General features: G+C 35.9%; 6 protein-coding genes and 5 long non-coding RNA genes across 18 annotated transcripts; 3 read left to right on the top strand and 8 right to left on the bottom strand.

Annotated features, from left to right (window-relative positions):
- The first annotated feature begins 38,194 nt into the window (after positions 1 to 38,194).
- Positions 38,195 to 51,575, top strand: LOC310726942. The gene is made up of 2 exons (XR_014533892.1): positions 38,195 to 38,244; positions 51,102 to 51,575. It is a non-coding gene; the product is annotated as an uncharacterized lncRNA (long non-coding RNA).
- trmt10b (tRNA methyltransferase 10B) lies at positions 42,205 to 49,221 on the bottom strand. Of its 2 annotated transcripts, none has more exons than XM_083542919.1 (9): positions 49,101 to 49,221; positions 48,824 to 48,989; positions 47,044 to 47,149; positions 46,537 to 46,664; positions 45,950 to 46,102; positions 44,542 to 44,620; positions 44,372 to 44,439; positions 43,769 to 43,892; positions 42,205 to 43,097 (listed from the first exon to the last, which is right to left on the bottom strand). In XM_083542919.1, exons 2-9 carry the CDS (start codon positions 48,974 to 48,976, stop codon positions 42,976 to 42,978), a joined length of 933 nt encoding a protein of 310 aa, XP_083399045.1. In that variant the 5' UTR covers positions 48,977 to 48,989; positions 49,101 to 49,221; the 3' UTR covers positions 42,205 to 42,975. The 2 variants fall into 2 exon arrangements, with proteins under 2 accessions (XP_083399045.1, XP_083399046.1); XM_083542920.1 differs by having other exon boundaries at positions 46,537 to 46,661.
- LOC310726907 (interleukin-8-like) lies at positions 51,509 to 54,452 on the bottom strand. Its single transcript, XM_083542964.1, has 3 exons — positions 53,714 to 54,452; positions 52,972 to 53,107; positions 51,509 to 52,348 (listed from the first exon to the last, which is right to left on the bottom strand). The coding sequence occupies exons 1-3, from the start codon at positions 53,862 to 53,864 to the stop codon at positions 52,240 to 52,242; spliced, it is 396 nt and encodes a 131-aa protein (XP_083399090.1). The 5' UTR covers positions 53,865 to 54,452; the 3' UTR covers positions 51,509 to 52,239.
- On the top strand, positions 52,992 to 58,759 carry LOC310726915. Its single transcript, XR_014533864.1, has 3 exons — positions 52,992 to 53,098; positions 56,462 to 56,600; positions 58,323 to 58,759. It is a non-coding gene; the product is annotated as an uncharacterized lncRNA (long non-coding RNA).
- Positions 57,394 to 63,343, bottom strand: LOC310726904 (permeability factor 2-like). 3 transcript variants are annotated; one of them, XR_014533850.1, is made up of 4 exons: positions 63,193 to 63,343; positions 62,817 to 62,940; positions 57,973 to 58,050; positions 57,394 to 57,768 (listed from the first exon to the last, which is right to left on the bottom strand). XR_014533850.1 is itself a non-coding variant. In XM_083542962.1 (4 exons), the coding sequence occupies exons 1-4, from the start codon at positions 58,724 to 58,726 to the stop codon at positions 57,750 to 57,752; spliced, it is 279 nt and encodes a 92-aa protein (XP_083399088.1). In that variant the 5' UTR covers positions 58,727 to 58,790; the 3' UTR covers positions 57,394 to 57,749. The 3 variants fall into 3 exon arrangements, 1 of the variants encoding a protein (XP_083399088.1); XM_083542962.1 differs by lacking the exons at positions 62,817 to 62,940; positions 63,193 to 63,343 and adding exons at positions 58,302 to 58,422; positions 58,666 to 58,790; XR_014533851.1 differs by lacking the exons at positions 57,394 to 57,768; positions 57,973 to 58,050 and adding exons at positions 62,052 to 62,295; positions 62,480 to 62,557 and having other exon boundaries at positions 63,193 to 63,331.
- Positions 63,344 to 71,763: 8,420 nt separating this feature from the next.
- LOC310726908 lies at positions 71,764 to 72,768 on the bottom strand. Of its 3 annotated transcripts, none has more exons than XR_014533852.1 (4): positions 72,623 to 72,768; positions 72,409 to 72,532; positions 72,212 to 72,289; positions 71,764 to 72,027 (listed from the first exon to the last, which is right to left on the bottom strand). It is a non-coding gene; the product is annotated as an uncharacterized lncRNA (long non-coding RNA). The 3 variants fall into 3 exon arrangements; XR_014533853.1 differs by having other exon boundaries at positions 71,764 to 72,024; XR_014533854.1 differs by having other exon boundaries at positions 72,409 to 72,535; positions 72,623 to 72,757.
- A 2,644-nt stretch (positions 72,769 to 75,412) lies between these two features.
- Positions 75,413 to 84,351, bottom strand: LOC310726762 (protein mono-ADP-ribosyltransferase PARP14-like). Its single transcript, XM_083542618.1, has 15 exons — positions 83,894 to 84,351; positions 83,576 to 83,736; positions 81,905 to 83,413; positions 81,567 to 81,800; positions 81,248 to 81,472; positions 80,649 to 80,706; positions 80,411 to 80,554; positions 80,251 to 80,310; positions 78,852 to 79,028; positions 77,583 to 77,765; positions 77,062 to 77,429; positions 76,683 to 76,920; positions 76,450 to 76,586; positions 76,126 to 76,303; positions 75,413 to 76,026 (listed from the first exon to the last, which is right to left on the bottom strand). Exons 1-15 carry the CDS (start codon positions 84,063 to 84,065, stop codon positions 75,740 to 75,742), a joined length of 4,131 nt encoding a protein of 1,376 aa, XP_083398744.1. The 5' UTR covers positions 84,066 to 84,351; the 3' UTR covers positions 75,413 to 75,739.
- A 9,822-nt stretch (positions 84,352 to 94,173) lies between these two features.
- LOC310726911 lies at positions 94,174 to 97,385 on the bottom strand. Of its 2 annotated transcripts, XR_014533859.1 has the most exons (4): positions 97,223 to 97,385; positions 97,076 to 97,120; positions 95,889 to 96,938; positions 94,174 to 94,978 (listed from the first exon to the last, which is right to left on the bottom strand). It is a non-coding gene; the product is annotated as an uncharacterized lncRNA (long non-coding RNA). The 2 variants fall into 2 exon arrangements; XR_014533860.1 differs by lacking the exon at positions 97,223 to 97,385 and having other exon boundaries at positions 97,076 to 97,198.
- Positions 97,386 to 100,840: 3,455 nt separating this feature from the next.
- On the bottom strand, positions 100,841 to 114,225 carry f13a1b (coagulation factor XIII, A1 polypeptide b). The gene is made up of 15 exons (XM_083542715.1): positions 114,085 to 114,225; positions 111,460 to 111,642; positions 109,347 to 109,535; positions 107,819 to 108,067; positions 107,020 to 107,138; positions 106,653 to 106,760; positions 106,019 to 106,196; positions 105,105 to 105,243; positions 104,847 to 104,950; positions 103,822 to 103,910; positions 103,273 to 103,426; positions 102,854 to 103,129; positions 102,186 to 102,346; positions 101,654 to 101,790; positions 100,841 to 101,442 (listed from the first exon to the last, which is right to left on the bottom strand). Exons 2-15 carry the CDS (start codon positions 111,638 to 111,640, stop codon positions 101,301 to 101,303), a joined length of 2,226 nt encoding a protein of 741 aa, XP_083398841.1. The 5' UTR covers positions 111,641 to 111,642; positions 114,085 to 114,225; the 3' UTR covers positions 100,841 to 101,300.
- A 4,909-nt stretch (positions 114,226 to 119,134) lies between these two features.
- On the top strand, positions 119,135 to 131,755 carry LOC310726752 (uncharacterized protein). Its single transcript, XM_083542562.1, has 3 exons — positions 119,135 to 119,363; positions 124,465 to 125,226; positions 125,982 to 131,755. The coding sequence occupies exons 1-3, from the start codon at positions 119,330 to 119,332 to the stop codon at positions 131,471 to 131,473; spliced, it is 6,288 nt and encodes a 2,095-aa protein (XP_083398688.1). The 5' UTR covers positions 119,135 to 119,329; the 3' UTR covers positions 131,474 to 131,755.
- LOC310726924 lies at positions 121,901 to 124,508 on the bottom strand. 2 transcript variants are annotated; one of them, XR_014533873.1, is made up of 3 exons: positions 124,432 to 124,508; positions 122,459 to 122,537; positions 121,901 to 122,312 (listed from the first exon to the last, which is right to left on the bottom strand). It is a non-coding gene; the product is annotated as an uncharacterized lncRNA (long non-coding RNA). The 2 variants fall into 2 exon arrangements; XR_014533874.1 differs by having other exon boundaries at positions 121,901 to 122,302.
- Positions 131,756 to 144,179: the final 12,424 nt, after the last annotated feature.

The following is a 144,179-nucleotide window of genomic DNA, read 5'->3' as shown; positions in this document are numbered from 1 at the left end:
CTGTCCAACCTCGTCACTCCTAACGTTAACATCAACATCTTTAGCTCTGCTACCTCCACCTCTTGTCTTTTAGTCAATGCTACTGTCTCTATACCATACAACATACCAAGTCTCACCACAGTCCAATACAGTAATAAATTGGCTTATTTGGCTTAAGTGTTTTAAATCTGTCCTGGTTTTACACATAAACATTTAATTACAGGGGAGTTGGAAACAAAAATGGCACAAACTTTTTATGTTCATTAAAATGTATTCTGATTCAGCAGATTAATGATGCATTCACCTCATAAATCATGACAGACTGCTCTCCATCACAGTGAAGTACAAACCAGGTCAAATGTTTGTATATTAAAGTAAAATTTTAGTTTTAAATATCAGCCTGAGATTATTACATTTGTAAAATAAAACTTTATTTTATAAATGTTGAACATGACATACAACTTTTTCTTGACCACATATATCACTAATCACTCTGATCATGTACTCTTCCTCTCACACCTCAAAAGAAGCAGAGAACGTTCATCAATGATCAATGCCCATGAGAGAATCATTAGCTCATATCCGATTCACGCTCAGAAGAGAACATCACAGCTCATCAGCGTGATTAGGGAGACTTATCTCTTTCAAATCACATTTCCAAGTAAGTTACTATAAAAATGATTCCTGAAAGTATAGTCTTAAATTCTCTCATGTTCAGACAGTCAAGCACTTTGAATAATACCCAGATCCTGAAGATGGTAGATTTGATCATTTTCAACCAAATGTGTCATAAATTCAACAGCTTTCCATATAACCGTTCCAACCCCCCCGAAACAATAGAAAATAAATGACATGGTGTAAGATACTCAAAAGTGAGAAATGAGTCACGAAATGAATGAGGTGGGTAGTTGAGATCTCACACTGCAAAAACACACATTGTGTACTCATTAGCACAAACTAACAAATGATATACATGAAGCAAAGTTGTCTATGAAATAAATAACTAGGGCTGGGACGATCAATCCTGAGATGAATAGTATCAACACCAATGTAAAAATTGATATCGGATTAAAACTTTAGTTCCAATTTCTCTAATCTACGCTAAAGTACATTGCTTCTCTTCATTAAACTCCATACCACCCTGTCTGCTACATCTGCCTCTTTCAACCCAACTGGCTGCATGATCCTTCCAAACCACATCCATAAACCTCCTCCTTGGCCTTCCTCTTTTCCTACATCCTGGTGGCTCCATCCTCAGCATTGTCCTACCCATATACCCCATGTCCTTCCTCTGCACACGTCCAAACCATCTCAATCGCGCCTCCTTCTCCTTGTCTCCAAAACGTCCTACATGCGCTCTCCCTCTAATAAACTCATTTCTTATCCTGTCCAACCTCGTCACTCCTAACGTTAACATCAACATCTTCAGCTCTGCTACCTCCACCTCTTGTCTTTTAGTCAATGCTACTGTCTCTATACCATACAACTTACCAAGTCTCACCACAGTCCAATACAGTAATAAATTGGCTTATTTGGCTTGTGTTTTAAATCTGTCCTGGTTTTACACATAAACATTTAATTACAGGGGAGTTGAAAACAAAAATGGCACAAACTTTTTATGTTCATTAAAATGTATTCTAAATCAGCAGAATAACGATGCATTCACCTCATAAATCATGACAGACTGCTCTCCAAAACAGTAAAGTACAAACCAGGTCAAATACTTGTATATTAAAATAAAATTTTTGTTTTAAATATCAGCCTGAAATTATCACATTTATAAAAGCAAACTTTATTTTATAAATGTTGAACATGACATACAACTTTTTCTTGACCACATATATCACTAATCACTCTGATCATGTACTCTTCCTCTCACACCTCAAAAGAAGCAGAGAACGTTCATCAACGATCAAAGCCTATGAGAGAATCATTAGCTCATATCCGATTCACGCTCAGAAGAGAACATCACAGCTCATCATCGTGATTAGGGAGACGTATCGCTTTCAAATCACATTTCCAAGTTAGTTACTATAGAAATGATCCCTGAAAGTATAGTCTTAAATTCTCTCATGTTCAGACAGTCAAGCACTTTGAATAATACCCAGATCCTGAAGATGGTAGATTTGATCATGTTCAACCAAATGTGTCATAAATTTAACAGCTTTCCATATAATTGATCCAAACACCCCTCCCCCGAGACAATAGACAATAAATGACATGGTGTAAGATACTCAAAAGTGAGAAATGAGTCACGAAATGAATGAGGTGGGTAGTTGAGATCTCACACTGCAAAAACACACATTGTGTACTCATTAGCACAAACTAACAAATGATATACATGAAGCAAAGTTGTCTATAAAATAAATAACTAGGGCTGGGATGATCAATCCTGAGATGAATAGTATCAACACCAATTAAAAAATGGATATCGGATCAAAACTTTAGTTTCAATTTCTCTAATCTACGCTAAAGTATATTGCTTCTCTTCATTAAACTCCATACCACCCGGTCTGTTACATCTGCCTCTTTCAACCCAACTGGCTGCATGATCCTTCCTAACCACATCCATAAACCTCCTCCTTGGCCTTCCTCTTTTCCTACTTCCTGGTGGCTCCATCCTCAGCATTGTCCTATCGATATACCCCATGTCCCTCCTCTGCACACGTCCAAACCATCTCAATCTCGCCTCCTTCTCCTTGTCTCCAAAACGTCCTACATGCGCTCTCCCTCTAATAAACTCATTTCTAATCCTGTCCAACCTCGTCACTCCTAACGTTAACATCAACATCTTTAGCTCTGCTACCTCCACCTCTTGTCTTTTAGTCAATGCTACTGTCTCTATACCATACAACATACCAAGTCTCACCACAGTCCAATACAGTAATAAATTGGCTTATTTGGCTTAAGTGTTTTAAATCTGTCCTGGTTTTACACATAAACATTTAATTACAGGGGAGTTGAAAACAAAAATGGCACAAACTTTTTATGTTCATTAAAATGTATTCTGATTCAGCAGATTAATGATGCATTCACTTCATAAATCATGACAGACTGCTCTCCACCACAGTAAAGTACAATCCAGGTCAAATGTTTGTATATTAAAGTAAAATTTTAGTTTTAAATATCAGCCTGAGATTATTACATTTGTAAAAGAAAACTTTATTTTATAAATGTTGAACATGACATACAACTTTTTCTTGACCACATATATCACTAATCACTCTGATCATGTACTCTTCCTCTCACACCTCAAAAGAAGCAGAGAACGTTCATCAACGATCAAAGCCCATGAGAGAATCATTAGCTCGTATCCGATTCACGCTCAGAAGAGAACATCACAGCTCATCATCGTGATTAGGGAAACGTATCGCTTTCAAATCACATTTCCAAGTTAGTTACTATAGAAATGATTCCTGAAAGTATAGTCTTAAATTCGCTCATGTTCAGACAGTCAAGCACTTTGAATAATACCCAGATCCTGAAGATGGTAGATTTGATCATTTTCAACCAAATGTGTCATAAATATAACAGCTTTCCATATAACCGTTCCAACCCCCCCCCCGGAACAATAGAAAATAAATGACATGGTGTAAGATACTCAAAAGTGAGAAATGAGTCACGAAATGAATGAGGTGGGTAGTTGAGATCTCACACTGCAAAAACACACATTGTGTACTCATTAGCACAAACTAACAAATGATATACATGAAGCAAAGTTGTCTATAAAATAAATAACGGGCTGGGATGATCAATCCTGAGATGAATAGTATCAACACCAATGTAAAAATTGATATCGGATTAAAACTTTAGTTCCAATTTCTCTAATCTACGCTAAAGTACATTGCTTCTCTTCATTAAACTCCATACCACCCTGTCTGCTACATCTGCCTCTTTCAACCCAACTGGCTGCATGATCCTTCCTAACCACATCCATAAACCTCCTCCTTGGCCTTCCTCTTTTCCTACATCCTGGTGGCTCCATCCTCAGCATTGTCCTACCCATATACCCCATGTCCTTCCTCTGCACATGTCCAAACCATCTCAATCGCGCCTCCTTCTCCTTGTCTCCAAAACGTCCTACATGCGCTCTCCCTCTAATAAACTCATTTCTTATCCTGTCCAACCTCGTCACTCCTAACGTTAACATCAACATCTTCAGCTCTGCTACCTCCACCTCTTGTCTTTTAGTCAATGCTACTGTCTCTATACCATACAACTTACCAAGTCTCACCACAGTCCAATACAGTAATAAATTGGCTTATTTGGCTTGTGTTTTAAATCTGTCCTGGTTTTACACATAAACATTTCATTACAGGGGAGGTGAAAACAAAAATGGCACAAACTTTTTATGTTCATTAAAATGTATTCTGATTCAGCAGAATAACAATGCATTCACCTCATAAATCATGACAGACTGCTCTCCAAAACAGTAAAGTACAAACCAGGTCAAATACTTGTATATTAAAATAAAATTTTTGTTTTAAATATCAGCCTGAAATTATTACATTTATAAAAGCAAACTTTATTTTATAAATGTTGAACATGACATACAAATTTTTCTTGACCACATATGTCACTAATCACTCTGATCATGTTCTCTTCCTCTCACACCTCAAAAGAAGCAGAGAACGTTCATCAACGATCAAAGCCCATGAGAGAATCATTAGCTCATATCCGATTCACGCTCAGAAGAGAACATCACAGCTCATCATCGTGATTAGGGAGACGTATCGCTTTTAAATCACATTTCCAAGTTAGTTACTATAGAAATGATCCCTGAAAGTATAGTCTTAAATTCTCTCATGTTCAGACAGTCAAGCACTTTGAATAATACCCAGATCCTGAAGATGGTAGATTTGATCATGTTCAACCAAATGTGTCATAAATTTAACAGCTTTCCATATAATTGATCCAAACACCCCTCCCCCGAGACAATAGACAATAAATTACATGGTGTAAGATACTCAAAAGTGAGAAATGAGTCACGAAATGAATGAGGTGGGTAGTTGAGATCTCACACTGCAAAAACACACATTGTGTACTCATTAGCACAAACTAACAAATGATATACATGAAGCAAAGTTGTCTATAAAATATATAACTAGGGCTGGGATGATCAATCCTGAGATGAATAGTATCAACACCAATTAAAAAATGGATATCGGATCAAAACTTTAGTTCCAATTTCTCTAATCTACGCTAAAGTACATTGCTTCTTTTCATTAAACTCCATACCACCCGGTCTGTTACATCTGCCTCTTTCAACCCAACTGGCTGCATGATCCTTCCTAACCACATCCATAAACCTCCTCCTTGGCCTTCCTCTTTTCCTACTTCCTGGTGGCTCCATCCTCAGCATTGTCCTATCGATATACCCCATGTCCCTCCTCTGCACACGTCCAAACCATCTCAATCTCGCCTCCTTCTCCTTGTCTCCAAAACGTCCTACATGCGCTCTCCCTCTAATAAACTCATTTCTAATCCTGTCCAACCTCGTCACTCCTAACGTTAACATCAACATCTTTAGCTCTGCTACCTCCACCTCTTGTCTTTTAGTCAATGCTACTGTCTCTATACCATACAACATACCAAGTCTCACCACAGTCCAATACAGTAATAAATTGGCTTATTTGGCTTAAGTGTTTTAAATCTGTCCTGGTTTTACACATAAACATTTAATTACAGGGGAGTTGAAAACAAAAATGGCACAAACTTTTTATGTTCATTAAAATGTATTCTGATTCAGCAGATTAATGATGCATTCACTTCATAAATCATGACAGACTGCTCTCCACCACAGTAAAGTACAATCCAGGTCAAATGTTTGTATATTAAAGTAAAATTTTAGTTTTAAATATCAGCCTGAGATTATTACATTTGTAAAAGAAAACTTTATTTTATAAATGTTGAACATGACATACAAATTTTTCTTGACCACATATATCACTAATCACTCTGATCATGTACTCTTCCTCTCACACCTCAAAAGAAGCAGAAAACGTTCATCAACGATCAAAGCCCATGAGAGAATCATTAGCTCATATCCGATTCACGCTCAGAAGAGAACATCACAGCTCATCATCGTGATTAGGGAAACGTATCGCTTTCAAATCACATTTTCAAGTTAGTTACTATAGAAATGATCCCTGAAAGTATAGTCTTAAATTCTCTCATGTTCAGACAGTCAAGCACTTTGAATAATACCCAGATCCTGAAGATGGTAGATTTGATCATGTTCAACCAAATGTGTCATAAATTTAACAACTTTCCATATAATTGATCCAAACACCCCTCCCCCCGAGACAATAGACAATAAATTACACGGTGTAAGATACTCAAAAGTGAGAAATGAGTCACGAAATGAATGAGGTGGGTAGTTGAGATCTCACACTGCAAAAACACACATTGTGTACTCATTAGCACAAACTAACAAATGATATACATGAAGCAAAGTTGTCTATAAAATAAATAACTAGGGCTGGGATGATCAATCCTGAGATGAATAGTATCAACACCAATTAAAAAATGGATATCGGATGAAAACTTTAGTTCCAATTTCTCTAATCTACGCTAAAGTATATTGCTTCTCTTCATTAAACTCCATACCACCCTGTCTGCTACATCTGCCTCTTTCAACCCAACTGGCTGCATGATCCTTCCTAACCACATCCATAAACCTCCTCCTTGGCCTTCCTCTTTTCCTACTTCCTGGTGGCTCCATCCTCAGCATTGTCCTATCGATATACCCCATGTCCCTCCTCTGCACACGTCCAAACCATCTCAATCTCGCCTCCTTCTCCTTGTCTCCAAAACGTCCTACATGCGCTCTCCCTCTAATAAACTCATTTCTTATCCTGTCCAACCTCGTCACTCCTAACGTTAACATCAACATCTTCAGCTCTGCTACCTCCACCTCTTGTCTTTTAGTCAATGCTACTGTCTCTATACCATACAACTTACCAAGTCTCACCACAGTCCAATACAGTAATAAATTGGCTTATTTGGCTTGTGTTTTAAATCTGTCCTGGGTTTACACATAAACATTTAATTACAGGGGAGTTGAAAACAAAAATGGCACAAACTTTTTATGTTCATTAAAATGTATTCTGATTCAGCAGAATAATGATGCATTCACCTCATAAATCATGACAGACTGCTCTCCAAAACAGTAAAGTACAAACCAGGTCAAATACTTGTATATTAAAATTAAATTTTTGTTTTAAATATCAGCCTGAAATTATTACATTTATAAAAGCAAGCTTTATTTTATAAATGTTGAACATGACATACAAATTTTTCTTGACCACATATATCACTAATCACTCTGATCATGTACTCTTCCTCTCCCAACTCAAAAGAAGCAGAGAACGTTCATCAACGATTAAAGCCCATGAGAGAATCATTAGCTCATATCCGATTCACGCTCAGAAGAGAACATCACAGCTCATCATCGTGATTAGGAAGACGTATCGCTTTCAAATCACATTTCCCAGTTAGTTACTATAGAAATGATCCCTGAAAGTATAGTCTTAAATTCGCTCATGTTCAGACAGTCAAGCACTTTGAATAATACCCAGATCCTGAAGATGGTAGATTTGATCATTTTCAACCAAATGTGTCATAAATTCAACAGCTTTCCATATAACCGTTCCAACTCCCCCCCCCCCAAACAATAGAAAATAAATGACATGGTGTAAGATACTCAAAAGTGAGAAATGAGTCACGAAATGAATGAGGTGGGTAGTTGAGATCTCACACTGCAAAAACACACATTGTGTACTCATTAGCACAAACTAACAAATGATATACATGAAGCAAAGTTGTCTATAAAATAAATAACGGGCTGGGATGATCAATCCTGAGATGAATAGTATCAACACCAATGTAAAAATTGATATCGGATTAAAACTTTAGTTCCAATTTCTCTAATCTACGCTAAAGTACATTGCTTCTCTTCATTAAACTCCATACCACCCGGTCTGCTACATCTGCCTCTTTCAACCCAACTGGCTGCATGATCCTTCCTAACCACATCCATAAACCTCCTCCTTGGCCTTCCTCTTTTCCTACATCCTGGTGGCTCCATCCTCAGCATTGTCCTACCCATATACCCCATGTCCTTCCTCTGCACATGTCCAAACCATCTCAATCGCGCCTCCTTCTCCTTGTCTCCAAAACGTCCTACATGCGCTCTCCCTCTAATAAACTCATTTCTTATCCTGTCCAACCTCGTCACTCCTAACGTTAACATCAACATTTTCAGCTCTGCTACCTCCACCTCTTGTCTTTTAGTCAATGCTACTGTCTCTATACCATACAACATACCAAGTCTCACCACAGTCCAATACAGTAATAAATTGGCCTATTTGGCTTGTGTTTTAAATCTGTCCTGGTTTTACACATAAACATTTAATTACAGGGGAGTTGAAAACAAAAATGGCACAAACTTTTTATGTTCATTAAAATGTATTCTGATTCAGCAGATTAATGATGCATTCACTTCATAAATCATGACAGACTGCTCTCCACCACAGTAAAGTACAATCCAGGTCAAATGTTTGTATATTAAAGTAAAATTTTAGTTTTAAATATCAGCCTGAGATTATTACATTTGTAAAAGCAAGCTTTATTTTATAAATGTTGAACATGACATACAAATTTTTCTTGACCACATATATCACTAATCACTCTGATCATGTACTCTTCCTCTCACACTTCAAAAGAAGCAGAGAACGTTCATCAATGATCAATGCCCATGAGAGAATCATTAGCTCATATCCGATTCACGCTCAGAAGAGAACATCACAGCTCATCATCGTGATTAGGGAGACGTATCGCTTTCAAACCACAATTCCAAGTTAGTTACTATAGAAATGATTCCTGAAAGTATAGTCTTAAATTCTCTCATGTTCAGACAGTCAAGCACTTTGAATAATACCCAGATCCTGAAGATGGTAGATTTGATCATTTTCAACCAAATGTGTCATAAATATAACAGCTTTCCATATAATTGATCCAAACCCCCGAGACAATAGAAAATAAATGACATGGTGTAAGATACCCAAAAGTGAGAAATTAGTCACGAAATGAATGAGGTGGGTAGTTGAGATCTCACACTGCAAAAACACACATTGTGTACTCATTAGCACAAACTAACAAATGATATACATGAAGCAAAGTTGTCTATAAAATAAATAACGGGCTGGGATGATCAATCCTGAGATGAATAGTATCAACACCAATGTAAAAATTAATATCGGATTAAAACTTTAGTTCCAATTTCTCTAATCTACGCTAAAGTACATTGCTTCTCTTCATTAAACTCCATACCACCCTGTCTGCTACATCTGCCTCTTTCAACCCAACTGGCTGCATGATCCTTCCTAACCACATCCATAAACCTCCTCCTTGGCCTTCCTCTTTTCCTACATCCTGGTGGCTCCATCCTCAGCATTGTCCTACCCATATACCCCATGTCCTTCCTCTGCACATGTCCAAACCATCTCAATCGCGCCTCCTTCTCCTTGTCTCCAAAACGTCCTACATGCGCTCTCCCTCTAATAAACTCATTTCTTATCCTGTCCAACCTCGTCACTCCTAACGTTAACATCAACATCTTCAGCTCTGCTACCTCCACCTCTTGTCTTTTAGTCAATGCTACTGTCTCTATACCATACAACTTACCAAGTCTCACCACAGTCCAATACAGTAATAAATTGGCTTATTTGGCTTGTGTTTTAAATCTGTCCTGGTTTTACACATAAACATTTAATTACAGGGGAGTTGAAAACAAAAATGGCACAAACTTTTTATGTTCATTAAAATGTATTCTGATTCAGCAGAATAATGATGCATTCACCTCATAAATCATGACAGACTGCTCTCCAAAACAGTAAAGTACAAACCAGGTCAAATACTTGTATATTAAAATAAAATTTTTGTTTTAAATATCAGCCTGAAATTATTACATTTATAAAAGCAAGCTTTATTTTATAAATGTTGAACATGACATACAACTTTTTCTTGACCACATATATCACTAATCACTCTGATCATGTACTCTTCCTCTCACACCTCAAAAGAAGCAGAGAACGTTCATCAACGATCAAAGCCCATGAGAGAATCATTAGCTCATATCCGATTCACGCTCAGAAGAGAACATCACAGCTCATCATCATGATTAGGGAGACTTATCGCTTTCAAATCACATTTCCAAGTGAGTTACTATAGAAATGATCCCTGAAAGTATAGTCTTAAATTCGCTCATGTTCAGACAGTCAAGCACTTTGAATAATACCCAGATCCTTGAGATGGTAGATTTGATCATTTTCAACCAAATGTGTCATAAATTCAACAGCTTTCCATATAACCGTTCCAACCCCCCCCCGAAACAATAGAAAATAAATGACATGGTGTAAGATACTCAAAAGTGAGAAATGAGTCACAAAATGAATGAGGTGGGTAGTTGAGATCTCACACTGCAAAAACACACATTGTGTACTCATTAGCAAAAACTAACAAATGATATACATGAAGCAAAGTTGTCTATAAAATAAATAACGGGCTGGGATGATCAATCCTGAGATGAATAGTATCAACACCAATGTAAAAATTGATATCGGATTAAAACTTTAGTTCCAATTTCTCTAATCTACGCTAAAGTACATTGCTTCTCTTCATTAAACTCCATACCACCCTGTCTGCTACATCTGCCTCTTTCAACCCAACTGGCTGCATGATCCTTCCTAACCACATCCATAAACCTCCTCCTTGGCCTTCCTCTTTTCCTACATCCTGGTGGCTCCATCCTCAGCATTGTCCTACCCATATACCCCATGTCCTTCCTCTGCACACGTCCAAACCATCTCAATCGCGCCTCCTTCTCCTTGTCTCCAAAACGTCCTACATGCGCTCTCCCTCTAATAAACTCATTTCTTATCCTGTCCGACCTCGTCACTCCTAACGTTAACATCAACATCTTCAGCTCTGCTACCTCCACCTCTTGTCTTTTAGTCAATGCTACTGTCTCTATACCATACAACTTACCAAGTCTCACCACAGTCCAATACAGTAATAAATTGGCTTATTTGGCTTGTGTTTTAAATCTGTCCTGGTTTTACACATAAACATTTAATTACAGGGGAGTTGAAAACAAAAATGGCACAAACTTTTTATGTTCATTAAAATGTATTCTGATTCAGCAGATTAATGATGCATTCACCTCATAAATCATGACAGATTGCTCTCCATCACAGTAAAGTACAAACCAGGTCAAATACTTGTATATTAAAATAAAATTTTTGTTTTAAATATCAGCCTGAAATTATTACATTTATAAAAGCAAACTTTATTTTATAAATGTTGAACATGACATACAAATTTTTCTTGACCACATATATCACTAATCACTCTGATCATGTACTCTTCCTCTCACACCTCAAAAGAAGCAGAGAACGTTCATCAACGATCAAAGCCCATGAGAGAATCATTAGCTCATATCCGATTCACGCTCAGAAGAGAACATCACAGCTCATCATCGTGATTAGGGAGACGTATCGCTTTCAAATCACATTTCCAAGTTAGTTACTATAGAAATGATCCCTGAAAGTATAGTCTTAAATTCTCTCATGTTCAGACAGTCAAGCACTTTGAATAATACCCAGATCCTGAAGATGGTAGATTTGATCATGTTCAACCAAATGTGTCATAAATTTAACAGCTTTCCATATAATTGATCCAAACACCCCTCCCCCGAGACAATAGACAATAAATGACATGGTGTAAGATACTCAAAAGTGAGAAATGAGTCACGAAATGAATGAGGTTGGTAGTTGAGATCTCACACTGCAAAAACACACATTGTGTACTCATTAGCACAAACTAACAAATGATATACATGAAGCAAAGTTGTCTATAAAATAAATAACTAGGGCTGGGATGATCAATCCTGAGATGAATAGTATCAACACCAATTAAAAAATGGATATCGGATCAAAACTTTAGTTTCAATTTCTCTAATCTACGCTAAAGTATATTGCTTCTCTTCATTAAACTCCATACCACCCGGTCTGTTACATCTGCCTCTTTCAACCCAACTGGCTGCATGATCCTTCCTAACCACATCCATAAACCTCCTCCTTGGCCTTCCTCTTTTCCTACTTCCTGGTGGCTCCATCCTCAGCATTGTCCTATCGATATACCCCATGTCCCTCCTCTGCACACGTCCAAACCATCTCAATCTCGCCTCCTTCTCCTTGTCTCCAAAACGTCCTACATGCGCTCTCGCTCTAATAAACTCATTTCTAATCCTGTCCAACCTCGTCACTCCTAACGTTAACATCAACATCTTTAGCTCTGCTACCTCCACCTCTTGTCTTTTAGTCAATGCTACTGTCTCTATACCATACAACATACCAAGTCTCACCACAGTCCAATACAGTAATAAATTGGCTTATTTGGCTTAAGTGTTTTAAATCTGTCCTGGTTTTACACATAAACATTTAATTACAGGGGAGTTGAAAACAAAAATGGCACAAACTTTTTATGTTCATTAAAATGTATTCTGATTCAGCAGATTAATGATGCATTCACTTCATAAATCATGACAGACTGCTCTCCACCACAGTAAAGTACAATCCAGGTCAAATGTTTGTATATTAAAGTAAAATTTTAGTTTTAAATATCAGCCTGAGATTATTACATTTGTAAAAGAAAACTTTATTTTATAAATGTTGAACATGACATACAACTTTTTCTTGACCACATATATCACTAATCACTCTGATCATGTACTCTTCCTCTCACACCTCAAAAGAAGCAGAGAACGTTCATCAACGATCAAAGCCCATGAGAGAATCATTAGCTCGTATCCAATTCACGCTCAGAAGAGAACATCACAGCTCATCATCGTGATTAGGGAGACGTATCGCTTTCAAATCACATTTCCAAGTTAGTTCCTATAGAAATGATTCCTGAAAGTATAGTCTTAAATTCGCTCATGTTCAGACAGTCAAGCACTTTGAATAATACCCAGATCCTGAAGATGGTAGATTTGATCATTTTCAACCAAATGTGTCATAAATATAACAGCTTTCCATATAACCGTTCCAACCCCCCCCCCGAAACAATAGAAAATAAATGACATGGTGTAAGATACTCAAAAGTGAGAAATGAGTCACGAAATGAATGAGGTGGGTAGTTGAGATCTCACACTGCAAAAACACACATTGTGTACTCATTAGCACAAACTAACAAATGATATACATGAAGCAAAGTTGTCTATAAAATAAATAACTAGGGCTGGGATGATCAATCCTGAGATGAATAGTATCAACACCAATTAAAAAATGGATATCGGATGAAAACTTTAGTTCCAATTTCTCTAATCTACGCTAAAGTATATTGCTTCTCTTCATTAAACTCCATACCACCCTGTCTGCTACATCTGCCTCTTTCAACCCAACTGGCTGCATGATCCTTCCTAACCACATCCATAAACCTCCTCCTTGGCCTTCCTCTTTTCCTACTTCCTGGTGGCTCCATCCTAAGCATTGTCCTATCGATATACCCCATGTCCCTCCTCTGCACACGTCCAAACCATCTCAATCGCGCCTCCTTCTCCTTGTCTCCAAAACGTCCTACATGCGCTCTCCCTCTAATAAACTCATTTCTTATCCTGTCCAACCTCGTCACTCCTAACGTTAACATCAACATCTTCAGCTCTGCTACCTCCACCTCTTGTCTTTTAGTCAATGCTACTGTCTCTATACCATACAACTTACCAAGTCTCACCACAGTCCAATACAGTAATAAATTGGCTTATTTGGCTTGTGTTTTAAATCTGTCCTGGTTTTACACAAACATTTAATTACAGGGGAGTTGAAAACAAAAATGGCACAAACTTTTTATGTTCATTAAAATGTATTCTGATTCAGCAGAATAATGATGCATTCACCTCATAAATCATGACAGACTGCTCTCCAAAACAGTAAAGTACAAACCAGGTCAAATACTTGTATATTAAAATAAAATTTTTGTTTTAAATATCAGCCTGAAATTATTACATTTATAAAAGCAAGCTTTATTTTATAAATGTTGAACATGACATACAAATTTTTCTTGACCACATATATCACTAATCACTCTGATCATGTACTCTTCCTCTCACACCTCAAAAGAAGCAGAGAACGTTCATCAACGATCAAAGCCCATGAGAGAATCATCAGCTCATATCCGATTCACGCTCAGAAGAGAACATCACAGCTCATCATCGTGATTAGGAAGACGTATCGCTTTCAAATCACATTTCCAAGTTAGTTACTATAGAAATGATCCCTGAAAGTATAGTCTTAAATTCTCTCATGTTCAGACAGTCAAGCACTTTGAATAAAACCCAGATCCTGAAGATGGTAGATTTGATCATGTTCAACCAAATGTGTCATAAATTTAACAGCTTTCCATATAATTGATCCAAACACCCCTCCCCCGAGACAATAGACAATAAATTACATGGTGTAAGATACTCAAAAGTGAGAAATGAGTCACGAAATGAATGAGGTGGGTAGTTGAGATCTCACACTGCAAAAACACACATTGTGTACTCATTAGCACAAACTAACAAATGATATACATGAAGCAAAGTTGTCTATAAAATAAATAACTAGGGCTGGGATGATCAATCCTGAGATGAATAGTATCAACACCAATTAAAAAATGGATATCGGATCAAATCTTTAGTTTCAATTTCTCTAATCTACGCTAAAGTATATTGCTTCTCTTCATTAAACTCCATACCACCCTGTCTGCTACATCTGCCTCTTTCAACCCAACTGGCTGCATGATCCTTCCTAACCACATCCATAAACCTCCTCCTTGGCCTTCCTCTTTTCCTACTTCCTGGTGGCTCCATCCTCAGCATTGTCCTATCGATATACCCCATGTCCCTCCTCTGCACACGTCCAAACCATCTCAATCTCGCCTCCTTCTCCTTGTCTCCAAAACGTCCTACATGCGCTCTCCATCTAATAAACTCATTTCTTATCCTGTCCGACCTCGTCACTCCTAACGTTAACATCAACATCTTCAGCTCTGCTACCTCCACCTCTTGTCTTTTAGTCAATGCTACTGTCTCTATACCATACAACTTACCAAGTCTCACCACAGTCCAATACAGTAATAAATTGGCTTATTTGGCTTGTGTTTTAAATCTGTCCTGGGTTTACACATAAACATTTAATTACAGGGGAGTTGAAAACAAAAATGGCACAAACTTTTTATGTTCATTAAAATGTATTCTGATTCAGCAGAATAATGATGCATTCACCTCATAAATCATGACAGACTGCTCTCCAAAACAGTAAAGTACAAACCAGGTCAAATACTTGTATATTAAAATAAAATTTTTGTTTTAAATATCAGCCTGAAATTATTACATTTATAAAAGCAAGCTTTATTTTATAAATGTTGAACATGACATACAAATTTTTCTTGACCACATATATCACTAATCACTCTGATCATGTACTCTTCCTCTCCCAACTCAAAAGAAGCAGAGAACGTTCATCAACGATTAAAGCCCATGAGAGAATCATTAGCTCATATCCGATTCACGCTCAGAAGAGAACATCACAGCTCATCATCGTGATTAGGAAGACGTATCGCTTTCAAATCACATTTCCCAGTTAGTTACTATAGAAATGATCCCTGAAAGTATAGTCTTAAATTCGCTCATGTTCAGACAGTCAAGCACTTTGAATAATACCCAGATCCTGAAGATGGTAGATTTGATCATTTTCAACCAAATGTGTCATAAATTCAACAGCTTTCCATATAACCGTTCCAACCCCCCCCCCCCAAACAATAGAAAATAAATGACATGGTGTAAGATACTCAAAAGTGAGAAATGAGTCACGAAATGAATGAGGTGGGTAGTTGAGATCTCACACTGCAAAAACACACATTGTGTACTCATTAGCACAAACTAACAAATGATATACATGAAGCAAAGTTGTCTATAAAATAAATAACTAGGGCTGGGATGATCAATCCTGAGATGAATAGTATCAACACCAATGTAAAAATTAATATCGGATTAAAACTTTAGTTCCAATTTCTCTAATCTACGCTAAAGTACATTGCTTCTCTTCATTAAACTCCATACCACCCTGTCTGCTACATCTGCCTCTTTCAACCCAACTGGCTGCATGATCCTTCCTAACCACATCCATAAACCTCCTCCTTGGCCTTCCTCTTTTCCTACATCCTGGTGGCTCCATCCTCAGCTTTGTCCTACCCATATACCCCATGTCCTTCCTCTGCACATGTCCAAACCATCTCAATCGCGCCTCCTTCTCCTTGTCTCCAAAACGTCCTACATGCGCTCTCCCTCTAATAAACTCATTTCTTATCCTGTCCAACCTCGTCACTCCTAACGTTAACATCAACATCTTCAGCTCTGCTACCTCCACCTCTTGTCTTTTAGTCAATGCTACTGTCTCTATACCATACAACATACCAAGTCTCACCACAGTCCAATACAGTAATAAATTGGCTTATTTGGCTTAAGTGTTTTAAATCTGTCCTGGTTTTACACATAAACATTTAATTACAGGGGAGTTGAAAACAAAAATGGCACAAACTTTTTATGTTCATTAAAATGTATTCTGATTCAGCAGATTAATGATGCATTCACTTCATAAATCATGACAGACTGCTCTCCACCACAGTAAAGTACAATCCAGGTCAAATGTTTGTATATTAAAGTAAAATTTTTGTTTTAAATATCAGCCTGAGATTATTACATTTGTAAAAGCAAGCTTTATTTTATAAATGTTGAACATGACATACAAATTTTTCTTGACTAAATATTTTAGTAATCACTCTGATCATGTACTCTTCCTCTCACACTTCAAAAGAAGCAGAGAACGTTCATCAATGATCAATGCCCATGAGAGAATCATTAGCTCATATCCGATTCACGCTCAGAAGAGAACATCACAGCTCATCATCGTGATTAGGGAGACGTATCGCTTTCAAACCACAATTCCAAGTTAGTTACTATAGAAATGATTCCTGAAAGTATAGTCTTAAATTCTCTCATGTTCAGACAGTCAAGCACTTTGAATAATACCCAGATCCTGAAGATGGTAGATTTGATCATTTTCAACCAAATGTGTCATAAATATAACAGCTTTCCATATAATTGATCCAAACCCCCGAGACAATAGAAAATAAATGACATGGTGTAAGATACCCAAAAGTGAGAAATTAGTCACGAAATGAATGAGGTGGGTAGTTGAGATCTCACACTGCAAAAACACACATTGTGTACTCATTAGCACAAACTAACAAATGATATACATGAAGCAAAGTTGTCTATAAAATAAATAACGGGCTGGGATGATCAATCCTGAGATGAATAGTATCAACACCAATGTAAAAATTGATATCGGATTAAAACTTTAGTTCCAATTTCTCTAATCTACGCTAAAGTATATTGCTTCTCTTCATTAAACTCCATACCACCCTGTCTGTTACATCTGCCTCTTTCAACCCAACTGGCTGCATGATCCTTCCTAACCACATCCATAAACCTCCTCCTTGGCCTTCCTCTTTTCCTACATCCTGGTGGCTCCATCCTCAGCATTGTCCTAACCATATACCCCATGTCCTTCCTCTGCACATGTCCAAACCATCTCAATCGCGCCTCCTTCTCCTTGTCTCCAAAACGTCCTACATGCGCTCTCCCTCTAATAAACTCATTTCTTATCCTGTCCAACCTCGTCACTCCTAACGTTAACATCAACATCTTCAGCTCTGCTACCTCCACCTCTTGTCTTTTAGTCAATGCTACTGTCTCTATACCATACAACTTACCAAGTCTCACCACAGTCCAATACAGTAATAAATTGGCTTATTTGGCTTGTGTTTTAAATCTGTCCTGGTTTTACACATAAACATTTAATTACAGGGGAGATGAAAACAAAAATGGCACAAACTTTTTATGTTCATCAAAATGTATTCTGATTCAGCAGAATAACGATGCATTCACTTCATAAATCATGACAGACTGCTCTCCACCACAGTAAAGTACAATCCAGGTCAAATGTTTGTATATTAAAGTAAAATTTTAGTTTTAAATATCAGCCTGAGATTATTACATTTGTAAAAGAAAACTTTATTTTATAAATGTTGAACATGACATACAACTTTTTCTTGACCACATATATCACTAATCACTCTGATCATGTACTCTTCCTCTCACACCTCAAAAGAAGCAGAGAACGTTCATCAACGATCAAAGCCCATGAGAGAATCATTAGCTCATATCCGATTCACGCTCAGAAGAGAACATCACAGCTCATCATCGTGATTAGGGAGACGTATCGCTTTCAAATCACATTTCCAAGTTAGTTACTATAGAAATGATCCCTGAAAGTATAGTCTTAAATTCTCTCATGTTCAGACAGTCAAGCACTTTGAATAATACCCAGATCCTAAAGATGGTAGATTTGATCATGTTCAACCAAATGTGTCATAAATTTAACAGCTTTCCATATAATTGATCCAAACACCCCTCCCCCGAGACAATAGACAATAAATGACATGGTGTAAGATACTCAAAAGTGAGAAATGAGTCACGAAATGAATGAGGTGGGTAGTTGAGATCTCACACTGCAAAAACACACATTGTGTACTCATTAGCACAAACTAACAAATGATATACATGAAGCAAAGTTGTCTATGAAATAAATAACTAGGGCTGGGATGATCAATCCTGAGATGAATAGTATCAACACCAATGTAAAAATTGATATCGGATTAAAACTTTAGTTCCAATTTCTCTAATCTACGCTAAAGTACATTGCTTCTCTTCATTAAACTCCATACCACCCTGTCTGCTACATCTGCCTCTTTCAACCCAACTGGCTGCATGATCCTTCCTAACCACATCCATAAACCTCCTCCTTGGCCTTCCTCTTTTCCTACATCCTGGTGGCTCCATCCTCAGCATTGTCCTACCCATATACCCCATGTCCTTCCTCTGCACACGTCCAAACCATCTCAATCGCGCCTCCTTCTCCTTGTCTCCAAAACGTCCTACATGCGCTCTCCCTCTAATAAACTCATTTCTTATCCTGTCCAACCTCGTCACTCCTAACGTTAACATCAACATCTTCAGCTCTGCTACCTCCACCTCTTGTCTTTTAGTCAATGCTACTGTCTCTATACCATACAACTTACCAAGTCTCACCACAGTCCAATACAGTAATAAATTGGCTTATTTGGCTTGTGTTTTAAATCTGTCCTGGTTTTACACATAAACATTTAATTACAGGGGAGTTGAAAACAAAAATGGCACAAACTTTTTATGTTCATTAAAATGTATTCTGATTCAGCAGAATAACGATGCATTCACCTCATAAATCATGACAGACTGCTCTCCAAAACAGTAAAGTACAAACCAGGTCAAATACTTGTATATTAAAATAAATTTTTTGTTTTAAATATCAGCCTGAAATTATTACATTTATAAAAGCAAACTTTATTTTATAAATGTTGAACATGACATACAAATTTTTCTTGACCACATATATCACTAATCACTCTGATCATGTACTCTTCCTCTCACACCTCAAAAGAAGCAGAGAACGTTCATCAACGATCAAAGCCCATGAGAGAATCATTAGCTCATATCCGATTCACGCTCAGAAGAGAACATCACAGCTCATTATCGTGATTACGGAAACGTATCGCTTTCAAATCGCATTTCCAAGTTAGTTACTATAGAAATGATCCCTGAAAGTATAGTCTTAAATTCTCTCATGTTCAGACAGTCAAGCACTTTGAATAATACCCAGATCCTGAAGATGGTAGATTTGATCATGTTCAACCAAATGTGTCATAAATTTAACAGCTTTCCATATAATTGATCCAAACACCCCTCCCCCGAGACAATAGACAATAAATTACATGGTGTAAGATACTCAAAAGTGAGAAATGAGTCACGAAATGAATGAGGTGGGTAGTTGAGATCTCACACTGCAAAAACACACATTGTGTACTCATTAGCACAAACTAACAAATGATATACATGAAGCAAAGTTGTCTATAAAATAAATAACTAGGGCTGGGATGATCAATCCTGAGATGAATAGTATCAACACCAATTAAAAAATGGATATCGGATCAAAACTTTAGTTCCAATTTCTCTAATCTACGCTAAAGTATATTGCTTCTCTTCATTAAACTCCATACCACCCTGTCTGCTACATCTGCCTCTTTCAACCCAACTGGCTGCATGATCCTTCCTAACCACATCCATAAACCTCCTCCTTGGCCTTCCTCTTTTCCTACTTCCTGGTGGCTCCATCCTCAGCATTGTCCTATCGATATACCCCATGTCCCTCCTCTGCACACGTCCAAACCATCTCAATCTCGCCTCCTTCTCCTTGTCTCCAAAACGTCCTACATGCGCTCTCCCTCTAATAAACTCATTTCTAATCCTGTCCAACCTCGTCACTCCTAACGTTAACATCAACATCTTTAGCTCTGCTACCTCCACCTCTTGTCTTTTAGTCAATGCTACTGTCTCTATACCATACAACATACCAAGTCTCACCACAGTCCAATACAGTAATAAATTGGCTTATTTGGCTTAAGTGTTTTAAATCTGTCCTGGTTTTACACATAAACATTTAATTACAGGGGAGTTGAAAACAAAAATGGCAAAAACTTTTTATGTTCATTAAAATGTATTCTGATTCAGCAGATTAATGATGCATTCACTTCATAAATCATGACAGACTGCTCTCCACCACAGTAAAGTACAATCCAGGTCAAATGTTTGTATATTAAAGTAAAATTTTAGTTTTAAATATCAGCCTGAGATTATTACATTTGTAAAAGAAAACTTTATTTTATAAATGTTGAACATGACATACAACTTTTTCTTGACCACATATATCACTAATCACTCTGATCATGTACTCTTCCTCTCACACCTCAAAAGAAGCAGAGAACGTTCATCAACAATCAAAGCCCATGAGAGAATCATTAGCTCATATCCGATTCACGCTCAGAAGAGAACATCACAGCTCATCATCGTGATTAGAGAGACTTATCGCTTTCAAATCACATTTCCAAGTTAGTTCCTATAGAAATGATCCCTGAAAGTATAGTCTTAAATTCTCTCATGTTCAGACAGTCAAGCACTTTGAATAATACCCAGATCCTTGAGATGGTAGATTTGATCATTTTCAACCAAATGTGTCATAAATTCAACAGCTTTCCATATAACCGTTCCAACCCCCCCCCCGAAACAATAGAAAATAAATGACATGGTGTAAGATACTCAAAAGTGAGAAATGAGTCACGAAATGAATGAGGTGGGTAGTTGAGATCTCACACTGCAAAAACACACATTGTGTACTCATTAGCACAAACTAACAAATGATATACATGAAGCAAAGTTGTCTATAAAATAAATAACGGGCTGGGATGATCAATCCTGAGATGAATAGTATCAACACCAATGTAAAAATTGATATCGGATTAAAACTTTAGTTCCAATTTCTCTAATCTACACTAAAGTATATTGCTTCTCTTCATTAAACTCCATACCACCCTGTCTGTTACATCTGCCTCTTTCAACCCAACTGGCTGCATGATCCTTCCTAACCACATCCATAAACCTCCTCCTTGGCCTTCCTCTTTTCCTACTTCCTGGTGGCTCCATCCTCAGCATTGTCCTATCGATATACCCCATGTCCCTCCACTGCACACGTCCAAACCATCTCAATCGCGCCTCCTTCTCCTTGTCTCCAAAACGTCCTACATGCGCTCTCCCTCTAATAAACTCATTTCTAATCCTGTCCAACCTCGTCACTCCTAACGTTAACATCAACATCTTCAGCTCTGCTACCTCCACCTCTTGTCTTTTAGTCAATGCTACTGTCTCTATACCATACAACATACCAAGTCTCACCACAGTCCAATACAGTAATAAATTGGCTTATTTGGCTTAAGTGTTTTAAATCTGTCCTGGTTTTACACATAAACATTTAATTACAGGGGAGTTGAAAACAAAAATGGCAAAAACTTTTTATGTTCATTAAAATGTATTCTGATTCAGCAGATTAATGATGCATTCACTTCATAAATCATGACAGACTGCTCTCCACCACAGTAAAGTACAATCCAGGTCAAATGTTTGTATATTAAAGTAAAATTTTAGTTTTAAATATCAGCCTGAGATTATTACATTTGTAAAAGCAAGCTTTATTTTATAAATGTTGAACATGACATACAAATTTTTCTTGACCACATATATCACTAATCACTCTGATCATGTACTCTTCCTCTCACACTTCAAAAGAAGCAGAGAACGTTCATCAATGATCAATGCCCATGAGAGAATCATTAGCTCATATCCGATTCACGCTCAGAAGAGAACATCACAGCTCATCATCGTGATTAGGGAGACGTATCGCTGTCAAACCACAATTCCAAGTTAGTTACTATAGAAATGATTCCTGAAAGTATAGTCTTAAATTCTCTCATGTTCAGACAGTCAAGCACTTTGAATAATACCCAGATCCTGAAGATGGTAGATTTGATCATTTTCAACCAAATGTGTCATAAATATAACAGCTTTCCATATAATTGATCCAAACCCCCGAGACAATAGAAAATAAATGACATGGTGTAAGATACCCAAAAGTGAGAAATTAGTCACGAAATGAATGAGTTGGGTAGTTGAGATCTCACACTGCAAAAACACACATTGTGTACTCATTAGCACAAACTAACAAATGATATACATGAAGCAAAGTTGTCTATAAAATAAATATCGGGCTGGGATGATCAATCCTGAGATGAATAGTATCAACACCAATGTAAAAATTGATATCGGATTAAAACTTTAGTTCCAATTTCTCTAATCTACGCTAAAGTACATTGCTTCTCTTCATTAAACTCCATACCACCCTGTCTGCTACATCTGCCTCTTTCAACCCAACTGGCTGCATGATCCTTCCTAACCACATCCATAAACCTCCTCCTTGGCCTTCCTCTTTTCCTACATCCTGGTGGCTCCATCCTCAGCATTGTCCTACCCATATACCCCATGTCCTTCCTCTGCACATGTCCAAACCATCTCAATCGCGCCTCCTTCTCCTTGTCTCCAAAACGTCCTACATGCGCTCTCCCTCTAATAAACTCATTTCTTATCCTGTCCAACCTCGTCACTCCTAACGTTAACATCAACATCTTCAGCTCTGCTACCTCCACCTCTTGTCTTTTAGTCAATGCTACTGTCTCTATACCATACAACTTACCAAGTCTCACCACAGTCCAATACAGTAATAAATTGGCTTATTTGGCTTGTGTTTTAAATCTGTCCTGGTTTTACACAAACATTTAATTACAGGGGAGTTGAAAACAAAAATGGCACAAACTTTTTATGTTCATTAAAATGTATTCTGATTCAGCAGAATAATGATGCCTTCACCTCATAAATCATGACAGACTGCTCTCCAAAACAGTAAAGTACAAACCAGGTCAAATACTTGTATATTAAAATAAAATTTTTGTTTTAAATATCAGCCTGAAATTATTACATTTATAAAAGCAAGCTTTATTTTATAAATGTTGAACATGACATACAAATTTTTCTTGACCACATATATAACTAATCACTCTGATCATGTTCTCTTCCTCTCACACCTCAAAAGAAGCAGAGAACGTTCATCAACGATCAAAGCCCATGAGAGAATCATTAGCTCATATCCGATTCACGCTCAGAAGAGAACATCACAGCTCATCATCGTGATTAGGGAGACGTATCGCTTTCAAATCACATTTCCAAGTTAGTTACTATAGAAATGATCCCTGAAAGTATAGTCTTAAATTCTCTCATGTTCAGACAGTCAAGCACTTTGAATAATACCCAGATCCTGAAGATGGTAGATTTGATCTTGTTCAACCAAATGTGTCATAAATTTAACAGCTTTCCATATAATTGATCCAAACACCCCTCCCCCGAGACAATAGACAATAAATGACATGGTGTAAGATACTCAAAAGTGAGAAATGAGTCACGAAATGAATGAGGTGGGTAGTTGAGATCTCACACTGCAAAAACACACATTGTGTACTCATTAGCACAAACTAACAAATGATATACATGAAGCAAAGTTGTCTATGAAATAAATAACTAGGGCTGGGATGATCAATCCTGAGATGAATAGTATCAACACCAATGTAAAAATTGATATCGGATTAAAACTTTAGTTCCAATTTCTCTAATCTACGCTAAAGTACATTGCTTCTCTTCATTAAACTCCATACCACCCTGTCTGCTACATCTGCCTCTTTCAACCCAACTGGCTGCATGATCCTTCCTAACCACATCCATAAACCTCCTCCTTGGCCTTCCTCTTTTCCTACATCCTGGTGGCTCCATCCTCAGCATTGTCCTACCCATATACCCCATGTCCTTCCTCTGCACATGTCCAAACCATCTCAATCGCGCCTCCTTCTCCTTGTCTCCAAAACGTCCTACATGCGCTCTCCCTCTAATAAACTCATTTCTTATCCTGTCCAACCTCGTCACTCCTAACGTTAACATCAACATCTTTAGCTCTGCTACCTCCACCTCTTGTCTTTTAGTCAATGCTACTGTCTCTATACCATACAACTTACCAAGTCTCACCACAGTCCAATACAGTAATAAATTGGCTTATTTGGCTTAAGTGTTTTAAATCTGTCCTGGTTTTACACATAAACATTTAATTACAGGGGAGTTGAAAACAAAAAAGGCACAAACTTTTTATGTTCATTAAAATGTATTCTGATTCAGCAGAATAACGATGCATTCACCTCATAAATCATGACAGACTGCTCTCCAAAACAGTAAAGTACAAAACAGGTCAAATATTTGTATATTAAAATAAAATTTTTGTTTTAAATATCAGCCTGAAATTATTACATTTATAAAAGCAAACTTTATTTTATAAATGTTGAACATGACATACAAATTTTTATTGACCACATATATCACTAATCACTCTGATCATGTACTCTTCCTCTCACACCTCAAAAGAAGCAGAGAACGTTCATCAACGATCAAAGCCCATGAGAGAATCATTAGCTCATATCCGATTCACGCTCAGAAGAGAACATCACAGCTCATCATCGTGATTAGGGAGACGTATCGCTTTCAAATCACATTTCCAAGTTAGTTACTATAGAAATGATCCCTGAAAGTATAGTCTTAAATTCTCTCATGTTCAGACAGTCAAGCACTTTGAATAATACCCAGATCCTGAAGATGGTAGATTTGATCATGTTCAACCAAATGTGTCATAAATTTAACAGCTTTCCATATAATTGATCCAAACACCCCTCCCCCGAGACAATAGACAATAAATGACATGGTGTAAGATACTCAAAAGTGAGAAATGAGTCACGAAATGAATGAGGTGGGTAGTTGAGATCTCACACTGCAAAAACACACATTGTGTACTCATTAGCACAAACTAACAAATGATATACATGAAGCAAAGATGTCTATAAAATAAATAACTAGGGCTGGGATGATCAATCCTGAGATGAATAGTATCAACACCAATTAAAAAATGGATATCGGATCAAAACTTTAGTTCCAATTTCTCTAATCTACGCTAAAGTATATTGCTTCTCTTCATTAAACTCCATACCACCCGGTCTGTTACATCTGCCTCTTTCAACCCAACTGGCTGCATGATCCTTCCTAACCACATCCATAAACCTCCTCCTTGGCCTTCCTCTTTTCCTACTTCCTGGTGGCTCCATCCTCAGCATTGTCCTATCGATATACCCCATGTCCCTCCTCTGCACACGTCCAAACCATCTCAATCTCGCCTCCTTCTCCTTGTCTCCAAAACGTCCTACATGCGCTCTCCCTCTAATAAACTCATTTCTAATCCTGTCCAACCTCGTCACTCCTAACGTTAACATCAACATCTTTAGCTCTGCTACCTCCACCTCTTGTCTTTTAGTCAATGCTACTGTCTCTATACCATACAACATACCAAGTCTCACCACAGTCCAATACAGTAATAAATTGGCTTATTTGGCTTAAGTGTTTTAAATCTGTCCTGGTTTTACACATAAACATTTAATTACAGGGGAGTTGAAAACAAAAATGGCACAAACTTTTTATGTTCATTAAAATGTATTCTGATTCAGCAGATTAATGATGCATTCACTTCATAAATCATGACAGACTGCTCTCCACCACAGTAAAGTACAATCCAGGTCAAATGTTTGTATATTAAAGTAAAATTTTAGTTTTAAATATCAGCCTGAGATTATTACATTTGTAAAAGAAAACTTTATTTTATAAATGTTGAACATGACATACAACTTTTTCTTGACCACATATATCACTAATCACTCTGATCATGTACTCTTCCTCTCACACCTCAAAAGAAGCAGAGAACGTTCATCAACGATCAAAGCCCATGAGAGAATCATTAGCTCATATCCGATTCACGCTCAGAAGAGAACATCACAGCTCATCATCGTGATTAGGGAGACTTATCGCTTTCAAATCACATTTCCAAGTTAGTTCCTATAGAAATGATCCCTGAAAGTATAGTCTTAAATTCTCTCATGTTCAGACAGTCAAGCACTTTGAATAATACCCAGATCCTTGAGATGGTAGATTTGATCATTTTCAACCAAATGTGTCATAAATTCAACAGCTTTCCATATAACCGTTCCAACCCCCCCCCCGAAACAATAGAAAATAAATGACATGGTGTAAGATACTCAAAAGTGAGAAATGAGTCACGAAATGAATGAGGTGGGTAGTTGACATCTCACACTGCAAAAACACACATTGTGTACTCATTAGCACAAACTAACAAATGATATACATGAAGCAAAGTTGTCTATAAAATAAATAACGGGCTGGGATGATCAATCCTGAGATGAATAGTATCAACACCAATGTAAAAATTGATATCGGATTAAAACTTTAGTTCCAATTTCTCTAATCTACGCTAAAGTACATTGCTTCTCTTCATTAAACTCCATACCACCCTGTCTGCTACATCTGCCTCTTTCAACCCAACTGGCTGCATGATCCTTCCTAACCACATCCATAAACCTCCTCCTTGGCCTTCCTCTTTTCCTACATCCTGGTGGCTCCATCCTCAGCATTGTCCTACCCATATACCCCATGTCCTTCCTCTGCACACGTCCAAACCATCTCAATCGCGCCTCCTTCTCCTTGTCTCCAAAACGTCCTACATGCGCTCTCCCTCTAATAAACTCATTTCTTATCCTGTCCAACCTCGTCACTCCTAACGTTAACATCAACATCTTCAGCTCTGCTACCTCCACCTCTTGTCTTTTAGTCAATGCTACTGTCTCTATACCATACAACTTACCAAGTCTCACCACAGTCCAATACAGTAATAAATTGGCTTATTTGGCTTGTGTTTTAAATCTTTCCTGGTTTTACACAAACATTTAATTACAGGGGAGTTGAAAACAAAAATGGCACAAACTTTTTATGTTCATTAAAATGTATTCTGATTCAGCAGAATAATGATGCATTCACCTCATAAATCATGACAGACTGCTCTCCAAAACAGTAAAGTACAAACCAGGTCAAATACTTGTACATTAAAATAAAATTTTTGTTTTAAATATCAGCCTGAAATTATTACATTTATAAAAGCAAGCTTTATTTTATAAATGTTGAACATGACATACAAATTTTTCGTGACCACATATATCACTAATCACTCTGATCATGTACTCTTCCTCTCACACCTCAAAAGAAGCAGAGAACGTTCATCAACGATCAAAGCCCATGAAAAAATCAATAGCTTATATCCGATTCACGCTCAGAAGAGAACATCACAGCTCATCATCGTGATTAGGGAGACGTATCGCTTTCAAACCACAATTCCAAGTTAGTTACTATAGAAATGATTCCTGAAAGTATAGTCTTAAATTCTCTCATGTTCAGACAGTCAAGCACTTTGAATAATACCCAGATCCTGAAGATGGTAGATTTGATCATGTTCAACCAAATGTGTCATAAATTTAATGACACATAATTGATCCAAACACCCCTCCCCCGAGACAATAGACAATAAATTACATGGTGTAAGATACTCAAAAGTGAGAAATGAGTCACGAAATGAATGAGGTGGGTAGTTGAGATCTCACACTGCAAAAACACACATTGTGTACTCATTAGCACAAACTAACAAATGATATACATGAAGCAAAGTTGTCTATGAAATAAATAACTAGGGCTGGGATGATCAATCCTGAGATGAATAGTTTTAACACCAATTAAAAAATGGATATCGGATCAAAACTTTAGTTCCAATTTCTGTCCTGGTTTTACACATAAACATTTAATTACAGGGGAGTTGAAAACAAAAATGGCACAAACTTTTTATGTTCATTAAAATGTATTCTGATTCAGCAGAATAATGATGCATTCACCTCATAAATCATGACAGACTGCTCTCCAAAACAGTAAAGTACAAACCAGGTCAAATACTTGCATATTAAAATAAATTTTTTAGTTTTAAATATCAGCCTGAAATTATTACTTTTATAAAAGCAAGCTTTATTTTATAAATGTTGAACATGACATACAAATTTGTCTTGACCACATATATCACTAATCACTCTGATCATGTACTCTTCCTCTCACACCTCAAAAGAAGCAGAGAACGTTCATCAACGATCAAAGCCCATGAAAAAAATCAATAGCTTATATCCGATTCACGCTCAGAAGAGAACATCACAGCTCATCATCGCGATTAGGGAGACGTATCGCTTTCAAACCACAATTCCAAGTTAGTTACTATAGAAATGATTCCTGAAAGTATAGTCTTAAATTCTCTCATGTTCAGACAGTCAAGCACTTTGAATAATACCCAGATCCTTGAGATGGTAGATTTGATCATTTTCAACCAAATGTGTCATAAATTCAACAGCTTTCCATATAACCGTTCCAACCCCCCCCCCGAAACAATAGAAAATAAATGACATGGTGTAAGATACTCAAAAGTGAGAAATGAGTCACGAAATGAATGAGGTGGGTAGTTGAGATCTCACACTGCAAAAACACACATTGTGTACTCATTAGCACAAACTAACAAATGATATACATGAAGCAAAGTTGTCTATGAAATAAATAACTAGGGCTGGGATGATCAATCCTGAGATGAATAGTATCAACACCAATTAAAAAATGGATATCGGATCAAAACTTTAGTTCCAATTTCTCTAATCTACGCTAAAGTATATTGCTTCTCTTCATTAAACTCCATACCACCCTGTCTGCTACATCTGCCTCTTTCAACCCAACTGGCTGCATGATCCTTCCTAACCACATCCATAAACCTCCTCCTTGGCCTTCCTCTTTTCCTACTTCCTGGTGGCTCCATCCTCAGCATTGTCCTATCGATATACCCCATGTACCTCCTCTGCACACGTCCAAACCATCTCAATCTCGCCTCCTTCTCCTTGTCTCCAAAACGTCCTACATGCGCTCTCCCTCTAATAAACTCATTTCTTATCCTGTCCAACCTCGTCACTCCTAACGTTAACATCAACATCTTCAGCTCTGCTACCTCCACCTCCTGTCTTTTAGTCAATGCTACTGTCTCTATACCATACAACTTACCAATTCTCACCACAGTCCAATACAGTAATAAATTGGCTTATTTGGCTTGTGTTTTAAATCTGTCCTGGTTTTACACATAAACATTTAATTACAGGGGAGTTGAAAACAAAAATGGCACAAACTTTTTATGTTCATTAAAATGTATTCTGATTCAGCAGAATAATGATGCATTCACCTCATAAATCATGACAGACTGCTCTCCAAAACAGTAAAGTACAATCCAGGTCAAATGTTTGTATATTAAAGTAAAATTTTAGTTTTAAATATCAGCCTGAGATTATTACATTTATAAAAGCAAGCTTTATTTTATAAATGTTGAACATGACATACAAATTTTTCGTGACCACATATATCACTAATCACTCTGATCATGTACTCTTCCTCTCACACCTCAAAAGAAGCAGAGAACGTTCATCAACGATCAAAGCCCATGAAAAAATCAATAGCTTATATCCGATTCACGCTCAGAAGAGAACATCACAGCTCATCATCGTGATTAGGGAGACGTATCGCTTTCAAACCACAATTCCAAGTTAGTTACTATAGAAATGATTCCTGAAAGTATAGTCTTAAATTCTCTCATGTTCAGACAGTCAAGCACTTTGAATAATACCCAGATCCTGAAGATGGTAGATTTGATCATGTTCAACCAAATGTGTCATAAATTTAATGACACATAATTGATCCAAACACCCCTCCCCCGAGACAATAGACAATAAATTACATGGTGTAAGATACTCAAAAGTGAGAAATGAGTCACGAAATGAATGAGGTGGGTAGTTGAGATCTCACACTGCAAAAACACACATTGTGTACTCATTAGCACAAACTAACAAATGATATACATGAAGCAAAGTTGTCTATGAAATAAATAACTAGGGCTGGGATGATCAATCCTGAGATGAATAGTTTTAACACCAATTAAAAAATGGATATCGGATCAAAACTTTAGTTCCAATTTCTGTCCTGGTTTTACACATAAACATTTAATTACAGGGGAGTTGAAAACAAAAATGGCACAAACTTTTTATGTTCATTAAAATGTATTCTGATTCAGCAGAATAATGATGCATTCACCTCATAAATCATGACAGACTGCTCTCCAAAACAGTAAAGTACAAACCAGGTCAAATACTTGCATATTAAAATAAATTTTTTAGTTTTAAATATCAGCCTGAAATTATTACTTTTATAAAAGCAAGCTTTATTTTATAAATGTTGAACATGACATACAAATTTGTCTTGACCACATATATCACTAATCACTCTGATCATGTACTCTTCCTCTCACACCTCAAAAGAAGCAGAGAACGTTCATCAACGATCAAAGCCCATGAAAAAAATCAATAGCTTATATCCGATTCACGCTCAGAAGAGAACATCACAGCTCATCATCGCGATTAGGGAGACGTATCGCTTTCAAACCACAATTCCAAGTTAGTTACTATAGAAATGATTCCTGAAAGTATAGTCTTAAATTCTCTCATGTTCAGACAGTCAAGCACTTTGAATAATACCCAGATCCTTGAGATGGTAGATTTGATCATTTTCAACCAAATGTGTCATAAATTCAACAGCTTTCCATATAACCGTTCCAACCCCCCCCCCGAAACAATAGAAAATAAATGACATGGTGTAAGATACTCAAAAGTGAGAAATGAGTCACGAAATGAATGAGGTGGGTAGTTGAGATCTCACACTGCAAAAACACACATTGTGTACTCATTAGCACAAACTAACAAATGATATACATGAAGCAAAGTTGTCTATGAAATAAATAACTAGGGCTGGGATGATCAATCCTGAGATGAATAGTATCAACACCAATTAAAAAATGGATATCGGATCAAAACTTTAGTTCCAATTTCTCTAATCTACGCTAAAGTATATTGCTTCTCTTCATTAAACTCCATACCACCCTGTCTGCTACATCTGCCTCTTTCAACCCAACTGGCTGCATGATCCTTCCTAACCACATCCATAAACCTCCTCCTTGGCCTTCCTCTTTTCCTACTTCCTGGTGGCTCCATCCTCAGCATTGTCCTATCGATATACCCCATGTACCTCCTCTGCACACGTCCAAACCATCTCAATCTCGCCTCCTTCTCCTTGTCTCCAAAACGTCCTACATGCGCTCTCCCTCTAATAAACTCATTTCTTATCCTGTCCAACCTCGTCACTCCTAACGTTAACATCAACATCTTCAGCTCTGCTACCTCCACCTCCTGTCTTTTAGTCAATGCTACTGTCTCTATACCATACAACTTACCAATTCTCACCACAGTCCAATACAGTAATAAATTGGCTTATTTGGCTTGTGTTTTAAATCTGTCCTGGTTTTACACATAAACATTTAATTACAGGGGAGTTGAAAACAAAAATGGCACAAACTTTTTATGTTCATTAAAATGTATTCTGATTCAGCAGAATAATGATGCATTCACCTCATAAATCATGACAGACTGCTCTCCAAAACAGTAAAGTACAATCCAGGTCAAATGTTTGTATATTAAAGTAAAATTTTAGTTTTAAATATCAGCCTGAGATTATTACATTTGTAAAAGCAAGCTTTATTTTATAAATGTTGAACATGACATACAAATTTTTCTTGACCACATATATCACTAATCACTCTGATCATGTACTCTTCCTCTCACACTTCAAAAGAAGCAGAGAACGTTCATCAATGATCAATGCCCATGAGAGAATCATTAGCTCATATCCGATTCACGCTCAGAAGAGAACATCACAGCTCATCATCGTGATTAGGGAGACGTATCGCTTTCAAACCACAATTCCAAGTTAGTTACTATAGAAATGATTCCTGAAAGTATAGTCTTAAATTCTCTCATGTTCAGAAAGTCAAGCACTTTGAATAATACCCAGATCCTGAAGATGGTAGATTTGATCATTTTCAACCAAATGTGTCATAAATATAACAGCTTTCCATATAATTGATCCAAACCCCCGAGACAATAGAAAATAAATGACATGGTGTAAGATACCCAAAAGTGAGAAATGAGTCACTAAATGAATGAGGTGGGTAGTTGAGATCTCACACTGCAAAAACACACATTGTGTACTCATTAGCACAAACTAACAAATGATATACATGAAGCAAAGTTGTCTATAAAATAAATAACTAGGGCTGGGATGATCAATCCTGAGATGAATAGTATCAACACCAATGTAAAAATTGATATCGGATTAAAATTTTAGTTCCAATTTCTCTAAGCTACGCTAAAGTACATTGCTTCTCTTCATTAAACTCCATACCACCCGGTCTGCTACATCTGCCTCTTTCAACCCAACTGGCTGCATGATCCTTCCTAACCACATCCATAAACCTCCTCCTTGGCCTTCCTCTTTTCCTACATCCTGGTGGCTCCATCCTCAGCATTGTCCTACCCATATACCCCATGTCCTTCCTCTGCACACGTCCAAACCATCTCAATCGCGCCTCCTTCTCCTTGTCTCCAAAACGTCCTACATGCGCTCTCCCTCTAATAAACTCATTTCTTATCCTGTCCAACCTCGTCACTCCTAACGTTAACATCAACATCTTCAGCTCTGCTACCTCCACCTCTTGTCTTTTAGTCAATGCTACTGTCTCTATACCATACAACTTACCAAGTCTCACCACAGTCCAATACAGTAATAAATTGGCTTATTTGGCTTGTGTTTTAAATCTGTCCTGGTTTTACACATAAACATTTAATTACAGGGGAGTTGAAAACAAAAATGGCACAAACTTTTTATGTTCATTAAAATGTATTCTGATTCAGCAGAATAACGATGCATTCACCTCATAAATCATGACAGACTGCTCTCCAAAACAGTAAAGTACAAACCAGGTCAAATACTTGTATATTAAAATAAAATTTTTGTTTTAAATATCAGCCTGAAATTATCACATTTATAAAAGCAAACTTTATTTTATAAATGTTGAACATGACATACAAATTTTTCTTGACCACATATATCACTAATCACTCTGATCATGTACTCTTCCTCTCACACCTCAAAAGAAGCAGAGAACGTTCATCAACGATCAAAGCCTATGAGAGAATCATTAGCTCATATCCGATTCACGCTCAGAAGAGAACATCACAGCTCATCATCGTGATTAGGGAGACGTATCGCTTTCAAATCACATTTCCAAGTTAGTTACTATAGAAATGATCCCTGAAAGTATAGTCTTAAATTCTCTCATGTTCAGACAGTCAAGCACTTTGAATAATACCCAGATCCTGAAGATGGTAGATTTGATCATGTTCAACCAAATGTGTCATAAATTTAACAGCTTTCCATATAATTGATCCAAACACCCCTCCCCCGAGACAATAGACAATAAATGACATGGTGTAAGATACTCAAAAGTGAGAAATGAGTCACGAAATGAATGAGGTGGGTAGTTGAGATCTCACACTGCAAAAACACACATTGTGTACTCATTAGCACAAACTAACAAATGATATACATGAAGCAAAGTTGTCTATAAAATAAATAACTAGGGCTGGGATGATCAATCCTGAGATGAATAGTATCAACACCAATTAAAAAATGGATATCGGATCAAAACTTTAGTTCCAATTTCTCTAATCTACGCTAAAGTACATTGCTTCTCTTCATTAAACTCCATACCACCCGGTCTGTTACATCTGCCTCTTTCAACCCAACTGGCTGCATGATCCTTCCTAACCACATCCATAAACCTCCTCCTTGGCCTTCCTCTTTTCCTACTTCCTGGTGGCTCCATCCTCAGCATTGTCCTATCGATATACCCCATGTCCCTCCTCTGCACACGTCCAAACCATCTCAATCTCGCCTCCTTCTCCTTGTCTCCAAAACGTCCTACATGCGCTCTCCCTCTAATAAACTCATTTCTAATCCTGTCCAACCTCGTCACTCCTAACGTTAACATCAACATCTTTAGCTCTGCTACCTCCACCTCTTGTCTTTTAGTCAATGCTACTGTCTCTATACCATACAACATACCAAGTCTCACCACAGTCCAATACAGTAATAAATTGGCTTATTTGGCTTAAGTGTTTTAAATCTGTCCTGGTTTTACACATAAACATTTAATTACAGGGGAGTTGAAAACAAAAATGGCACAAACTTTTTATGTTCATTAAAATGTATTCTGATTCAGCAGATTAATGATGCATTCACTTCATAAATCATGACAGACTGCTCTCCACCACAGTAAAGTACAATCCAGGTCAAATGTTTGTATATTAAAGTAAAATTTTAGTTTTAAATATCAGCCGGAGATTATTACATTTGTAAAAGAAAACTTTATTTTATAAATGTTGAACATGACATACAACTTTTTCTTGACCACATATATCACTAATCACTCTGATCATGTACTCTCCTTCTCACACCTCAGAAGAAGCAGAGAACGTTCATCAATGATCAATGCCCATGAGAGAATCATTAGCTCATATCCGATTCACGCTCAGAAGAGAACATCACAGCTCATCATCGTGATTAGGGAGACGTATCGCTTTCAAATCACATTTCCGAGTTAGTTACTATAGAAATGATTCCGGAAAGTATAGTCTTAAATTCTTTCATGTTCAGACAGTCAAGCACTTTCAATAATACCCAGATCCTGAAGATGGTAGATTTGATCATTTTCAACCAAATGTGTCATAAATATAACAGCTTTCCATATAATTGATCCAAACCCCTGAGACAATAGAAAATAAATGACATGGTGTAAGATACTCAAAAGTGAGAAATGAGTCACGAAATAAATGAGGTGGGTAGTTGAGATCTCACACTGCAAAAACACATTGTGTACTCATTAGCACAAACTAACAAATGATATACATGAAGCAAAGTTGTCTATAAAATAAATAACTAGGGCTGGGATGATCAATCCTGAGATGAATAGTATCAACACCAATGTAAAAATTGATATCGGATCAAAACTTTAGTTCCGATTTCTCTAATCTACGCTAAAGTACATTGCTTCTCTTCATTAAACTCCATACCACCCTGTCTGCTACATCTGCCTCTTTCAACCCAACTGGCTGCATGAGCCTTCCTAACCACATCCATAAACCTCCTCCTTGGCCTTTCTCTTTTCCTACTTCCTGGTGGCTCCATCCTCAGCCTTGTCCTACCGATATACCCCATGTCCCTCCTCTGCACACATCTAAACCATCTCAATCGCGCCTCCTTCTCACTGTCTCCAAAACGTCCTACATGCGCTCTCCCTCTAATAAACTCATTTCTAATCCTGTCCAACCTCGTCACTCCTAACGTTAACATCAACATCTTCAGCTCTGCTACCTCCATCTCTTGTCTTTTAGCCAATGCCACTGTCTCACCACAGTCCTATAAACTTTCCCTTTCATTCTTGCATATACCCTACTATCACAAATCACTCCTGTCACTCTTCTCCACCCACTCCACCCTGCCTGCACTCTTTTCTTTACTTTCCTAACACACTCTCCATTACTTTGCACTGTTGACCCCAGGTACCTCAACTCCACCACCTTCTCCACCTCTTCTTCCTGCAACCTCACCACTCTACTTCCCTCCCTCTCATTTACGCACATGTACTCTCTCTTACTCCTACTGAATTTCATTCCCCTCCTTTTCAGCGCGTACCTCCACCTCTCCAGGCTCTTCTCAACCTGCTCACTACTCTCACCACATATCACAATATCATCTGCAAACATCATAGTCCAGGGAGACTCCTGTCTGACCTCTTTTCCGTCAACCTGTCCATCACCACTGCAAACAGGAAAGGGCTCAGGGCCGAACCTTGATGCAGTCCAACCTTGAACCAGTCTGTCGTTCCTACTGCACACTTCACTGATGTCACACTGTCCTCATACATGTCCTGTATGTCCACCACGCTCACATACTTCTCTGGCACACCTGACTTCCTCATACAATACCACAACTCCTCTCTTGGCACCCCGTCGTACGCTTTCTCTAAATCCACAAATACACAATGCAATTCCTTCTGTCCTTCTCTATACTTCTCCATCAACATTCTCAAAGAAAATAAGGCATCTGTGGTGCTCTTCCGCGGCATGAAACCATACTGTTGTTCACAAATGGTCACCTCTTCTCTCAGCTTGGCTTCCACGACTCTTTCCCATAACTTCATGGTGTGACTGATCAACTTAATTCCCCTGTAGTTACTGCAGGTCTGCACATCTCCCTTATGCTTAAAGATCGGTACTCCTTCTTCAATCCTCAGGCATCCTCTCACCTTACAGAATCTTGTCAAACAATCTAGTTAAAAACTCCACTGCCATCTCTCTTAAACATCTCCATGCTTCTACCGGTATGTCATCTGGTCCAACCGATTTTCCACTCTTCGTCCTCTTAATCGCTGCTCTCACTTCCTCTTAACTAATCCTATCCATTTCCTGCTTCACTAACTCCACATCATCCAACCTTCTCTCTCTCTCATTTTCCTTGTTCATCAGCTGCTCAAAATACTCCTATCACCTTCTCAACAAACTCTCCTCACTAGTCAACACATTTCCATCTCCATCCGTTATTGCTCTTACTTGCAACACATCCTTCCCAGCTCGGTCTCTCTGCCTGGCCAATCGGTACAAATCCTTTTCTCCTCTAGTGTTCAACCTCTCATACAGCTCCTCATATGCCTTTTCCTTGGCTTTCGCCACATCCCTCTTCACCTGCTGTCGCATATCCTTGTACTCTTGCCTACTTTTCTCATCACCCTGTCGATCCCACTTCTGTTTTGTTAACCTCTTTCTCCTTATGCTCTCCTGCACTTCTGCATTCCACCACCACGTCTCTTTCTCTTCCTTTCTATATCTAGATGTCACATTAAGTACTTTTCTAACTGCCTCCCTCATCACTCCTGCAGTATTTCCCAATCACCCAGCACCTCTTCACCTCCACTGAGCCCCTGTTTGACCTCTTCCCTGAACCTCACACTACACTCTTCCTTTTCAGTCCTCACTCTCCTCCTCTTCTTCTTCGCCCCTAAAACCATCCTACAGACCACCATCCGGTGCTGTCTAGCTACACTGTCCCCCGCCAACACCTTACAGTCTCCAATCTCCTTCAGGTTGCATGTCCTACATAGAACATAATCCACCTGTGTGCACCTTCCTCCACTCTTATACATCACCCTATGATCCTCCTTCTTCTTAAAATACGTATTCACCACTGCCATTTCCATCCTTTTAGCAAAATTTACCACCATCTGCCCTTCCACATTCCTCTCCTTAAGCCCATACCTACCCATCACCTCATCACCACTGTTCCCTTCGCCTACATGTCAAGTCAAGTTTATTTCTATAGCGCTTTTCACAACAGACATTGTCGCAAAGCAGCATTACAGAAATAAAAAGTCAAGGTGAATGGTGTGCATTTATCCCTGTGGCAAGGAAAAACTCCCCCAGATGTCACGAGGAAGAAACCCCGAGAGGAACCATACCCAAAAGGGGAACCTGTGTGACATCAAGAGTTTGATCATAAATATTTCAACAATACAGAACACTGGAGAGTGAGAACTAACATGAGTACTGGAGTATAAGATTATAAGTAATGTTCTTTCTACAGTCTTATACAGTCTTTTATAATAATCAACATTAGCATGGACAAATATGGATGCTTTAGGCAAATGTATGTTTATTAATTGCGGAACCAAACTCAACATAGAGCATGAAGACAAAATATTCTTGTAAATGTTTTAATTATGTTGTTTTTGAAATTACGTAAATCACCAGGACACCTAACGGGACTTTTGCGGGACTTTTGCCATGTTTCCACACGGAAGGTTAATTAGGTGATACCGGAGAAACGGTACCTTTTAACATGTCCATTAAAGTCTGCCCCAATCACCAATCGTTCATTCCTAGGTACACCATCTACCACTTCATCTAATTTACTCCAGAATCTTTCCTTCTCCTCCATCTCACAGCCCACTTGTGGAGCATAGGCACTGATGACATTTATCATCACACCCTATTAGAAACTCTTTTCACCTCCACTACACTCTTACTGTACTCTTCCTTCAGAATCACCCCTACACCAATTCTCTTTCCATCCACACCATGATAGAACAGTTTAAATCTCCACCTCCAATGTTCCTGGCCTTACTCCCTTTCACTTAGTCTCCTGAATACACATCATATCTACCTTTCTGTGGCGGTCGTTGATAACCCGGGCCTCGACCGATCCGGTATGAAATTCTAAGTCGTGATCCGCATATTTGATTTGGCACGTTTTACGCTGGATGCCCTTCCTAACGCAACCCTCCCTATTTACCCGGGCTTGGGACTGGCACTAGGAGTGTACTGGCTTGTGCCTACCTAATGGCTGGGGTTCCTGGTTTTACAAAAACATTTAATTACAAGTGACTTGAGAACAAAAATGGCACAAACATTTCGAGTTCATTAAAATGTATTCTAATTCAGGACATAGATGATGCATTCACCTCCTAAATCATGACAAACTGCCCTCCACCACAGTAAAGTACAAACCAGGTCAAATGCCTCTTAAAGTAAGTATTTTGGTCTAAATATCCACTGAGATTTAATTGGCATCATAGCAGCAAATCTGAAAAGATCTTTAGAAATAAGTAATTGATAAAGTAGGTTTTAAACATTAAAACAAAGTAAAGACAACAAATACGGGTAAAACTGCACATGATTTAAGTATTAGCATAATCCTTTTTTTTACTTGAATTGCACTAATCACTCTGATCATGTACTCTTCCTCTCAAACCTCAAAAGAAGCAGAGAACGTTCATCAATGATAAAAAGCCCATGAAAAAATCAATAGCTTATATCCGATTCACGCTCAGAAGAGAACATCACAGCTCATCATCGTGATTAGGGAGACGTATCGCTTTCAAATCACATTTCCGAGTTAGTTACTATAGAAATGATCCCTGAAAGTATAGTCTTAACTCATCTTAGCTTCAGACATTCAAGGACTTTAAATTATACACAGATCCTGAAGATGGTAGATCTCAGCCTGCATTTATATTGTATATAAAAACGAAGTTTTTTTTACAAGCAATCTTCTCAAAACAAAAGTAACATGATTTTTTTTCGGATTAAAAGCATAAAATCGCGTTTATTTCGTAAACATAACAATTCCCCAAGATGCTTTGCGAAACGACTTGCGATTTGGACCTGACATCCAGCGTTCATTGGTTCATCCAGACTCACGTGGTGCAGCTCTTTAAAAAAAATTGTTTTTGGCTAATAGCGGTGCAGCAGATCCATTGTTTACTTTAAATCAGTATTTTTGTACTGTCAAGTTGTTAACAAAAGTAGGGAATTGTTTTCTTTGTATAAAAAAAAACTAACGGTATGCGAACACACGGACGGATTTTAAACAGAAGTGCATCCGTTATCACTTCCGGGTTGCTGAAATCGCGAGTTACAGCAACAATGACTAATATCTAAAATAACAAATTAGAGGTAAGACTTATATATTAATAAATGGCGTTTATAATATAGCAGAATTGCTGATTCCAGTGAATTGTTACTGATGCTGCAGCTCAAATGGGAATAACTCCAGTGCAAATAATAATTTTACATTTGTTAAAGAAAAATACCCAGAGGCCACGAATAAACAATAAACAAATCCCTTAAATAGCCGAGATTCAATATTGTATAATATACTTTTATGTCAAAAGTATTGATTAGGTGTAGGATAGAAACAGGTGTATTCAATACGTTTATGTAACAAACAAAAATGCATAATAATAATAATAATAATAATCGCTTTTACTGAGCATTGTTATTAATGTATGCTTATATAATGTATATTATATAATGTATCGTTAATATATTTGCATTTATTTATTATTATCATTTTTATTTGCTGCTGTAACAGAGAAATTTCCCCACTGTGGGAAGAATAAAGGTATATCTGATCTTATCTTAACACGACAAACGTGTGCATTTAAATTACAAATACATAAGAAAGACAAAATGTTGACAAAAGGCTTACCACTGAGTATATCAAGTTAAAGACTTAAAATGTGACTTAAATTTGCTTAATTTAATTATAAGCTATATATAGATAATTAAGCGGATAACACACTGTAGACAATGACCTATAGTCTAAAATACTATGTGCCTCACACAGGTCCATCTCTTTTGCCAAATTAGTCTTTCTGTTTTTATCGACTGTGTGTTACTGAATCGGATCATTAGCCTAAAAGACTAGTTAATGCAACTTGGATTTGGCTTCTCCTATGATAGTTTTAGAATACAAGAGCAGTTTTACAATTATTTGTTAAGTAAAATAGTTTTAATTTGGGGTGAGCTTGTGATAAACCATTTGGATTAATTGATTTGTGTTTGTTTTGAAAATGTGGCTGAAACATAATTTTCTGCTGGTTTAGAAACACTGAAAGAATGATAAATATTCAAGATATTCAAGGCCTTTATAGTATACTAAGTGCCTCTCAATTCCATCTTGATCATTGAAATCAACCACATTATCTCTGAAGTAGGCATATTAACAGTTCTGATTCAAACCAGATTTATTCATCATGATCTTGGATGAGACTTAAATATTTATAATGGTGTTATGGACTTCAGGAGAGAATCGGAATGATTAAATATTATTTAACAGGGGTGTATTATTTTTGTTTAACTTCATGGCTTGCACAGTATTTCCTGGTGTAACATGAACGCTAGGTATAGTTCAATGCGTTCATTTAAAACAATTTATTTTTGTAACAACAGCTGAACCAAGAGACCTCCAATTATAATAGTATTTTCTAGGTACAATGACAGTGAAACTGCAATGGTTCATGTTAAATCTCATAGGCACAATCAAGGACTAATACACACTGGCATCTTGTAGATCACATGTTGGTGTCTACCAACGTGACACCAATTGAGACAATCAGGCTCCTTCTCGATCTTGATAATACATTGTATAGAACAGAATGTATACAGACATATGTCTGTTTATCACAGTCTGTAATGGGCTACTTGCATGAATTACTGTAGCATTGAGTTCTTCTGTAGCATTGTTTACATTGGCTTTACTGCTTTTTTTCCCATTATAATTCTATCAAATAGTTTAGAATGTATTTTGTGACCACTGCCATCCCCCTCTTATCAACATAAATTACTAAAATAAAAACTACAACTACTGCTGTAGTAAACCTTTTAAATAAACTTGGCTGATGTGTTTCTTATGATTCAAACTACCAAACTTATTTTGATAGATTTTCAATCACAGAATTTTAAGAACCCAATTCTTGTTTGCATGACATCTGCTATTTGAATAAAAAAAAGAATGTGTAACTGATTCTAAAATAAGGCCTAAATATACAGTTTTACTGTATATATTTATGGTATACTCTCTTTCTTATTCCATACAATTAAAATAACTTGTGTACCTTTAATCAAAATATGAGTTAACTGACCCAAACCTTTATTTTAAAATACAGATCGGAATAGTTTCTGTCTAAATTTCTAGGCATTATGTGTAAATTCAATAAGGCTATATTTCAGCATAAAGAGAAAAAAGCAATGTATTCACATGGAAAATACAAATACCATGAAATTATTATCTGAAATGTGCATTTAGATAAATAATATCAACTCAAAATAATTAGAAAACTGTACAATACACCCTGATGAAAAGCTGCAGTTTTGAGAGGAAACTAATTGCATTTGAATTATGTTATTTGTTCATTCTATCACCTAAATAAATAAATAAATAAATAAAAATGGCCCACATGGCCAGCCTAAAGATACATTAGATTACTGTTGATGGTACCTCTTCTCTGAAGAATCCTTTTAGGAGACTTTGAAACTTCCACAAACTTAATTGCATTTAAATCTTAATCAGTAAGCAGAAAAAAGAAAAAAAAAAACATTTTGAACAAAAGTCACGTAAAGCAACCGTACACAGAACATAATTTAAAATCAGATCGCCTGTACATATTTATTTCTGTAATGGTGCTTTTTAGCAATGTCTATTGTTAAAAGTGCAGTACAAATAAATTTGACCTGAATAATTAAAAAGATGTTTAAGCTAGGAATAAAATAAACAGAAGGATGTCATGCTTAGTGGCAAAATTATTGTTCACAGAACAAGTAGTCATAGTCACCGCTGTGCTAATATAATAATCTGGTCATTGCTTTAACACTTGGTCAGTGCTGAGCATTATTTCATATTTTAAAATCACATTTAAACCACCAGATCAGTGCAAAATCATTCCTCAATTCTTTCTCTAAAGCATGAGAAATTTCACAACATCCATATGTTGTGCTGGTATATGGGTTATTAGTCATCAGTTATTGGTCATCATTGGATTCAGCTTCAGAAGACACAATGTATCCCTTTCCTGTGGGAACTCCAGCTCTGAGGGCTTTGCTCCAGCTTCCAGTATCACCATAAGTCAGCAGGATTTCAAATACTATAAAACACAAAAAATCTTTACCAATAAAAAGACATTCATAAATGATTACTTATAGAGCTACAACTCTATAGCTCTTATACATTATTACTCTAATCACCTCATACAGCTTACTTCAGTTCTCACAGCTGATACATTTAAAGATGATATCCATGACAGATATACACAGTGCTTATATAAAGAAATTCTCTTTTAATTATATTCTATATTTCTTTATTTTCTATGCAGGCTGTATTGCACTGACAGTAATTCAGTGTCTAATCATTCCTTTATCTTACAGTATGGACTTATTTATTCCTTTTGAAAATAAAAGTGGTGTATAGTGTGTTATATATAGTGTTGTAACTGTTAGCAAGGGCATCTAATCCATGTAATGTAGCACATTAATAGAGGTGTACAAGCATTTTGACTGTTTTCAGAAATTAATACTGCTATTAATGGCATTATACTAAATAAGAACATCTTAAATTCGAACTAAATACTAAACATGCTCTCAATGAAAAGTTACCAATTAAGCAGGTTTTATTTTTTACATTTTTATTATTAATCATCATCAAGTAATAAATGCATCTATCTGATTCCAAACAAGCCTGGACACCATGTCTTATTAAAAAAACAATTATAATATTTAGCTTTAGAGTCAACAGAGGGAGAGAGAAGATGAAGCTCACCTTGGTTAATGGCTAAAATTTTTGAGTGAAAATTCTTGATGTTTGGTCTTTTCATCATGTACTCATCAATGGGAAGTCTTGCCATCTGTACGCCAAGCTCCTTTGCCCTGGTGTAGGTCCGTTTCTGTTACAAACCCAACATTCAGTAAAAATTATTTGATACATTAAGTATTTGGTTTTCAATCAAATAATCCCAGGGTCAGATGTCTAGAACTTTTTTTAATCTTTGTAGTAAACCGCAAGTACTTTATTTACTTTGTATTTTTTTTTTAAGGGAATGTATGGTCAAAATCTTCCAATCATTATAGCACATAAAAGACACATCAAACCCAACACCGGTTAGTTTAACATATTACCTGTAATTTTTATCCCTTTATAGAGAATGAAATATTGAATTAATGAAGCAGACACAAAATGTATATAAAAAAAAATTGCCAAATACTGAATGGTGATTCAGTATTCAGCTAAGCTGTCAATTTGCACTGTAATTCCGTTCAGAGTAATTGATTAACTTTGCCTTAATGGGATTAAATGCATCAGACTTGCCATCACTAAGCAAAGTGTGAGCCCACTGAGTGTACTGAATAGCAATACACCACCAACCTTTTGAATGCTCTCATCAACCAGGCCTCCGAGGATGTAGACTTTGTTTCCATTCACTTCCTCTAGGGCTGAAATGTGAAATAAAATTAGCAAACTGCTCAGCTGTTGTTTCAGGCAAACACATATGTAGAAAATTACTTATTTAATTAATTTAAATGAAAATTACAAACCTTCACTAGCATCTGGAGTTAAATAAATTACTTCATTAATGGGAAAGAGGTCAATCCAACTTTCTTCAGTGATATCCATCTGCTCAATTCAAAGTGTTAATTATTAAAATGTTATTAGTTACACTACTGACAGACTACAGAATATGGACAACAAAAGCACATTGTCACAAGAATTAATTTCAATGCATTCAAATGTTCAAATGTTTAACAGCCAGTTTGCATCTAATAGAAATATTTTATTATATAAATTTTTAACAGTGGTGGGCCATCAGGGCCAGCAAAGACTTCTCTGCTGGCCTAAACACTATCAAAATCACTGACCTACATTTACAACCTAAATTCTAATATTTGTTTCATGAAATTGTATTAATTTATCCCCAACAGTTTATTCTCTTCATTTCATAGCATTTCCCTTGGCTGCATTGCTTCCAGTACGTGTATGTTGATGTTAGATTTTTTGTCCAATCAGATTTCAGCCTTTATGTGCTGCCATGCCAATCTAATCTGCCCAGGGCCTTCAAAGTCTGTACTGCTGGTCCTCTTACCTTTACCTTATTAAAAATAAGTCTGTTTTTTCAACCAATCAGATTTCAAATTCGTTTTAGAATCTGTCCTCTGATTGGTTGCTCAGAGCGAAACTGTTGCAGCTAAGTTAGACTGGCAAAACATGTCTGTAGTTCTGCACACATTAATATATCTGAGTTAGACTTTTTTATGGCTACGGAGGAAGAGAAATTGATTTGATCTCAGACATACTTAAAAATAAATTTTCAAGAAAAGCTAGACATCGTGAGGAGGTCGGCCGACCCCGAAGCTAGCTAGCTTGTCTCAGCCCGGGAAAGGGTTTGTTCTCCACTTCCAGACTGAGCCATATACGAGCCGTACCACTGGATTACAGCCTCTGAGAAACGGTTCAAATTATGAGTCTGCATCTCTGAAGAATAGTTTGTATTTTATTTAAATTTTTAAGTTTTTGTCATGATTTCAGACAAATATTGATTCTGAACTGCTCCAAGTGATGTAGGTGACATAATTGTGGTTGTAGTGTAGAGGTTTGAAGCTTGCTTTAGTAAAATGGTATTCACCCTCCATATGTGAAGTTCCTCTCTCTCTGAAGTGCCACATGTTGGTATACTGCGTTTCTGTACAGTATTGGTGGTTTATATAATTGCGACATGATAGTGTTTGTATTAAGAGGTGGATTATGTTGGGTAAGTCCCGACTAAAGGCCCAGGTACCAAATGCACGGCCCGCCACTGCTTTTTAGGGCATGTCAATTCTACAGATCAATGAAAAACCCACAGAAAAAGTTATCCAACTCTAGTTACAGTGCTCACTGAAATGATCTGTGGCCTGTTAAAAATATATGTTTTCATTTCAGTAATGCAGAAGGCAAAAAATTACTAACCAAGTAGTTCAGAAATCCTTCATTCATTCTGATGCACTCTTTATAAAGCAGACTGTCTTCTTTCATGTCTGTGAGGAAGAGGTGAAACGGCTGCACGGCTTTTTTATTTGACCCATACAAACGTCTGATTTGACCGGCGAGACGACTGATTTCCTTGGAGCAAAAAAAAAAGCGGTCAAGTAAATTAAAAAAATTAAGCAAGCATATCAAGCATCATTCACAGACACATTAAGCATCATCACATCATTCTTTCTAATTTAGTTATCAAAATTAAATCCTGTGTAATACATATATTTGCCATCTAAATTTTAAAGACTGCACTGTACTACACATTAAGTATTAATTCTATACATTTACCAATATAAATAATCCCACATAATATATATTCTCTACTCTGATAAAAAGTCATCATACTTACAACAGACAACATGTGCTAACATTGATTACTAGACATAAGTCCAGTAATCTTATCCCCAAAGAGTATCTAACAACTTCTTGTTAACAGCTTAAGTTCGTATAAGTGTATATATTCTAGGGTTATTCTGTTATAAAGCAAATATTCAAATTTAACACAGAATATCTCTTACTTTGTGTGACATGCAGTCGCTCATGCTCAGATCCACACAAAGCCTTGGTCCAGCTGCTCTCGCCTCCTCCAGACGCTCTCTTGTGATAGCCTTCATCACACGTTTACTGAGCTGAGACTCAACACCTACTGGAGACCCAGAGCAAAACTGCCTCATTAAAAAATACATTCAGGACTTGTGAGAGGAAAACAAGTAACCTCACTGTAATGTAGAAGAAAAGAAACAAGTAACAATTTTAAAGTATATGAATGAAAAGAAGTTTAAACATTGCTAAAATGACTAGATGCTGTATAAAAAAAATCACAGCAAACTGACTACAATGCATTCTTTATTAAACATTGTTAAAATGAAAGTAATATTTAAACTTATCCCATTTTCAGCTCTACAGTGCAACATATTTTTAATTAATAGTGATAAATGCTTCATGAATTAATCATGACATTTAATAGATTGCAAATATGGATTTGAACTCTCGACCATCCATGCTCTCCAAAAGGGAGTAAGCACCTTTATCTTGCCGATTCTGCTTCCTTCTCTGTTTTTCCGCTTTCCTCTTGTTCTTTTTTGCCTCCAGTCTCCTCTCCCAGTTCCGCTGTTTCCGCATCACATTTTTCTGTAGAATCAAAATATGCAAAGAACTGAAACACAGCTCTAATCAGGCAAGAATGTCTGAAATGGGTGATTTTACAAAAAAAGTAAAAATCCTGATTATTCCCTCTTCGTACTTAGCGCCCACTTACACAAAGATAACATTGTGGCTTTGTTTTATCAGGACAACCAAAGTGTTTCAACAACATATTAATTAGAATAAGAAATTGGAACACTGTTTTTTCACTTTTATTGCAACAGGTTCATCTGTAAATGCGGTCATTGCTTAGAACAGAAAGCAAAACCAGAAGTAATCTCTAAGGACGTCACAAATTATATCTATATCCATCTCTTCTAGTGATAGAAGACCAAACTAAGATGTTCCAGGTGAGTGTTTCTGTGGGTGGTTTGTTTATAGCTCATAGAAAGTGGCAAGCAAATACCTTTATGTATACCAGGGGTGGCCAACCAGTCAAGAGAACAAGACCAACACATGTTTTCCTGTTTTACCGCAAAGAGCCACATCATACACATGAACATCACCCATCCCTTCCTCTCTCTCTCTCACACACACACACACACACACACACACACACACACACACACACACACACAGTCTGCTCAGCCAGATTTATTGTAAATGTCACACACCAACTTGATAATGACAGAAATTGACTTCTACAGTACTAAAACCACAGGCCAGTCATTTTCAACAATGAACATTGTGTGCACTGTCTCACACACACAAACTCTTATTATGCATGTTATTAAGTGGGACTTCTGCCATTCCAGGTCAGAGTGCAACTGTGATCCAATAGCCGTGTAAATGTCCAATATTCTGTGTTCAACAGTGTGGCGGGACAGTTGGACGTCTGATACCATGCGGTTTAGTTTGTTGTTTTCAGAAGACAAGATTTCAACAACGTCACAGAGCCATTTTTTATGAACTCCCCTTCATTGATTGGCTTTTTAGCTTGTGTAATGTTCCAAACCAGTTAAAACTGTATCTGCTTTTCTGCCTGATTTTTCAAAGTGACCAACTTGTGTTTTTGAATTTCAGTCCCTTTTGGAAATTTTTGGTTGATGATAGAGTAAGCTGAAGTGGCGCTGAAGATTTGAAATGCGCTAATGACGCCTGACATGAGGCAGAATGACGTGCCATTACGTTCAACAAAAAAAAAAAAATAAACTCTCTGTTAAAAACGTCCTGTGTTCATCTTCATATTTTTGTTTTGCTGTGAATTTTTTCCTGCCATTTTGAGAGCGAACTTGACACAAATTGTTTACTTTAAGTAAGTAAAACAATTTGCATATCGAAGTTTGTGTTTTTTTTATATGCGTGTTCGCTTCGCTTGAGTACATTACGGTATTTTCGTCAAATGCGCATGTGCGTGAGATGAAAATACCGCAGTTTTCCAGTAGGGGCAAGATCGTTTAAGTCTTAAAAATACCGTATTGAACTCAAGCGAAGCGAACACGGATATAAAAACAAACAAACACAAACTTCTATATGAACGTAAGAGCCGCATGAAACCAGGAAAAGAGACCAGAGATGGCCACCCCTGATGTATACTTTTATGCCTTTATGTATTGCCACTCGGACAACCATACAAATGGGAATGCTGTAAACCTGTAGGAAAATATACTGAGTCAATACCAACATTAATGTAACAGAAAGAAAACTCACAGAACAACATACCGAACATAAGGTTTCCTCTCTGTTTGACGAGCCAGAGGTCAGATCCACATCAATACTGAGAAACTTAATCATGTCCGACACAGATTCATCATGTACACCCCGGTCTCCAAAGCTCGGATTTTGTTTCTCAACAATTCCCACAGATTCGTTCATTTTTATAGATAATCTGTATGAGGCAGATAATCACAGCAAGTTATTCAACATTCTTATGTATCTCTCTCTTCTATACATACTGGTACACAACTGAAAAGCCCCCAAAGTGTAAAAACAAAACTACCAAGCAAGACGACTAGGTTCAAATAACAAACAGTATCTTTCCATCACACACGTGATACCATTGTATCACGCTTTGTCGCACGTTGATGTCGTAATGACAGGCGGTGGGAGGCGGGGCGCACTTTTAATCGTGGGTTTGTGCAAACTGTCTTTGTCTGTCAGACGTCATAATGCAGTAACGTCATAATGCCACATGACCTTAAACAAAATGTACAAAACAAAAGGCAAAAAATGTTTGTTGAATGTGGAGTAATTAAACCGGAAGCTATGGAAATGCTATTACCTGTCTTTCCACTAGAGGACGACAGAGTTCACGAATAAAGCTCATGAACCGGATACAGAAACCAAATCAGACAAAATGTTCTTATATATTTTTTGTTTTTAATGATTAGTAATGTGTTATGTTTATATATGTGCATTCAGAATGTGAGAATGTGTTCAGCCAATTTAATAGCAGTTTGTTATGACCAGTTTGTTCAGATGCATTTATTAGGCACCTGGAAAAACTGTTTCTAAATTTAATGATGTCGCTTGCCAAAAATGAGTTTTGTCATCCCTTATCTGTCATCACTACCTGCAGTTGATAAAGTATTAGCATTTATTTACATATACATAGGATTTGGTAGCTTCTTTTCTAAAAACCTCTTAGCTTTTTTTTTTAGTGAAAAACATTAGTTCAGTTTGCCTGTGTGGAAACAGGTATCATTATTGAAAGAGCTTACACCTGAGTGTACAGGTTGTTGGCCTTTAAATACAATAGACAGACAGACATGTGCAAACAGTAGCAGTTGTGCAAATTGACAAAGTGCAGCTAAATATGTGTGTAAATATGTGCACAGACAATAAATATAATGGTTATAGCAGTGAAAAATGTGCAGACACTGTTAAAAAATTACAAGTGAATGGTTACAAGGCTAAGGCAGTGAATAATGTGCAAAAGCTAATAATTAAGAGCACTAAGTATATGTGTATGTATATCAGGCAGGATGTACATTATGTAAGGTATATAAAGATACACATACATAAAAATAAAATAATAGTGCAGATATATGTAAGACATGTATAAGGTATATGTAGAGAAAGAGGGGTATATACATTTGCAATTTACAATATGTACATTGTATGTACAGCAAGTTATACAAAGTGATTATACAGTGTTCTAATGGTGTAGTGTAGAGTTCAGTAGGGTGATGGTGTCCCTGAGCTGTCCCTGAACCTGCTGGTTCTGGTGAATATGTTCCTGTATCTCCTTCTGAATGGAGTGAGGTTAACAGCTTGTGACTGGGATGTAAGGAGCAGGTAGTTGGGTGTCAGAAATGTGTTTGGCAGGTTTGACCACCCTTTTCAGGGCTTTACATTCACAAACAGTGGAGCCTCCGTACCGTACAGTCATGGAGTTGGTCAGGATGCTCTCGATGATGCAACAGTAAATACCTGGGGGACAGATGAGTTTTTTTTATGACTCCTGAAGAAGTACAGGTGCTCTTGTGCATTCTTAACCAGAGCTGAAGTATTCTGGTGCCAGGACAGATCCTCAGAGATGTGAACTCTCAAGAACTGGAAACCCTCTCTACCTCAGTTTCACTGAGGTAGACAGGGAAGTGTCTCCTACTGTTAGATTTTCAAAAGTCCACAGTGAGCTCTTTAGTCTTCATGGGGTTGAGGGTCAGGTTGTTGGTGGCACACCATGCTGTTGGGCTTTGGATCTCTTCCGTGTAGACCGATTTGTCATCGTAGCTGATCTGCATGACCATGGTGGTGTCATCTACTTGAATAAGATAGTTAGTTAGTGTTATGCAGAGGAGCACAGTCATGGGTAAACATGAAGTGGATTAGTGGGCTATTAATGCCCTTGAACCCATGTAGCACACAGAAATGCATTTGACCACATGATATGATTGTGGTTGTCTTTTCGGTTTTATAGGAAACAAAATATTTTATTTAAGTGTTTTTACAAGTAAAAAAAGAGGTTCACATTTACTTAATATTTATTTTCTTTTAGTTTCTGCTATGCAAAAGCAACAGCATAAAAAGAGTTGGTCAAGTACACTCAAGGTCAAGATCCCTCAGAAAAAAAATATCACTCTGTGATCGCTCTGAATATTTTAAGTTGCAACACAATGACTGATGTCTTATGCATGTGAATTTATATGCCAACAACCATACATCTTGTGCAGCTTCCCTTCCAGTATCTTTTACACTGAGCTTCCAAGAATAATAGATATATAAAACATTCTGCATTGCAGTACTTTTGGACTGGAACTATCTGAACATTCTGAACAGTTTCATGTAACCAAATACATTTCATAAATAAACATTATGCACACTATTGAATTTTACATCATTTAGTTAGTCAATTCTAATTGATTATGTGATCTTGTAGATTTAATTATTGAGCTGTAGCCACAGTTCATATTTTATTGTATTTATTTTTATGCATATTTTTTCAAAAAGTCAAACAACAAGGATTCAAAAAGAGAATGAAATAAGGATACAGTCATTTGACAATTTACATTTAAGTTAAAAACACAAGGGTGAAAATTACAGACAAAGAAAAAGATGATGGTTTAAATATTCCTCACTGGGAGTCATACTGTTTTATTTTTTTATTTTTATGGTACACAATTCATCAGGTGTTAAAACTAGTCTCACTGATATGCTAAATGTCTGTTAATCGTGAATTGCTTTACAGCTATTTATAACATGCATAGTAAAATTGAATGTGTAGATGCCAAGTATTACAGGCACACCTGTTAATTATAATACCATCATTTTCACATTCTCTGAAATAAATAAATCATTCCTATAAATATATTTAGTATGACACCAATTTAAAATATATTAGTATTGTAAATATTATGCCACTACATCATTTTCTTATCATCCCATATCTGAACTGCTCACATTTCCTTGAGTGATAAGCTCATTGCAAGTAAGGTGACAGATAAGGTTTTTGTTAGAATATACATGGAAAGGAAAAGGCTAAAGCATTGGGTAAGTTGTTGATGAAATCATAATGTTTTACTTTTAACAGACATGTTTAGTTGTAACAGACCAGAATATTAGTACACATAGTTTAATCTGAATATGTGCTTCTTTTAATTGTATTATATCTTGATGAGCATCTTCTTTGTTGTCCTTTATGCTTTCTTAATTACTTTTTCTTTCTTCTCAATGAACTGGATAAGTTTTCGAACCCACATAGTATGAGGATTCAGGCAAATCTTTTCTCCACTCACCAAAGAAGCACTAGGAAAATAAAACATAGAGATAAACATTAATGCAGTTACTTAAGTGAGTTGGGGTTGATGGAAAATACACACACACACACACACACACACACACACACACACACACACACACACACACACACACACACACACACACACACACATATATATATATACTTTTGAAAGATATTGAACACTGGAGACCGGGAATAGCCCACAAGAGCTGAAGTTTTGGAAATACTTTGACCCAGTCGTCTAGCCATCACAATTTGGCTCTTGTCAAACTCACTTATATTCTTACGCTTGCCCATTTCTCTGGCTTTTAACACAACAATTTTGGGGACAAAATATTCAATTGCAGCCTGATATATCCCACCCACTAACAGGTGCCATGATAAATAGATAGTGTTGTTCACTTGTTATTCACCTGTCATTAATCTATATATCTAAAAAGAAAACTAATGATAGAGAATGATCTACTTTAAATGATCAGGTACTGTTGAATTGTTTTTAGTCACATTTCCAAATATGTTATAGACTTTTTTTTTTGGGCTTTTTTTTGTTCTGGTCTTGGCCTGAGTTGCCTGTTTTTCTTCTCCTTCGCCTAAATTCCTATCATAATTTTGCATTGTGATCACTTACATGACCTCTGTATTCTTGCAGTGGGAGCCTTTAGGAAAGATTTCAACACTGCGCAGGCTGTGTTGGGGTATTATCCTGGACTCCAGCTTCACGCACATGCAGTGACTGTTGTAGCCTTTCCCCAAAGGTTGTATTGCTTAAGAAGTACACATATTTAGAACAGATTACTGATGACACATTTGTGCAGTGGAATACCATAGAATCAGAAAAGCTTACTAAACAGTATATTAGCTGACATATCAGAGTCAGTGAGAGTTCCCGAAACAGTGAGTTACTATGAAATGTGACTGATATGTGTTTGTGTTCATGTGTAAGACACAATGGGGTGGATGTATAAAGCAGCATGCTTTAGGCAAAATGTCAAAATGTCATAATCGTTGGGTAATTTAATGTTGAAAGCTGAACAAAAAAGCAGATGTGTACATATTATTAGGCAATAATTGAGTTGAGTCAGAACTTCATTATACTTCCTATTCTCTCACATTCCTGGACAAGTTATTTGTTCAATCAGAAACAGCAGTTTCTTATGACTGCAATAATAAATAATTTTAAGCAGACACAGAAATTAAATAAAATGTATTTTCTTGTTGAATATTTGGTTAAATTCTGTCAAATAAGCAAATAATTGTTTAAAAAATAAAATAAATAAAATTCAAGCGTAATTTTCATTATTAATTGAATTTTCAGGACGTACAAATATCGTCCATGTATTCTTAAAATAAATTAAATGGCAGTTACTTACCACTAGTGAGTAAAAAGCTGACTGCCATTAAAGCCAAAAGGAGAGAGAATCTCATGGTTAAGTCAAGGGTTAGCTTCAAAAACACTTTAAACCAAAAAATGTTGCATGCTCTTAAATACTCTGAGTTTAATCTTATATTAACAACAATCATGTGATAATTTAAACAGTGGTTTTATTGTACTTCCTGTTTGCACTTTGCATATGCGTGTAGCTCGCGTGTAAACAGTCCTGTGGTTTCACTTTGGACATTCACATGTTCATCAGCTGCAGGCCTCATGCCTGTATATCCCGTGTTGTGTGTCTCTGATTTTAAAAACTCCCCCAGTGACCTGGCACTTTATTTGCTTAAACACTCATGATCAGTGGTGGAAAATTGACAAAATGTCACAATGTGGCCCTGTACAAGAATTACATTTAACCCAACTCATTGCCTTTGCAAATAAAACGTTCATGTTTACACTGCTTTAAGATTTCATAGTCAGGAACCTGGTAGAATTGTCTACATAATAATCTTATCATATCAATGCAGACAAAAATGGACAGGGACACAAATACTGATATTTGCACCCATTACACTATTTTGACAGTTGTCTTAGTTCAGAGAGCTTTGGCCATGACCCAATAACAGCAAATCCAGCTAGTTAAAGTACTTTATAAATACTTTAAAGCCATTATATAATCATGAGAGCAATGTCCTGCCTGATTCTTTCTCTTTCCTTTCTCTTTACTTTAGGGCTAAAAATTTCTATTTATAATTTAAAAAGGAATTTGAATACTTTTTCATAAGTTAGTGTTGGAAACAACTAATTTCAAACAAAGTGATTTAATCTAATTAAACTTTTAAAACTGATGAAACAAGATCATTATATAAGTCTAGACAAGTCAAGTTTATTTCTATAGCGCTTTTCACAACAGACATTGTCTCAAAGCAGCTTTACAGAAATCAACAGTCAAGGTGAATGATGTGCATTTATCCCTGATGAGCAGCCGTGCAAGCAGGGATTTTATCCAATAACAATGATATTGAATAAAATGCATGTTATCAGATATTGCAAACATTTCTTAAATGAAAAACTGCATTTAAATGGTTTAGCTTAACTTTACACAACATAACACAATATTTAATCATATGAAATGAAAGTCTCAGTTAAATGTTATCAGTAATCAATAAATCAGTAATTAAGCAAAATTTTATGAGTAAATTAAGTCAGTAACTGTTAAGAAAAAAGCTATTTGGATTTTAGTGTCTATAAAAGTTGAACAAAATGAGATGGTGTTTAAATGGAATATTTTACCTGTGGGGTTATGCTGGTATTCACACATCCACAGTTAGCTGGATGGAGTCAAATCAGGCATAATAAACTCTACATTTAACTATTAGGATTTGGAAATATTTCTCTTGACAATGATATTGAATAAAATGCATGTGTGTCTGGGTCTAGAGCTTTTCCCAAGAAGTGTACTTTAGAGTATGTCACCCTTCCAGGAGTCATCATTAGTCTCACAACTAATCCTAGCATACAGTATGTGAAGTTTTCTAAATCTTAATTTCACTCTCAGATACTGGCAAAAGGTAGAATTCAATGCATGCAAATGTGTTTTACTAATCAGAGACATACATTAAGAAACACCAAGATCCCTTAATGCTTTGGACAAGTAAGTTAGTGTTGTTCATAACAAACATGACTTTTTCAACTTAAGTGTCTCTGTTACTGAAATGTCACATATAAATATAACTATAGTACAAATATTCTGTGGATTGAGAATATTAGACTAAGGGTAACTGGCCCAATAATAATAAATAAATAGAACATCCAGAATGAGACTGAACATATTTGTGAAGAGAGAGAAGCCAGTGACAAAATAGATAAATCATGTTGGACTTAACTTAACATTGCTCATAAATGAACTTCACAGAGATTTCAAAGGTGGCCTGTTATATTACACCTGTTATAAGAGACATAAATGCCAGTAATTTACATTCTAATATCAGTTAAACATTAACCTCTAAATATGTAATGTTATACTGACACATAGCACTGGATGTGGTTTCAGTGTGTACTGTATATTTTGCAGTTGTAACTGAGATCACACACTCAGCACTCTTTACTACCACAAAAAACATGGGGAACCCGAGCAAAACATCAGCAGCAGCAATAAAAACAAAATCCTAATAGAAAGGTTGTGAATAACAATTACTAATCACTATCAAAATTGTTTAAACCATTCTGGATTATCATAAGTATTACAACAGCTTAGGATGACTAAGAATTATTTCATTCATTTCAAATCAATCTTAATTATAAATGACTGAAAAATAATTGAATGTTTGATTCATTTTAATCTAAATAAAAAGTATTTTGTCTTTTTTTACTTTTGGAATTCACTTCAGTTCAATTCAGATCGAGTGATACAATTCAAAATGATTATTGCTTCCTACTTAAACAAACTTCATATTGTAAGTCTTCTTTACTTTGTAGAATATGCTGGTGTTTATATTTTGCCCTTAAAAATTTCAAGGTTGTTTATGTGTCACACATCACCTACAGGAGATGCAATGTCATGAAATGTAGTGTACTTTTTGATATTACATAAAATGGTGGTTAGTGGCATAACCTTTGCCACAGATGACCCTGACTGATGACATTTAAGAATCCATATGTACATCCACCTGCCATGGACTGTCTTTGTAAAAATTCTCATCAGTCTGAGTGACCAGAGACTCTGGTGTTCTTCCACTATTTATAGAACCAAAGACCTACATATTTATAGAACCAAACACACCCCATGTGGCCCGACCACAAAGTGGTGATAGCATGTGGAATAGCACCTTACAGATGTCTGAAATACACAACCTTGTGCAGGGACCAAGGCAGATGAACACCTGGTCAGTGGTATACCAGTTGTCCAAACACATTGCTGTATTATGTATTATTGACATATGATGTATTATTGTCTATTATTAATTGTTTAATCTCAAACCCAAATATGTGTAGTGTATAGCTAAAATAAATTTGCCAATCCAATACATTTAGAGGGAATTGCAAATTAAAATGTAAATAAAGATGCAGCTTACATATTAATGTATCAAATAATATGAATAAATTATTAGTGTATTTATTTTCTTCTTCCCCCAACCCCTGGAGCTGTAGTTAAACTATCCATTGCACTACCACCATTCATTGAACATGCGGGTTGCTCTTGTTATTTTAACCAATATAGTTAAAGATTTCTAAATCGAAATGCCAACCCGAAGTTTTAATTAAAATTAATTTAAAATGCCAATTGTTGAATATACATTACATAATTAAACATATGTGGACAAACAAATATATATATGTATTTTCTAAACTGTGGCCACAAAGTGTTGTATGCTGTATCATTATAATTTACCATCATTGAAACTTTGGGCAAAACTTGTTTTAGCTTGAAAAGGACCCTGTTCACGAATTAAGGTCTCCTGACACTAGGTTTGCTGATGCTGGTTTGGAAGAAATCAAGTGACCTGCACAAAACCATTACTTCTATCACACTGAACAACATTGGGATAAATTTGAACAGTGGTTGCAAGCTGTCTTTATGTATGCTTTTGTGGTTATTTGAACATAGCCACATATTAGTGTAAACTAATATTCTAACATACCCACATTAATAGATGATGCAAAATGTGACAAAAAGTGTAGATTAAGAATTAAGAATTATTTGTATGCCATGTACATTTGTGTTGAATTCCGAGATGATATTTGATTAACTATATTGGTGTATGATCAAGTTATTTAGAGCCATGACTTAAAATTTGTGAATAACATGAACAGTATAGAATAATATTAATAAAAAGAAAAACAGTTTATTAGGAGAATTAGTAAAATATTAATAACAAGTAAATTGTAATTAGACATTTAGTTTTGTATTCCATTTAGAACATGTATAAAGAAATAGGTAAATAGAGTGACTGTAATACTTAAGATAGCACAAATATTTTTTTATCAGCTTTTTCTTTGTTTCTTTCTTCAACCATATTCAGATCAGTAGCTTTCTATTGTGCCAGGTTCCTTCTACAGGGATGGAGAGAAAAACATTTGTTAATAACTGAAATTTATTCCAGTTTATTATATCACAACAAGCTACATTTATGACAACTGAATCATATTAATAATCTACATCAAATACAATGTTGTTTGGTCTTAAAATGACTAATGAGTACTAATGAAACTAATGATGATGAGAAAAATAAAACAACCTGAAAATCTAAAACATACCTTTTGAGAGCATCCTGAACCCACTCGGCATTAGGGTTGAAGCACAACATCTTTTCTTCCTCGATTTTTACAGTAGCACTGCAAGACATTTTTTTCAACATGCATGAAAATGTCTAGGCTGATATTAGATTGACTTACAAATACATGATAAAAAAAATAATGGCTTTGTTTCAATGACTGGAAATTTCTTAGATTAAATTCAGAGGGCAGACAGAAAGTCATTGATTGGTATAAATGTGCTTTTCATCAATGATATATTATTTATTTATTATGTATTATATATTTGTCATATGACCAAAAATATGTTTTTTTTTTCCATTAATGCTTACATTATTTCCTCATTTTTGCAGTGAGGACCAGGCTGAAACTTCTTTATCTTCACAATACTGTCATCAGGGATAGGCTTTTGCACTGAGCCTGTACACCGGCATCGGGGCTGTATTAAAAGTCCTGTTGTGTTAAAAAGGAAGAAAGTTTCTATAATTGAAAATGCAGAGACATTTAATAATATGTACAAATTCAAACATAATTTTTGAAAAGAAAACATCTATATTGTACTTAAAAGCAGAGTGTGTTAAATAACTTCCTAGGGTTAGGGCATAATTCATCACTGTAATGATCTGTTCTTTTATTGGCATAAGTTTATTCTTTAACCATATAGAGAAAAGTGAATATTAAACAATATGTACTTACCTTCGGTCATTGACAGTAGAGCACATGCTAAAGCAGTGATGGCTAGAGCTGAGGGTTTCATAATTTCTGAAATAAAAAGTCAATCTATTTAGGAGACCACTTTTGTCAAGTGTATCAGAAATTCTCAGCCGGAAAGTTGACCTTGGGGTCCTTATAAAGCCCTTCTGCCACCGGTGAAAGTAAAGGATTGTGCAACACATCCTTCTCTGCATGATATTTAATGCAAGTTTTGTAAATGGAAGTGGCTTTTTCCCCATCTAAGCTAGAGTAAAAGAGATTAAATTGTATGATTTAAATTTAACTGCATTTGAATTTATTATTCAACAATAGTTTTTAACAATATTTGGATATAAAAAGGAAGCAATTAGTTTATTTAAAAAAGAAGCAAACATTCAAACCTCAACATGGCTTTAAACTCTATCTTATTCTTATATACACTTTAAATACACCAGACATTTGGGGTTGAGTTGTATTTCCTAAACTGTTGCCACAAAGTGCAGTAGGCTGTATCATTATGATTTACCATCATTGGAACATTGGCACAAACTTGTTTTAACTTTAAAATGACCTGCACACAAAATAGGGTCTTCTGAGCCAATGTTTGCTGTTGCTAGAAGAAATCAAGTGGCATGCACAAAGCCATTATCACAACTTTAGCATTTTTGACAATGAACATTGTTTCAAAGCAGCTTTACACAAATGAAGCAGTAATAAAATAAGTTTGTCCTTAATTAGTTAGACATTGACAACTGTGGCAAGGAAAAACTACGTGAGATGGCGTGAGGAAGAAACCATGAGAAGAACCAGACTGAAAAGGGAGCCTATCCTCATCTGGGTTTCACTGAATCTCTTTTTATTACAGTTCACTGTTGTTGAGGTGTGCAACATGTGGTCCTTAGCCATTGTGGTAGACTGTTGACATTAACTACAGTCCAATTTCATCCTCAAGGCTCCCATGTTGCTCAGTAATATTAGGGATCCCCAGGCCTTTGATGCGGAACCATTTTCTGCACAGAAAGTTTTTCTTTGGTGGATTTAATTGGTTGTGTTTATCAAGCACAGTTTTTAAATGTCAAGAAAAGACAGACATTAATAATCAGCATATGAATCTTAACACATGCTCTTCTATTACAGTTCTATTCAGCAGTCATTAAATCTGTCCTGTGAAGGGCCATCACATTAAAATCAGGTTAAAATTTACTAATGCATAGCATTAGCTTTTGCCTTGTGTCGATGTACACACTGAATAGGTAATGCCAGATGGGTGGCTGTGACATTTCTCTAAGGTAAATAAATGTTTTATTAGTTTTGTTTGATGTATTATTTGCCACTGGGGTGCTGGGGTGCTGGGGTTCGAAAACAGTTGTCGTAGCTGTGGTGTGGTACACACCTAGGTATGTGATAATAGTTGTAATACTGTAATAAATTTGTGATTTCTTTAATAACTATGGAGATTAAAATATTGTGTGCAGACGGGAATGATGGCTTGTGCCAGAGCTCGAAAACAGTTATTGTACTGTATCTGTTTCTAGGTAGCTGAAATAAAGTCAATAGTGTGTGTGTTGTTTTTTTTTTATTAAAAAAAAAAAAAAAAAATATATATATATATATATATATATATATATATATATATTATATATATTTATCTGGCTCTGTTTTAGGACCCAGGCTTTGTTACTGTTTTGAATTACTATCTAAGTCAAAGTATTACAAGTTTGCACACAATATATTGGGGGTGTTAAATTCTTCAACTGGCAACCAGTTGAACCTATTTATGTGCCTATTTTAGACACTTTTTTGTTGAGTTGTTTAATGAATGGTTATAAGGATGATTTGGGTGGAGAAATTCACTGCTTTTCATAGATAGGCTTTACAATATCCTTATGATATTTCACCAATATGGCTGAGATAATGTGCTTCCTTTCTTACCATGAAACATCGTGCCAACATTTTATTAAGAATATGCTATAATCTTTTACTTTAAGAACATACTAAATGTTCTAGCTTTGTTAACACATCACATTATGAGTGATTTCTTTTTTTTAAATGTGCTGTCATGTCCTTCCTCAATTATGTTCTTATACCATTTCTTATGTGGCTAAGATAATGATCTTCTTTTATTATCAACAGTGTGCCAATGTTCATTAAGACTATTGTATAATCTGTTACTTTGTTCTTGCTTTATTAACACATCACATTATGAGTACATTTTATAGAAAATGTTCTGTCATGTCCTTCCTCAATTATGTTAATATACCTTTTCACTAATGTGGCTGAGATAATGTTCTTCCTTCTTGTTATAATGAAACAGTGTGGCATTCTGTTATTAAGAATATTGTATAATCTGTTACCTCAAGAACATCCTCAAAACATCCTTAAAATGTTACAATTAAAGTGACATCTTTGTTTAGACTTTAACATTATTTTTTAATAAAAAACACCCTTAAAGCATTTCTTTAACATTACATTCAAATGTTTTCTTTTAAACATGAACAGAATGTTAGATAAAGTTCTGGGAACATTCTACAACATCAGAACTCTTTGACCATTTCTGTCCTCTCAGGCTGCTTAGGTGCTTGTGTAGTCTCTTGTCATTTCGAGACTGGACTACTGCAACTCTCTGCTGGCAGGTTTACTTTTAAATGCTATTCGTCCACTGCAAATTATCAAAATGCAGTTCTCCCAGACCACTCCACTGCTGTGCTCCCGCCACTGGCTGCAGGCATTACATTCAAAACACCGATTCTTGCCTACAAAGCCAAAAATGAACCATCTTACCTCAGAATCCTCATCACTCCTCCCACTGCACCTTGTAAGAGAAAGACCTGCCCCCTGCTGTAGTTTTTTATTATTTAAGTTACTGACAAATAGTCTGGACCTTTTGATCTAGGTGGGTGTAGGTGCTAAGAATTGAACAAAAAGTTTGCCTAGATACTGTGGGGAAACTTTGTACTTCAGTAGTAGTATTTTAAACCTTTTTTGGCACTGAACAACTTTGGTATAAATAAAGACAGTCTTTACAAATGCTCATATGGTTGGTCAAACAGAGGCTGTTATAGCAGAACAAGGGGGATCAGCTCCATATTCATATCTTTTTAGGTTTTGGAATGCAATGTTCAGCAAGAAAATCTGATTGTGTTGGTCAGGTGTCCAAAACATTTGCGCTTATAGTCAATAAATGTTCTTAGTGTAAACTGATAGAGCCTAAGAAACCCACATTAACAGAGGAAGCAAATTGTGACAAAAAGTGTAGATTAAGATTTATTTGTATGGCATGTACATTTGTGTGGAATTTGTTGATGTTATTTGATTAATTATATTGGTATGATCAAGTTATTTAGAGCCATGACTTTAAAGCTGTGAATAACACGGAAAGTACTGTATTGAATTGTAAAAACACTTTATTAGATGTATAAATGAAATGTTCATACAAAATAAACTGTAATTATCTATGGATTGCTTGTATTATATTCATGACATATAAAAATATAAAAATATAGCTAGAACTAAATTCTTATATAATGACAAAAATTCTCAGATGATACATATATTTTTCATCATCAGCTTTTCCTTCTTTTTGTTCCTTCAACCATCTTCAGATCAGTAGCTTTCTATTATGCCAGGTTCTTTCTACAGGGATGGAGAGAAAAACATTTGTTAAGAACCTAAATTTTTTCCAGTTTATGATATCACAACAAGCTACAAATGTGACATTCATCAGATTAATAATCTACATAAAAAACTATGTTGTTTTGTCTTAAAATGACTAATGTGTACTAAAGTAAAAAAACAAACCTAAAAATGTAAAACATACCTTTTGAGAGCATCCTGAACCCACTTGACATTAGGGTTAAGGCACAATGTGGTTTTTTTCCGATATTTGACAGTAGCACTGCAAGACATTTTTAAACATTTGTGAATTTGTGAAACATATTAAATTGACTTGTTACAGCTACATATACATAATTAAAAAATAATAGTTTTGTTTCAATGACTGGAAATGTTTTAGATTTAATTTGCAGGGCAGACACAACGTCATTGGTGCAGTTGTTTTGTATAAATGTGCATTTCATCAATGTTATATTTTTTATATATAATGTATTATATATTTGTTGTATGACCAGAAATATTTTTTTTTCATTAATGCTTACATTATTTCTACATTTTTGCAGTGAGGACCAGGCTGAAACTTCTCCATCTTCACAATTCTGTCATCAGGGATATAATTTTGCACTGTTTCTGTACACCGGCATCGGGGCTGTATTAAAAGTCTTGCTGTGTTAAAAAGAAAAAATGTTTTAATCAGTGGAAATGCAGAAACATTTAATATGTACACACTCTTAATATATATATATATATTTTTACAAAAATACAATTCCTGAAAACAACACATCTACATTGTACATATAAGCAGATTAATAACTTCCTATGCATAATTCATCACTGTAATGATCTGTTCATTCATTGGCATAAGTTTAATCTATAACCATATAGAGAAATGTGAGTAATTAAAAAAAATGCACTTACCTTCTGTCAGTGACAATAGAGCACATGTTAAAACAGTGATGGCTAGAGCTAAGAGCTTCATAATTTCTTAAATAAAAGTAAATCTATTTAGGAGACTACGTTTGTCAAGTGTATCAGAAAGTCTCAGCCGGGAAGTTGAGCTTAGGGTCCTTTTAAAGCCCTTCTGCCTCCAGTGAAAGTTAAGGATTGTGCAACACATCCTCCTACACATGAAAGTTAACAGAAGTCTCTTCCGTGGAAATGACTTTTTTCCCATCTAAGTTGAAGTTCAAGAGGAAGATTAAATAGTATGACCTATTTTATTTGTATTTGTAAATTATTTTACTGATACTCACAGTACAGCTAACAAAATCTAATCTTAAAATTGTCTTTCCTCAATGTGGCTAAGATAATGTTACATAAAACATTAAACAGGAAACAGTGTGCTATTTCTTTTATATATATATATATATATATATATATATATATATATATATATATATATATATATATATATATATATATATATATATATATATATATATAAGTATACTGTACAATCTTTACCTCAAGAACATCCTCAAAACCCTTGAAATGTTTCAGTTAAAATGTTATATCTTTGTTTAGACCTAACATTATAGACACATTATTTGAACTGACAATACTATACTTTCTTCCGGCTTCTCCCATTAGGGGTTGCCACAGCGGATCATCCGTATTCATGATCCACATGTTCGATTCGGCACATGTTTTTACGCCGGATGCCCTTCCTAACGCAACCCTTCCCATTTATCCGGGCTTGCAAAAACTCCTTAAATCATTTCTTTGACATTACATTCAAATGTTTACTTCAAAACATACTTCAAAACATTACTACAACACCAAACTTGAACAGAATGTAAGCTAACGTTCTGAGAATGTTCTCTGCTAGATGGACCATCCGGAGGTAGGATGCTGAATGAACCAGGCAGATTTAAAGAGAAGGAGGGACAGAAACACTAGTCACTGGTACCTCTGAAGCATGTTCAACTTGACAGTAAGAGAGAGAGAGAGAGAGAGAGAGAAAAAGAGAGTAGAGGGCTGACAGGCAGAGGGAAATACGTATTATTAAGTATACTTTTTGTAATATAAAAGTTAATGGCTCTGTACAGAGAGATTTTTTTATGTGCAGTTATGGAATCCGGCAAGACTCGCTATGGCAGCATACCTATAAGTGGGAGCCAGAATGTAACACAGACATGAGGGATCTCTGGGATAACAGACGGCTTGTCACACCACTGTCAACAAAACTGAGTAAACACGTGAAACAATAGCATACAAATATCATAGTTCACCAAAACACTCTACACACATGAACCCTCCAGATCTGCTCCTTTACCTAAAAAAAAGCTACTGTTAAAAAGCTTGACTAAATGTGTTTTCGGCCTAAACACTGAGACTGTGTCTGATTCCCAAACACTTTTGACAAGTGTGTTAGAAATTCTCATCTGGGAAGTTGAGCTTAGGCTCAAGCCAAGCTTAGCCTTTCTGCCTCCAAGGAATGTCAAGTATTGCACAAAACACATCCTCCCCTCATGATATTTTGATGCAAGTGTCCTTTTTATCCCTCTAAGATAACGTAAAAGCTAACAGCATCAAATCTAAACAAAGCTTATTAATCTATCAATGTTTTAAAAGCAGGTGATCATTATCACAATCAACAGACTAAATTAAAATAATAAAAAAACTTGGATACTGTCGAAGACCTGAATTGTAGTGTAAAATAGAATTAGTAAAATATATGATATTGAGCATCATCAAGGGCATTATCATAGCATTACTCTTTATCATAAAAAATAGAAACACTTGGTAAATCTGCAGTTCATACACAATTTTTCAGTTGATATATATTATATTCATTGCTGTTTGTATAAGTAAAATATCAGCTGATTATGAAGCATATAAAGCATACACTCTATACAGTAAATACTCTGTTAAAATAAGAACATTTCACCATACACTAGAACATTTTGCCTATTTTGGCTTACTTAGATGTCAAAACTGTGCAGCTTTTTTTCTACTTTCACAATTGTTTAGAATTAACATTAAGATATATAACTGGACCTTAGATATAACTGTTGCATAAGTACATAGTTTGTACTGTAAAACTGAGTTTAAAAAAGTTTTTTGTTACTATTTGAAATATTGTAAATATATCATTTACAAATTTTATTTCAGATAAAAGATAAACAATTATTTATAATATCACTTAATTTTCCTGGGTATAATGTTATAAATGATAACTGTAAATTAACTGGTTAAAGCATGTCTTTGATACTCATTGCTTAAGGAAAATAACAAAGTAAAAATACAAACTATAAAGTCTGGTTTGGGAAAATGTCTACTGTAACACTGTATTTTTTTGTTTGCCTTAAGTATTAATGTACTTCATTATCTCCCAAAAGCCACATTTATTTTAATTTATAATTCAGGTGTTTATAATTAACTGGCCAGTAACAATATTAGTTTACACAGTACATATTTATTTTTTTAAATATATAAATACAAAAATATATTCTCACATTACTTAAAATGCTAATGGATCCAAAATATTTTTTATCAAAATCAAGCTTTTCCTAGTGGATCTAAAAGGTCTACACACTCCTTGAAAAACCTCTTTAGATCTAATAAATTGTGAGGTGATCTGCTGTGCACATCCTTCTTTGAATCATTCTACTCATCCCAGTAGTTTATTTAATTTTTCTAAAGCCATTCCTTTGTTTTGTTAAATTTGCACCCCAGAAGGTAGTTTTTTTTTTTTTTTAGCTGTATTAAAGAAGCTTGCTGACTTTGCTATTTGGAGCAATGCGTAATTTATTCTATTTGAACTAAAGCCTTAGTTTAAACTGAAAATATGCAGTCTCATAGCATGATGCTGCCACAGCTTGTTTTACACAGCTTGTTTTTTGTACCAAAATAGAATTAGAATCATGCTTGTTAGAATATTCATATTGTTTTGGGTTCCTTTTTTTTTTTGCCCATACTTTAATCTGAGTCAGTCTGTCTGCTTTAATCTGCAAATATTATTATTATTCAGAGGTTCTATAAAAATAAATGATTCATTATTATTATTATTATAATAAAATAACATCTCCTGTGAAATTCCATCTAACATCAAAGCTACGTATTTTACTAAGAATATGAGCAGTATTTAATGTTATTTAATGGGGAAGTGAAAGGGAAGAAAACTCTGGTTCTTGTCAAGTTATCATGATTGCAAAATTACGATGTCACAACCTAAACGTATGCTTAATTTTTTAAAACACTGAGATGGTGGATGGATGCACATTAAATTTATCATTAAATAAACAGTGAGGAAGAGAAAGGTAGAGATGAAAACATTTGGGTTACCAATAAACATTTCAAAACCACTACTCATTTTAGCTGTACTTTATATTTTTTTCAACATTATTTTTTTCCAGTGCAATATTTCTGACTAAATATTAATCTTGTCTATCAGCACATACATTATATGGACAAAAGTTTGGCCATAAGATTCGTATATGCTTTTTGAACATCCCATTCCACATTTTTATCCCAAGGATGTTAAGTAGAGTTGAGGTCAGAGCTCTATAGCAGGCCTGTTATAGCAAATAATATTGCAAAACAAATGTTTATGTTTATTATCTCACTTATACATCATTAATAAAAAAAACAACAACCCTACAATACCTGAATTTTGACCTATTAAAAAGGCAAAATATATTTTTTCTTCAAAGTGAACGTGAAAGTATAATCTTGCACTACCTTAATAAAAGTATACTTTCTTTTGGCTTCTCCCATTAGGGGTCGCCACAGCGGACCATCCGCATTTTTGATTTGGCACATGTTTTTACGCTGGATGCCCTTCCTAACGCAACCCTCCCCATTTATCCGGGCTTGGGACCGGCACTAAGGCTTGTGCAACACTAATGGCTGGGGTTGGTTCCCTGACCGGGGATCAAACCTGGGCCGCACTACCTTAATAAAAGTGATATTCTTAATTTGATCAGCATTTGTAGGATGAACCAAAATGCAGATACTAAATGGTACTTTCACATGTGGTCCATAAAACTTCTCCACACTCTTACGCTACACCGGTTACAAACATGCAAGGGCGTAGATTACACAAGGGGACACGGGGGACATGTCCCCCGCACTTTTTATAAAAAGTTAATTCGTCCCCCTCACTTTTTTAGTGGAGAGTGTGTTCATGACATGTTGAGGTTTCAATGGAGCAATGTATATAAATGCAGAGTGATTTAAAATTCAAAGAGACAAGATAGTCTATACATGACGTTCACGTATCCATGGCAATCAGACACTCACTTGTCACGCGCCCTAGTACTGTAGCTCGAGCTAACCGATCCAACATTCGGTTGCGATGAGCTCAAAGCGGCAAAAAACGCTTCACTCCTTTTTTACAAAAAAGACAAGCAGTGTAAGTTGGCATATGGTACCCGAATTGTGTTGCACAGTGTTTAGTATCTCTGCCTGTTGCTCTTGTTGAATAATTAGCAAGTTTTAAAGGTTTTAAAGGATTATAAGAAAAAATAGCTGCTTGGACAAACGTTAATTTTTTTCTGAATATTATCCTTAAACTCTTTTATAACGTCTTTTGTTTTAACAAGTGTGTTATCAAAACCCTTCAAATAAGAATAAAGATAATGTTGAAGTGAGATTTGACAGCATGTGTAACTCTGTGTGTCACGGTATGTACACGGAGAGACGAGGACACGAATAGTAACATTAAAGATGTGATTTTAATAATAAGGAGCAGCTAAATCACACATACATACAACCGAGTAAAGACGATAACCGACACTGAGTGAAGACAGTGGTGATGAGTATAAATAGAGCTTTTGTCAGTTTTAAGTAGCTTTATATATTGAGATATATGTTCGCTTTAACACTGTGTGAAAAAGCTACTACTTTTAAACAAACCCGCCAGGAAGCTTAAAAGAAGTGACATTAAATGTTTATTTCATCTGATTGTATAATTGATATCGGATCTTGACATGTTTCTCAGTTGAGTTCAATACATATTTTCTTTCAATAGTTTGTTTTGAATTACTTGTTTTATTCCTGAAACATGGACTAGAATAGAACTAAATGAAGTATTATTTGAATGTGCAAGTATCCATTACTGTGTGCCATGTACTGTGCATACACAAAATACAATTTGAAATATATAAACAATATACTCTTAGTACCATTATAAGGACATCTTTGTACTTTATACTCAAGAAGGTACACATTACTACTTTGGAGTACCAATGTGTACCTTAATGTACAACTATACATTTTTGGTGTAAATAAGGTACAAAGATGTCCTTTTGAGGGTACTGTCCCAGTGGCAAGCTGTTGTAATTCTTTCTTTCTTTCTGTTTTATAATCATATATAATCATAAAGTATATAAAGCAAAAAAAAATATGATTAAAAATAAAACCTGTCAATTACACAAGGGTTAACTGAAAAAAACAAACAGGTAACACTAGACATTTTGGTCCCCCCCCCCCCCCCCCACACACACACTTTTAAAATGATGGCTACGCTCCTACAAACATGTATATCTTAACTGAATTACACCATGATTATGACATCAGGCATGACTCAGGCACCATTATGAAATATATTGGCAGCACAGCAAAAGTGAGAGAGGGTAAAGATAAAACAGCAAAGTGGTGCAATGAGAACAATATGTCCTTTAATGTCAACCAAACCAACAGTTGCTCAAAGTTTTATTCCTTATGTCATATGTCATACTTTTGATATGATACAGCTCTCACAGTGGACATGCACCTACGATGACAATTTCAGACAATGCAGCAATTGTTTTACATTACACCAATTCTTCTAATAAAGCTCTTTATTTTACAAAAATCTAACCTGTTTTGTTATTTACAGCTTCATAGTAGTTGTCATCCCACTTGTTAATCTGGCTGAATTGATTTCATTAAGCAAGAGCAAGAAAATATTCATATTAAAATATAAACAATTATTTTATCTGGAATCATAAATTAAAATCAGATTGGTTTATTAATCATCAGTTACATTGGATTGTTGACTATGCTGCTTAAAATACCCAAAACATCCAATATGTTTTGGAAATCTAATAGTATTGCTCAACTCATTTATTCATACATCCATACATCCTTCAATTCATCCATTTATTTATTCACATATTCAATCATTTATTCAGTCAATCAATCAATTTAGCAATGAATTAGTAATAGTGTAGTGAATATCTTAGCCAGCTAACAACCAAGAAAGATTAGATAAGATTATTATCTGACCCATGTTTTTAAGTGTATTTTATAGAAAAGTTAATTGTAATAATTTATTAATTATAAGAAAATAAATAAATAAATAAATAAATAAATAAATAAATAAATAAATAAATGCATAATCTATTTATGAAGCACATTTTGTTTTTAATTTCAAAATCTCACAGTGGCATACATTAAAAGGTGAAAGAATGTCTATGATAAAGTACATAGTCTGTAAAAAATTGATGGCAAATCTATGATAAGAACCACATTTAAAGAACAGAACAGTTTGATGTTCTTAGCTTTCCTGTTCTATGCAGAACATTTTCTTTATTTGAGATCTAAATTGTTTTAATTTAACAGTCATATGAATAAACAATGAGATTTATTTCTGTATTCCCAGTATTTCTAATAGACACAAACATGTTCTACTGGAATAATTTTGGCACATGTTTTGACAGCTCTGAACTTCTGCCAATGCTTAATATATAGTGACATCACAGCCTGTTAGTTCTTCCATCTTATTATTATTAATATGAGTGGTGTAAATGCTTTGTTTGTTTCCCAATATGTAATCCTTAGTTTTTATCACTTTATTTGTTTCATTCAGAAATTTTCCCTCTTAGTTGTGGTTTGTAGTCTCTGACGTTTTTTATTTGTCATCAATGCCCTAAGGAAAGAGTTGAACTTTAAAATTCTCAGTTTTAAAAGAACACTTATGTGTGTGTTGAAGCAACACTGAAGCAGTGATCAAGTTAATGAGATAATTGTGACTAATAATAAGGATTGAGCGTAATTTCTTGTTCTTTCTTTCAGTTATTCTGCTTGTTAACAATGTTTTAATATGTACAGTATTTTACCGTCGCTATTTTACATTCTTTCACCATTAAAACTACAAATATATTTTACAGTGTACACCACCATATAGAAAATAGATTAGATTAGATTAGATTCAACTTTAGTGTCACTGTGCAGGGTATATGTACAGAGCCAATGAAATGCAGTTAGCATCTAAACAGAAGTGCATAGATAGCTTATTTACAAGTGGCAGTGTAATAAATAAGGATATGAGGTTATACAGATGGTGTAGTAATATGTACATATAACTGAATATGGGTATATATAGTGTGGTTTTTATATAAGTATGATACAGTATGATATAGATGGGAAAAAACGTGGTTCACATAAGCTTGTCTTCATAATTGAATTCAAGAGGAGTTTCAACTCTTCCCTTAGGGCATTGGTGACAAATAAAAAACGTCAGAGACTACAAACCACAACTAAGAGGGAAAATTTCTGAATGAAACAAATAAAGTGATAAAAACTAAGGATTACATATTGGGAAACAAACAAAGCATTTACACCACTCATATTAATAATAATAAGATGGAAGAACTAACAGGCTGTGATGTCACTATATATTAAGCATTGGCAGAAGTTCAGAGCTGTCAAAACATGTGCCAAAATTATTCCAGTAGAACATGTTTGTGTCTATTAGAAATACTGGGAATACAGAAATAAATCTCATTGTTTATTCATATGACTGTTAAATTAAAACAATTTAGATCTCAAATAAAGAAAATGTTCTGCATAGAACAGGAAAGCTAAGAACATCAAACTGTTCTGTTCTTTAAATGTGGTTCTTATCATAGATTTGCCATCAATTTTTTACAGACTATGTACTTTATTATAGACATTCTTTCACCTTTTAATGTATGCCACTGTGAGATTTTGAAATTAAAAACAAAATGTGCTTCATAAATAGATTATGCATTTATTTATTTATTTATTTATTTATTTATTTATTTATTTATTTATTTATTTATTTATTTTCTTATAATTAATAAATTATTACAATTAACTTTTCTATAAAATACACTTAAAAACATGGGTCAGATAATAATCTTATCTAATCTTTCTTGGTTGTTAGCTGGCTAAGATATTCACTACACTATTACTAATTCATTGCTAAATTGATTGATTGACTGAATAAATGATTGAATATGTGAATAAATAAATGGATGAATTGAAGGATGTATGGATGTATGAATAAATGAGTTGAGCAATACTATTAGATTTCCAAAACATATTGGATGGTTTGGGTATTTTAAGCAGCATAGTCAACAATCCAATGTAACTGATGATTAATAAACCAATCTGATTTTAATTTATGATTCCAGATAAAATAATTGTTTATATTTTAATATGAATATTTTCTTGCTCTTGCTTAATAAAATCAATTCAGCCAGATTAACAAGTGGGATGACAACTACTATGAAGCTGTAAATAACAAAACAGGTTAGATTTTTGTAAAATAAAGAGCTTTATTAGAAGAATTGGTGAAATGTAAAACAATTGCTGCATTTAAAAATATAAATCTGTTTTTCTTCTTTTTTTTTTAAAATACAGATCATATATTATAAATACTGCTACTAAATACTAAATACTCATACAATGAGCGAAAAATAGACAAATATTGCAAGATATTTTTGCTTCCACAACTCTTCTTTATCTTCCTCTCCTTCAACCGTCTTCATTGCAGTAGCATTCTATGAGTTTAGGTTCCTTCTGCCAGGAAAAAAGAGAAAAAGTTGATGAAGTTTTAAAATAGTTAGTCCACATTTATGAAAACCAAGCTAAATAAAATGTATGTCCTATCAATTCACATTAAATAAAGTGTTATTAAAGGACTTATAAGTATTAGTGCAACATTCTTGTGTTTAGATTAGAATAATATCACAGAAAAACATACCTTTTAATGATCATTTGAACCCATTTTTCATTTGGGTTGAGGCACAACATAATTTCCTTCCGGAATTTCACTGTAGCACTGCAAAAGACATACATTTAGTTTAAACATCTGTAAGTCTAGGCCTAAATCAGATTGACCTTTTGCTATATATAAGAAAAAAAAAAAAAAATTTTTATTATAATTTAATTTATACCTACATTACTTCTGTATCTTTGCAGTGAGCACCAGGTGGAAAAATCTCCAGCTTCATAATTCTATGAACAGAGATTTCCTTGGACACTGTTTCTGTACACCGGCACCTGTGTTGTGGCGGTGGAAGTCCTGCTAAAGCAGAGAAAAATTATTAAGACAGTGCTCAGCTTTTCTGATGAACATGTAAGTAAAAGTAAATAATCAAGAAATTGTGCCTACCTTTTGTCAGTGCCAAGAGAGCACACATAAAAAAAGTGAGTGCTAGAACTGAGGTGTTCATTTTTAACTTTAAATAAAATAAAGAAAGGAGACCACTTTTGCTTGAGGAGTCCTTATCTAAGAAGCAAAGCTTAAGGCCCTTTTATAGCTCTTATAAACAAGGGATTGTGACATCACTGCTCTTCTAGTGAAATGGTTTTTTTTTTCCTCTCTATTTCCAAGCAAGCTTTTTCTCTTTTTTTTTTGGATTCCATTGAACACAATGTGTAAAACTTTTTCAAAAAAGATATAGGACTAAAACAATACTGCTTACATGCTGCAGGATCGTTACATTACCCTTATATCTTGTTCTAAATATTTTTTTTTTTTACATATTTATTTAAAAAGTCTTAACTTTTTTTAGAATAGTATATGTATAGTAAAATGTAGCTCACTAGTTGGACATTAACTGTCTTATCCAACTTTAAATAAAGTTTAATTGAATAATATTTTTCCCTTCAATTTTAGAAATCATATTAAAGTTTGTGATGGTCATTATTTTTAGTTCCATCATGATTTAGGTATACTGTTCAGTGGTTCTAAGCCATTGTAGTGGACAGTTGACATTAATTAAAGTCCGAATACATCCTCCAAGTCCCTTACTTGCTTAGTAATGTCATAAATCTTTAGACTGTATATGTGGAACTATTCCCGGCGCCACAGAGTAGTCTCCAATCGAAGAGAATCCGATCCAAATGAAGGGCATCAATAAATTGAATTGTATTGTATTTTTAATATTTTATTTAATAAAAACTATTTACTATGATAACATTTAATTTTCCTGTATAGCTGTATTCCTGTACACTATTGTTTTCTATAGGCCAAATTCACCCCTCTTCTCTGTTCTGAAAATTGCACAAATAGTAAAAGGATAGTAAAAGGAAAACTAATTCTAAGAGCTGGCACTGCTCTGTGAGAGCTGAGGTCAGCTCTGATGTCACACTCTAATGCCTTCAAGGGCTGGCACTTACTATTAGAGAATTTCTTCTTAAATTACCTTGATCTGGAGAAACAGGTACTTCTGTTTGGTCTTGACTTGTTAGTGTGGGTGGAAATCTGACAAATGTACCAAATGTTTTAGGTTGTAACCAGTCTACTTAACAAAGATGTTCATTCAGAGTACTGTATTGGTTTGAACTGATATAGATGGATTTTATAAGAGAATCAGCAAGATGATGTATAGATTTATTTGTATAGATGATTTGGGGATTTAACATTACTGAAAATTAGTCATTGTACACCAACAAGGCAAGTCTTGGTGTCTAATTACGTGATCACTAAGTGTGCAGTGAAAATGAACAAAAATGTATTTATAGGTGCGAAAAAAAACTGGGTTAATACATTTAATGTAAAAAAAATAGACTATGTAATAATAATAACTATCATTTGACATCTCAAACCATATGAAAATTTTACTTTAGTTCCTAGTGCCTAGTGTGTTTTAGTTGGAAAAATAATGTTTTAACATATAAAGCCTTTTCCTGACCTTTAAAATTTAGAATTAAGATAAATAGGATTTCTATATTGTGTGCACATTAACATAAACTATGAGTCACAAAGTGCTGGGAAAGATTAGGAGCACTGCCTACTTCTGTTATCAGACTCAGGACATCGCAAACCAAACACACAAGTTCATTGAGAATTGCTGGGAAGTGGATGTATTTGAAAGTAAAATACCATGTAAAATGTCCTTTGATGAGTAGCGTGGAATGGAGGAATAGGTCTGAAAGGTTAGTAAACATAATGCTTCAAAAGTGAGAAAAAGAAACTTGACCAGGCCCAAAAAAAAAGATCAGTAAAAAAATTGTGCTTTTGTGATTTGTGCATTTATTAATCTTGTGCATTAAAAAAATCAACTAAATATTGACATTAACAAAATATATTAGAGTGAGAGTAATGGTTTTTGACTTCTCTAGTGCTTTTAACATTATCCAACCTGCGCTTCTGAGGGATAAGATTGTGTACATGGGAGTGGACCATCATCTCTCTAACTGTATATTAGACTACCTCACAGACCGACCACAGTATGCGAGGACTCACGACTGTGAGTCTGACATGGTTGTCTGCAACACTGCAGCCCTGCAGGGAATGGTTCTATCTCTGTTACTCTTCACCGTCTACACCGCAGATTTTATGTTCAGCTCAGCAACCTGTCATCTGCAGAAGTTCTCCAATGACTCTGCCATCGTCGGTCTGATCACGGATCATGATGACAGGGAGTACAAAGAACTAATCCAGAACTTTGTGGACTGGTGCCAACGGAGCTGCCTGCAGACACGTGGGGAAAACCTAAGAACCGTTTAAAAACGTGCAATATTACCTATGTGCAATATGTCCGATAGCATAACTACTTACTTGTGGTCTCTTTTTTTTTCTTTTTGTATTTATACATTGTGTTGTGTATATATTGTATACTGTATAATGTCTCTATTCTTTTATATATTAGCACAATTATTTTCTTTGCTGCTGTAACAGAGAAATTTCCCCACTGTGGGACGAATAAAGGAATATATTATCTTATATTTTTTTACAACCTTACTTAAATGTAAAAATGCAAAAGAGATATGATAAACATTTAGACATCTTGGACATTTACTCATAGGCTTTGATGGTCTTACCAGTGAAAAGCATAAAAAAGTTGGCTAAAGAAACTGAAACCTACTTCAATTACTAAATCAGACTAAGCTCTAGTCTGAACTTGCCATACTTTTTCACACCTACATATACAGCATAACAGGCAACTGCTTGATATTAAAGTGAAGCAAATCTCTGTTCATTGTAGTTTCACAATAAAAAGAAACATGGGGGCAGCTCCAAAGAATAAGGGTGAAATATTCCATCATTTTTTTTTTTTATTGTGTATGGGTATTAACCCCTGCTTTGCCCTGTAGATGCAGATCAAAATAAATTTTGATTACAATGTTTTAACAGTTGCACTATTATTCCTGGGATAACATTTTTAATTCTCCCGACACTGTTTAGTCCTCATTTTGCATTTTAGTCAACTAAGACTGGTTATAAATGTTTGTATCTAATTGTATTTCGTTTTCAACCTAGCAGGGAGCTGCAACTATGCCCTCATTTAAATGTGATGAGGTAGTCTGGGTAAGCCTGGCAGTCATGAAAAACCACGAACATGCTGGGATTCTGCATGTTGTCGACCACACTGTCAAATCTGTCATTAGGATCCTGTGATGAGCGAGGAGGCGGAACAATCATGTCACGTTGTCCCTGTGTGTAATGACCAGTTAGGACAAGTGTCACAAACATGAGCTGGGTCCCATCTGTTGCAGGTACAGAGTATGTGGGATTGGCCGAATAACTGGCATTTAAAGCAAAGTATGTCCCGAGTCCATACATTGTTGCTGAAAAGTAAAATCAAGCAAACTCCTTAATCATATTCATTTTGTGAAATGAAATTCATTTAGATTAACTTCAGTGTATAACATTCATTTAACCCTTACCGTTCTGTCCTGCAAATCTGCGGTTAAAGTTACTGTGCATTATAGAATCACAGGCATCGGCTGTGGTCCCGTGATATAGCACTTTCTCTCTTGCCCCAATGACCCTGTTCTTATTCTCCAACTCTTTCTTACGAACTTCATATGCCCGACGAAGGTGCATATTTTGAATGCGCTCGATCTGTGAAAAAAAAAGACCCACTGCTTACTTATGGTTTAAAATTTGTAATGTGTCAACACCCTCTATTCTCTCTTTCTCTTTATGTAATGTTTTAGCAACTACTTTCCTATTTGTTTAGTCCTTAACATTCAGTCTTTCCCACTAACCTTTACAACTGCTTTTGCAACTGTTCTCTTGAAGTCATTTTTCACTTTTTTGTACTCAGCAGAGCTGGGGTGCAGTTTAACCACCTTTTTAACATCCCCTGCATTCATACTGTCCCAGTAAAGTGGAAGATTGAAATCTAAGACCCAAGAAATAAACCAATATAAGTACATTTGATCAGACAGAGGAAGTTCATTCTTCTTTGATGCAATAATTGAAAAAAATGTTTTTGCACCTGGCAAGTTCTCCAATCGTTTGAGTTTTGTCACAGCATTTGACCCCTTTGCTTTTGCCTCCATGATTGTAAGATTTACTGTCCATTTTTGTGCTTGTGCATCCAGTATCCCTCCACCAACAATATTGTTTTCCAGCTGATGATGAGCCTCTTTGGGCAACCTTTCCCAGATTCCTCTTGATCCCAAAATACACCAGCTGACATGTGAAAAAACTATGTCCTGCTCTTTCTCTCTCATCTACAATGACAAAATTGTGCGTGTTTAAACAGTAATCAGAACCTTCCATACATGACATAGACAAAATATTACTTCCTTGTCAAATAAATAGAGCCACTAATAGAGGAAATACATTTTATTACATTCAAACCTACTACTTACCTGCCTGAGAAGAGCTCCTTTTATCAGTTGTGTGAATTCATTTACCCCTTTTGTCAGTCCATGAACTTCCAACCCATCAGGGCCTTGTTGGCTTATCTGAATACCCAGACGTCTCACATTATTAATAAGATTATCCACCTCAGCTGGACTGAAGTGTTTAAGTTCCTCTTGTGAAACAACATGAGAAGAGCAATGGCTTTTATATGCTTGAGGAAGCTCTCGACAGGCCTTTGAGACATTATCATCAGTTAAACCCACTACAAGAAAGTCAGCACTGTCATGCTGGTATGGAAGAGATGGAACAAGAGAGCTCAAACTTAGGCTCAAAGAAGATGTAGATGCTCTGTGAGGTCTGTACAGCAAAGGTGCTGGAATGACAAAAGAAAGACAACAATCAGACAAAGGCAGTAAATGATTTACAGTGCTAAGTACACAGACATGATTACTCTCAATAATTGTAATCTTATACAGTAAAAATTTAGTTAATAATAGAGTTCTATTAACAGGGATGTTTTTCTCACCTGTCCGCTGGTTAAATTGGCCAAAGATCTGCTGTGCCATTGCTTTGAACTCCAAAAAAACATGGATTTTCATCAGAACAATGTGAATTCTTTGAACACTATTGAAGTTAGCTTGTATTGTAGCATCTTTCACACCCTGCAGAATAGCCTGGGCAACCAGACGGGCATTCAATCCTCCTTTACCTACACCGTTCACAGTGGTTAGTTATTTAAGAATCTCCTACCAAGAGATATAATTTATACTTGTCTCTGCAATAGTGTTTTATATATATATATATATATATATATATACACAGTGGAACCCGGTTATGTCGATGTCCTAGGGGGTCGCCAAAAAGCATCGAGGTAACCGATGATCGAGATAAAGGAAAATCAAAATGGCGGCAATATATTAACGTGCTTCAAATTTCTTTATGTACATGATGTGCGCTAATAAATGAGAATGTGCATGCACGTGTTTTTGGAGTTTTTTTACACAACAGCGTTGCCGCGATTTGTTTGATGGAGGCATGTTATAAAAATACATACAGTACATGTTTATCTGTCAGGAATCCACCTGCCACGCCCCCTTCAGCCCCCTTCAGCGTGTCAGGTGTTTTCTCGGCCACTTTCTCTGAAGCTCCCGGCTTCAATCGCGCACATATGGTGCTCGTTTATCATCATCACCAGCTCCTTAAACTTCCACACTCTCACTGTCCGTTATTGTTGGTATATGTTGGTTCACGGCGGTTGTTGTTATCGTTAATGCGTATCCCGGTACGTGTCTTCCCACCGGCACTCTCTCAACGGCTGCTTTTTTCTTCCCAAAGCGCATCGCGGATCTCCCCCCCCCGCCCCCCGATCCTGCCGGTGTTGATTCTATGCTTTTGCTCATCCCACGTTCGGCGCCGCCAAGCGCGGCTTTCGCCTCCCGTTCATCGCATAACATTTAACAACAAAAGGCATATGTGCACTAACTAACAGCAGAGATTCACCAGTATACAATACAACACCTGTAGCAGCTGTAAGGTTTGATTTTTCCGCCACTTTCGCGAGTTCTTCTGCGGCTGCACCGAGATAACCGACGTTAAATGGCAAATTTTTCCCCCCTTGTGCTCGAGATATCAGGGTTCGGCGACAAACCTAACCGATAAAAAATGCTTAGACAAAGCGAGACTTCAAAAACGTCGACTTAATAGGGTTGTCGAGGTAACCGAGGGCGAGATAACCGGGTTCCACTGTGTGTGTATATATATATATATATATATATACATACCCACAAATACTGACCAGCACAAATAGCAGGAATGGCCACTGATCCGTAGCCACTTTGTTCACATTTGAGGAGAATGTCTCGTGCCAGTTTTTTAATAACTTCTGAATCCTTTGCTCCACACACATGCATAATCACTTTGCAGGGGAATTCTCCAGGCTGAGTAGTACAGATTTCTCCTTTGTTTACCTGCACTATAGTAAGGAGGAAAGTATGTGAAGGGGGGCAGAATCTTCACTCTTGTCATTATGCACTTGTTCAAGTTCAAATATTACTCAACATACTCGGGTGTGCTGGTCATTCTTGTGTTGTGAATTTACTCACTTTGGTAAAAATGTAGCTCTATTTGATGAAAGACACATACCAACAACTCCTAAAGTATTAAAGTAATAAAGTAATTTAATTTTACAGACTAATAACTGTTAAAAACAGCAAAGCCTCTGACAGAAGTTCATAAATATAGCACTACATTAATAGTGACGAAAAGTACTAGAGCATGAAGATCAACTCTGGCAGTGACACCTGCACTCACTGTATCTACTGCCAAGTATATGCTTATTAAGCTGCTGGAGTAATGTGCATCCCTGGATTTTTACTGAGAGTGTATACTTATTAGCTATCCCTAGCTTATTTGCTTTATAACTTAATTTATGCTCCCCAAAAAGACACAACATTAAAACATTTAGTGGAAAATTCTATCTCTGTAAGAACTTAAGCTCAGCATTTAAAAACATCATTCTTTTTAAGCTTGTTTGTTCATTATTCTGAGAATTAATAAAACACTCTTGATTGATTTGCCTAAAAATCTCAGGTTGAGTAATCACACTTCAATCACACTTCATACATTCCTTGTTTATACAGGCTGCCGTTACACAGCAGATATACAATTTCCTGAGATAAGATAGGATTTCAGCATGAAACTAAGCATGAAGTGACATACGTCACTATCTTCCTTGCTGTAAATAAAGACAATGGAATATCTTAACATGTCTTAACTTTACTTTAGAAAATAATATCACCCACACAGTGGGCACTAAATGTAGACCTTTTTTTTTTTACCACATAACTGCTGCTGTAATCATAAAGACTGGCCTGTGCTCATTCCCTCTTTTTTTACAAAATTCCCTTAATAAAATTTTTTTCACCACACTTGCTACTGTTTTTCTTTACAATATACAGTTGTACAAATGTAATGATCTGCTGTCAGTCAGAAAATTCCTCTAAATATAATAGGAATCTAATCTTACAGTAGAAACTGTGTATGATAATTGTTGGGCATAATTTGGCCTGCCCTGCTTGCCTTTTCCATTTAAAATATTGGTAAGGATTGTAAAAATCTTGTAGATTGGTCCAGCCATAGGCAGCTTTAAACTCCAACAATATTTAATACTAGGGTTTGGTTGTTCTTGTTTTTACCTCTGTTTATTGCAGCCCTGACTTGTGGTCCAGCAATAGTCAAAATGTCATTGCATACATCTGAAAAACAGACCTTTCATAAGTCAGCAAAGATCCCAGCCTTTCACAAAAAGATACGTAACAAAATGGAAAAATGTTTAGGATAAAAAAAAAAATGCACCTGTCTGTAAGTCAGTAAAATCTGTGGTGTTTACGATGACGTCAGTAGTCTCATTGCTGATGTCTCCAAATATGATATGAAGCTGACATGTGGACACTGGGATGGTGACATCGTCAATTTCAGAGCTTAGAGACTGAAAGGCGGCTGGAAGAGTCAATGAAATATATTTAAAAATAGTTCAATAATTGTATTCAAACGTAAGATTTATAGGTAATACAATGGTTAAAAATACACTTACCCTGTCCTGTGTGATCCACCATTATTGCATTTAAGCCAGTATTGACTGCCCAGTAGATCTAATAGTGAGTTTTTAAAAAGTCATTGTTTTGACTTTAGTGACACCTTGTGGAATTTCTTAGCAAGTTCTTTCTCTGTTTATTTTGTCTACCCAGTTTAAGATATTATACATAGGCTGCACAGAATTAAGGTAATGTCTACAATGTATCACTTGGGTTACACAAATTTAACCTAAATAATTAAGAACAATGTCAGAGAAGTGCGATTTTCTGCTGAAAATTACATTTATTTATAGTGACCTGTACATGTCATTTTATAAAGGGTTAAAATGAAAGATTATAATTAGAGATAATAAGTCCATAGTATAAGTTTCTTAATTTTCTGTTTTACTATTTTTTGGAAATGTTTAAACTTGTGGACAACTAATTTCTTTATGTCTATCTTTTTGTGTCAGAGAAAGAACAGGAAGACAAATGTGTGTGAAAGTATGTTTTCCTTTGAAATCTTACAAATGACACTTTTATAATAATCATAATAATAATAATAATATAAACAAAATATATGTTGCGTGTATAAAATGCACAAATGATAATCTCTTACCTCTTCAGAATCTGGGTAATTAGGCATTATTACAATTCTTATGGCCCTTAGAGAACCAGTGGATTGTGACAGGCTAAATGTCCTAATCTCTCCTGTGAGAATGTCAACTGAATTTTTTATAGGTACAGCCAGTGCCACTTCTGGTCCAATTACTGGAAAAGCGACTAAGCTGCATGCGTGCAGTTCACAAAGTGCCAGAGCTCGTTTAAGTCCACTGCGTAATGCCTATAAAAATATTTAATTACAAAAGTGTCATATGTAGTGTCTTAAAGCCACACAAATTACAAAAGTTTATTTTTTAATTAAAAATTTTTCTGACCTTTTCACTATTGTGCGTGTTTCCAGTCCAAGCTGCACACTCAATAAAGAAAACCTTGTCACACCCTAATGGAGTCCCGTCAACCTCCAGCACATCTCCAGGTGTAATTCTACATCTTCCTTTGGTAGCATCAAAATTACTCTGAAAGTGCTGACCTCCTTTATCTAGCAAGGATTTCCCAACAATAGTTGATTTCAGGTTTGTATTCAACATGGGGGCAACAAGTATATCAGCCTGTCCCAAAAGAAATTATCTCAATTATACAAGTATTTTAATTAATTTTAACAACCAGATGGCATTTTCTGTTAGGTTTGCAGTAATAGGTTATTAGTTTTTACCTGCTGATTTTCAAGACCTCCAAATATAATTTCCAGGGCCACAGGGTGAACGGAAGGTGACACATAAGTAGGTAAAGTAGGGAAACTGGTAAAGACTGTGTTTCCAGCTGTTGCAGTACTGGTTTGGACATTGTTTTGGGGGAATATCAGAACTTGACATGAACTCTGCAATAATGCTTGTGTTTTTAAACCTTCCTCTTGAAAGAACTGCAGGACTCCAGGACCATCCACTGAAATCTTTCTCATAATTAGCTGGCAAAATGATGACTGCAGTTTATTCTTCATGTCAGCTACTTTACACCGAGGTCCTGAGATTTGGACACATGCATGAGGGGAAGATTTTGGCATTAGATTTACATCGGTTGCTGTCACATGTAGCAGTGACAGAAGTTCAGAAAATTTATCCACTAGTTCTACTGAAGGTATAGACACAGAGTCGCTGTATTCCATGTAGTTTTGCTTATACTCCTGTATAATGTTTTTTAATTTATTGACTTCATTGCTGTAGCCCACCAGTTCCACTTTCATTCCAGAGTCAGACAGTGACCCTGACTTGTAGCTAAGTTCCACTTTAGGAGATCCTCGATTAGCCTGCTGTAATGCAGGACTCAAAGCATTCTTCAAATTATCTATTGCTGGTGACACAGATTCAGCTTGCTCCAGCAGCACTGTCTCCACACACAGGCCTCTCTGTATTGCATTTGCTGCTTCCTGAAGTGCTCCTGTGGACAAACTCAGCAGAACCAAATCCAAGCTGGAGCCTGTGTCATCAAACAAAACCTCACTGCAGAGGTTCTGCCGAAACCGTGTCTGAAAGACCTGAATAGCACCACTAGATGACAAAAATGCTTTGAGAGGATGCGGCAGTGAAATTCTTTTCTCTTGAATATGATTAAGCATCTCTTGAAGCTTTGTTGCTGCTGAATTGATTTGTTCTTCTGGACCCTTTAGGACAAGACAGCCAGGATGCTCCTGTCTAATTTGAATTATTGAAAATTTTGACTTTATCTCCTGCTCATACTTTTCTTTCACAAGTGCATAACGTGTCTCAGACACGTGGCATTCTTTGCGAGCTTGCTGCCTCATCAGCAAATTATCTATAACTTTCACAAATTTGTCTACTTCCTTTTTTTCACCAACAATCACATATAAACCACTTTCCTCATAAATTCCAAGGTTTTGTGGGAACAAGCAAGAGTTTTTTTGTAGAATCTCCAACCTAACAGGGTCCACCTCGAAACGGATAATATAACGATCTTGTAGTTCTGAGAACACAATATCCACCTTTGCTTCCCATTTCTGCTGGACATCAGTTTGACCTGTTTGGACTGTTTGGACTGCATCCCTCACTACCACTACTGTTTCAGTGACGATGTCCAACTGAAAGGTACTTAGCAATGAGGAGAGTTTATCTTCCAAATCTGACTTTGCTATTGAATTGTCTTTCAGATAGCGCAGTAAATATGGATCGAGTTTAAGTACTTTCTGCATAAGTGTATTCCCTGAGGCCTGTAAAATAAACACATAATAAATTAAGTAACTATATCGCTTTACTATGACCTTTTTGCCCATACTCTAAAAATAAGTTTCATTATATATTTATATACATTTTCAGAAAATTCATTTGGCATTGCCTATAAATCAGAGTAGGGATTTATTTGCTTGGTTTACCGTATGCATGTTAAGTGAGGCAGCATCTGGTGGATCAGATGTGGAATGTGGCAGAAGCTGTTTTTCTTCTTGAGTGTCATGTTGTTTTATCAGGATATGTACATTTTTTCGTCCAGTGAGATTGATTGTATGTTCAGGTTTACTTAATACTCTGTCTTGTGCTGTAATAATGATAATAATAATAATAATAATAATAATAATAATAATAATAATAATAATAATAATAATAATAATAATAATAATGATCACATTTTACAATATTTTTCTTGCATATGTCACATCATCAAATTATAGTGACTGATTTTCATGTTCACTGACCTTTTTTTTCAGAAAAGCTTATCTTATAGGTGTTGTCTCCCACTTTTTCCACTTCTCCACACTCTCCTCCTCCAGACTGCCTCCTGATTGTAAAATAATTTCTAATCTTCTTTATGTCCCCATCAGAGAGGATGTTTGCCTCAAAAAACACAGGATGCTGATAGCCTGACATATTGAATAAAACTTACGATAACTTCTACCGCTTAAATATTTCTCACACAAAGCAGGAAGAAAAAGTAGCACAGCAGCGGTGATTACTTTCACTTTCAGTCTCTTATTTTTGTTGTTTTCTCTTCCTCCCCCGCCGGTGGCTGTGAGTGGCTACATCCTGTACTGTAATGAGACACTTTGGAAAATAACTTGTAAAAAGCTAATGTTGGAATTAATTGCGGCTGTTGTGAATGCCCATACAGTCAGTATATTTTTAAATACACTTTGAAACAAAAAAAAAAGCTAACAATGGATCAGTTATTCCAGGGGTTTTCAACCGGTGGTCCGCGGCCCCCCGGTGGTCCGCGGCGGCATTGCATGTGGTTGGCCTACATAATTTCACTATTAAAATCACTTTTTTTTCCATAATTTATTTTTCCAAACATTTCCAGAATATTTGCACATTAGTGGGAAAACTTAATTTATTGAAAATATCTAAAATATTCAAACTGACACAGGATAGGCTAGCTTTGCACCTATCAGGCCTATGCTTTGCTAACGTTGTGTTTTGCGTCATATACATACACATTCATCTTGCGCGCGAAATAGACCAGCATCTCGGAGTTAAGAAAACACATTATTCAGGTTTTATTGAATAGACGCTTAATAGTTTTGGTGAATTGAAATTTGGAGTGGAGCTGTTAGCTAACGTTTCTAACTAAGGTGAGGTTTGCTAGTCAGCACCAGCATGGATCGCTTTTTAGTAAGGAAAGTGACAGATGTCAGGACAGATGGACAGGCTTCTGCTGCATGCTCTGCAGACAAAGCTACAACTTCGGAGGAAACAGGTAAATGTAGTGGGAAACGAAAAAAAAAATACAGTGAAGATTATGTTAAATATGGATTTACAGTAACGACTGACAAAACAGGAGAGGAGGTACCACTGTGTTTCGTATGTTCAATGGTGCTTTCAAATGAAACGATGAAACCGTCGAAACTTTCTCGTCATATGGTGACACATCACAGCTTCCTGAAGGCCAAGCCTATTGAGTGTATGCAACAGATGTTGCGTGATTTCAAAGGACAGCAGACGCTCATTAGAAAGAGTGCAAAAGTCAGTGAAAATGCACAGAGAGCCTCATATCTGGTGGCTCTCAGAGTTGCACAATGTAAAAAGCCACATACAATTGCAGAGCAGCTGATTTTGCCAGCAGCTATAGACATAAAAACCATGATGAACGAAGAATGTGCTAATAAATTAAAAACTATTCCTTTGTCAGTGTCAGATAGCACAGTCGGACGTTGAATTGAGGAAATGGCAAATGATGTGAAAGAGCAGTTGATAGAGAAACTTCGATCAGTTCAAGGATTTTCCATTCAATTAGACGAGATGACATATAACAAATGATGCGCAACTTTTGGCATTTGTGCGATATGAGGATAATGGTGAAATGTGCGAGGAATTTCTCTTTTGCAAACCGCTGCCAGGGTGAACTACAGGTGCCGAGATCTTTTCTTAGCCATTGATGACTTTTTCAAAGAACACAATATTTCATGGCAGAAGTGTGTGGCGCTATGTAGTGATGGTGCCAGAGCTATGAGTGGCAGCCAGACTGGATTGATTGGGCACGTAAAGAAAGTAGCACCGGCGATAATTTGGACACATTGCATGATTCATAGAGAAGCTCTGGCCGCCAAAGATCTCAGTATTGAGTTCAGCGAGGTATTTGATGCTGTTGTTAAAACTGTAAACCTGATAAAACGAAAAGCATTAAATACACGTCTGTTTGCATCCCTATGTCAAGGCTTCAGAAGTGAACACATCTCTCTCCTTTACCATTCAGAGGTGAGATGGATAGAACGAGTGGAGAGTGGTAACATGGCTATGTTCCCTTCAGTTGAGGAATATTCTGACATTAAAGACATTGTGTGTGAGCATTTGAGGAAGCTTGTGGTTCAATTCCAAAAGTACTTCAATGATTCTGATGAGTGGTGCTGTGACAGCAAATGGATCCTGCTCCCATTCAGTGATGATGCAGCAGCAGGGTCAAGCTTAATTACTGTAGAAGAGGATCAGCTCATAGAGATGTCCACAGACTCTGTAAGGAGGCATATGTATGATACACAACCCCTTATGAAGTTCTGGATAAGTTGCCAGACAGAATTTCCAGAGCTTACAGTAAAAGCATTGAGGTGTATTTTACCCTTTCCAACTACATACCTTTGTGAGAGCGGTTTTCCACACTGGCATATCTAAAGAACAAGTACAGGGCAAGGCTAGAACCAGAGAATGATATTAGGCTGTCACTATGTACCACTATATCACCACGAATAGACAGACTGTGTGGAAGTCACCACGCCCAGAAATCCCACTAACAGGTAAGGAGTCTCATGTATTATTTGGGATTGATAGTAGGGGAATGGTGACACAGCACATGTCTGAGTACTTTGAGTACTAGGGTTTATTTATTCCACATTTTCTCAACCCAAAGTCCAGAAATTATCTATTTTGCATGTTTGTTGTAATGTTTCCCCTTCCCACATCACATTAGATTCCTATAATCAGGTAATCAACAGCTCCTTTGAGTTAAATGAGGTGATAATCAGAGCAGGACAACCAATAACCCTGGGTAGGTAAGGATTGTAGCCATGTATTTAGTTTATAGTAAGTGAGTGAACGCCCACTTAAATAAGGACAATTAAGAGACTTTGAGATAATTACTTTAAGATAAAAGTTAAATTATAGGATAACATCCACTGAATAAAGGTAAAAAATAAAAAAATCTTACCCTCTACAATGATGTGGACAATGATATCATCATACCAGGATTTGTCATTAATTAGACATTTATATTCTCCTTCATCAGAGACTCTGAGAGCTGAGAGTTTGAGTTAAGTGTGTTGCCTTTCTGTAGCTCATCTTTAAACAGTGATGTTCTTCCTCTGTAGGACTGATCCTGTATTTTTTTTATTCTGTCTTTATGATCCTTATATAAATGCACTAATTATTCACTTTTCTCCAGTCTCATCCACTCCACTGTCATTTCCACAGCACTGGTGTTGGGTTTGATAAAACATGGCAGAACAGAGCAGAGCAGAACAGAGCAGCTGCTGGACCAACCATGTGCAATTCCTCTGTGTTGTCAGGAAAGTAACAAATGTTTATCTAAATATATACGGTATATCTTTATATTCTATATTTTGACTGGTACACCTAAATAAATAAATCTATGTATTTGTTTATATTTTAGATAAGTCAATGTGCAGCTTGTATAGCAGTATAGATTTATAGTCCTCTGAAAATAAAATATAGCCATTATTGTCTAAATAGTTGGCAACAAAAGTGAGTACACCGGAAGTGTATCATGTAAAGCCACATGTCTCATTCATGTTTACATTTTAAACTAGTTGTTTTCTTTAAATACCATCGCACATATTTAATCTGTAATCAGTCATTCCACCAGTTTAAATTGAGAGAAGTAGTCAATGGTTAATGGTTAACCATTTGTTAATGGTTGTGTGCACCACACTGAACATGAATCAGAGAAAGTGAAGAAGAGAGTTATTTGGGGAGGTCAGAAAGAACTGGAGTGGGCTCTGGCTTCTTTCATTTAGAATCTCTAGTGTTAAAAGTCTTTAAGTTTACTTATATGTTAATTAATCCTTTGTGCCTATTTCCCCAAATGCAATAAAATATACTGTAAAAATTCTTTGGGTTTGTAGATTTCATGAAATTTAAAATGTCAAATTTTGTTAAATGTATTATATTTTTTGTAAGGATGTAGCTGTTCCTATTGAACAATTGAAATAGTAAAACAGCATGTACCTCTAATAAATAAATATTACATATAAAATATTTATAAAATATAAAATGTATAAAAACTCCAAACTTCAAGAATGATTTTTAAAATGTTCATTATACATGTAAAAACATGTGCCAAATCAAACATGCGGATGATCCGCTGTGGCGACCCCTAATGGGAGAAGCCGAAAGAAAGAAAGACAGTAATCTCTATAGGACTGTAGCCAAGCTCCCTGGATGCAGCTGAAAAAAGAAAATATACCCCAAATCAAATAGAAAGCTTGTATGAATGGTAGACAAATTGCTAGGGGAACAATATACTAAAGTAGCCTAATAGCCTAAAGCCTCATTACATCTAAGGGAGTTTTTCCTTGTCACTGTCGCCACTCATCAGGCTTGCTCATCAGGGACAAATGCACACCATTCACCTTGACTGTTGATTTCTATAAAGCTGCTTTGAGACAATGTCTGTTGTGAAAAGCGCTATACAAATAAACTTGACTTGACTTGACTTAAAGTCAGATTAACAAATTTGTGTTATTGCCTGATGTTTTTCTTTGACCTGCATTTACATCTCTAAGACTTTATATAAACAGAGCTCTGGCTTTTTAAAATTATCTAACATGTTACATGAAAATATAGAAACATCTGAAGGTTGAATAGAAATGGAATGCACCTAACCTATTTGAAGCTTAATTTTTTTTTACTTTAAACTGAAAACAAACAAACAAAAGAATTATGTTTAGTGGGGATATTTTTTTGCAGATTTTTAAGGAAAACGAATTTACATATATTTTCTAATAAAACTAAATGAGAAAGTAAACAGGTCTGTATACTTGATTCTGCCTGCCTTTGGTACTGAAGCACTGTTGGAATGTAAGGTATCTCATCATGCAAACTTGAGTGGAAGTTCTCACACTATGAAGGGGACTTAATAAATGTTGTTTATTCAGACACAACTGACAGAGTTTTTATTTTATTTAATTTTACTAAACACTACTGCTATTGAGCTGAACATGTTATCCAGCTCTGAGACATCAAACACACCACCCTTTACCAATGCAGTTAAACAGCTTCTCTTCCTGAAACCAAGATTAATCCTGCGTGTTTACAAGAGGACTAGAAATCAGTTCTCTCAATAGCAGCTTTTATACTCCATTAAACCTACAAAAGAAAATACAGAGAGATAGGGGAGCTCTTTTTTCATACCTCACTGAGATTCCATGAAACTGTAGAGAATCAGGAGATTCACACAAATAAACATTATCCCTGAAAGACAGTTAATAATTATTGCTTTTTTTCCCAAAATAAACACATTCATTGTTTAAAAATAATCTAAATACTCATCAGTTTGAAGATGAATATTTTTTAATATGATCTTTCTAAAAGTAAACGTGTTTTGTACCAAATATTGTTTTTCCAGTTGCTGTACTTTCATTTTGGTTTATTTGTGAGACACCTTATTTCTTAGCAAATATGATAAGAAGTGAGGTGATGTCTTTAAAGCTCCTATAATGACAAGTTGTGAAAGGCTGAAGTTGTATTATACTAAAATTATAATTTTATATGTATAAGTACTAAATACTACAGTTTATAAAGGAAAAAATCCCACTCTGAGCGACTTGCATGTTATTTTGATAATTTTCAGTTGTGTCAAGGTGTATTTTGTCATGATATTTCAAGGTTGTTTGTAGTCCTGCAATACACACAAAGTTATTCGACTGGTTGTTCTAAGATGTTGTGTCAGTAAGATTGTAGCTCTTATTTCATCTCTACTTAGTGATGCAGTAGAGCTTTAGTCTCTCCAGCTCCAGACTGCTATAACACTGCATTCAGCACACTCCCATGTGAATCAAAGTACCTTTTGCACTGGAAACTGATGGGCTACAGAACAACTTTATGAAATTAAATCATGTATTAGAAAATAATATATATAACCCTAAAATAAAAATAATTATGTTAAGTGCATTTCTACAATCTTGGCTCAATATTTTCTTTTGCCGACTACTTTAACAGCGAGGGCTCAGGTAAAGCAGTTAATAACAGCAACAGAGAATAGAAGTAAAAATCTAATGAAATCTAGCACAGTAATATTGCGTGAGAGCTCGTTGACTGTTGGCAGGTGACAGATTTTAAAGAATGGCCTTATTTTGCTATGTTTAACACTTCACTTTACAAATATATACACACACACACACACACACACACACACACACACACACACACACACACACACTGTCATGATGATGACAGTTGCAGGTTGGGATTCTATATTTTAGCAGAAGCAAAAAAATCCCAAAACACAGATCAGAATCAGAGTCAGGAAACAGGCTGGAGTGATGTGTAGCTACAACTCCCTCAACACAGTACATTAATTTTGCTATTGACAGGTGTGTGACAGAGAATGTACGGTATAACTCCAGTGAAGATTGTATTTACTGTAAATAACTGAGTAAGAGAGTCAAGGTGGATGCAGTCAGAATGAGGGTGAGTATGAGAGTAAGAGAGTTTGTGATTGCTTTTGGGTGCTTAGGGTTTCTGGTGGCCATGTTTGTGGGCCATCTTTTGTGTTACTTGGTTTGGGCAGTGACGATGTAACACACACTCAGGGAACTATTACATGATATGCAATAAATTAACTCAAATAAAGCAAAGAGCTCAAATTATGCCACCACTTGCTAGCACTTACATTGTTTGTTGTGTTTGATGAAAATGCAAAGATGTTTAAAATTTTAAGTTTAAAATTTCAAGTTTCAAGTTTTATTGTCATATGTGTAGATGACAGTGACAGTTTGTATAATATAATCAATATAAAACAGAAAAGAAGAATCTTCTTCTTCTTTCAGCTTCTCCCATTAGGGGTCACCAGAGCGGATCATTAATACCATACCACCCTGTCCTTTACATCTGCCTCTTTCAAACCAACTACCTGCATGTCTCACCACAGTCCTATAAACTTTCCCTTTCACTCTTGCAGATACAGTAAAACCCCGTTGGACGAGCATAATTCGTTCTTGAAAATTGCTTGTAGGTCCATTTGCTCGTACGTTTGAACTGATTTTCCCCATAAGAATGAGTGTAAAAGCGATTTAATCTGTTCCGAGACCTCATTCGATCGCTTATTTCTACACTTAAAAAGTATTTGTAGCCTATTTTAACAAACAAATCTAGGGTACACCACAAATTAGCGTAATGTAAACATAATTTAACACTTACTCATGTGGTAGTGGTTGATTGCGAGTGTAAGACACGCACCACGCTCGTAACATTCTTGGTTTCCATGGTAATTCTATTTACTTTCGTTTTCACAGCACCATCACTGATTTTCTTGGGAGACATTTTTCAGGATTTCTAGTGAAATAAAAATATCAAAGTTACGTTTTTGGTGCACTGAACAACGAGAGCGACCGAGGGATATGTCATCAACTAAGCGACTGATGCTTCGGCTGAAAACTGGGAACCGGCAGCTCGTGAAAAAATTCGAAATTTGCTCGTGAAATAGGGTAAAATTTTGCGAGCGAGTTTGCTCGTATCTCCGTTTGCTCGTACTATAGGTTGCTCATACAACGGGGTTTTACTGTATCCTTCTATCACAAATCACTCATGCTAATCTTCTTTACCCACTCCACCCTGCCTGCACTCTTTTCTTTACTTCTCTAACACACTCTTCATTACTTTGCACTGTTGCACTCTCATTCACACACATCTTAATCCTACTAACTTTCATTCCGCTTTTCTCCAGCACATACCAGGCTCTTCTCAACCTGCTCCCTACTCTCACCACAAATCACAATATCATCTGCAAACATCATAGTCCATGGAGACTTCTGTCTGACCTCGTTCGTCAACCTGTCCATCACCACTGCAAACAAGAAAGGGCTCAGAGCTGATCCTTTATGCAATCTAACCTCCACTATACCCTGCAAACACCTTACAGCCTCCAATCTCCTTCAGGTTGCATCTCCTACATATAAAATAGTTCACCTATGTGCACCTTCCTTCACTCTTATACATCACCCTATGCTCCTCCTTCTTCTTAAAATAAGTATTCACCACTGCCATTTCCATCCTTTTAGCAAAATCTTCCACCATCTACCTACCCATCACCTCCTCATCACCTTTGTTCACTTCACTGTACATGTCCTTTGAAGTCTGCCCCAATCACCAATCTTTCTTTCTTATGTACACACTCCACCACTTCTTCTAACTCAGTCCAGAATTATTCTTTCTCCTTCATCTCACAACCCACTTGTGGAGCATAAGCAGTAATGACATTTATCATCAACGCTTCAACTTCCAGCTTCACGTTCATCACCCTATCAGAAACTCTTTTCACCTCCACTACACTCTTACTGTACTCTTCCTTCAGGATCACCCTACACCATTTCTCTTTCCATCCACACCATGATAGAACAGTTTGAACCCACCTCCAATGTTTCTGGCCTTACTCTCTTTCCACTTGGTCTCCTGAAGACACAACATGTCTACCTTTCTCCTCTCCATCATGTCAGCTAACTCTCTCCCTTTACCAGTCATAGTACCAACATTTAAAGTGCCCACCCTAACCTCCACTCTCCTCCACTTCTCCTTTCCCTGCTGTCTCTCCTTCTCCTCCTTCGGCCAACAGTAGCCCAATTACACTTTTGGCTAACAATACCTGTGGTGGTCGTTGGTAACCCGGGCCCCGACCGATCCAGTATAAAATTTTAGTTTGTGACCTGCATATTTAATTTGGCACATGTTTTATGCTGGATTGATTAGTCACTGCATGTATGTAGAAATGTGATGGGTATAAAACTGTCAGAGGTCAATGTTGTTTTATGAAATGAAAAATTATATCAACTATACAAACAATATAATGTCAGAAGTTACAGAAGCAAGAAATCAAAACCAAGACAAAAGAATGAAAGCATGATCATGAATCGTTAGCCATAAACAGTTTAGTACAGAGACACATTACTTCACAAATATGAAGTGAAAACAAAGGGGCATTTATATACACACACACTTATCAGTGTGGAAGTTGGAACAGCTGCAAAAACACATGAAACCTGTCCCAAAGAAAAGACAGGGCTGGAGACAGACAGGCCATGAACACTACACACACTATACACTAACACACTACCCACACTACTACATGAAGTGAAGGATGGAATCTATGACTTTCAGGATCAAATGTTTTTCTCTCTATTCCCTGAAGAACAGAAACTTGCTCACTCAGGTGTGTTGACTGTGGTTTGGTGGGTCATCTCTTATCCCAGAGATCCCTCATGTTTGTTTTACCTTCTGGTCCTCCTTTTTAGTTATGCTGCCATAGTGAGTCTTGCCGGAGTCCCCAACTGCACAGTGTCCTTAACTTTCAAACAACAATAAGGACACATAATAATCCATATCCTTCTCTTCCTGTCACCCCTCTTTACACTCTCTCTCTCTCTCTTGGTTGAGTAAAACGTGCTCCTGAGGTCCCAGTGACCACTGCTCCTGCCCCTCTTCCCACTTCATCCAGGCCACTCTGTGCCCTCTTGAGTCCGGTTCCTTAAGGTTTCTTCCTTATGCCATCTCGGGGAGTTTTTTTTTGCCACAGTCACCACCAGCTTGCTCATCAGGGACAAAGCTACACTTATAAAGAACATCTGATTCATTTTTATTACCACATTAACTGTGTAAACCTGCTTTGAGACAATGTTAATTGTTAAAAGCTATATACAAATAAAAATGAAATGAATTAAATTGAATAACATTATAACCTTATAACATTATGACCGGTGAGTGAATAATACTGATTATCTCTTTATCATTCATTAGAAGCAGAAAAAATGGGCAAACGTGTAAGTAAACTTGAATAAGTTTGACAAGGGCCAAATTGTGATGGCTGTTCAGAGAATCTACAAAACTTCAGCTTTTGTGGGGTGTTTTCAGTCTGCAGTGGTCAGTAGCTATCAAAATGGTTGCAGGAAGGAACAGTGGTGACTTCCCATCTCTGTACTTAGTCGAGATGAAATAGATAATGCAATGCTGAAGCTGTTGTTGAATCACTTTTTATAGTATTCTAGTCTTGAGGTTCTAATGGCAAAATGTACACATTTGGTTTTTTTTCAGACAAAAGTCAAGATGCTCAACAGAAAAGCCAGTAAATTCAATCTCACTCTAGACATCTATACATTTTTGCTGCATGCTGCATATTTTAGATACAGCTTTGTTCCATCTGATCGTAGTGGGCACTCCAGTCTTCACACACACACACACACACACACACACACACACACACACACACACACACACACACACACACACACACACACACACAGATACTTACATTACACATTTTCACATCTTTTTCACGTCTTATTTTGAGAGTAAAAGCAAAACTGGTTTTAAAATTATACAATACAGAGTAATCTCATGTATCTTTGGGTTTTATACGAAAAGCCAAACAGTTCATGATGGAAGGGGTCATACACACTGGAACATCAGGAGCAAATTCTGTTTTGGCTTATTTTTTTTTCCATGGATGAACTACAGTATTTACAATAATAATATTATTACTGCCAAGGTACAGTAATATGATAACATTATTATATTTATTTACACTTACAGGCATAAACAGAAAATAATGATTTGAAAAAAAAAAAATCCAGACAGACTGGTTAGTAAAGTCCTTCAGATCTGCTGTAAATTTATTTAATCTAATGCCTGATCACAGTCTCAGGTTTTTCATTGTCCACAATTTTTTTCATTATGAGTCCATGAAATCACAGAGCAAGACAAGCACCTCAGAAAAGATGTACAGGCACATCGTAGGACAGAGAGCTGAGCTCAGAACCAAACTCCATGTCAGATTTTGGCGAAATGTTCTAAAATTGGTAATTTAGTAATTTATGATGACTCCTTTAATTCTTCAACAAGATATTTCTCATGTTTTAACAGGCATCTGTAGAACTCTATTTGTAATTTCTCTCCACCTTTTTGAGTAATGTTGAAGAGCTGTCTCTTTTGCTCATACTCTGTTGGAGCGTGTAGAATCATGTCATATTTGTGGTGCCCAATAAACTGAAGCAGTTCATCAGAAATGGGTTTTACTGCCACAATTCTCTCAATGAGCTTGTTGCGGTTTTTCTTCAAAAATTGTACACCTGAGTACAAAAAAGCAGCCCTAAAGTTAGTAATGGAAGCTTAAATGCGCACAGTTTATTATATCAGATAGCATTTTTGTTACGTAATCGAATTTCCACAAATCCATAGTTTTTTAATGTAAAAACAAGTACATTATTTACAGAATATAAAGAGACAATTAAAGATAACGTTTAAAGGCGTTAAAAGTTGAAAAGCATGTTGGAAATCATGATTAAAATAAATGGAGCCCTTGCTTGGTTGATGTTGTGTATGTCTACTAAAGTCTTCCTTCACACCCTCAAACATCAGGATTTTACAAATATACTTTACAAAGGTAGGCCTAAAATAAGCATACAACATTTCTAACAGCTAATTATTTACTAATTTCCTGCTTATTTCCTCATTAATACCTTTCAGCTTTATTGTTCTGGCATTTTCTGGTTTAATCATATAGCCACTGGCATAGCCAGTAATTATCTAGTAATTAAGCATATGTTTACTACAATTTGTACTCTTAGATGACATTACAACTATTTGTATTTTTTTAAGTTTTAAACTAAATACTTCAGACTTAGGTTTCTTCATCTAACTGTAAACCTGCACACTTGTCTTGTGCCTGGAACTAATCAGAAAATTCGAGATGACAGTTTCCAGTTTAGTTTGGAAGACGGGGTGCGATGCAAAGGCTACCTGTGAGAGTGTGTGTGTGTGTGTGTGTGTGTGTGTGTGTGTGTGTGTGTGTGTGTGTGTGTGTGTGTGTGTGTGTGTGTGTGTGTGTGTGTGCGCACAACAGATAGATAAAGAGAGAGATGGAGACAGAGAGATATTGTATTGCTAAAGATATATAGAAGTACTTGAAAGGTATTACTTCCACAGTCTTAATTCATATCATATTATAAAATTAAAAAAAACTATGTATGGGTATCATACCTTCTGCATCTCCTCTGGTCAGTTGGACTAATTCAATAGAATTAGTATCTTTCTGTTCTCTCTTATTTGTAGATTTTCTTTTCTTTCCCTTTTGAGATTTCAGCTCTTGAGTGTCTTTTCTCAGTTGATCTATCTCTCTGTCTTTTTCTTCAAGTTGTTTTTGCAAATCACCAATCTGTCTCTGAAACTCTTTCATCTTTACATGCTCTTCTTGTTTGGACACATGCTCAAGCTGTTCAGTCTTTTTGTGCTGGACAGAGAGATTTGCTGTTTTATTATTTTTATTTGACTTTAAGATTTGTATCTGTTCCTCTTTGGCTCTCAGAATATCCTCTTTTTCTTTCAGCAAACGTTGTAGTTCCCTTATCTCAGCATTTTTTGATTCTATTACATAAATACTGGAATCCACACATTTAGACAGAGCTGTAATTTTGCATTCCATTTTATTCACAAGCTTAGCCAGCTCCTGATGCTGCATTTCAAGGTTTGGTTCCTTTTTTCCCAGAGCACAAAAATGAATGTCCTGCTTATATACAATAAAGTCCTCAATTGATTCAATTAGATTTTTGTTTTGCTTTCCACACATGCATCTTACAAAGTAGTGATATTTACACCTCTTAATTATGGTTTGTTTTCTAGCACTGTGATAAACCACAATTTTTTGTCCATCCACTGAAACGGGTAAAATGTGCTGGGCAACGCTATCACCCAAGATTTCTTTTATTATTTTTTTTGTTGTCTCTGCAGGTTTAGTGTTTGTACCAACAACCAGCATAATAACATGGGGTCCATCCACAAATGACTGCACACTGTCTTTAATGACTGGCCAAAGGGGGGCATTCTTCTGAGAGCTTAAATCTGCAGACCAGCCTGGAACACGAGTCACGGCAATATGTCTGTTGTTTGTTGTGTGTTCCTCCTTTAAGTAATATGTTTTAGATCTATCCATGAATGTGAAGGCTTTCTTCTTAAGAAGAGCATTCCCTACTGTATTCTTCCCAATTCCATGATGTCCCATAATCACAACTGAGATCTTCTCAATAAGAGTTACTGTTTATAAAGAAAACAAAAATAAATTTGTCATTAAAATTAACTCCTGGAAGCTGGAAAATGATGTATGTAATTGTGGAGAATTATGACTACAAGATACATACAGTATCATGTAGTCATAACTGGGGGTAATTTACCTTCATCAGTATCATCTAACAAGGATTGCTGATCATCTCGCTTGGCTGCAGATTAACCAAGACAAAAATAATATAGTAATTTTTATTCCATTTAAAGTCAGCATCTTTTTACATGGAACAAGAATCTATAAAATATGTGATACTCACCTGCTCTACTTTCCATATTTTTACTGAATAACTAAAGGGAGAAAATCCACAAAGCCAAGAAGTCAATTCATAACTTACACTGTAACTAAAGAAGTAAAGACTGCTCTAATCCTTACTGGTACTCATCAGGGTAAACTGATAAATATGTATTGTAAACTTCAGTATTTTCAGTATAAAGCACATTTAATAGTTGGTAAAGTGAGGTTTTCTGTTCAAAGATGTTTGTTTACCAATCTTCAGTGTCAGTGCTTTGCAGAAGTTGAAACGTTTCCAACACAGGTATCAGTTCCTTTTTTACATGTAAATTGCACCAGCTAGACTTTATGCAGTAATTTCAGAACAAGCGTCATGTTTTTCTGTGACTTCAGATTAATGAGATAGTGGAAATGTAATGTATGTAAGGAATGAAGCTTCTCTGTCCAGGACAACTGAGCCTTGCTGGCATCTCCTAACATTTTATATGAACTTTAATTATTTTATATAAATAAAACACTGTCAATTAATAATAAAAACATAAAAATCTTTAGCAAATCTCGATGGTATCAAATATCACATATCCCCTAGTATTAATAATGATTTTTATTTATATAAGTTCTAAAAGCCATAATATAAATTATTATTACATTTAAAATGCGAGTCAAGTGAAATGTAAGATAAATGTTATAAAAAAAATAATAATAATAATAAAAAAGGTAGCCTAGGCCCAATATGTACCAGGTGTTTTGTCTAACAACATCAATAGTCTTCATCAAACAATAAGATTCTAAAGTGAAACTGAAACTAAATTTAACTGGGGTTAAACTTTACTGCGGAGAGTTGGTAGGTTGTCACGTCTGCATGTTTACCACAATAAGAACTTGTTATTTTCCTGTGGGGTGGAGTTGAAATCTGTCTTACACCCACAAGGATTTCATGTTACTTTAAGTTTCTTCCGCTAAAATTTCTTGAGGTCCAGTAAATAAACCCTCCTCACCAGCTGAGGTCCAGACAATTTTATACCTGTTAGTGTTAAAACTGTTTTCACACTATCTCACACACATTCCTTTGTCCGTTCAGTGTCTATAGGATGTTAGTCTGTAAGGTAAACAGAGAGTCTTATCTGGGCTCACAAATCTCTGACTGGAATGTCCTCTTGTCTAAACAGGAAACACTTTAGGTCAGCTTTCTCCCCAATATGTGTGTGCGTGTTCGTGTGTGTGTGTGTGTGGACTGTATCATCCTGTGTATAAATACATGTCTGCCACCTGCAATAAACTGAAGAGAGGAAACATTGCTACATTCTGTGTGCTGTGTATTTCTTCTTCCCTGAATTCAGAAAGGCACTACGGAGCTTCACAGGTTGTATGGAAAATCTCTCCATGAATTAAGTTTCGTTTTGGGCATGATAAAAATCTAACAATACCTAATAACTTTTTTATTTCGTTTTAAAATGCCCAAAAGCATGCTAGCACCCTTCCTTTGCTTAGCCATCTAATATTGCAGTAAAGCAGTAGGTCATTTGCATTCACATTACTTTTGCTAGGAATTCTGAAAGAAGGCAATGCCGATGTGATGAGGATGCCCGAGAAAGATGATTAGTTTCATTACTGTATCCATAAATTCTGCATAATCTTCAGACAGAGTGGAGCACAGAACAGACTGGTGGATAATACAATGATATGAGCAAAGGTTCTGATTATCCTCTCTCATCCTAGTCACTGCTCCATTTTTTTTTCCTATCATGGATGATGCTCCATCAGTTGTAATGGACGTAACATGTTCCAGGCTGATCCTTATAAGCATTAACATCTCTTTTATTGCCAATTACAGGTCTTCTCCTCTAGTGTGTGTTGTAAGTGCTGTAACACCTAAAATGTCCTCAATTAAATCTTTCTTCTCTGCATAGTTAAATCTGATGTATACCACAAGCTGAGCATGCCATTAATATCAGTCCATTCATCAACTGCCAAAGCTATGCAAGGTGCAGTCTGAATAGCAGCATCAAGTTGTGACTGCACATCCTATGCTAATATTTCAGCTCTTCTTGTAGCTGTTGCAGCTGAAAGGGGTGTTTGTTTACTTTTTTCTCTCGGTTCTTATCTTTCCTTTCCAAGTGTTTCACAAGCAGCTTCCATGCACTCCTTAACTAGTTTCCTATCTGTAAAGGGCTTGTTATGTTTTCCTAAAATCCAATGTATTCTTAGTGAAGACTCAGATGCTCGTTGTTGGGCTGTGAGTGATTGAGAGAGAACCTGTGTAGATCACTCGTACTGGGCTTTGAGCTCATTAAGTTTCTTTAAAGTGTCTATGTTTAGTTTCGTAATGGCGTTTAATGTTTCCACACTTGACAACCACAACAGAATCTGAGCAAATAAATCATACAGGCCTTGTACAGCTCGATGCAGGAAGAATAAATGCGTATTTTTCCACCCATTCATCTCTTCTGACTTAACCTTGATGTGCCTGGATTCGGATCGGATTCCGCCAGATTAGATTGGCATCCCCTTGATTACATTATTCTGTTACATTATTTTATAGTTAGTAAAGCTACAGCCATATAAGGCAATTTATTTATTTATTTTAAGGGAAGTAAAGGAGAAAATAAAAATAATATAATAATAATAAGGTAAGAGAGGTGTGATTGAGATGGTTTGGACATGTGCAGAGGAGGGACATGGGGTATATCGGTAGGGGAATCCTGAGGATGGAGCCGCCAGGCACTAGGAAAAGAGGAAGGCTAAAGAGGAGGTTTATGGATGTGGTGAGAGAAGACATAAAGGTTTGAAAGAGGCAGATGTAGAGGACAGGGTAGTGTGGAGACGGATAATCTGCTGTGGCATCCCCTAATTGGAGCAGCGGAAGGAAGTCAGTCAGTCAGTCAGTCAGTCAGTCAGTAAATGGCCAATCAGGTAATTTAAAGATGGCTTATTTGTAGTATTATTATAGTATGAATAATCCTTTAAAACTTTATATATCCACTAACTTAAAACTTTCTTTTCGGCTTCTCCCGTTAGGGGTCGCCACAGCGGATCCTCCGCACGTTTGATTTTGGCACATGTTTTACGCTGGATGCCCTTCCTAACGCAACCCTCCCCAATTTATCCGGGCTTGGGACCGGCACTAAGAGTGGCTGGGGATGGTTCCCTGACCGGGAATCGAACCCGGGTCGCAGCGGTGGGAGCGCTGCATCTTAACCACTAGACCACCAGGGGACTATTTCTGCTTAAAAAAATATTTTACATTTATGCAAGCTTAACAAATCATTTACATAATATTGACATAAATTTCCAAGCATCTTTCATGTCTTTTATAGCTAAGAAATTGGCCATATTTTGATATATTGTAAGTGTAATGTAATATTTTGAGCTTTTTACCCCTAGTGTATTCAATTATGACTAAATGACAGGGATGGTGCTAAATTTCTTTTAAAAAGCTTATATTTTCAAAACATTAATTCACTAAATGGGAGGCATACTTTATATGAATCAGGATTCACATTCCATTAAATGCAACAATAGCTGTAGTCATGTATGATGCTTGTGGGTCAGATTAGCATGGGTATTTGGAGTTGTGAGATGTATTTACATCATCCAAAGTAGTGTATGTTCATAGTCACTGTGATTTACATTGCCCCGAATGTTTGTTTATATAGTTTTATTAGTTTTAGTATTAGTATTAGTTATATAGTATTATTAGTAAATAGACCCAGGTAAATTAGAGCCTACAGATATCTCTGGTGGAGATGAATTATAAACTTGCTTGATACAGCTAAGGCTAAGTAACTTTAGTTAGTAATTCATGCAATAATTTCGTAATTATATAAAATCATTATATAAAATTTTTTTCCCAAAATACAGATTAAAAATATTATATTTTCAGATTTAATGCCTTTTTACTATCTTTACTGTCAAAGAATTTGGTCTTTATTCCATCTGCATTTTGAAATATGCTTACATGTTTTTTAAAAAGTGCAAAGGCAAATAATGTAACATGTTGCTTGCTCTAAGACATTTTTCGGGTTTAAAAATATACTATAATTGTTTTTTTTTAGTTAACATTAGCATTATAAAGACAGGTCCTGTCCCTCTTTCACAGGACTTTATGGCTTGATGGTGACCTCCACCTCCCCATACACCTGCCTGAGAGCAGCACAGTCCAGGCTGGCCATCAGTTTGGTGGTTCCTGCCCTTCGAGGACTGAAGCGCTCCGTCCAAGTTATCGAGCTGCCTGGACCAATTATTCTATAAACCACACAGATATACATTTCTTAAATTGCTGGGGGGAAACTGGATGTTTGAGTGCATTCAGATTTTGGAAGTACATGAATATAAATATTATTTTGTTTATATACATACATTTAATAGAGAACCAAACTAGTACCATGCACCTAAAGCCATTTTGAATAATGTTCTGGCCTTCTGATATAATTGATTAAATGTAGATTTTGTTTACCTGTACAGTTTAGTATTGATTGACATGATGCCAGAGCCCTCCACACGCACATAGACATTTTCCAAACTGAATTTGAAGGGGTTGGTGAACTCCACTGTCACATACATCTCCTCAGACACTTTGGCAGAACCAGCAACCTAAAAGAGAGAGAGAGAAAGAGAGAGAGAGAGAGAGAGAGAGAGAGAGAGAGAGAGAGAGAGAGAGAGAGAGAGAGAGAATAAAAAGGAAAAATACTTATTATAATCATTGCAATTAATAGAAAAGTTTAAATTCTTCCCAGGGAGTTTAAAAGACTGAACTTATTTGCTTCAGCCTTTACAAAATCACAATCTTCAATAAAAACATTCTGCAAAACATGACATTTAGATCTTTATGTACACTTCTGTTAAGCTTACCCAAATGTCAGTTTATATGTAATGTAATAATCTGTTTAATTATAATTAATTAATATAATAAGTCTTTTTTTGTGTAAAATCAACAACTCAATTGTTTTTTTATTCATAATTATTTTGATCAAGAGAGTGCAACATACCTGCACAGTAAGTTTGGGATTGTGCACATTGACAACCCTCATGGCGGTTATGATTCGCCCTGTCTCCTGCACTTTCCCTGTAGCGATGAAGTGCAGATTCCCCTGTTCCACCAGTTTACTCTGATAGTCCTTACCACGCACCACAACGTTTTCGGTTTTATCTGAAATTAATTTGAGCCAGGATATGCATAAGAATGATTTATTGTATTTTATGAATATATAGATATTTAATCTTATAAAGTTGAAGTACATTTACAGCATTTGGCAGATGCCCTTATTCAGAGCAACTTACAACTGAGAAGTTGTGGGTTAAGGGCCTTGCTCAAGGGCCCAGCAGGGGCAGCTGTGATTTGAACTTATGGCCTTCCAATCCAAAGTCTTAATCACTGAGCTGCCTCTGTCCCAATTGATGTTTGTGAATTTTCGTTCTATTATTACAAATACTCATTTTGATGTTAAAAAAAAGTGTTAAAATGTATTTTACAAGGTATGTAACTTAGACAAAAGTAAGAAGAGAATCAAAGACAAGCTGACAAACACACACACACACACACACACACACACACACACACACACACACACACACACACACACACACACACACACACACACACAAACACAGACACACAAACACACAAACAAAAAAAAAAACACAAGCCCATACTCACTCTCCTGCGGCCCCAGTTTTACAACTGGAGTTTCGAAGATGACCTCAGCACTCGGCACTCCTGTATAGTAGACCACATTACCACTGATGTAGATGTCCAATACACGTTGCTGACTGCTGCGATTGGTAAATCGCAACTCCAGGGTAAAATCATCACCCCGCTGCACCTCCTGAGTAACAATCTCTACCTCCACATCTGCCTGAGACACAACAGCCTTCTCCCGCTGACAGCCAAATTCCTCTGCTTTTTCCAGAACCCTGCGTTCCTCTGCAGTGCCTACAGAGAAACAGAGAGCTCTGTATTATGGCGGTTATTGCCCTTTAAAAACAACTTGTATTTGTTTTTCTATAACTGCAGTGGACAAAAATTAATCATGATCATGCAAATTGTATAGATCACTAGTGTTTAGGCTCACCGACCTTCAGGGAACTTGTAATTGTTGATGATATCTCTCCTCCCTTTATCCAGTACTGCTTTGGTCAGCACCATGCGGCCCACATAGCTGGTGTTTACCTTCACTGGTTCGAGTGTGCCATCTTTGCTTCTAATGTAGTACACCAAGTCACTGTTCACCTTAATGGCATAATTAGTCACAAACCTCAGTTAAAGTAGAAATGTATACATTATTTACAACTGTACAAATATAAAAAAATATACATTTACCTCTACAACTACTACTGCTATAATAGCAATCATAATAATACTACAAATCAAATGCATGCGATTAGTTTACTTTGTAATCATGGTTCTTGGGGTGACTTTTGAGTAGTTCTTTCTTTCCACAGTTTTTTAACACTGCATATTTTCTAGCAGTCTATCATCAAATTATTTGTAATTATCACAATGCTTACTATTGATTTTCTGAAGTAGGTGTACTCAAACTGGATGGAACTGGGTGAGCTAACAGTGTGCAGGACATTCTCCTATATGAACCATGAGTAAAGAGGAGATGACACTAATATACACACCTCTGCAAACACAAATGGGGCATCAAAAGGATAGCAGACTTGACCATGTTTAATGGCTGCCACAGATGCAGGTCCACAACGGTACATACCTGAAAAACAGATACAATCTCTAAAATACATAAAGACTAATGAAGCAACTCGCACTCTGGAATTGATTTCTTTCTCATAAACTACAAACACTCTGCTGCTGGCTGCTGAGCTGTTGTGATATGGCACCTTCTACACTCTTTATTTGCCGATCTAAACTAAACATTGTTTGTGTTGCCTTTTGCTTCTTTATCTTAGATTTATTTGCATTTTTGATTAAGCTTCATGTTGGTGTAGAAACTTATTTAATCTGTCTCAGGAATATACTCATGTCAAATATTCTGTATACTATTAATACATGTAGCATTTACTCTTATCTCTGTATGATTCTAATCATATTGATTTAGAATCTCACTAACACCCAAAAGCAAATGTGTTTTCTATTAAATCCTCCTCAAAAATTCTTCCTTAATATAATCTTAGGGAGTTTTTACTTGACACAGTCACATCTGGCTTGCTAAATAGTTCTAGTAGATCTAAAAAGTATTGGTTGTCTGTAAAGTATTGGGGCAATGGCCACTATTAAAAGCAATTTGCAAATAAAACTGAACAAAATGTTTACATATATTTTTAATACTTGTAACTCTGTGCTTCTGCAGATGCATAAGTGTGCATGTGAATAAAAGTGTCAATGTGCATAAAATGTGACACCAAATCACAGTTGAAAATAGGTGAACTAATCAAAATTAGATGGCGATAACATCAAAATAAACAATACAGGAGCAAAATACCAGAATATCCAGGCCAAAATAAAAAACAGTTTAGATGGTAAAGCTGGAAAGACATTGCAAAGTATTAATTGTTTCTGAATGAAAAAGTTGGTTGAACACCAGTTGGTAGGTTAACTAGGAAGTATGACTGTTAGATGAATCTGTAAAAGGTTGTGTATTTAATTGCTGACATTTGTGGTGATGATTTTTTTGTGTGTGTGTTCATACCGTCACTGGTCTCCTGTGGTGTAGCATCCACAACCTGCCAGCCCCCAAAGCCTTCAGGTAGATCAGGTCTGGCCATGAAGCACTCATTCCAGCAATGATAATTCCTAAATTAAATATATACCATAGTGTAAATTATTCTACAGACATGCCTTTATAAGCTATTATGGCTTTAGTTCCAGTCATCTAAACAATAACAGGATGTATGATTTGTTTTTATATATAAATATGAATGTAATTGTTCGTAAATATGGGGCTGACCAGATGGAGTCCTTGGTGTGATTTCTGTCCACTTTGCCATTTTCATCCAATATAATGTCCATCTTCAGGTTTCCATTGTTGTCGTGAGCAGAGAAGAAGTTAGTAACCACTCTGCTAGGGATACCCAGGCAGCGTAAAACTGAAACAGAGTAGAGGAATCACAGATTTAACTTTAAGGAAAACTATTAAATTATATATTTTAAATTAACACAAAATTTGTTAGGAAGATTACAACTGGCCTATAGTTATACAGTATAGTTATATAGTAAAAAAAAAAAAAAAAAATAATAATAATAATAATAATAATAATAATTAAAAAACAAATATATATATATATATATATATATATATATATATATATATATATATATATACATATATATATATATATATATATATATATATATATATATATATATGTATATATATATATATATATATACATATATATATATATATATATATATATATATATATATATATGTATATATATATATATATATATATATATATAAATATATATACATATATATATATATATATATATATATATATATATATATATATATATATATTAATTACATTTATTTATTTATTTCTAGTAAGGGAATTGTATTAAAGTAAGTGAGGTGTTATTTCCATCAATAGTACTGGTATAGTATATTGTTAAATTGTAAATTTGTCAGATTTTATTCACACCTGGATTTAACAGCATACTTATTAGCAGTACAGACATATACAAATTTATGAAATGATAAAATATATAATTTAATTTACTACTAGTCCATATAGGCAGAGATTTGTTTCAGTTATTTATTTAAACTAGGTAGTATAAGGATAAGTAAGAAGCACTGCGTTAGCTGTGTGAGACCAACCAGGCCAGTAGAGGGCAGTAAAAGCACAAGTATTCTTACAAGTATTAAACACTGCAGCATAGACCCAGCACTGAGCATAACCAACTGATTGTCCTCGACTTCCAGCATAGTCCAGCAGGATCTCCACACTGCCTGTCCAGGAGGTGGGAGCCACACCATACATGTAATCACCACTCCAGTTTCCCAGCAGGACTCCATCATCATCACGTGAGTTCAGCTATAAGGACAAAACAAGATATAGATAGATAGGTTGACTGACAGACAGACAGACAGACAGACAGACAGACAGACAGACAGACAGACAGACAGTTAGACAGATAGATAGATAGATAGATAGATAGATAGATAGATAGATAGATAGATAGATAGATAGATAGATAGATAGATAGATAGATAGATAGATAGATAGATAGATGGATGGATGGATGGATAGATGGATAGATAGATAGATAGATAGATAGATAGATAGATAGATAGATAGATAGATAGATAGATAGATAGATAGATAGATAGATAGATAGATAGATAGATAGATAGATCTATTTTATAAACACTATTCATAATTAACATTTTTAAGAAGTTGTGGGGATAAATCATAAAGTTACTTAACATCAAGCCACATCACTACTATTCCAGTGGACCCTATTTTGCTAGGGTTGTCTCAGTATCTCACCATAGCTGAGCCCTTCCTGCTGATTTTGATAGGATCTCCACGGTTAGTGAGAGGCATTTCAGCTTTATCCAAGATAAACAGACACGCATCCAGAATGCCAAACTCAAACTAAAACAGAATGAGATCACAATATTAGCCCATAGGTTGTGTGTCACTCTGACAAGACAGTAAAATTATAAGTAAAATTTTTGCCAGTTGGTTAGTAATAAAAAATAAAAAAAATGTTTATACAATAAACAATCACAACCACATCATGTTTCTTTCTACTATGTCTAATTTAAATGTAATTGGATTCTGGAGGGTGTACTCTGCTTCCTTTCACTTTGGTTAATGCTAAATTGCCTTTTTAGTATTGCATCTTTTGTACCTGTCCATAGTTCCAGGGACGTTCAGACACATCATCGTACGCGCCATGATAAATGATGCCCAATTCATTCATCACACACTCCTCTCTCTCCTCTTCATCATCCAGGTATACAGTGTCACCTATCATGAGAATTAAAAATGCTTGACACTTCTATATAAGATATGCAAGCTATAATGTGACTCGTTGTAATCTGAGCTTTGCATGGTGATGAGAAAGTAAGATATAATTAATTGTTTTCCAGAATGTTAATGTTTTATTTCCTTTTAAACAAAAGCAATTTGCCAACAATTAAATTCATTAAAGAAAAAAATATCATTACTAAATGATGTACTGTACTATTTTATTTTTCATTTTATCTTTTTTTATTGAATGCAATGTTATAAAAAATCTTCAAACTACGTTTTCTGTTCAAATAAATTTGTTATTGCACTAATAAACAGTTCCCCCACCAGCTTATTAAAATTTTCTGTCTAGGTTTTAATAAAATGCCTCTTTTTGTGATGCAGGCAAAGCACAAAGTCCTTGATTCTGAAGGTTTTCTTGTGTTGTGGCATGAAAACATACAGCTTTGCTTTTAACAGTTCTACGGTGCTGAACCTGGAGAATTTTCTTCACAATTGCTAAATAAATGCATCCTGCCAGACAATTTAAATATATCAACAATTTAACACTTTTTAAAATCTACTAATGTAGTGCATTGTAGTAACACATTTAAACACTTTATATAAACCAGTGATTTGCCTTATATCTAGAACTTCTGAACCATGTGAGTTCAGCTTTGTATAACATATAAGCAGACCTTTTGACCAGGGGTTGAAGATTATATACGTGTCCAATGTTGGGTCCCTCCTAGTCCTCCGAATGCCATATGGAGTGACCACAGCAACATGCATCCTGTACTTTCCCACAATGCAGTCGGGCGTGGGGGTTATGCCCATGGTGACAACATTGTCTGAGCTCTCTACTATCTGGCCACGCCACACACTCTGCCGCTCCGCAGTCGGGAAGACAGGGATGTAGGTTCCTTTACTGTACTGTGCTCCAGCACCTAGTGAAGAGGAAATAATTTAGAAATTATTCTTGCAAACACTTTGGACCTGAACAATGGACAAAACAAACTGCAGAATCAGGGTTGATGATCAATGTTTTTATATATGTAAGATTTTTCTTATGTTCAAAAACGTTTTATTACATCTTTTGGTGAACTCCAGGGACTGTTGAGATTATTCTTTTGTAAGATTTAGAAGACAGATGGTACCACGGAAATAATGCATGCATAATAATAATAATAATAATGCATGAGTGTGAAACCGGAGTGTTTGGTGTGTCATTCAAAAACATTTGAATCATAATATTTAATATAAAACCATTTCTTCCTCATCTTTTAAATTTTTAAAAATTTGAATATAATCAGGCTGCTTTAAAAATTTAATTTACTTTAAAAAATTCATGAAATCATGATGAAATTGCAAATGCAAGTACAGTCCATACACAAATGCTCGATTTCTCCAGCATTATACGAATGATCTAATTAAAGTTAAGTAAATAACCTGTAAAAAGAGGAAACACTCCAGAGATGAGGAAGCAACAAGAAGATTGGAAAGGAACCACATGGCAATGTTTCCTGCTCACTCACTAACTCACATCAACATTTCGTTCTATGTTACTGCCAATATTTCTCAACACATCCTCAGTAAAATGCTGTAGAGGAAGTCAGATTTTCAATTATTCAAGCCAAGTACATCTTTGAGAAATAGTTTTGAACAGTACAGTGCAATATTTTTATTCCGTTTGAGAATGTCTTAGTTATGTGCATATGTGAATGTTATTGTATTTTTTTGTACAATAAATTGTAAATGTAAATTTATGAATAAGCTTTATAAGCATGTCTGAAAAAGGAGGGCATTTTGGTTGTAGAATGGCCAAACCAGGGTATTGACCTTAAATCAACTGAATGTTCTGACCTAAAGACACTGTTAAAACAAGCTAATCCAACTAATTTGGTAATTAGGAATGACCCAAAATACTCTCCTCAGCATTATGCCAGTCTTATAAGCAGTTGCAGAAACATTTGGTGGCAATTGTTGCTGCTAAAAGAGGATCTAGATCTTACTAAATTCAGTGGTTCACCTTTTTTTTTTTTTTAGCTAGTACTGTGAATAATTACACAATGTGCTCAATCAAGACTGATTGAAAATTAATGTTTTTGTTTGTTTGTTTGTAGAAACTGCATTTGTCTAAAATTTTGACATAAATGAAGCTCAAAACACTTATTATGAATAGCTATGGATTCAAACTCCGCCGGGTTCACAAACTGTTTTACATACCAATAGCAAATTCAACAGCAAACTTGTCCTGTCCAGGATTGAAAGGACGGTTGAAGGTGATTTTGATAAGGAACTCCTGGGCCCGACGTACGATCAGGTTGTCATTTGAGTAGAGGTGTGTGTGATGCCTCTGCTTGTTCTCCTCATATGGCTGTTTGAGCATATTGACATCCCAGACATCCAGATACTCTGTGCAAATGTGCAAAAAGAGAGATTATGAAAATCTATTACTAGACGAAGTAACTTAGAATTAGATCATTGTGTTGTTATATGAGGTAGGTTATTATACATCTTGATCCTGGATTGAATTAAACATTTACAGACATCCTTTAGGCAAAGGTTTGCAGAAGCATTTTACTGCAATCACCAGGAAATAATTCAGTATCTCAAAAATAATACTTAATACAGTAATACTCGCACTGCCCAACGCTGCCGCAGATCCTCCATCACTGCTCGACTGGTACCAGAATGAGAGGTAAACAGTGTTGTGCTAGTTACTAAAAAATAGTAACGAGTTACAGTTACTCGTTACTTCATTCAAAAAGTAGCTAAGTTACTTTGTTGATTACTTACACCAAAAAGAAATGCGTTACTGTTAAAAGTAACTTTTTAGTTACTTTTTTAAAGAACCTTCTTTAATGTTCCTATTAATGCCCTTTTATGTGTTATGGTCTATACAAACACAAAACTGACTTAAACACAAAGTAATTTTTAAACACTATTTTATTTAAGTCAGACCAGCACAAACTGAATATATCACAAGGATTTCTGAAATAAATAACAAAACAAGCTGAATAATATATTCACAATCAAAAACTAAAGTGGCTTCTGCTGTTGTGTTGAGCTCTTAAAAATTTTCATTTCACAGCTGAAGTATGAAAACTATCAACAATGTAGAACAGAACACCGGGTTAGCTTCTAGCTTCTAGCTTCTAGCATGGAATTCCTGGAGGAGCTTCAACAGATTGCAGTTGCTGTTTATCGCAGTAGATACAAGCTTCGAACCAGAAAGACACAGTTTACATTTGACTTAAAAGTTTGAGAAACTCGTCTTGCTCTCGCCTTGACTCGCCATTACTGCCGCACAGACCTGAATACACGGAGACATGCCCACAGTGCGTGTTTACAGTGGTTTATCCACAAATCCTACAATGCGTCGCTGCTGTAAGCAACTTAGACTGTAGTCTACACTTTAGCCAAAATTAATTCATTTAAAAAAGTAACGGGTAATGCACCATATGGTAATGGTAACGGAGTTACTTTATTTTTAAAAGTAACGCGTTACAGTATTAGTTACTGCCCAACACTGGAGGTAAGTATACTTCAAGGTTCTGGCACCAAGTTGATTAAATGAACTTCCTATAGATGTCCAAACAGCGGATTCCCTGGCTATCTTTAAGAGACGGCTGAAGACCTACCTCTTCCTGAAATACTTAAATTAGCACTTTCCAAGTTTGCTTTGTAAAAATCAACAGTTGTAGTCTGATTTATCTTATGTTTGTAATCTAGTTTACCAGTGTAGATTTATTCATTGCTAGAGACTTAAAGCACTTTTGTACGTCACTCTGGAAAAGGGCGTCTGCTAAATACTGCAAATGTAAATGTATGTGAATGTAGTATTTAGCAGAAAAGTTAAACTTTTGTAAAACTCTAACCATAAAACACATAGCTACCATAAAACACACTGTGAAAATGTTTTTCTAATAAGATTGGGATAGCTTTCTCTGCAGCAGCTATCTCTACCACAAGAACTAAAGCCTCTTCAATCAGAAGGAAGCAGTAAATGAGTGGTTTGTCTGGAGGAAACATTTAAACAACTCTGCATTTTCTGCTGGACACACTGGTCAACCAATTAAAAGGATATAGTCTTCATGTAAATTTTTCATTGACAATTTTCATTGTGATAATTTACAGTTTAATCATTAATCCCACACATTAATCCGATTTGCCAGCATTAAATATAGTATAAAAGATGTAGTGCTTATATTTATTGGCCAAATAAATGGCAAATATAAGTCTGTTAATCAAGACTCTTAACCTTTACCCAATCTATAGATAATAATTTAAAGTTAAAAAAGCAGTTTTTATTTTTATGGGGTGGGGAATGGCTCACCAGTAAGCGGTGGAGGACCTCTAGGCATGAGCATGAAAGGCTCAAACTCTGCGATCTCTTCATATTCCCCGTTGGAGTTGGAGATTTTGCCCACTCTGCGTCCCTGGTGAGATGCCTGTTTGGGGCGTACAGCAGGTGTGATGGGCACCTCCGTATTCTCAGGAGTCTCCTGATCAGTCATGGCTGGTAAAAAAAAAAGTGCTGAAAATCACTCACACATCTACAAACAGGACATAAAATAGCAATAAAATTTCAAAATAACAAGCGAAGTACTAATTTTGTAATGATGATATTGTACTCCTAGAGGTTTCAAGCTTCATTGTTTCCTTGTGCCTTTCTTCCATTCCATCAAGCATAAAAGTGTTACGCTGTGCTTTTTTAACACTTCAAGTAAAAAGAAAATCATCTTATATGGAGATCTTTCTAAAACACTATTCTTTATTTATTTATCCCAGTGTTGCATTTTATCAAGGAAGCTGCACATAGCTGTGGCTAGCACAAGTGTCACTGGTGACAAACAAGCTCCTTATCACATCTGTGTCTTAATCAACTCAAGCCATAAGTTACTCTGCAGAGTCAGCAAGCATGCTTGTGCAATGCTAATTTTTTTTTATCTCTAAGTGTCAAATGAGGAACAACTGGGCTAAGTGATTTTACAGCAGCAAAAGTAACTTATAAGGAAGTTATACAAGTTATAAGAAATCTAAATGTATTCACTTTATAAAGAAAGATATATTATGCAGCCAGGCTCATGCAAAACATTTATGCCAGGTTGAATTTATTTTAAAATCCATTGGGACTGATATTTCCCACCTGAAAGTGGCTTGAATAAGGGTGTATGGCAAATGTTGTAAATGCAAATAAAAGGAAAACATGTATAATTTTCCTGCCAGGTTAATTGCATAATACTACATCACAGATCAACACATCATCTATTTTTATTCAGAATATGAATGGCACAAACTACTCAAGCAGAACACAGATGTGCTTAATTAAACATCTTTTTCATAAAGGGTCCGTGTGTGCACACAAGTGGAACTGTTGGCACTGTGAAAACAGTGAGTCATCCAAGACACAGTAAATGCTCTGTTTTCACTCGGAGCATTCACAAATTGTTGATGATGGCACTTTTTCCACAGTTATGTTTGGCATTTGGTGCAGGATGGAGAAAATATCACCCAGCACTAAAATGTTTTCATGGCAGTGTATGTAGTGGTTGTCAACACACATACTACAGCTAACATGCTACACACACACACACACACACACACACACACACACACACACACACACACACACACACACACACACACACACACACACACACACACAAAGAGAATTTGTTTTGAGTATATATGAGGTTTGGAGAAAGAATATTATACTGAGCTGAAATATTTTTTTGTCAATTATTGTATACATGTAAAAAAACATTATAATATTATGTTTTTTTGGTGTTCAGTCTGACAATATCATTATATTATTGTTATGTGTTTTACAGTAGGTTTAGGTTTAGGTCAACTTTATTATTCAGTAAAGCAAGCTAAAGCATTTTAATGTAATTGTTTGATTCGGTGGACTCTTCATTTTGCTTTGCATCTTCAATTTTATATTGATGCTATGAACTAAAGTAATCTGATTAAGGGATGCCTCCAGTTTACAGCATGAGTCACACTTTTTGTGTATAATATCTATTGCCATTTCTACACAAATTGCATATATTATATGAAAGACAATGCCCAACTCCTATAGTGATCATTTAGGGTCTGATCATGTCATTTACTACATAGCCATAGGTAAAAGAACACCTGATTATTATACATATATGTGGCCCAATATTATTCTCAAACAAACTCTAAATTAAATCCAATGGTAGGAAGCGTCCCACATACTTTTGGCCATAGAGATTAAAGTACCACTATATATAGTTCCTTATATGTATATAGATATATCAAATATGTATTGTAATAACGTTGAGCGAGGGCATTTAATTCTAAGCTGAAAAGTTTGTTGGATTGAAATAAAATGTATTTTTGATCATGTCCATTTTTAGGTTTCTCTGGGCACAGTGGTCTGAACTGAATGAAAGGGTCTAACTGATTTCACTGTCACAAGTTAAGTACTCTGTGGCCACCAAATAGATGTTAAACAATTGTGATCTTAACATATTAATTAAATAATAGTGAAACATTAGTAAACAGTAATCACATTGTGAAAAATGCAAATAAGCTTCAGAGGCTGATGGAATTCTGAATATTTAATAATCTTGAATACTTTAAAGGTAATTAGGTCTGAATTAAACAGAGTAAAGTGTAATACCTGTAAAGGATTCACTTTCCTCCAAAAGCAATTTTAATTAGATCATACATATTTATGTTCTGACTCCTTTGCAAAAATGGAAATGTTTTCATAACCAAAATGTAACTTAATGCCACGTAATTCAATCCTACAACATAAAGACTGTACTAATAAAAAAAAATAAAAAAAAAACACCAAGACCTAGTTATTTATAATACTGGTCTCATAAGCTGTGCATGTCCAAAACATATATCAAGAAAAATCATTTAAAAGCTTTAAATAATTCAGTTGAAATTGAATAAGTTGGAAAACTGCTGGTGGTTCACTTACTTGATTGGTTTGTAGGTAGAGATGCTGGATGACTCTTTGCCACACACGTACAAAGACTTCAGGCTCCTGAGGCTGGCAGGACAACTTCTCCCTTCTTCCATTTATATGCATAGAAGGAGTAGCCCACTGTGTTTGTGTTTGTGTGTGTGTGTGTGTGTGTGTGTGTGTGTGTGTGTGTGTGTGTGTGTGTGTGTGTGTGTGTGTGTGTGTGTGAGAGAGAGCCCAAAAAGTCTCTGAGTATTGCAAGAATGTGTGAGCTTTTATTTGTTCCTTATAAACTATTCAGCACACTAATACATACACGCAAGTATCATGCTTGTGATTCGGTAAATATGTAGTAGGGGTGTATGTGCATAAACGAGTGCTTGGATTTCAGGATTTCAGTGTGTTGTGTGTCTTTTGATTGACACTTTAGAAAGAGCTAAGTGAGAAATGTCCATCTTTTTTTGTCTTAACAGGCAAGAAAACAAAAGTTTATTCATGATAATACTGTACTTAAAAAGAGTTCTATTCAATAATATAATGAAATGTAATAATATATTAAACACAATTTGTAAATGTATTATAAGATTTAAAACATCATTTGAAATCATGGGAAAGCATAGTTTATACCTGCATGGGAAAATCTAATTTATGCCTTCCTTTAGGCAGCCAACTGGAAACACTTCTCTTTACCAGTTTTTACACAGAGAAACAGAACGCTCTTGTTCGAAACAGCTCTGATACTTAGGAAACACTGAGTCAGAAGTATGACCTCAGTAACACACAAAGTTAATCCAAAACAGATCATACAACTTTCATGCAGCAACAGCTTTAAATCATAACCCTTTGAAGTTTTATTTATCCAGAGCAGATGGATGTACACTTCAGTTTGGCATGAAATGTTTCAAAAAACATGTGCAAAAATAATAAAAACTAAACTTATAATAACTACAATCACAGTGTAAACAAGTGAATATCAATGACCTTTAAGGGGTTTTATAAGAATCTAACTTTATGTAACAAATTATAACTATAATAATATTCTTTGTGATGCTGCATAAAATAGAAATAAAGATTCTGTGCAATGTGCATATTATATGCATATTTTTTTTCACAACAGAATCATAGAAACCATATTTAATGTTTAAGCTGAGGAAATGTACAATTTTAAGAAAAAAAAAGGTAATTTTGAATTTGATGGCTGTTTGACAAAAAAAATGTTTACCACTGTGTAGCATTCATTCTTCTTTGAACTTTAACTTTGGAAACTAAAGAAACCACGTGCTGAAGTTATTAGAGCAATTTCGGAGGAATGTTCCTATTTGTCTGATACAAAATTATATTTGCTTAAAAGAAATAGTCCTGGGTCTTTTTTAATCATATTTTTCATTTTACAATGCACCAAATGTTTTTAATTAGAGAAAGGTCTGGACAGCAGGCAAGGCTAGTTCAGGACCTGGATTCTTCTACTATAAGACCATATTATTGTAAATGATGCAGTTTAGCATTGTTTTGCTCTAAATATGCAAGGCCTTACCTGAAAAAAATAAGCCATTAACTGGATTAAAGCATATGTATATACATTTCAGCATTAATGGTGTCTTTGCAGAGGTGAAACCTGCCAACTCTATAGGCACTAATGTTCCCAATACCATCAGAGATGCAGGCTTTTCAACTGAGTGCTGATAACAAGCCGGATGGTCCTTCAGAATCCAGTTTTCCAAAAAAGAATAAAAAATTTAAATTTGGCTGACCACAAAACAGTTTTTCACTTTGCTTATATGTATTTTAAATGAGCTTTAGCCCAGACAGGATGATGGCATTTCTGCATCATGTTTCCATGCGGTTTCTTCTTTGAATGATAGAGCTTTAAACTGCATTTGTGGATGGCACAATGATCTGTGTTCACAGACAATGATTTCTGGATGTGTTTTTCAGACCATGTGGTGTTTTTTTTATTTTTTTTATATAGAATAATGTCTGGCTTTAATGCAGTGTCACCCGAAGGCTGAATACCATGAGCATTTAATATTAATTTTTGTCTTTGTCCCTTTGTGATTGTTGTTTTATGTGTGATTGTTGTTTTATGTTGTGATTGTTGTTTTATGTTGTTTTATGTAGCATCAGGGTTCTGGAGGAACATTGTTTCATTTCACTGTGTACTGCGTCAGCTATATATGGTTGAAATGACAATAAAAGCTTTTTGACTTGACTCTTGATTTGACTTGTGCACAGAAAGTCTTTTGATGATATTATGTACTGGAGATGATAAAATATTCAAAAGAAGTTGTCAATTTATGTTGAGAAACATTATTCTGAAATCTTTCCACAATTTGTAGATGTAGTTTAATGCAGATTGGTAAACCTGGATATAAATCTTTGTAAAAAGCCTAGTGGTTAGGAGGCACGCTCTCACCGCTGCAGCCCGGGTTCGATCCCCGGTCAGGGAACCAACCCCAGCCACTTTAATTGCCGGTCCCAAGCCCGGATAAATGGGGAGGGTTGTGTTAGGAAGGGCATCCAGCGTAAAAACATGTGCCAAATCAAAGATGCAGAGCATCCGCTCTGGCAACCCCTAACGGGAGAAGCCGAAAGAAAGTTTATGATGTAGTCACCTGGAATGGTTTTCAGTTCACAGGTGTGCCTTGTCAAGTGTTAATTTGTGACATGTCTTGCCTTCTTAATGTGCTTTAGATCCTCAGCTGTCTTATGCAGAGGAAAGTTGATTACAGAGGCAATAGTCCTAGTGCTACTACAATTACTCTACAAGTCTATATTATAGCAAGAAACAGTCAGTTAAGTAGAGAAGAAAAGAAAGGACAGTCCATCATTACTTTAGGAAATCAGTCAATTTGAAAAATCTCAAGAACTTTAAATGTATCCCCAAATGCAGTCAAAATGCTATTATGAAACAGGCTCTAATGAGGACCATCTGTGGAATGGAAGACCAAGCGCTACCTATGCTGCAGCAATATATGAGAGGTATTTGTTCAAGAAGAAAAGTGATAGAGTGCTGCATCAGATGATGTGGCCTTTACAATCACCCAATTTAAATCGCATTGAGATGGTTTGGGATGAGGTGGACAAGAGAGTGAAGAAAAAGCAGTCAACAAGCACTCAACAAGTCTGAGAACACCTCAAGATTGTTGGAAAACTTTAATTGTGGAATGAAAAAACAGCTATTAAAATCCACACAAATGAGCTTGTGCAGTTTGTTACAGATGTGGTTTGCAAACTCTGGCGATTAAATGTATTAACTGACATATTCATTTACATGTGCATCTTCTTCTTCTTCTTCTTCTTCTACTTCTTTCAGCTGCTCCCATTAGGGGTCGCCACACCAGATCATCTGTCTCCATATATATATATATATATATATATATATATATATATATATATATATATATATATATATATATATATATATATACACTGAGACAAGCTAGCTACCTTCAGGGTTGGCCGACCTCTCCTCACGATGTCTAGCTTTTCTTGAAAATATGTATTTTTAAGTATGTCCAAGACCAAATAAATTTCTCTTCCCCCCTCAGCCATTGTGGGCATAAAAAAAGTCTAATTTAGTCTAAAGTCTAAATGTGTGCAGATCGCTACAGACATGTTTTGCTAGTCGAACTTGTCTGAAACTGACCAACAAATTAGAGGACGAAAAAATGCTGACACTATTCTGGCAGAGGTTTAAAGTCTTAAATAACTAATAGCCTGGATAGTTCTGTGCCATGGTTCAATGGATAATCAATAAATTAATTCAATTCAATGAGTTTTTATTTGTATAGCACTTTTAACAATAAACAATGTCTTAAACCAGCTTTACACAGATAAACTGGTGATAAACAATGAGTAAGATGCTCTTTATGTGTAAGTTTGTCCCTGATGAACTCCCTGACATGGCATAAGGAAGAAACCTTGAGAGGAACCAGACTCAAAAGGGAACCCATCCTCATCTGGGTTATGTACAATACAGTTTGAATTTAGATATCAACACTAAAGATGTCCAGTGCTCCAGCATGGTCAATATCAGAACAGAGAAGAGTTTTTAGACAGTGTACAAATGTAAAAAATATTTAATATAATTAACATTGATCATATTTATTTATCATGACAATATTTAATAAGATAAGTACCTGAATGTCATATCATCCCTTCTGGCACCTCCAGTTCCTGCAATGCTATTCATGAACACAATGTGAATGATATTTATAAGTAAAGTGACAATCCATGCCCCACTGTAAAGGTATAATACTTCAATATTCGCCAACAGTAATGTTTTTTTTATAAATCGATTTGTATATAATGGTGCGCCTTTGGATCTAAAGTCATTTTCATCAGCAAAAATATTACTTTGACATGATTATGAAACTACTATGATGATGAATTATAAACTATGACTAGCAGCTTGATGGAGCTGGGCTTCAAACTTACAACCTTCCTTTCAGAAGGCCAACACCTTAACCTCTGAACTACCACTTCCCCATACTGGCTCATGGTCTCTCTCTCTCTCTCTCTCTCTCTCTCTCTCTCTCTCTCTCTCTCTCTCTCTCTCTCTCTCTCTCTCTCTCTCTCTCTCTCTCTCTCTCTCTCTCTCTCTCTCTCTCTCTCTCTCATATTTTGGCATCTACGTTATGAAATTAATTTACTCTAGATGTCTGAACAGCTAAGTCACTAGTCACATAAACAGCTCCCTCTTCCAGAAGTATTTTAACTTCATACAGTCAAAAATGTATCACACTCAATGCAAATCCTTAGCACTTTCAACCTTTCAGACCAACAAGTTCAGAATGACACTTAAACTAAGCTTATTTACTATCGAATGATTAGTTGTAGTACAATACAGGTTCACAATTGATTGTACCTAGTTTATGTGGGTGTGTAAGAGCAGGGAGAACAGTGACAGTCACAGTACTATGCACATTTGTGACAATAAATTTGAAAAGAAGCTGAAGTGGTATCGTTGCATGTAAAGATGACACTTTTTACTTCACCAGCTTTAACCACAAGGTTTTTTTATGACTTCCCCTCTGTCCATGTCTGTATGCTGCACCCATATGTGCTGTTTCCTGTGTTGCACTACAAGTCAGAAAAGAAACCACAGGTTAATCATGTGACCAGGCTTCAACACTGTATTTTGTACACTAGTCGGAAGTGAATGGTGTGTTTTAACAAGATTAAATAAAATTGATGGTAAGAGCGAAGTGAATTCGTACAGAAAAACAGACAAACTGAAGCTGGAAGATATAGCATAGGGATGGACAAACAGAGCTCCCATCCCTTCAGTCCTGGTAAGCTGCATATCTACCTAAGTAAAGATGAGCTTAGCATACAAGTGTGCCTGAATATCTGGAACATACATTTAGGAAATCATTCTAGTCCACATTTTACTGAATATAGTATGTGATAGATATTACAAGAGGTAAACGCACTTAAAGAAAACATTGCAGGAAGAACTGTGATATCACAGTTGCACATGGGATTTCCTACTATGAATACATTCAAAATCCGTTCCTTTGTGAAGCATTTTGGAAGAGGAAGTAAATGTTTAAGCATTATAGCCACGTTGTAGGTGGGTGTTTTTTCTGCTACTAGCAAAAAGCAATCCAGTAACAGTAAACCCTTCATTCAATTACACTTTGAATGAACTTAAAAAAAAATCATGGAAACTATTTCCACATGATTAAATGGCTTATTTTAAACATAAATCAATTATTTTTGGCCCACTTGTAATGCTTGAGATGGTTCAACTTAATTTTTTTAATCTCCATTTTGTCTTATTTGCAAAGTTTCCTTCCAACTTTATTTACTTTAGCTGGGTTAACAAAATGTATTGGTGTTGATTCAACTTATTTATTTATGTTCAATTGTACTTCATTTATTTGGAATAATCTAACTCAATTGAATTAAGTCATTAAAACTACAGTTAAACAAGTTGGTCAAACTAAATTGCATAATGCTGAAAGAGAGCCATTGAATCACATGGAAATACTTTTCATGATTGATTTAAGTACATTCTAAGTAAAGTATTACATTTGAATTAACATTAAAAGGTTGTGCTTCAGCAAAGTCGACTTGATGTTAAGGGTAGAAATATGAACACAAAACCACTGGTCATCAAGTCTAATTAACAGGTAAAACAAGGTAAATGATTCACATGAGTGCTCACCATTCTTTGGGTGTTTAGGTGCTGGTTTTGTAACATTTTTTAAACAAATTTCTGGAAAACATGAAACATAGTAAATTTTTATTAAAAAATAAAAACACTTTTTTTTATTTACAACTAGAATGAACTGTAGTACCTGCTAGTGTTTAAACTTAAAATTGTTTTGAAACAAACCAGTATAAAATGTTCATAAAATCTGAAACAGAAATACAATTCTAAATACTTAGAACTGTCCCTTAGAAAGTAAGTGAACTTAAGCACTTTAACAAAGGAATGCTTGGCTAATATTCACAATTATACAATTTATATTATACAAAAGGTACATTCCCCAGTTTACAGAGTGCAGTCACCCCCTCTAGAATGACTCCCACATCCTCTGGGGCAGTGGTCCCCAACCCCCGGGCCGCGGACCAGTGGGTCATTTGGTACCTGGCCTCACAGAAAGAATACATAACTTACATTATTTCTTTTTTATTCATTATCTGATTCTGAACGATGTTTTATTTTGGATAATTACCAGATAACTCTCCGCCACATCTGTTTATGACTCACTCTTGATGAATGTCAAGATGACTCGGTCACATGTCTTACCTACATCCACTACCTTCTTAAAGGGGCTGCTCCGGCCGGTAGCACATAATAGATTACCGCTAAATTCAAACCCCCAAGCCGGGAAAATGAACAAACAACAACACAGTGGATTCACGATTATTCTTATATTTAGAAAATATCAGTTTTAATGCTGGTCGTATTATTTTAATTTGTTGTATTTAAGGCCGGTTCGTGAAAATATTGTCTGACATCAATCCGGTCCGTGGTGCAAAAAAGGTTAGGGACCACTGCTCTGGGGGATTTTCTGAGCTCAGCACCTTCATGTTGAATAACAGAGATGCCTTTAAGAAAAATAATCAGTTCTTTTAAACCCTGATGTTAATTACATCCCACCCCATACCGTAATTGAATCCCTTTTCATAACGTTATAAACATATTAATGTACAAAGCCTAACATTCATTAATTTTCTCCAGCTTATCCGTAATTCGGGTCGCGGGGGCAGCAGTCTAAGCAGGCCCCCGCCTTCGACTGCTGCCCAATCCTCACAGCACCGTCCCTTACGGTCCCTCCTGCAGGTGGTGAGCCCACAGGAAGGCGGCCCCACGTCACTCCAACGTCACAGACCTCGATATTTCCCTCGTAAGGGACCCCCGAAGCATAGAGGGTTAAGGGCCTTGCTCAAGGCTTAGGCACAAAGCCTAACAGTAAAAATAAAAAATAAATATCCAGATCGTTGAAATGCCTTTCTTATACATATTTTAAACTGATGTGACAAGGAAACATCCTTGAATTATTACACAGAGACTATTCCTTTACTAGGGATAAGAACATACCATGTATTCCCTCACCAGATTCTTCGAATCTTCATTTAAGTACACACAAAGTAAACCTATCAAGGATGCAATTTCTGGAAAAAGAACCTTGATGCCATTTTTTTCCTATTGAAATTAAATTAACTAAGATTTCACAATATGTTTAGACATACATGTTTTGTAAAAAGTTTTTTGGACCCCCTTTTTAAATATTCTCATTCATTATTTCTTCTTAAAATGTTTAGGACAACAAGTAAATAAACCCACATATGTTTACTAGATTTAGAGAGTCCACAAGACCTAAGATTCAATATCTTTAACACTAGTATATGAAACATTGAGATCCAGCTTGTGCTAGACACTATGAATTGAGAGCACACAAAGACAGCATTTGTAGTTTATCTCTAAATAAAGAGAATTTGTGAAGGTCACATTTAAAGCTGCTTCTAAACTTTGAACATGGAAACTCACACATGATGTGTGGCTTTCAAATCAAATCACCTCTATAATCAAAGCAATTAGGACATTTCTGTGAGCATGTGTCTTATTTTTAAAACTCAATACCTGGGTCATGGGTGTCATGATGCGTTTGAGTTTTCTTTCTATAAATCCACCTTTCTTGCTATATGCCTTGATTAGATTTGCAGAGGGAACATCCAGCTGGGACAAAAAACAGACTGCAAATGATCCTTTTGAATTCTGCACACACCTATGAATAAAAATGTAATTATATAACCCATGTATTAATAAGCGAATGGAAATGGAAACTGTTGAAGTGTGACCATCAGAAAATTCCTGAGTCTTTTTATTGTACTCTAAACCCTCTAACAAAAATGAGTATGTTGTTTTACTTACCTCACGCACACTGAAGAGTGCTGGCCATCTTGTTGTGATATCTGCTGTCATGGGTGCATCTCGAACCACTTCTTGCCTTCTGTGAGCAGTAACCAATTGTGTGATAAACAGAGACAGATGAATTATCAGTGATCAAAATTATTATTAGTAGTAGTAATATTACACTAATATTATTATTTTTTTTCTTTCATTGTTGCATTTATACAACCAATATAATTCTAATATGGGAGTGTATACACACACTCCAAACAGCTGTTAGACATGTCCTCGGTTGGTACTGAGTTTGATCTCATCTGGTGTTTATTCAAAATGAGGACATCTTGTGTGATTAGGTCACACAAGATGTCCTCCACAACTGCACTAATGCACAGCACAATACTACACTGTAACATAGCCACATAACTAGTATGTACTAACAAATTGACATGGTATTTGGTAACTATTCTAATTCTAGCTATTCTATTTCTGCTATTCTAATTCTAGCTATTCTATTTCTGCTTAACTTTTTAGATTTTTGTATATAGTTCAGCCTCTGTGTCTTTTTTTTATTCAAATCTTTTTGTATGTTTACTTCAATTCCTGTAAAACATAAATTTCCCTTTCCCTAATTTTTATCATGTAAATCAACATTTAATACTGTGTTATTTCAAAATCGTTCCATTTTTATTACGGTTCTTTCTTTCTTGACAAGCAGAATCACTTGTGCAAGATTTCTCCCTCTCCTGTTAAGCTGAGTGTACAAGATTCATTTATACTACACATGTAGTTTAGGCGACAGTTAATGCTAATCTGACTACTGCCCTGTTATGGGCAAAACAACGGAGAGCTTCATTTAAAAAAAATATGTGAAAATTGAACAGGGTTGGTTAAATAAATAAGTGTATTATAAAAGCATCATGTTACGAAATTGAACTGCTAACGTCATAACCTACAGTAAAGTCCACCATGCTAATGGTGAACTGTACAGTAATTAGTTAGATTTTTCTTAACCTGATTTTCAGTTTACATTTTAACTCATTTTAAAAGTGTATAACAAAAGATTTGCTCTTACCTTCTCATAAGCGCGCGAAAAACAGGTAAATTCCTGAAGCCAAGCTTTGCTTAAATCTCGCGATATTGGCTGTAATTTTCCCGGAAGCGCGTGAGAGTTTAATTGTGTTATGTTATTTTGACATGAGTGAATCTATTAAAAGCTAAGTAGTTTACATTATAGAAAATTCTACATGATTTATTCGTGGTTATTTAGTAAATATAAAATCATATGGGGGAGTGGTGGCTCCAGCGGTTAAGGCGCTGGGTTGCCGATCGGAAGGTCTGGGGTTCAAGCCCCGGTATCGCCAGGCTGCCACTCTTGGACCCTTGAGCAAGGCCCTTAACCCTCTATGCTCCGGGGGGTCCCTTACGAGGAAAATATCAAGGTCCGTGACGTGGGGCCGCCTTCCTGTGGGCTCACCACCTGCAGGAGGGACCGTAAGGGACGGTGCTGTGAGGATTGGGCAGCAGGCGGGGGCCTGCTTAGACTGCTGCCCCCACGTCCCGAATTACGGATAAGGGGGAGAAAATGAATGAATAAAATTATATTGTACAGAATGTATGTTACATTTAAGTAAATTTAACAGGTGACAGAATTCATTTTTTTGAATGCTGCAAATTTCCTACACTCTAAATCAGAATTCATAAAAGAGAGTTTATATGATGTTTACTGTCAATTTCTTGCTATTTTTATTTTTCTGTAATGTAAACATTGTAATATTATTATTATTTATTTAATTTAGAGATATATTATTCTGAGAAATCCCAACTCCAGTGCTCTGATTGGCTGATAGTTATTAGCTGATAGTTATGTTACTTAGTCACTCCATAAGCACTATAGCATTGATTCAGTATAACTTGTTAGGAAGATTCCCCAAAGATGCACTTGGACTGTACCAAACAATGAGAAATGCAATACTGCATTACAGAAAACTACATACCAAGGTCATTAAATTTTTCAATCTCTCTTTCAGATGCCAAACGGCAGTCTGCATCTAAGACAGCAGAGAGCCCTCATCATGACACTCCTCTCCCAGAGCTGCGCTTGGTCCTACTAGGCCGCAAAGGAACTGGGAAAAGTTCTTCAGGAAACACCATTCTTGGCGTGGCTGGAGGATTTGAGAATGGCAAACCAACAGAGGAGTGTGTGAAAAAACAGGCTGACATAGCAAGCCATCGTTTTACAGTGGTGGACACTCCAGGGTGGGAATGGTACTATTCCTGCAATGGCACCCCTGCCTGGGTGACAAGAGAGACAATGAGAAGTGTGACAGTTTGTCCACCTGGTCCCCATGCTTTGCTTCTGGTGATACGATCCCTTGCCTCGGTTACAGAGGACTACTATAGACAGGTGGAAGAACACCTGGAGCTTTTGGGCAAGAGAGCTTGGGCTCACACCATGCTGCTGTTCACACGAGGGGAAGAACTACGCTCAATTCCCATGGAACAGAGAATACAAAATGCAGGAAAGTCCTTTCAGAAGCTTTTTGAGATGTGTGGAAACAGGTTCCATGTGCTTGAGAACAAACGCTGTGGCAAAGATGGCGCACAGGTGAAAGAACTGATAAGGAAAATAAAGGAGATGGTAAAGGAAAATGGGGGGAAGCATTATGAATGTGACCCTTTACTACTAGAGATTGAGGTGGAAAAGAAAATGAGAGCAAGAGCGAGAAGAAAGAAACAACGAATAATAGAGATTCAAGCTCAAAAAGGGATTATTAAAGCTGTGCTGACAAGTAAGCCAATTTAATGTTCTACATGCATATACAGAAAACAAGCTCAAAATAGAGAGGTATGTATGTAGAAACACCTTTCGTTTAGCTAAAAAGAGTGGCCTAATCAAACTGAAGCAAAAAAGCACAAAGTGCTGTAGTTATTATAATATCTTTTTATGTTGTACTAGCGGAAAGTACCCGTGCTTCGCGGGTACGGAAGGCAGAACGCTAAGCAATATGGCAATAAGCAGTAAGCACTGAGCAGGACTGGATGATCAGAGATCAGAACGTAACGTCAACAAATAACGTACTACCCCTTTGTAGTACCGATACAGGGCAAACTACTTTGAAAAAAATCTTTATCGTGCATCTAACATGTAATAAGAAACAATGTACTAAGTTTCATTAGGATCTGTAATGTTATTTCGAAGAGTTTACAATGAGTGAGAAATCGCGTTTTCCGCGAGTTAGCCGCGATCCAGGCCGAATTTTTCAAAACCCTTTCTTAGTGAGCACCTAAGACCCAAGAGGAAGGTATGTTCCAAATTTCATTGCAATCCGTTCAGTGGTTTTTGAGATTTCGTGATGAGTGAGTCAGTCAGTGGTATTTGAGCTTTATATATATATATATATATATATATATATATATATATATATATATATATATATATATATATATATATATATATATATATATATATATATATTTTGCAATGACATATGTAATCATTTCTCAAGAACACTCAGGAAACATATTTATTTCTGGTCCAAAACAGCTGATATTTCACCACTCGAAGACCTGGATGAAATGAAACAGTTCTCTAGGGGTTCCCGGCGTCTCCTAGAACTGCGGCTCATCCTCCTTGGAGAAAGAGAGACAGGGAAAAGCGCCGCTGGAAATACCATCCTCAGAGGGTCTGAATATTTCCAAACAGGCCAGGCCACGGAGGAATGTTCAAGGCAACAGGCAGACATTTCTGGAAGAATGTTGACAGTAGTGGATGTTCCTGGATGGGAGGGTGGTCCTGAAGAAATCACACCAGACAGAGTTAAGAGGGAGATCTACACTAGTGTGACATTGTGTCCTCCTGGTCCCCATGCTATTCTATTAACATTGAGGGTGGATGCCCTAGTCAGAGCTACAGCAGTAAGAGAGCATTTGGAGTTACTCGGGGAAGGAGTGTGGAGGCATACCATACTACTTTTTACAAGAGGCGATCAGCTGAGAGACGGGGTTACTATTGAACAACACATCCAAGGAGGAGGGAAGGATCTTCATTGGCTAATGGAAAAGTGTGGAAACCGATATCATGTAATTAGCAGCACAGCCTTAGAAGGGGACAGCTCCAATACCCAAGTAACTGCACTCATAGAAAAGATTGAGAAAATGGTTTCAGGAAATCGATGTGCAGCATTCTTGCCAGCTTTGCAGGAGATTCAGGAACTCGGAAGGCAAAAGAACGAAAGGTTCAGTGTGAAACTAAAAGAAGTTACTGATAAGCTTCAGCGTCAAGAGTTGGAGCTCAAGAGAATGAGAGAGAGAGAGGTGAGAAGCATCAGGCGAATTTTTGACTGGAGGAAAGACAAAGTAAAATCACCAGGAAAATCAAGTAAAGAAAAGGAGGAGGGAATGGATAGAACTGAAGATGACAGAAAGAGCATCATGAGTGAGTTGGAGGAGAGGATGGCTTGGTTAACAGAAGATAGAGAGAAAGAGATTCAGGAGCTGAGCCTGGAAAACAATAGAGTCATTGCAGCTCTTAATCAGGGGTACAGAGAGAGGGCAGAAATTATAATTAATTTAGATGACAAAGAAAGAGAGAATGAGGAATTAAAAGAAAAAATGGAAGAGCTACAAGTTAGGGTACTAGAGCTTAAACGTGTCAGCATGTTAAAAGATCAAGAAAGAAAAGAAAAAGAAGAAGAGCTCACCAAAAGGCACGAGGATGCTGAGAATGAGCTAAAAGGGCAATTGGATCACCAAAAGAAGGAGGGAGAATTGTTAAGAAGAAGACTGGAAAAGATGTCCAAGATAATGGCAGAATCAAAACAAAAATATGAAGAAGATATCTTAAATGAAAAAGAAGAGCAGGAGAGAAGACTAACAGAGAAAACTGAACTTGAGAAAAGGCTTGAAGAGAAGCAGAAAGAGATGGAAGAAATGACAGTGACAACTGAAAATAAAGTAAGGAAGCAAGAGGAAAAATTGAGAGAAGTAAATGAAAAGTGGGAATCAGAGAAAAATAAACTTAGCGAAATGATAGAATTAATGACCAAAGAAATGGAAGAACTGCAAATTGCCTTTAGACAACAAGTGGAATCTTCTGAGGTTGAGAGGAAAATACATGAAAGTACTGTAATGAAATACAATGAACTTGTAGACAAACTTGTAGGGAAAGATGAAGAACTTGTTGCCATACAGCAGAGACAAAATCAGCAAGACATGGCTAAAAATGTTGAATTTCAAAATAAACTGAAAGAGAAGGATCAAGAAATAAGCGAATTGCTTAAAAAACAAATGGAAAAAGAGAAGGAGATTGAAACAATTAAACAAGCTATTGATTCCCAACACAGAACCATGGAAAATGTGAAAACTGATAACAAGGCAAAAATGGCTGAGTACACTTCTAGGATAAAGGATTTAGAGAAAGAGTATAAAGAGATGGAAGAGTTCTTGAAAAGAGAAAATGTGTTTATAAAAGAGGAATTAGAGATAATGAAGAATGTGAATGAAACAAATGCTAGAAAAATAGATGACACAGGAAAGATCTTAGAAGTGAAAGAAAACATGATTAACCTTCTACAACAACAAAATGAAGAGAGTGGAACCTACATAGAAGACTTAAAAAAGCAGCAAAAAGAAGTCCAGGTTGAGGTGGACAATCTACAGAGTCAGAATGCAGCACTCATTCGGGAGATAGAAGGACTTAACATGACATGTAAGGACTATAAAAGAGACCTGCAGGCCCAGATACAAATAAATGAGAGAAAAGGAAAAGAGATAAATGATATACTCAAACAATCTGAAGAAATGGGGAAAATCAAAGATTCGCTAAACCAAGAGAACATTAAAAAGAAGGAAAATGAGATTTGTTTGTTAAAGAAGAGAAATCAAACACAACAAATGGAACTGGAATTCATGGATGAAAGAAGTAAAGAGTTAGAGAAGAAGAACGAGGAGATGAAAAAATACTATGAGGAGAGACTTTTGGAAAGGATTTCTGAAATGGATGTTAAAGATGCAGAGAGAGAGCAAAGACTTCACAACAGAGAGCTCGAACTGTGTGAAAGAGAGCAAATCTTGGGTAAAAATATGCAAGAGCTTGAAAGATGTAAAAAAGAATTGAACAAAAAAGATGACGACATTAACTGCAGAGAAAATGAACTGAAAGATGAAAAACATCAGCTGGATAGAAGAGAACATGAATTAAGTGTCAAGGAAAATGAACTGAAATATCAGTGCCAAAATAATGAGAGTCTCTGTGAAACCCTGGGGAGAAAAGAAAGGGAGCTGACAAAAAAAGAACAGGAACTTGAAATTAAAGAGAAAGACCAGAGAGATTTATCTAAAAATCAGGAATTGGAAAGACAAAATATCTGGAAGCAGCAAGAAGAGAAAGAAAATATATTAAGAAAAATGGATGAAGAACTTGGAGTAAAACAAATTGAAATTCAGAATCGAATAAAAGAACTGGAATGCCACAGAGAGAATTTAGACATCAGAGATCAGGAATCCAGCAAAAGAGAGCAACAGTTACTTGAATCAAAACAGTTATTCAAGGTCAAGTTAGAAGAACTGACCTTGAATATGCAGGAACTGGAGAAAAGCAAGCAGGATATTGAAAAAAGGCAATCAGAACTACATACAAAGGAACATGGCCTAATACAAAGATCAACCGAATTTCAGAAAAAGGAACAGGAACTTTTACAGATAGAACATGATCTTCAGATCAAAGCCGAAGATCTGTTAAAAACAAAAAAAGAAACCGAAGCACAAGAACAGGAGTTACTGAACAAACAAGAAATCCAGGCAGCTGCAACTGATCAAATAAAGAATGAATTAGAGGATATCAAAGGCACATTAGCAAAAAAGGAGCAAGAACTGAGAAAAATTGAAGATGTCCTTGAACAAAGAGAGCAGGAATTTAAAGATAGGGAAAAAAACTTAGATATGAAGGAAAATCAATTTGTTAAAAAATATGAAGAATACAAAGCTGCAGAGGAAACACTGGAAAGTAAACAGAAAGCACAAAAAGAATTTTTTGAAAAGCAGGAAAAGGAATTTGAAAACATCAGACAACAGCTTAAAGAGAAAGAAAAACAACTGATAACAATGCAAGATGACATTTTGGTAAAACAAATCAATCTTCAAAATGAAAAGAAAGACTTTGAGAGTCTCAGAGAAAATGTGGACAACAGAGTAAAAGAATTTGAGAAAATAGAACAAGAGCTTCTGAACTCGAAAAAGTTGTGTGAAGTCAAAGCACAAGAATTGTTGAAAGGAGCACAGGAACTGGAGAAAAGCAAACAAGATAATGAAAAATGGCAAGGTGAACTATCTAATAAAGAATATGACCTGCTACAGCGGTCAAACCAACTTCAAAGAAAAGAACAGGAGCTCGTACAGAAAGAATGTGACCTTGAACTCAAAAGTCAAACTCTACTTAGCAAAAATGAGGAGGTTGAGCCAATTCAGCAAAAGCTATTGAGCAACCAGCAAAATCAAATGACTGAAGAATGGGAAAGGCAATTAGAAGATTTCAGAGAGACCTTAGCCAAACGGGAGGAAGAACTGACTAAGGAAGAGGATGAGCTTAAAAAAAGAGAGCAAAATATTAGAAGTGCAGAAATCTATTTGGACAAGAGAGAGATAATTGTGCAGAAAAAGGAAGGAGAGGTGCAAATAAGCAAAGAACAACATGACAGCATGTTAAGTGATCTCAAGAAAAAACAAGAAATAATAGAAGAATTGAAGGTTTCTTTAGAAACCAAACGGCAAAAGTTAAGCAACCTGGAGGAAGAACTTAGCATCAGAGAGAGCAACATAACAAATAAAGAACAAGACCTGAGTAATCGATATGAAGAATTAAATATTATGGAGGACAACCTGGAAAAACGTGAACTAAATCTAAAGTCAAGAGATCAAGCATTCAAGAAAAGAGAACACGAGTTGAAAGAACTGAATATAACGTTCGATTCCAAGAAGCAATATTTAGAGAATCATGCAACTGAAATTGAGAACCAGAAAAGTGAAATGAACATTGAGAAACAAATGCTGAAGATGAAATCAGAGCAGCTGGAAAAGTGGGGGAAGTATCTCTACAACATGGAACTTAAAATGATCAACAGTAATCCCAGCCGTGAGATTCAACCATGGAACCAAAGCACCATATCTAATCTAACAGAGACAAGCAACAGTGAAACAATGTATCAAGAGATTGGAATTGATAATAGAAGCTATGGCAGGGAGAATGGAAATATCACAGCAGTAGATGATGACCAGACAGTGGAAATGGCTGTATTATCTGAAATCACAAACATTGAACTTAAAAATGAGGAGTTAGCATACATAGTTAAAGGCAAAAGAACAATAAAGGTCAATGTAGAAGAGGACAGGAATGAAGCAAACCCAATGGAAGTGAATGCTCTTATTAAGGAGGATGATGAAGAATTTTTTGACCCTGCTGGTTCTGATGACCGAGTGACTCAAAGTTTATTCTACCAATTTTCTGAACTCAATCTGATGCTCATCGGAGAAGCGTGGTCATCTAGAAAGTCAGCCACATGCACCATCCTGGGGCAAGATGCCAAGGTGGGCACCCCATGGAGAGGAAACATATCTGGCAAGTCCTTATTGGTTGTGGAGCCGCATGGGATAAAATGGAGAGGTACCAAAAATATGACTGTTGAAAAGAATCTTAAACACAGTGTTTCTTTGTGCAAACCTGGACCTCATGCCTTTGTCATTCTCCTGCCTGCTTATTTAACCTTCACAGGACAGTACAGAAGAGCAGTAGAGTCCACTATGTCCATGCTGGGGGAGACTGCATGGAAGCACACTGTTGTTCTGTTCACATGGGCAGAGACTCTTGGAGAAAGTTGTGAACAACACATAAAGAGGAATGGGGATCTGGAATGGCTCATTCAAAAATGTGGAGGTCGCTATCATATGCTGGATAACAGACACAGGGAAGTACATGTAGTAAAGCTTTTGGAGATGATTTATGAAATGGTGGCAGCAAACCATGGACGTTATTATCAAGCATAGTGAGTAACATTATTGCTAATATAGTGGCGACAAATTACATTGCAGTTTCTAGACATTTTGTAATATTTGGGTATCGTGTGTGTTTTCCATGGTGTTGTTTGGATTTGGATTAACAAATCAATAAGTACTATTTGTATTTAATTATGTATTTAATTATTTTATAAGCTTTATGTAGAGCAAAAAGTGTAAGAATTTGTATTATGGAAGTACCCTTGACAATACACATTAATGAGTCATACCCTCCACTGTTATGAAGTAAAAAATTCTTGAGTAAAAAAAAAACTGTTATTATATTTGCCTTTTTATTTTCATTACAACATAAAAAATAGCTCTTATTTATCCTCTTTGGTTGATATGCTGCTAAACTTTACTGCAGTTTCTATGATTCTTTTTTTTTTTTTTATGTAATGAGTGAAAATATGCAACTGTTTAGGCTCTTGTTTAGTCTGATGGACAACACATTTTAGATTCCATTTAATATTTTACAAGCGATCAAATAACAAATAGTTTAAATAATTACAATAATTACACGTGAAGGAGTTAACACTTTTACAAGATAGAGCCACTGCGACAACTGCTGGCTCTTGATTTAACATACCTGCAAAGATTCCAATGTTGCCATATAGGCTACAGAAGCCTTTTCATACTACAGTACATGTATTCAGAACATAGTTATAGGTATTGACCATACTTTATTTGCATTAAGGTTGTAGCATACATTTTTTTGTAGTGGATCATGCAAAAAGCATTTTGCATTCAAGCTGAAAAGATGAGAAAGTGCCATGTTCATCTATTATGAAATAAGCAATTGTTAATCCATTTGTATATACATGATACTAGTCTTCTGTCCCCACCATATTATTTTAAGGTAACTGTGTTTTATTAATGATGGAAACATGATATTTTACTTATTTAGTTTCTCTTGTGTCCTCACAAGAGAAACTAAATGATGACACAATTAAACTGATAATGGTTCATTGTGCTCTGACAACCTATTTAAATGTGCACGTCGATATGAACCTAAGTTTGTGTTTTGGCTTCATAGATTTATGTGTGATAAATTGTAAATGTAGATTTAAAAAAATCAGTGACAATAACAAGTAATTGTACATATATTGTGAACTTAATTAAAAAGAAAGGTCTAACAGATTTGGCTTAATTAGTTGATTAAGTTCTGATTTTGTGAAACATTTGAGGAAGTTCAATAAGATCAGTTTAACAATTTATTAAATATTGTTCACAAAGCTAACCACCTGTGTAGGACATCAAAAGGAAATTAACCAGGATTTATTATAGTGCACATCATTCAAACATAGAAGAAGCCTTTAGTGGCAAAATGAATATAAAAGGACTCGCCATTAGGCCTCTGATAAAGTGGTCTCTTGCTGAGTGTCCACTGTTCTGCTGACAGGCAAATTATGATTTCCAATGTTTCACTTGAAAGAGTCCCATTCAGGCTCAGAAGCAGAGTTTGGAAATAAAAATCTTTGTCAATGGCCAAACAGACATGCAGGACAAAAATTTGAGAGGCTCACATGTAATCAGCAGTAATTGAGGCCTGTAGCTGTTGCCTGTGAGACAGATATCCGTTTACTATACTTTTACACAAGGCAGGCTATCAAATCAAACTGCCTGAGTTTGGAAAGGAAAGTGCTCTTCCCTAGCATTTACTTTTCACTGAGATGTTGATACCTCTCAGCAGGGAGACTATTTGGATGTTTGTAAAGAAAGAACAGCAGCACTTACCATTCATGCAGTAAAATACATCGTTTCTATTCGCCTTTCAAAGACCACATTGTTAGATTTAAGGCAAATGCATCACTTAGGTGAATGTAACATGCAATTAAATTGCAAATTTCCTTTAAATGCATGAGTGCATTAGCCTAGTCCATTAAATTGTCCATTAAGCTAACTATTATTTTAATTTAGTATCTGTTCATTCATTCAAAATTCATTCTAAAACGTTCGTGTAATTTGTATACACAAGTAGCAGGATTTCACGCAGAAACTTAATAAAAACTCATTTAATTGCATCAAATGATTTATGATTAACTGAGGACAAAGCATTTTAAATATAGAATAATGAAACATCTGGCCACTTTTGTGTTAGATATTTAGTCAGTCTCTGTCTTATTACATTCAGGGGAATGGAATGGTGAATGAAGTGGCACTTTGGAAGTCATATCTGACTGCATATTGCTCTTTTTTTGATAGATCTAAAAGTAACTTTGTTGGGACATTGTTTAAAATCCAAGCCTCACAATTCTCTTGGTAGTTACATGCCTTTTAAAATACTTCCACCCGGTTCAAAGTGGATTTAATATGTTATTTCTATCAGTGGCTAATAACTAATTTGAATAATGGATTTTCTAATGGAGGGTTTTGGCACTCGACCGTGTGCGTGAATGTCTGATTTAGTATGTCATTATTATTCAAGAGGTTTTAAAAACAGTCAGCAGAGTTTTATAGTCCATACAATAATCCACTGTGAATGCAGAACATATTTTCATTGGACATAATTAATACTTGTCCATTAACTTGTCCATTTGGAACACAATGAAACACTTGTGAATACTCTACAGTCATTTGCGCTGTAAAGTAAAGATGATAGCTTATACAGCAGTGATGTTCAGCACATATATCAATGGATATCACTTTCAAAGAAGTCTGTGCCAGATCACACTCCAGATGTTCATTTTTTGAGGATGGCATACTTTCACGATATACACTGACTGCACACAGAATCACCTCAGAATCATTAAACACATTAAATAAAATGAGATTGGGGAATCCAAATGTAAATAGATGATACACTTCAAAACTGATTTCTGGATCATTTTCCACAGCCTGTGCACTGATTACCATATCGGAGACATCACAATGCTGGTGCCACATCTGTAAAACCTGATCTCATCTAATTAATGCTGGATGCTTTTCTACGGTAGACAACATGCAGCAGGAGAGAAACACCACAGCATTTAAAGCATGACGCACGCATGATGTCTGTGCTTGTGCAGAATCTGTAATTTACAGTGCATCCGGAAAGTATTCACAGCGCTTCACATTTTCCACATTTTGTTATGTTACGGCCTTATTCCGAAAAATAGTAATTTACTGTTAAAGCATATTTGGCACCACATACAGCCTCAAGTCTTTTTGAGTATTATGCTACACACCTATGGGCAGTTTCTCCCATTCTTCTTTGCAGGACCTCCTAAACTCCATCAGGTTGGATTGGGAGCATTGTCCTTTCAGCGACCGCTGTGAATACTTTTCAAACACATTACCTCTCTCGCTCTCTCTCTGTGTATATATATTCATTCATTTTCTCCCGCTTATCCGTAATTCGGGTCTAAGCAGGCCCCCGCCTTCGACTGCTGCCCAATCCTCACAGCACCGTCCCTTACGGTCCCTCCTGCAGGTGGTGAGCCCACGGGAAGGCGGCCCCACGTCACTCCGACATCACGGACCTTGATATTTCCCTCGTAAGGGACCCCCGGAGCATAGATGGTTAAGGGCCTTGCTCAAGGGCCCAAGAGTGGCAGCTTGGCGATACCGGGGATTGAACCCCAGCCCTTCCGATCCGCAACCCAGCGCCTTAACCGCTGGAGCTACCACTCCCCCTATATATATATATATATATATATATATATATATATATATATATATATATATATATATATATATATATATATATATATATATATATATAAAAGCTGGTTCATATATATCTGTATTGTATAAAAACATCAAACACATCAATCTATGATAAAATGCTTTATTTAATTATTTTTTTTATTTATTTATTTATTTTTTTTTGCCTAATTAATTTTCCAATATTTCTCCCTGTGGGGTTTACTATGCAATAAGTTTCCAAGCATGCTGTGAAATATAATCTCTCCAGCAGCACCTAGGACTAGCGGTCTCAGTATCCAAATCACCTCAACTCTTCTCACTGCGAAGGCTATACTCAGAGTTTCTCCTAAACTGCTGCTCTACTCACCATGTCACAGAAAGTAAGCCCACCGATCCTTAGATGGAACATTTTCTCTCCCATCTGCACTCATAATATTATTATAGTATTCATTACGCATGATTTATGGCAATGAAATGAATGTTGGACATTCTCCAATCTGAATAAGACTGCTACTATTTGTATGAACAGGTTTCATGCTAGCTTTTAAACTGTCCATACAGTCACACACACAAGTTCCCTTATATGACACAGAACAGTCTGCTCTTTCCAAATCCAAATTTGTTAATTACAATGAGAAAATAGTATGGTATTTAATCTGCTTAAATGCCTTAAGAGAACTTAAGAGAAGAAGAAGAAGAAGAAGAAGAAGAAGAAGAAGAAGAAGAAGAAGAAGAAGAAGCCCACAGTAATGTGATCAGCAGAGGGGGCTGGTGTAGCACAATAGCTAGAACATTGTTTTTTATGAGTGTGTGGGTATGTTTTATAGCTTGGTGAGGATAAAATATTTAAAAATGTCAGTTTTGAAAACAGCCTTTTAAATCTTGAAAAGAGTGGGAGAGAGGGACATATACTGAGTGTGCGAATCTATAAATATATGGGAAGTGCTACAAATCATACAGAAAAAGGCCCCGTAACTAGGAATATGTCAGATTAAACAAGCTTGTGGGCAAAATGTAAAACACCTATAAAGGTTTTCCATATTTCCATATGAATTGCACATGATTAACAGGCTCCCTAGTGTCCACCAGACACCTCTTTTTGTTTCTGCCTTTTTGTGTCAGGTTGCTAAATATAACATTTTTCATTCCTTTTCTCAATAGATATTGCACAATGTTGTGTGTTTTATTTGTATTTAAAGCCATTAATGATGTACACATTATCATTCCCCTAATTGTAATCAACCAAATAGACTAGTTTGCCGCAGTCTTAGACGGGCCATAACCTCACTAAAACTATCCAATGCGCTTTGCTGGCTTAATGAAAATAATTATACTAAAAGCCAACCAACTTTAAACTAATTCGATTTACAGTGCATTTACACTGCATGCGCATTTGTCATTTTACTGTCATGTTTAACAAAGCATTACATCTCAGAGTGTTATATGTGTAACTGTTTTCACACATCAGAGAGAGAGCTATATAAGTTCTCCTAATTAATACTTCACTCAGTCACATGTCCTCATTCGCATTGAACACGAAACAAATTCAGCCCAGTTATCCTTTCTAAAAAACTGTCTGGCACCGTCTGACACCCAGGCGTGTATACAAGGGGAAAAAAGCTTCTCTTTGGGCAGGAGAAGAAGATGTGAAATAACAGGAAGAATTTATGACCTATTTTAGCTTTATCTCGATTACCTTTATGAAATTTTGATTGTGGCACCTAAAGTGTGAGGAATAAAGCTCAATGTTTCAGAGGAAGAGATTAATGATTGATCATGCATATGAGGGATGCTCCCCTAAAAGGCTGTCTCTTCTACTTTTTGTGAACATGTGATTTTTGACATATGATTGCTTATGTTTGTGTTCAGCATTGCACTATTCCATGTTATAATGTGTTACAACCTGGAACTAAAAGCAATTTAATTGGGATTATATGTCAATCTTATAAAGGAAGTCATTAATGTTGTTGGTGGACAGCCTCATAGGCAGGCAGTATAGAGATACCTTACATTTGTATTAATAATTGTAATAAATGTCCATGGAATGATGAAAGTCTGGATTTTTCCATGAGCAAACCCTGGTTTATATTTTTCCAGTAATTTTGGTGGTGTCTATGGAAAAAGTTTTTATGATGGTGTTTAGGTATGGTTTCTAATGCATGCTGGGGTCATTCAGGAGCAGGTGTGCTTATTTTGTGATTTATACATATACTGCTACAATGGGTCTTTTGGACCAGCAAGTGTCTGTTTTGCATAGCATTAAAACTTAAAAATAAATAAATATTGTAATTATCAATGTCCCTGGTAATGTTCCCACTTATTGTGCACAAAATGTAACTTGGTCTGACTCTTCTGCCACCCATAATCCAAAACAGACTATAGCTGCTCTACCTCTGCCAGGTTAACAATAGATAAAACTTAAATGAACACTTTAACACTTAAATGTACTCCCCATTGTTCAATAAAATAAAACATATGTGCAATACCACTTTTACTAATCTAAATCTGTACTTTACTGTGCAATAATATGCTTTATTTTCCTTATAAAATAAATGCAATAACTTTTATTCTTTTTATTTATTTTGCTTTTTTGTTTCCATAGTACTTTACAAACTGTGCAACTGAAAGCTTCTGTCATCCAAAACAAATTCCTTATAAGTGCAAACATACTTGGAAATAAATCTCGTTCTGATTCTGATAAATAACCTGGCAATAAAAATCTCTTGAACATCAGTATGCTCTAAAAAAGATACAGGTCATTGTTAGAGGTGTTGAACAGTTGACAAGGTGGGTTTGGGTGACAACTGGAGTCTATATTTTTTTACTGTGCATTGGTGTTTATGAGCTGAAAATAACAAGAAATGCAATGCAGTCCAATTATCTGTCAGTTTCTCTGATAGGCCATTTACAGCAGCTTTCTTATTACAAACATAGAAGCATTTAGTAGTAGTGTTTGAAAACCTTCAATGAGATAGTAAAAAGGATAGCATACAATTCATAATAAATGCACAAATAAAGCCAGTGGTGTGTGTGTGTGTGTGTGTGTGTGTGTGTGTGTGTGTGTGTGTGTGTGTGTGTGTGTGTGTGTGTGTGTGTGTGTGTGTGTGTATTGGACTTGTTCTTACAGCAGGCCATGACTAGAAGACTATGTGTCAAAAACATTTCACTAGTCAACAAATATTTGATCTGTCTATTCAAATTGAGACAATATATTCCCTTGTTTAAGGCTTTTAGGTTCAGTGTCTTTTAGTGGTAATCATATTCTTTGAAGCACTGTCTACAGATGCATGTGAACTGTCTACAGATGCATGTGATACCTTCTAAAATATTAAAATGTTCACCCTCATCCCCTCAACACACAAAGTCGGTTTCTCACTCACACATTTCTCACAAGTACTTCAGTGGGAAACGTGTGAAGGCTCAAGTTTTGATGTTTGCTTTAATTATTTGTGTATTTTGGGGATGGTGCACTGAAAATGAGCTGCATATGCTGCTAGTGTTTAGTCTCACTAGAGGTTTTGAACGTGAACTACTGTTACTTCCACGTTCAGAAAATGAAAGTGACTTTTCACCGGCCAGCTATTGTAATGTACATATTTTGTGTCTGCATTCTGCAAAGACTTTTATTTTGTTGTTGCATTAAAGCATGATGAGATGTGTACAACTGTGCAGCATGCACCTTGGATATTAGATATAAAAAAGCTTGTTTATGATGATTATAATTTTTCCCAGATCATTTATACCTAGTGAAATTGTCTTTATAGTTTGCTCAGAAAGAAAAACACTAGAAATAGAAATACATTCTAACAAACAATATAAGATAGATAGATAGATAGATAGATAGATAGATAGATAGATAGATAGATAGATAGATAGATAGATAGATAGATAGATAGATAGATGGATGGATGGATGGATGGATGGATGGATGGATGGATGGATAGATAGATAGATAGATAGATAGATAGATAGATAGATAGATAGATAGATAGATAGATAGATAGATAGATAGATAGATAGATAGTCATGTTACATTGAATAGTAAATAGTAAATGTCTTTTGCTTTTAGATGTGCAGATTTCTACCTCCCTAAGGCCTAAATGTTTTGGCATAAAGTAAAAAAAGTTCTATGAGAAAATAAATATCCCCTGTGCACTTTACATGATCTAATTTGACTTTGAAGCTGCGTGTGAGCCACCGTTTCACCGCAGAAGGAATTGTGGGAAACAGCCAATGGCAGATTTAAAGGAAAATCTCTATGAAAATGTACAGTGTCTTTCGGGGTATGATATTTTACTTTTCCCTAAACTTACTGGAACAGTTTTAAAAGTGAAAAACTGTTTATCTATCCAATAACAACAATATCATAATTTATTGTTTATATTATTTTTTTTAAAACCATCACTAAACACAGTTAGTACAATCAGAAAAAAAGCATTAATCTTACAATCAATACTCTCAATATTCTCTTTGTACGCATAATTTGTATATGTATAACATGTATAGTTTATAACATGGCAATAGGCAGAGACAGAGAGAGAGATGAGCAGCATCTTTTCTTAACGGGAAGGTTCTCGAGCGCAGTGAAGCGGCGGCGCGCGCACATTGAGGTACACAAACAAATTTAGTTTGATGATGATGATGATGATAATGATGATGATGATTTCATCTCTTCTGTATATTTCTTCTACCAAAATTGTTATTTTATTTAGAAATTGTGTCCATTTTTGTTCATTTTACAAATGTTTTTGTAAAGTTTTAATAATGATAGGATGAAAAAAAAAAAAACTCTCCTTCCTGTTTGGATGTTGTCAAAATGTTGTCATTATTGATTATTGATGGATCAGTAATAAATTATTAATGATTATTATTATTTACTATTAAGTATCGATTTAGTAATACATACAATTTACTAAATACTTTTTTTTTTTTTTTTTTTTACAGTAACATGAGCACGTTTAGGACCCCGCGGTCTCCTGCCCCTCGTGCGCGCACGGTGCATTCACAGTTCACGGGTCCGAGACTTTAACGCGACTCGACAGGAAAACCTTTACGGAGACAAACGGGAGTATAGTATCAGGGAAAGCTGACCGAGCTGTGAACTGCAGCCCCAACACGGAGCAAATTAGCATCAACAAAAAATAGCAGCGAGCTTCCAGGCCTTCTGGTGTGTGGTGCAGAAAGTGTTTCAGTTTAAGTGGTGCACACTGCAAATGAACACATCAGGCACATGGTGTCTCATGTTAGATCATTTTTGTGGCCTGCATTATGTAGATACCCACCCTAGTCAGGCATATCACACATAACACTATTTTCAATATGCATATTATCAATTCACTGTTCGACCAAGAATATCTATATATTGCTCTGTTCATTGATCATTTCCCGAATGATCATTAGTATAATGTTGATGTGTCAAGTTCAGGAATCACTGACCCTATTTTTCCGAATGGTCACCGGTTTGCTGCAAAATAGTTCTTGCAAGACACGATGCACATGGAAATTTTCAAAGATCAGAGTTACATTGCCACATGAGTTTGTGTGTTATCAAAATCCAACCTTATCGCCCTCCTTATTTTGTAATTATTAAGCAAATTTGTACTCCACATTTGCTCAGCACCAGATTTCCTGCAAAACTTTTTCCTTGTGTGTTTCACCTCTTGTGTTCTCCTCTGTAGGTGTCAAAGTACCGTGTGGTAAAAGAGAGGGACAATATGGACCCACAGCTAGAAGGGGGAGGAAGGACTGGGGCACAGTGTTACAGTGGGGAGGTCAATGCAGTTTATTAGTTATTTGTATTGCGCTTTATCCATGGACATTGTCCCAAAGCAGCGTTACAAAGATAAATAGGTTATAAAATATGAATTTTATACAGTCTGTAAGTTTGGTGCCTCTAAGTTTATCCCTTATAAATGTATACGGAATGTGCAAGTCAGTGGTGGCAAGGAAAAAGCTCTGATCTCACATCTTCAAGGTCAGGTTCAGCTTACCTAACAGGACTGTTTTATATGATATATTGCTTTAACAAACCTGCATATGTTGCCTACATCAAAAAACTAGAAACTACCTTTAGCTAGCTACATTAGATCACATACTTACTAAGAAGTTGCCTACAATCGAGATGTTTAACTAGCTTAAGGAATCTGTTGGCTTTCAGTGAAACTCTGTCCCTGATGTTTTAATTGTAAAACATTAAACCTTGGACAACAACAAAGTTGTAAGCCTCACGTGACATGTATACCTTCATTTTCATTGTAAAAATGCAGAGTTTCTATGTAAATAATGTATATATGTCCAGCCACTGCAGGTCCCCTGGTGGTCTAGTGGTTAAGATGCAGCGCTCCCACCGCTGCGACCCGGGTTCGATTCCCGGTCAGGGAACCATCCCCAGCCACTCTTAGTGCCGGTCCCAAGCCCGGATAAATTGGGGAGGGTTGCGTTAGGAAGGGCATCCAGCGTAAAACATGTGCCAAATCAAACGTGCGGAGGATCCGCTGTGGCGACCCCTAAAGGGAGAAGCCGAAAAGAAATCCTATGTCCAGCCACTGCAGTCTTAGCATCATTTATCAAGTAATAGTGATTTTCCATGTTTAAATCAATAGTAAATGTTAATTTAGCCAGAGAGCACACACATTTATTTTTAATACCTGGATAATGAAACAAGAAAGCCCAGAAATCAGTGTGCATTTTGTAACATCAAATTCTTAACTTTTACTCTTGAGTGGAAAAACAAGTGGGATTTTTTCATGCTTAGCAATCTGGACTGGCTGTGCCTTTTGCTTCTTGCAAGTTAATGGACACAAAGAGAATATGACAGGGTCTGTAAATTCCACAAAGTCATGAATAAATTAGGATTATGGCTGGATAATATGATGATAGCATACTGATAGTGAAATAATACTATGATGCACTGTTCTAAGTATAATTATAGACAGGTGGCCTCAATGTTCATATAAAACATTACCTACCTTTTTCATATTTTATTTTAAACACTTTAGCTTTCCGACTCTATAGTATAAAGCTTATAGGCACAAATATTGTGATATAATTTTGCCATATTATGCAATAATAATAAATACTTCAGCGTATCCTTGTCTTAGTACTTCTGTATGAAAGTCAGCATAGAACATCATCCTTATATAAAGGATAAATAAAATAAAATCAGTGAATTATTTACATAATGGGAGGCGGGCCCTGCTCTGCATAGTGAAATACCCTTGAAGTGCTTTTAAAGTTGTGTATGCTTATTAACCCAGCGCTTACAATTGTGTGTGCAAAGAAATAGAGAGATGCCACTCCTTACCATCTTCGCTTCATCATGTCTCCCATTAATTGTTCATTTTTTTTATGTAAATACAAACATATTATCCTGCTACAATGGATGGAACTCAGAGTTGTTTACATACAGTAAGTGAATAACCTTTGTACTTGCATGTTTGTCTTATATTTGATATAAATTTAAGAAATGTATTTAGCTTTATTTAAATTGTATGGATTAATATCATGTAGCTGAACATGTACAATGAGCAGCTGTGCTGCAGATGATTAAATATTTCTATCATCTACTTATGGGCAAAATTTTTATTTTTATTTTACAAGCACTGAACAGCTGAAGCCTTGGAATTATGAATAAGGTTTAAAAAAAAAAAAGCTTATACTGCATATACTTGGATCTCAGCAGAAAGAGGATGATAAGGAAAAGATGAGGCAAGGGTGGTTTTTAAAAGCTTGCACTGATTGTAGACAGGAGGTGAAATGCTGGTGTAGCAAGAAAGAAAGAAAATGGCAAATAACCATAATTGGCAGTACCATAGATATTACAGCACAGAAATATCTCAAATATATTGGCTAAAATGAGTTGCAATTATTTTATTCTGTGTTGTCTCATAAATCCTGAACATCCTGATGATGACCAACTATACATTTGCACACAGATGAGCGGTCTTAAATAGGCTCTGGTCCCTCTGGAAAAGAGAGCTAAAAGGATGGTGCATCAGGATACTTAAAAATTACAAAAGTAAAAACTACAAATACTATTTTTATTACCACTAAAGTGACTACTGACTTGTCTAGAATGGTCTGCAGGTTTACCCAGGCTTAAGTTGAGTGAAAGGGTTTTTCTTTATTTAAAAGGTTTTTTTTATTTTTTATTAGCAAACACAAAAATTTTATCCAGACTCCAACACCAACTGTTTGACATTGCTCTTTTATACATGTAAGTGAATAGCAATCTTTTGTATCCAATTTTGTTGAAGTTGTAAAGCACTTTTTTCCCCCAAAATTCAAGGTCAACTTTGCTTGAGAGGTACAGAGAGGGAGAAAGACGGAAAATCCCTGAAGAACCTGTCACCTTGCTGTTGCCAGGCACAGCTTAAAAAAAAACATAATTCACCAACATAATGCTACTGCATAACGAATATTCAAATTCTACCAGTGTTTAATCAAATACATGCACCTCGTATATACTATACAGACAAAAGCATTGGGACACCTGACTTTTCCAGCCATAAGTGGTTCTTTCCCAAACTGTTACCACAAAGTTGAAGTCACACAAATGTATAGTGTGTCTTTGGATGCAGTAGCATGAAATCTTCCATTCACTTGAACCAGGAGACCCAAACCTGGATGCATGACAATGCACCTGTGCACAAAGCAAACTCCATGAAGGTATGCTCTTCATGGGTTGGAGTGAAAGATCTCCTGCTATTGAGCTCTGACCTAAACCTCATCGAACACCTTTGGGATAAAGTTGAACACTGACTGCACCCCAGACTTCCTCTCTTACATCAGTACCTGACTACATCACCTGACTTTAATAACACTCTTGTGTCTTGATTAGCACAAATCTCCAGGAGCACATTACAAAATCTAGTGGAACATCTTTTCAGAAGAATGGAGGGAAATATAGGAGCAAATTGGGACTAAATGTGGAATGCAATGCTCAAATACCACATACCATATCAGGTGTCTGCAAACTTTTGGCAATATAGCTTATTAGAGGGACAGCGCATGTAGGACGTTTTGGAGACAAAGTGAGAGAGGCCCGATTGAGATGGTTTGGACATGTGCA

Source organism: Silurus aristotelis, assembly GCF_946808225.1.
Source record: "Silurus aristotelis genome assembly, chromosome: 5".
Lineage (NCBI taxonomy): Eukaryota > Metazoa > Chordata > Actinopteri > Siluriformes > Siluridae > Silurus > Silurus aristotelis.
This window is presented reverse-complemented; position numbering and strand designations above follow the sequence as displayed.

Bases quoted from the DNA above. Each gene is read 5' to 3' on its own strand.
- trmt10b (XM_083542919.1), bottom strand. From the start codon at position 48,976: ATGAACGAATCTGTGGGAATTGTTGAGAAACAAAATCCGAGCTTTGGA. The intron at 46,665-47,043 runs GTGCTTACTCCC...CTGGGTCTCCAG, and splicing joins GCAGAATCGGCAAGATAAAG to TAGGTGTTGAGTCTCAGCTC. The intron at 46,103-46,536 runs GTAAGAGATATT...TTTTGCTCCAAG, and splicing joins GCGACTGCATGTCACACAAA to GAAATCAGTCGTCTCGCCGG.
- LOC310726907 (XM_083542964.1), bottom strand. From the start codon at position 53,864: ATGATTGTTGTTAATATAAGATTAAACTCAGAGTATTTAAGAGCATGC. The intron at 53,108-53,713 runs GTAAGTAACTGC...GTACTTCTTAAG, and splicing joins CAGCTTTTTACTCACTAGTG to CAATACAACCTTTGGGGAAA. The intron at 52,349-52,971 runs GTAAGTGATCAC...TTATTTTCCTAG, and splicing joins TGCAAGAATACAGAGGTCAT to TGCTTCTTTGGTGAGTGGAG.
- LOC310726904 (XM_083542962.1), bottom strand. From the start codon at position 58,726: ATGAAACCCTCAGCTCTAGCCATCACTGCTTTAGCATGTGCTCTACTG. The intron at 58,423-58,665 runs GTAAGTACATAT...TTAACACAACAG, and splicing joins TCTACTGTCAATGACCGAAG to GACTTTTAATACAGCCCCGA. The intron at 58,051-58,301 runs GTAAGCATTAAT...AATGTCTTGCAG, and splicing joins TGCAAAAATGAGGAAATAAT to TGCTACTGTAAAAATCGAGG.
- LOC310726762 (XM_083542618.1), bottom strand. From the start codon at position 84,065: ATGTCAGGCTATCAGCATCCTGTGTTTTTTGAGGCAAACATCCTCTCT. The intron at 81,801-81,904 runs GTAAAAACTAAT...CTTTTGGGACAG, and splicing joins GAGGTCTTGAAAATCAGCAG to GCTGATATACTTGTTGCCCC. The intron at 80,555-80,648 runs GTAAGTGTATTT...TGACTCTTCCAG, and splicing joins GGTGGATCACACAGGACAGG to CCGCCTTTCAGTCTCTAAGC.
- f13a1b (XM_083542715.1), bottom strand. From the start codon at position 111,640: ATGACTGATCAGGAGACTCCTGAGAATACGGAGGTGCCCATCACACCT. The intron at 107,139-107,818 runs GTCTGCTTATAT...TTCTCATGATAG, and splicing joins CTTCAACCCCTGGTCAAAAG to GTGACACTGTATACCTGGAT. The intron at 103,911-104,846 runs GTATGAACACAC...TCTGTTTTTCAG, and splicing joins ACCACAGGAGACCAGTGACG to GTATGTACCGTTGTGGACCT.
- LOC310726752 (XM_083542562.1), top strand. From the start codon at position 119,330: ATGGACAAACAGAGCTCCCATCCCTTCAGTCCTG. The intron at 119,364-124,464 runs GTAAGCTGCATA...TCTCTCTTTCAG, and splicing joins CTCCCATCCCTTCAGTCCTG to ATGCCAAACGGCAGTCTGCA. The intron at 125,227-125,981 runs GTAAGCCAATTT...GGTCCAAAACAG, and splicing joins TATTAAAGCTGTGCTGACAA to CTGATATTTCACCACTCGAA.